The sequence below is a fragment of the Ciconia boyciana genome, chromosome 1 (genome assembly GCF_034638445.1).
Source record: "Ciconia boyciana chromosome 1, ASM3463844v1, whole genome shotgun sequence".
Lineage (NCBI taxonomy): Eukaryota > Metazoa > Chordata > Aves > Ciconiiformes > Ciconiidae > Ciconia > Ciconia boyciana.
The window spans coordinates 150,909,692-151,053,870 of record NC_132934.1 but is presented as its reverse complement, the minus strand read 5'-3'; the positions used below and the strand labels follow the sequence as shown (position 1 = coordinate 151,053,870).

The 144,179-nt window shown below is 41.7% G+C and overlaps 2 protein-coding genes across 2 annotated transcripts; one reads left to right on the top strand and one right to left on the bottom strand.

The window, feature by feature from the left end:
• The first annotated feature begins 47,183 nt into the window (after positions 1-47,183).
• On the top strand, positions 47,184-113,457 carry UXS1 (UDP-glucuronate decarboxylase 1). The gene is made up of 15 exons (XM_072849775.1): positions 47,184-47,416; positions 61,954-61,981; positions 64,789-64,837; positions 66,915-66,958; positions 71,570-71,630; positions 76,464-76,644; positions 87,151-87,255; positions 88,620-88,679; positions 90,619-90,740; positions 100,679-100,798; positions 105,088-105,131; positions 106,360-106,420; positions 107,914-107,971; positions 110,410-110,513; positions 112,610-113,457. Exons 1-15 carry the CDS (start codon positions 47,320-47,322, stop codon positions 112,739-112,741), a joined length of 1,266 nt encoding a protein of 421 aa, XP_072705876.1. The 5' UTR covers positions 47,184-47,319; the 3' UTR covers positions 112,742-113,457.
• A 6,936-nt stretch (positions 113,458-120,393) lies between these two features.
• Positions 120,394-139,094, bottom strand: ECRG4 (ECRG4 augurin precursor). The gene is made up of 5 exons (XM_072849776.1): positions 138,961-139,094; positions 126,159-126,267; positions 125,371-125,418; positions 122,910-123,067; positions 120,394-120,975 (listed from the first exon to the last, which is right to left on the bottom strand). Exons 2-5 carry the CDS (start codon positions 126,247-126,249, stop codon positions 120,814-120,816), a joined length of 459 nt encoding a protein of 152 aa, XP_072705877.1. The 5' UTR covers positions 126,250-126,267; positions 138,961-139,094; the 3' UTR covers positions 120,394-120,813.
• Between the last annotated feature and the right edge of the window lie 5,085 nt (positions 139,095-144,179).

Genomic DNA, 144,179 nt, shown 5'->3' with positions numbered 1-144,179 from the left:
AGAAGGACTTGGGGGTCCTGGTGGAGGAAAAGTTGGACATGAGCCGGCAATGTGTGCTTGCAGCCCAGAAAGCCAACCGTGTCCTGGGCTGCATCAAAAGCAGCGTGGCCAGCAGGTGGAGGGAGGTGATTCTGCCCCTCTGCTCCGCTCTGCTGAGACCCCACCTGCAGTGCTGCGTCCAGCCCTGGGGTCCTCAGCACAGGAAGGACATGGAGCTGTTGGAGCGGGTCCGGAGGAGGGCCACAAAAATGATCACAGGGCTGGAGCACCTCTCCTCTGAAGAAAGGCTGAGAGAGTTGGGGTTGTTCAGCCTGGAGAAGAGAAGGCTCCAGGGAGACCTTATAGCAGCCTTCCAGTACTTAAAGGGGGCCTACAGGAAAGATGGGGACAGACTTTTTAGCAAGGCCTGTTGTGACAGGGCAAGGAGCAATGGTTTTAAACTAAGGGAGGGCAGATTTAGACTGGATTTAAGAAAGAAATTTTTTACAATGAGGGTGGTGAGGCACTGGAACAGGTTGCCCAGAGAGGTAGTGGATGCCCCATCCCTGGAAACATTCAAGGTCAGGTTGGACGGGGCTCTGAGCAACCTGATCTAGTTGAAGATGTCCCTGCTCACTGCAGGGGGGTTGGACTAGACAACCTTTAAAGGTCCCTTCCTACCCAAATTATTATATGATTCTATGATTTTGTGACGTATGATTTCTTACACCATCATGACTGCTGTGCTGAATACATTAATAGCGAACCCCTGGCTACCTGGCTCTAGCTGCCTCTAAGCCAGGCCCTGGGTCTCACATGGTATCACATCAGTCAGATACAGAGCCAGGAGCTATGTCAGCTAGAGAACAGGAAACCCTGTTCAAAATCTCCTGGGTTTTACATGCTTATGCACACAACTCAGTTCAGGCTGCAGGCAGGCACATGCGTAAGAACAGGATTCCTGGCCTATGTGTCTGACTGTTTGAAAGAAGGCATTGGTCACCCTTTCATGAAATGCCAGGACCTTCTTTTCTGCCCTGGTAGTGCCCGGAAGACCCGCCTGAGAGTCCACTTCTAACACTGTACTCCAGTATGTCACTTTGCCAAACTGCCCCAGAGGCCTGGCTGTTAGCTGTTCTAAGCAGAGCTGAGGCTGGGGGAGATCAGTGGCATACTCAGGATGAAAGTTCAGCTGTAAATCCAGCATTTGGTAGTTTTTAATCCTAGGAACTAGGATCTTGTTTCTTTCCTTTTTTTATTTCTTTTTTTTTTCCCCCCTTGTGTGGAGTTTACACTGCTCTCAGTGCAAGCAGCCACCAGGAAATACTTAAACTTCCTCACAGCCCAGAGCTCACTGCTGGAAAGCGAAAGGCTAAAAATGAGTCATATTCAGATTTGTCTATGCAATGGTCCAGATACCTCCCAGTCATATATTTCCACCTACAAATATCAAAAGCTGTTATATTAAAATTGAACAGAAATTTTAAACTATAACAAGAAGCAATCAGCCAGGAGAAATGAACAGCCGAGAACTCATGCAAAAGTTATGAGAGTTATGATTTTGCAGTTGTGGTAGTTCTCATGATTACTGATCTAGCCACGACTGTATTTCTATGGCTGAGAAAGAAACTCAAACTTGTCTTGTTTTGTAGACATCATTAAGAAGGTGCTTTGTCCAGCTACAAAGAAATAAGGTACAAGTTCTCCTATCACATAAAAGGAGATAGATAGAAATTTTCTCTTGGACAAGCTCACTGGCACGTATGTGGATTTATTTCACAATCTTGTTTCCCACGATTCAAAGAGTTTTACTCAGGTCAACAGGGAAGTGACATACCAAGTTTCATCTTCAAAATTTGGCTGTCTTTCATTTACGGCTGCCAAAAGACAGTGAAAACAATATTGTTATGCTAGAGGGGGAAATTAATTTCTCCACCCCGCTCTTAATTAAAAAAAATAAATTGTGGGTTAGTCATGTTTTTCTAAAGCAATCTGTTGTTGGACTGAAACCAAGACAGAATGCCATAAACTGAAAAGTAGCAATCTGACAATCGAGGGTTTGATCTTTCACTCTTAATGTCAGTGGAAGTTCCACACCCTTACTCCAACTTATGTTCTTTGAGCCCAGTTCAATACAACATGTTGGACAACACTTGCAGATAGACTTGTTCTGAAGTGTTCTGCTGAATAGAGGTAGTTTCATGGATTTAGCCTATGTACACACCCCCACTGCTTTATACTGTTTAGCACATCCATAGATCTATATCCACAGATGTGCTGAACATCCATAAAGCAATGCTTAGAAGTATAGTCCGATCACAGGAAATGCCTCTTTTATAGCAAATATGAAATATAGTAAATTATAATAATGGGTTAGGGTAAAGAATCTGAATACAGAATCACAGAATTGTTGAGGTTGGAAGGCACTGCTGGAGACCATCTAGTCCAACCCCCTGCTCAAAGCACGGTCAACTAAAGCCAGTTGCTCTGAACGCTGATCAGGAAAGGTTTCAATATCTCCAAGGATGGAGACTCCAGAACCTCTCAGAGCAACTTGTGCCAGTGTTTGATAACCTTCACAGAAAAAAGTCTTTCTTATGTTTAAATGGAATTTCCTGTATTTCAATTTTTGTCCATTGCCTCTTGTCCTGTCACTGGCCATCACTAAGAAGAGTCTGTCTCTGACTGCTTTACTCCCTCCCTCAGATATTTATATACTTGAATAAGATCTCCCTGAGCCTTCTCTTCTCCAGGCTGAACAGTCCCAGCTCTCTCAGCCTCTCCTCATACGAAAGATGCTCCAGTACCTTAATCATCTTAGTGGCCCTTCACTGGACTCACTCCAGCAAGTCCATGTCTTTCTTTTACTGGGGAGCCCAGAACTGGACCCAGAACTCCCGATGTGTTTCACCAGTGTCGAGTAGAGGGGAAGAATCACTTCCCTAAATCTTCTGGCAATGCCCTTCCCAATGCAGCCCCGGATGCTGGAACTATCGTACAACTTTCTAATATTTACAGTGTTAACATCCTACAGAAACTGTTCAGAAGGTCAGTGTCTTCACATGCATTTGACTTTTTATACAGGAAAACCAACTGTTTACATATGCAACAGTTACATAACAGAATAAAAATAAAAGAAGACCTCTGCTCAAGAATGTACAGCTTAAAGAAAAATCCAGTCTCCTTAATAATAAAAATCATTTTTCTTGGAGCAACTGGGAAAACACACAAGCCCCAGTTATCTTTAGACAACAGCATCTCATAAAAATCAAACCTGATAGTCTAAGCTATTTATAGTACCTAAGATTATACAACTTAAGATAAAAGTCAGTCATCAAGGAAGAAAACTCTGCTCAGTTTCCCCAGTATATTTCTGAAGTCGTTTGATCTAGATAAGCCAAATAAATTTAATTAGTTGAAATAAAATAATAAAACTGTAAATATGATCAGAAACATCTTTCTTTTGCTGGGAGCCTAAAACTGGATGCAGATATGGTACAACATGCACTAAGTAAAAGGGAATAATCACTTCCCGTGATATATGGCAATGCTTTCTGTATGCTTTCTTGGGTATTTCTACCGCAATCTGCAATGGAGACATGCCCTAAAGAGTGGCAGAGGCTGAAAATCTCTTTCCTTAGAGGTTTTCAAGACCTGACTGAACTGAGTCTTAACAACCCTGGTCTTGTCAGATAGCTGACTCTGCTTTGAGCAAGTGGCTGGACTAACAACCACCCCAAGCTTTCTTGCAACCTGAATAATTCCATGATTCGATGCTTCAGTTGATTAGATTTCTTCTCTTGCAATATATATGGTGTTTGGAGACCTGAAAGGCTATACATTCCCATATTGAAAAGAAGCTCTTTTTGCGGCTTTGTTGTACATTTCTTACTTTATCTGTAACTCTGCTGCATCCAAAGGAGGAAGAAATATTCTCATTTGAAAGTGGAAATGCACTCAGAAAATGCATTGATGTTATTTATATTACAAATATTTTCTTCTTTTCCTCAAAAGTGCCAGCAAAAGATGAATAAGCTCTAGTATACCCGTCTGAGGAGATTTTCAATTTTTGCAACCTGCCAAAATGGGAGATGGGAAAATGTATCAGTCTTATCCTATAGGATCTGAATGTCCTTTGTGTGTCATGGAATTAGTCCTATTCCTACTGATGTTCTCTGCAGCCTCTGGTACTCAAAGAATTAGGTTCATCTTCCCCTGCACCCCCAAAGTAAGAAAGATATGGAATAGCTCCAGAAAGAGAGGTATCTCTTTAGCTTGAAACACATGGGCTTCCTTGAATATGCTTGCTTTTTGGATAATAATTTCACAAAGATGGAATGCAGAATTTCACATTATACTAAAGATTTATGAAGCAAACACAACTGAAAAGCTTTTAACAATTGGGAGGAATAGGAAGCTATTCTCTATGGAGAAGAAGGTGTTATAGGATAAGAAAAGCTTTTACAATCCAAAGCCAAACAAGATCCATTTCACTTCAGACTTCGATCTTTCCTCCCAAGTGTTTTGCAGAGCTTTACAAACAGAAAAATAAGTTTATCACAGAGTAAACTTGGGATGAAAAATTCAGAACTTAGGTTTGGAATCAAAATACCATCCCTGTTTTAATCAATTTTTTAACCAAATCTGTCAAAAGTGAAATTTGCAAATAACTTTCCTATGAAATTTTCCATTAGGAAATAAGCTGGTTTCTAATTTAAATCATTTAGATAAGGCAGAAAAAGGATTCAAGAAACTGCGAAACTTCACACAGCTTTGTCTGTAAAGGAATAATCAACCTAGTATCCCTAGAGCATCATACTGTTTTCTTCAAGATTTTCTAAGTATCTGGTCTGCAAAGCAAACAAACTAATGCATTACACCAATATAGTTTAAAGAGTGAATTTAGACATAGCAGAACTAATTCAAAAGGAAGTATGAAACTCTCAATTTGATAATAACAAAAAATTCAAACAAATGGGGAAAGTTGAAGGATTTTTTTTTTCCCTTTGCTGTGCCTTCACACACACATAGTACTGACCTTCTACAGTAACTTCCAGCTCCACAACTCTCTTCATTATCCTCTCACACTCTTGCCCCCTCCAGACAAGAACCCAAACATTGTAACTCCTGTTTATCTCACTTCCCAACCATTCCTCCACAATCCTTACCAACTGAAGTAACCATTCTCATCAAAATAAGAGTGTGTCCACATGGTCCTTTTTCAGCAGTTTAACTATGCTGATTATAAAAGCCAATTAATGCTATACCAGTGCATTTTTTTGTATGCTCAAACCTTCACAACCAGCTGTGGAAACTGAAGCCAGTAGCCAGCAGGTAAAGCCACACTGAACTCTGTATATATTTCCACTGTTCAAGCCAATAATCCACAATGGCATTTATGATCTTCATTACAATGGAGTGGTTCCTCTCCTCTTAGTCTGAAGCAATGGAAGTGACATTGAGCACCAGTGCTCACCAGCTGCAGTATTGTAGGCAGGCAGAAGAATTTCATATAATACCACTTAGCCTTTTGACAGGTTTATCTGTGGATATACAGCTTAAGACAAAGTACATTGACTTCCTGGCATGTCATTGTCAGGCCTCTGGACAAGGGAAACCATGCGATGTCTAAGTGAAATGGCTTCTATCGCATTCACTCTTTGGTGAGCAAGGAGAGATTCAGCCTTGCACGTCTCCTCAGAGCTATCGCCCTTATTTCTGAGCATGTGGGTGCTCATACTACCCTCTGAGACCCCCGGTTCGTTTGGTAGCCACGTGTGTGTGTCAGTGCTTATGCCACAGGCAGTGTCTGTGTGTACATGCCATAGCCAGGGCAGCCTGAGAAGATAGCCAGTGGCTGTCCTGAGAAGATAGCAAAAGAGGGCAAACTTACTTATAGAACAAAATCTTCCTCCTTAATCTGTGTTTGCACAAGGGGCTCATCAGGGAGGATTCTCCATATCACCTTTCGCTGAGCACAGTCTTTCAAATAAGCTCATAAGGCAGAGCCATCACCCTGACATCCCACCCCAGGCACCATGATGCTGCCTTGGTACAACAGTCTGTGTCCGTGCCGGGGTGTACCAGCGAGGCCACGGACCTAAGGCCTTTCCTGCATGGCAGCGGGAGAAGCTGGCTCAGGACCCAAGCCCCTGGCTTTCCTGTGCCAGAGATCAGGAAGGTCAACAGCAATGCAAAGAAACAGTTTTTAAAAGCCGTTTTTAAAAGCAGTTTGCAAAGCCTCTCTCTTCTTATTTATTTATATCTGGAATGGCAGAGGCCAAAGATTGAAAGAGGGAAGTGTCATCAGGGAGTGACTGGAGACCAATAAATATTCTGCATTAGAAAGCAAACAAGCCAAAACACGGTGCTTTTTGCTCTGTGAATATTCCCTGTAGGTCTCATTAACTGTCAGAAATTAAGCAAAGATATAAACATTTTCCAGAGTGGCTCTTGCTGCTGGGAGCATTCACATTGATGTCACCATTTCTGAAGTGATTCAGAGCAACTTGCAGGCAGCAGTCAGACGAACTTTCCCCTGACAATAATACCGTCTGCTGTCATTTTACATTTTAATTATGTTCCCTGTGCTGCAGCAGTGTTCAGCCCGTGTGACCTTTCTGGTACCAAAGCGTCAGACAGAAAAGCCCAGGTGTGGCTTTTATGTTTGTTTTGGATGAGTTCTCACAGCGACCTTGCTCACCCTGGGGAGAAACGGGCCAAAAGCTGCCCTTTGTTGTTCCCGCTCTTTCAGCTCCGTCTCTGCTAGCAGTTTTGGGAACCCTCAGGTAGATAGTTACTGATTTGAGGACTGCGCCATGCTCTTTTTCAGCTTAGCTCTTCTGGCACTGGGGTAAGAGCAGAGTTATGCTGGAGCACCTCTTTTATTTCATATTCCATGCCTCTGAGGCACAGATACTCATAAAGCACATCAGTGGCTACTGCAGCCCAAAGAGACACCCTGGCAGTCCCAGGAGGTGCCCAAACATTTTTTAAAAATCCAAATAAACTACAGAGGCTGAACACGCATGGGTCAAGTTGAACATAGGTATGACTACAGGAATCTATCCCCTGATAAATTCAGTCCCCCTGTGCTTACAAAATGAATACTCTTAATAAAATTAAGGGGCTACCAGCCCAGCTAAGAAACAGCTCAACAACTATGTTCTCTATGGCATTCAGCTCTTCTGCTTCTCACTGTACCTGGCATTACTGCTCCGTAGGGAAGCTGATCATGAATAGTTTTCATCAGCGAAAAGAGAACAGCAGGATGAGGAACAAGAATCTAGAGCACAGAGTCACTGTGATGAAACCAAAGAAGTTTGTTGCTGATTTGCCATTTCTCAACTTGTTTCAAAAAGCAGGAGTATTAGCGATCTACACATTTTTAAAAGGAAATAAAATGTATATGCTGAATTACATGAGTGTGGCAGTAGCCCAATTAATATGCCAACTCTGCTATATCAATCTATCTATTATAAACAATAGAAAAACTATCTCTCTGAAAAATATAATCAAGTCTATCAATGAATTTTCATCACAGTGCTCAAAGAACCTGTTAAACAGGACAAAAGCTGAATCTAGAAAGATCTGCTTTTCTCTTGATGTGGGCACCATGCTCTCACCAATCCTAAGGAGAACTGTGTCCCCCGATAGCTTGGCTGCACTTTGGATTTACCATTACGAGTCACATTGTCAAGATCAGTAATTCTTCTGTGAAAGAACAATTTAACAAACTTTGTGTAATTGGCTTTTAACTTGAAAGAGGGTACCTGAGTATAGCTGCAATCAGGAGTTTAAAGCAAATACCAAAGGAAACCGATAACTTTGCCTACAATCTCCATTAGCTGCCAAGGGATTGGTCTTGGTTTTGTCTGTTTGCAGCAATAAAGAAGTGAGCAGTGAGAATTTTCTTAACACTTTAAAACCTAAAAGAAGTTTGCAGTCCAATTTTGTTTTCGGAATCTGAGCCAGAGCTTTATAAAGCCCTATTCTAGTATGGCTTCATAAATAATAGAGCTTTAAAAGTCCTATAAGCTCCATTCTAAAATAGCTTGGAGTGATTTCTTTCAGAACTGAACCTAATTGGATATGCCAGATGTTCTCTCAGCATTTTCTCCAGCACAATTTAAACAGGTAAGAAAAAAACCTGTGGCCAGCAGCTCAAAGCAAAATGAATAAGATTACTGCAAATTAAAACATAAAGTTTAACCTGGTCACTCTTTTTGTTGCACCAGCTATTAAATAGAAAAAAACCTTGGAGTCAAGCAGGAAATCCCATGTTGTGGTTGGAAGAAATCCAGGCATGTGGAATTTACCTACATATAATTTGTGTAAAATGGAAATTTAATCCATTCTCACTGCCCAGCTTTGTATACACCAAACAGATGAGTTTTAAGATACCTCTACATCTGAGGAAGGCACCCATCGGTCACCTCATCCAATATGGCTACAAACTGCTCCTTCATTCTCACTACATGTAGATTTATGAGAAAGATTGTTCATATACCCTTTCTAATCCATTTAAGTAATTCTATATAGGTCCAAAAACATGTCTCTTACAATAGCAAAGATGTAGGGCTCGGGGTGTTCTTGGGAGCAGTGGTGGAGATGGTCATGATGAAGTCCCATGCTAGGAAAACAGACACTCGCGTTATATTGCCTCACCTCAGGGACAGGGTGTTGGTAGGAAAAGTCAAGCCTCAGTCATATGCAACTTATTATTTATTCACTGGTAGACTAGTATGCATGTTCAGCAGTGAAAAAGCAATCTGGGTAGAAATAGAAAGCAGTAGTATACAGGCACGTGTATATGAAGATACTGGCCAGGGGCAACTCTAATTTAGAAGCGTTAAAGCAAAATTGTATTATTTTTTTAACATATCCGCAGGGCTACAACCTACACCACCAAGTAGTGCAGCACAGGAGGCACCGATGAGTACGTGACAGCAGTTGTGCCTGGCTCCCTGTATGGGGTGTCACTGGGGGGTTTTGGTGGTGGGCTTGGGGGGCCTGTGGGAGAGGGCTGTGGGGGAGGCAGCTCTGAAGTTGACTGCTGGATACATTTTTAAACGGGTAAGAGTCTGTATCTTGCTTGTGCAAACAGGTGGAAGTTACACAAAAAACCTGCTACGCAGAGCACAATGACTGTGATGCCTCTTTTGCTTGAATCCTTAGGTAAATACTTTGCACTCCCAAGGCAAGTTTGACTGGCAAATTGTCAGGTACCTCTGAAGGGCTTTTTTCAGGCAGTATGTTCTCAGTCACACATTAAACCAGAGTACAGCAAAATGTGTAACCATAAGGGATGTGCTCTCTTCTCCACCTAGAAATGCCCAGCTCAGTACATTGGGCTGGAACGGTCCTGTGGTATTGCCTACCCCTTTGTCTTGCTTCTTCGGGATTTACTTATCACACAGCTCACGTTGCACGCACCAGTAGGCTGTCAGGACAGTACATTATTGGATATGCTGCCTCCAGAGAAAGAAAGTAGTAGAAATAAAGATTTCAGCAGGATCAAATTCTCATTATTTGGAAAATGTAAATCAAAGCAAGTTGGCAGAATTGAAAGCAGACATAGCAGAAGGAATGCTGCACTCTATAAGACTTGCCTCTCCCTCAGTAGCTAGCCACACAGCCCTTTCTTCTCAATGCATTCATCCCCATCTTTCTTCTTGCTGGAGGGGAAAAAAGGAAGGAAGCTACTATTAAAACTCTTGTGCCGGTAAAGGTAGGATCAATGGCAGAGTCTAGTACCAGACACCTATTTATTGACTACAGATGGAACGAGTCTACTAGAAGTCCAGCATGACCTATGTAAGTAGGACCTGAGGTTACCAAACACTAGCTAATGATGAGGTTTGTTTTTGAGCCCCAAAATCACAAATTATGTGTGATAAATCTAACCCTAACTCTTGTTAAAGTCTTCAAGATCCCTTTCAAACTTTCTGTAGCTAAGTAACAAATAGCCAAAGATCTCTTTCATCCTCTTGTAGACTACAGATTGGAAGGGAAACCATCCTTCTCCTACCTGAACAGGATGAAGAAATGGGAATGACTGGAATCTCAGGAAATTCAAGAGGACCAAGTGCAAGGTCTTGCATCTGGGGTGGAACAATCCCATGGACCATTGCAGGCTAGGGGCCGACTGTCTGGGGAGCAGCTCTGCACAAAAGGATGCAAGGGTCCTGGTGGACAACAAGCTAAACATGAGCTAGCAGTGTGCCCTTGTGGTGAAGAAGGCCAGCCGCATCCCTGGCTGTATTAGCAAGTAGCCAACCAGACCAGGGAAGTGATGCTTCCTGTATTCAGCACTTGTAAGACTGCACTGCAGTACTGTGTCCAGTTTTGGGTTGCCCAGTACAAGAAGGACATGGATGTCCTGGAGCAAGTCCAGTGGAGACCACCAAGCTGGTCAGGGGCTGGAGCACTGGACATATGAGAAGAGGCTGAGACAGCTGGCTCTGTTCAGCCTACAGAAAAGATGGCTCAGGGGAGACTTTATGACTGTTTGCAACTACCTGATCAGAAGACAGAAGATGGAGTCAAACTCTTCTCAGAAGCACACAGCGATAAGATGACAGACAACAGGCACAAGTTGCAACATGGGAAATTCTGAATAGATATTAGGGGAAAAAACTTCCGTGAAGGTAGTCAAATACTGGAACAGGTGCCCAGAGAGGCTATGGGATCTCCATCCTTGAGGTGTTCAAGACTCAACGGGACACAGCCCAGAGCAGCCCCATCTGAATGGACCTCTGAGAAGGGGGTTGAACTAGATGACCTCCAGAGGTCCCTTCCAAACTAAAATATTTGGTGACTCTGTGTTTCTATGAAAGCTTCTATACACAGGAAAACAAGAAGAGGATCTGGAAAATTTCCAGCTACTCTGTAAGGTAAATGCTGGAAACACAACTCTGTCATGCCTGAAGAGTGATTCTAAGTGTTGGAGAGGGAATACAAACATGCAAGTGTTCTACATAGCAGAGAAACACAAGACTTGTAGTAATACATCAGAGAGAGAATCTGAATACAGATAAATGAAGAAAAGATTTTGCTTTTAACCTAACAAAATACACAATATTGGTCAAGATTTTCTTCAGCTTCTGTCCCAGTACTGAACATACCAATTTTTCCATATTTTTAAAATAAAATAAAATAAAATAAAATAAAAATAAATTGTTATCATAGAAAACTATGAACAGGAATACTTCAAATGTTAACATATAAAATGGAAACAAAATAAAATTGTAAATGATTGAAAAGGGTAATAGAAACCTAAAACATGAGAAATGAAACAAAGAACGTTTTGAGTCATAACTAAAATCAGTTCTTATCAAAAATTGGTCGAAGATGTGCCCCTTTTGATATACATGTCTTCTTTTAAAGAAAACCTATTTACAAAGGCCCTGGAATTAATGACATTACATTGTTTTGTACAACAGCACAACTGAATTCTCCAACTTGCAGCTAGCAGTATATTTTTGGCAAAGCAAAACCTGTAAAAAATGAGTTTAATAACATATACTTGTCACTTTTCTAAAAGATGACTTCTCAGTAAATAAAAAGGTAGACATGCTAATATTTATGAAGTGGCAGCAGCACAAATTTGACAGCCCTTTATCACATTGTTGCTGACAAAATCTATTCAGTCATCCTGTTTTAAAAACATTATATTGAAATACGACATTCCATTTCCTTTCAGATGAATGATGAAATTATTCTGTTTAACATCTTTTTGTACTCTATCATGAAGCAGGTCATACTTCTCCTGCACACCTCTGAAGAAGGATAAATACATAATTATATGTAGGTAACATTTAAAAGTACGATAACTAATAAAGAGAGTAGAACAGATGTGCCTGCTGCAGTAGCTGCTCTTTACCACTAAATGATGGGGAGAGAGGCCTGCAATTGTTACAGAAGCTAGATGCCCAATTTACACAGTATTTCAAGTATTCAGGATGCAAATCTCTTAAGCACTCTTGAAAATCCCCGCCTCCTTCTTTAGAAGTTCTATGTCTTTTCTGGAAAACCAACCTAGAGGCAGGGTTTGGGATAGCTACCATAAAAGTGGCCCAGCTCCCACTGACCCTTCAGTAATTGTACAGCACATTGGCCAGAGATGCTAGGAATGGAGAGAAACAATAAACGTAATTTCAAATGAAAATTATTCAAATGAAAACAATAGAAAGCTGAAGCACTGAAAGAGTTTACAAAAGCAATAGCAAAAAATCTGTGCTTTTTTAGCTTAATCTATTATTAATATTCCCCATATTTATGTCCAGCCATCACTGAGATTTGTCTACTCTGGTTTACACAATCTTTTTATATTTTGCAGTCATGGCCGAGTTGTGTGGTCCAGGAAAAAGAAAGCTTGGAAAAAAAATAATGTTTACAGACACAATTCATTTATAGGTTGGCAGAACCTTCTTGTGTCAAGCCTCGTGTGTGACGACAGTTGTGCAGTGCCAGCAGTGCGTGTTGGTAGATACTGTTTTCATAAGTGAAGCCACTTTAGTGTAGGTTCTCCCACCACCTTCCTGTCACCTGACTATGGATTACCTTTCATCATGCCTAATGGTATGTTGTCATGTTTTCTGTTACATGTGAGAAGCTGCTTCTTTCCTTTTCAGAGGTGGGGTCACAGTCAGAGAAAAAAGAGTTTGATATCCAGTGAAGAAAGCAACAGCAAATGGTTCCACATTTGAGAAAAGGTTGCTGTGCAGTATAGGTCTGCACTAACTTCACTTTTTGTGACAGAGAATGGCACAACGGTTAATGTGTTTCACAAGATGCCATCCTGCAGACCTTTGCTGCTTATTCCTTGTGATGCTCAAGGACAACTGTGAGGATAACAGTGAGGGCAAGACCAGGCATTTGCAGCCAGGGGCAGGTGCAAGGGGGCTCAGAAGCTGAGGTCACTTGCTGAAGAAGGCAGTGGAGGACTAAAATACCGTGAAGCAGCTGAAGGAACTGAATATGGGATGATACAAGAAGTTATTAGTGGGCTATTACCTAACTTCCTTGTCTAAAAAATAGGTGTCCAGTCTGAGCTGGCAGTCTAAACATTTTCTCTAGTCAAGAGAGAGCAACTGGCACCTCCACAGGGCAACTCCTTCTAGCTATTTTAGATACTTGTCTTGAGATGATTAAGAACTGCTGTGATGACTAAGAAGATTAGCTGCCCAAGTCCAACTGAGGTGGGTCCCTCCCTTTTTCATGCACTGAAACAAGGGAGGCAGCTTCGTGGTTACACTCTGCCATAGGTGCTGGCAGGGCAGCCTTCCCGGACAGCCTCTCCGTGGAGTTTGGAGCTTCCTGCCAAGCACTTGAGATAACACTTTTGTGAGGGCCCTGCTGTCTGAGGAAAGAAAATGACAAACAGCTCCCCCAGATGTGTGGTCTCTTCTGCAAGAATCACTCTGGCAAGCAAATAGCCTGTTAAAATGAAAACTCCCACTTGACAATGACTGCTTTATGGTGTCGGCGGTGTTTTAACAAACTGCAAACATGAAGATGCAAAGCGAATTTTGCTTAGTCTGCCTGTCAGCAGGTCAGAGGGGCCTCATGAGGAGAAGAGAAAGGCTGCCTTCAGTAGGAGAGGGGTAGGCAGGAAATCCTGCATAGAGAATGTGAAACACCAGTCAGCCCATGCAGAGACAAGGCTAGGCAAAACTGTGCCCCATGTTTGTTCTGGTTTTCCTTACAGCAGAGAGACAGACCCTGGCACAGTCAGGCTAGACGCTGCGAACACTGAGTTCAGTGAGGAGAGATTATATCCAGTTACACAGATAACTTGACGTGCTGCTTTTTGCTGGGGAAAAAACGTCCAGACAAGGTAACTGGTGAGGGGCAGCACCCTCCTGGCAGGCCCCCACCTGCCCCCAGCCGGGGTAGAACCCAGCAAGTTCTGGTGCGGTCACTTCCAGTTCATCTGAATCTTGCTCTTCTTCCAAATAAGATTTATTTTCCTCTTGGGTGGTAAATCCTGAATTTCCATTTGGAGGACTTGGTCAGTGTCAGGGAGCAGCAAGGGCCAGCAGCTACACAGAGGAAGGCAAGTCATGAGCCGAACATAACAGCAAGTCATCCAGAGCAGCGACCTGGCCAGCAAGGAGCCAGGAAGCCGAGCCAGCAAGTCAGGGTTCGGATCAGGTCAGGAGACACTGACCGGTGTCAGACATCGTCCAGTGATCGTCCAGCAAGTCCACAGTGATGAAGCAGGTCCAAGGTGAAGCCAGGAAGCCGAGCCCGCAGGTCTGGGTCAGAAGCAAGCTGATCTGAGACCAAGCGTAGACACAGCAACTGCACAGATGTGACAGTAGCAGAAGTGCCAGCAGTAAATCCTCAGCTTAAAAGCAGCTCCCAAGGGAAAGGAGGGGCAGGTCCTTGCTTCTGGCTTTCTTCACAACAGGTGACCAGGGTTCACAGTTTAACTCTTCAGAGGAGAAATGTCTTGTTCTTTCACATGCAAACACAAACACACAAGCACACGCGAATACTCACAGGCACACATTCCTTGCAAACCCCCAAAGCAGAATTTTCTTCACTTAGTATGTGAAACTCACAACGGAGGCTCACAAAGATAAATAACGAGCTCCATACATATTTTCTTCACTATCTGGAACCATCTTTGGTCAATGACCCATCAGTAAGCATATACTCAATTTTAAGCACGGATGGTCCTAGAAACATCCGTACTTCAAGGTTTTATCCAGGTTTGAAGTCTCAAAACAATTATGCCTGGAGCTCCCAAAACAAAGCTCTCTCTTTTCTGTGGATCCAGAGTACACAGACTGGTGGAACTGGATGTGAAGCTAGAAAACTCAAAAAAGAAGCCTGCCCAGTGTTGTACCACTGCAGTTTGCATCAATACTGTTTCTGTTCAATCTCTGAACAAACAAATGGTAAATAAGGTGCTGTCTTTTTAGGGAGCTCTGGTGCATTAAGCAGTCTTGGTTGGAAGTATTTTGTTAGAGGGATTACATGACAAGCTTTCCGGTTGGTTCTGCAGAACCAAGCTTCTACATCTTTAAGCAACTCTTGCTTATGTGAATGCCTCTTTCTTCTATTATTTGTTTGAGTAGTATTATTAAAACTTTTAATATTTCTTCCTCTCTGAAATGTCTGGGTACAGCCTGAAGATTGTGGCACAGGTAGCAAAATGGATTAACCGAAAATATCCAACATTTTAGCCATTCTGAAGAACATAACTTGCAACAGGCAAAACTGGCTGAAACAGCAAGAAAACCACAGTCTGATTCAAACACCACCAACTTCTTCACGCCCACAGTATCTGGATGGGGTTTGGCTGCAATGTTGGGACTTTCTCCTAGGAGAATGCTGTCGTTTTTAAAATACCCTTTTGACTGGACTTCACAGAATGTTGTTATTGTTATTGACATTTTGCTATTGAAAAGCTTCATCATGAAAAGCAGGTCTTTCTGTCACATATGGAAGGACCATGCAGAGATGTGAAGATTTAATTAAGTTGCAGTTGATTGTAAATATAAGCCCAGCAAGATGTTGCTCTAGCACTTAAGGGCAAAGACAACAACGGAAACAAGTGGAATTAATCTGATATAGAATAGGTCTTTTTTTATTTCCAGATTTACTCTTGTAATTTGGGGAACTATAAACAAACAGGCACAACCATTATAAAGGCTATGACTGATTTTCCCTAACCATAAGATAGAGACTCACAGAAACAGTAAGAAACACATCCAGTTTCCTAGTAAGCCAAGAAAAAGAAAAAACAACTCTGAAAATGCTCAATTCACTTGCTAAAAAGACTGACATACTTTTCAGAAAAACTTAATTGCTACTTTATTGATATTTATCAGGAGTACTAACGTGATGGGCTATATGCTGAGCTGATACCAATGGGGTACAGCTCCACTGCCTTGACCAGAACTATTTATGCTCAAAGATTTGGACCACTTTCTTTTTGTTATTTACAAAAATATCAAGCATTGGAACTCTTACTATAGCAAGCCTTTCTGTAACTAGTCAGGTGAGCAACATTAAATAACAGCCTATGCTACCTTAATTATGCAAAATACAGTGCTGGGTACTGTGAGCTGCAAGTGAGAATCATGATTACATAGGTCTTCATATAGGATGATGATGCTATGTGTTGTGAGACTAGCTTTTTATAAATCTTGCTCCTCACAAACCATTCTGTTTTGACTGTGAAAGGTTAACTGTTCTTATTAACCATTTGTGCTAGACAGTTCATTACTTTATGTTATTACCCTAACAGCTACTCAAGGCAGAAATGGCACAGGTGCTTTATTCTGTATTATAATAATCTTACCATTCCAGATGTCAAAATCAATCATTCATGTGTACTCTGGGTGATTGCAATTGATTGACTCAGGTAGGGATTTTGAAAATGCGCTCAAGAGCTCAGTCAAAAATAGATTTTGATGATACATTGCTGATTTATAAAGCACTTGTCACAGCTTTCAGGATGCTGTCCAAATACCTTAGAACAATACACATTCAAATCAACCATAAACACTCAAGCAATATTTAAGTTTCACCCTATAGATATTAAGCTGATTCATTTGAAAAAGTAAGTAAATTAGAAATTATCATTAGGAGAAAACCAAAATCTTTAGCCAGAATTCACTCTGGCACTTCTTATGCAACAGAATTTCACAAGATTGATTTAAATAACTTTAGTGCAGTGTGAATTACTACATGCATCAGGCAGATTTCAGTGGCTGATACTGAAGACTGAACAGTATCTTGGGAATAGCTGGTACAGGGCTTACATTCCCCATCCTCATTGGCACATTCTGGCTTAAGAGCATGTGCTGCTTTTCATCCACTCTGCACTTTTATACACATAATGCAAATTCTGGTCCAAGTCTGACACAAAATTTCTGCCTCCCATCCAGCCACTCTGATCTGCATTCTCTCCATTGGCAAAAGGGACAGGGTAGGAGATGGACTGTACTATGCTAATCCTTGGGCTTCCCTGAAAGATGAGTTTTGGACTTACGTTTGTGAATGAAATGATACAGATTTCCTCCCATGGTTCACGAAACAATTTTAGTTAGGATAACAGCATGAGCAGTGAATTTGCAAGAAGTAAGGAATGCAAAAGTCTCATGTAACGAAATACAGCAATGTACAGCAAAATACCAGAGCACTAATACTGGAGATGTTAAGTGAGGTGAAAGAATAAATCTCATAAAGCATAACCACAAACATTCTGTCTCTGGTCTTGCAGAAAATTTTCTCTTCTCTTCTCCCTTTGGACCCTTGTCTAGCAGTAGATACTATGCAAAGCTTGCAATACAAGGTACTGTACGAAGATCACGCTAAAACTACAGCTCCAGTGAAGCACAAGAATTTTGACATCACTAAACTATGTGAAGTGAATCAGATGGAAAACAAATTAAAACAAATTCTTTCAGCACACTGGTGTGTTCATACATTACCCTCCTGACTGATGCTGAGAAATGTTGAATTGTAAATTCTATTTGTCTTCACATTTAGATCTGTTTATGGTTTCACTGTACATAAAGTTTTTCACGGAGAGAAAGAAATACTGCAACTGCACCTTTTAAGAGTTTAAATTTTGTATTGTAAGCACACATAAAATCAGAACAGATTAGCCCTGACATGGCTCTGAGATGCCTTATTGCATTAGAGGGTTAGAATTTTGTAACCAAGGCCATGTGGGCAAAGCTCTCTTGATTTTAGGCTCCCTGTGAGCACTGGGTTTGGCACATTAACTATCCAGTCTCAGCAAGATCAGGAACAAAACCAAAATGAAATGTACAATGAGATAAACTGTAAGGTCTTTAGGCAGATAAACTCCCATCTGAAGGTCCCTTCAGATACAAGCGCAATGCTGCTTGTAGATACACAAAGATTAATTTTTCTGCAGTATTTCTTCCTCCTCCACCGCTCCCCTTGGTAATCACATGTAATCAACTGTATAAACTAGGAAAGGGCCTATTTTTAGTGTGGTCATCTAAGGAAATAAAGTTGTGGAGTCATGTTGTGTGTTTGGTGCTCCCATTAAGGGGCGGTTTTGCTCTCCATTAGGCAGCAAAAATTCCCCTAGTCAGGGTGAGGAAGCAGGGAAGAGATGAGGAGAAACACACTGGAAACTGGGCTACTTCGGTTCTGTTGTGCACAGAATTACTTGCTTCTCATGATTTCATTGACAGACGGTCTTCTTAGACACAGTTTTCATCCTGAACGAGATGACTGTAATACTTGTGCCTTTGAATAGTTAATTAGAACTACACCACTGAAAAATACCTTTTCCTGTGCCCCTTCGGGAGCTGAATGACTAAGGCTGCCTTTGGACCATGTCCCTGGGTTTCTCTCCCTGAGGCTTTCTACACCTCCAAATCATCCTGAAGCTGCTATGTTCTCCAGAAATTACAAGCTGAGGTGAAGCAAGAGTCACCACAGCACAAGTCAAAGCAAGACTATCTAGTCCTCTAAGTTGATTTCTGACACCTCAGGGAAACAAATTGTTATGTGCAATTTGGGGGACAAGTGGCTACCTTTCTATCAGGCTGTGTCCCCAAAATCTGCCTGGAATGGTTGATGTCCTATGAAAGCTTGAATCTCCCATAAGAGAATTATTCAAACTTCACGTCACATTTGTATACTCATCTTTTTACACAGCTTGTTTATTCAATCAGTCAAAGTATAGCTTGCTGAAGAAAGACACACTCTTTAATCTCTTATGATCTTTCATAGTCCAAGCCCTCTGGGGTTTCCTCAAAACACCGTGTGACAACTGTGCTATGTGCCACCTCACAACCTATGCTTATGTGTCCTCTTGTGGTAAAAGTGTACTTAGCACAGTCCCTGACAGTCACACCTTTCTATAATGCTTATCACTGACATGCCAGGGCCCTCTATTCACAGTAGCTTTGCTGCTGTCAGTCACTGGCAGAAAGACCACACTTCAGGAGCAAATACTTACTTCGCCGTGAGGCAGCATGGAGAGATTTATTTCTTGCTGGTTTGTATGACAGTTCTCACTGCCTAAACCACTGTTACAACAGCCTTGGCCTTCTGAGAGGGACCTGTATGTCTTGCCTTTGCAATGGCCCCTCTGGGTGACTGCAGAGACACAGAGGGACTTTCTTTAAAAACACTGACTCCTTGCACGACTGCACCCCATTCATCCCCAGCAAGGGGACCCCTGAGCTGTGTGCACTGAGCAGGACATCTACAGCACTAAAGACACTCTCTCATGCCACTCTCCAGACAGTATGAAGAGGGGCTCCCAGGCACGCCATGCCTGCCAAGATTCCTGCTGAGTAGGGGACAGACAGGCTTTTCCCTCCTCTGCTCCACAGAGAGACAGGCTCGCTAGGGCTAGGCAATGCAGTGCTGCAGCCTCTGCTGCTGTCACCTGGCATGCCACATACAGCTGGTCAGTGGGTGCTTAGAGCTGTCCCCTCACATGGCACCGTTCACCAGGCGTTCTCCCAGCCTCCCGAGCAGGTGCAGCTGTGACTCCTGTTAGAGGGAAAATCTGGAAAGCCTTCAGATGGATGTTTTCAGGCCACAAGAGACCTACACAACTAGTATCTTTGAGTGAAAGACAAAGATGGTTTCTTAAGACAGTCACCCAAAAGTAGTTCTCATTCCTCTGCTCTGCAAGCACTCTGCAAGCACTCTGGAAAACAGAGGTACTAATGAAACAAACTCATTGTAGTCCACCTAGAAACACAGCTGGGCAGCCTTCCCGCCAATGCCAGGAGCACTCGCCTGCTTCCAGTTGCATAGCAGCTCTTGCAAACCCCAATGAACCCCCACTCAAAACCATGGGAATTACTCAGTCCTTCTTTGGGGTACCATTCCCAGGCAGTAATTCCCTGTCTGCAAGTACCAAACCTGTACAGAAGACACAGAAAGGCAAATGGGGCAGCATCAATATGGGAAAAGTCATGTACTACCTATAAAGAAGCGATAAATGACGCTCTCATCTTTAAAGTAACTTTGACTCGGTCCCTTGCCCGCTGCAATGAAAGGAGGCATCCTTTCAGCACATCACCCCTCGGGCCCATTTTCTCTCTCCCTTGTCTGCCCTTTTGACTCGGGTGCCAGAAGAAGGCCCTCAGATCAAGCCAACACCACCTCCTCAGTTCGGCCCGGGCAGCCCTGTCCCTCCCTCCCCGCCAGGACAGGAAGGTGGCAGCTGGCGGAGGGAATGACGTGTCCAGTGATGCGTACCGCGCTACAAGGCACCTGCCGCTGGCTCACTGACCCCTGCGGTCAGACCACCTGAGAGGGGGAAGCAGTTAAATTCAAGCGACTGCTCTGTTAATTTGTTGTTACCCTAGCTCTGTTAAATGAAATGCGGTTGCTGATATTTGCTAGCGAACGCACATTCAAAAATTATTTTTGCTAATATTTGCTAACGAACGTACATTCAAAAAATACCCTGCAGCCACTATTAATTTATAGTTACCAGGTAAAGCATTCATTTGTTCATGATGTAGATTATGGGGGGCGAATGTGTGTATATAGGTATGCGTGTGGATTTTACATGCGTGTAAGTAAATACAATATGTAAATGAACTACATTGTCCAGTTTAGTCATTGAATTGGCTTTGTGTCATTACAGAAAAAAATGAGAATTGATAAGATTAGAACACAGGAAACAATTAACAATGGTAACGATTCAGAATAATAGCTAAGCCTTCTGCATATCTTGAAAACACTGATGCCAAAGTGAGCATTTGATTGCCACTTGATTGCCACCAGTCACTTGCACTCCAAGGAGATTAGCATTAAAAAAATCTCCTTTTGTAAAAAAAATATATTAGATTACAATTACGGTTATGATTACAACTACGATTTAGATTTAGATTTAGATTTAGATTTAGATTTAGATTTAGATTTAGATGAGTCCAAGGAGCACAGTTGTATAAACAGGATAAAGCCAGAGGTGATATCATGAAAATAAAATGCAAAATACAGCAACATTCTGCTTTTCATAAAATAATACAAAAATGCTGTGCTAGCCAGCTAATTACCACTTCATTTTTTCCTGAAGTGTTTTCCCACTCCATAGTCCATTTGTTCTTTTTAAGCTACTACTTCAAATGTATTCAATTATATGATTGCATTTGTAACACATAGAGTAATGCAGTTGGCATTAAAGGAAAAATCATGTTCAGAACAAAAGTTTTAATTAGATCGAAATAAGCATTATAGTGCCACTAGTTATTTCAAAAGGCTTTTGAATCATTAAAGGTTAATTGTCAACATAATATTGACATGATTAAAGGGAATAAATATGTCATGTTGACTTGGTTCAGCAATAACCAACTAAGTAAATCCTAAATTATTGCACTCACTCTAAATCAGCCTGGTTATTGAAAGTGGGTTCTTAAAACACTATGACAAAATTATCTGCCTGTGTCCCAGAGATTATGGTAATGTTGTTCTAGATAATTGGAATACTAAATATCTAAACAAGCTGTCAATATACGAAGGTATTGCACTGATTTAGCAAAGCCCTTGCTAAGTTGGGAAATCCCATGTGGTTTGAGTTCTTTCTGAGGCATTTTGCTTACATGAGGGCAAGTTATTCAATCTGCCACAGAGCTGAGCCCCAAAGCTCTTGACGGTGTTTAATTTGGATGTGGATGTTGCATCACTGAACAAAACTTTCTTTTTTCAAAGAAATCCTGAAATTATGCCTAGTGCTGCTGAGATGACAAAAATTGCTGTTTCCAAATATTCACGTTAGCAGCTGATTCTCTTCACAGAGAGGCAGGGCCTGGCAGTGCTGGACAGCAGGGACCAGACAGGTCTCAGGCTCTTCAGCTGGCACCATACTAGCTGCTGTGTCTAAACTGAGCACCCAAAATGAGGGGATGTGACTGCGGGTACACAGCAGCCACCCCAATAATATCAGGATTGTCCTAGACACCTCTAGAATACAGTTGATGTAAAGTATTGCCCCCTTCAACTTAATGAGGGCGAGCATTTCTCCCATCATTGGGATTGGTGGGAATTTCTTAAGCATGGGAGACAGTCCTTCAGGTCCCCTTTGTGCAAGCAGAGGGAAAGAGGCACCTGCAGGTGAAATGCATCCGCAGCTGGAGGTGACAATCTTCTTCCCTGGACTACAAGGGGAACTTGGAAAAAAGACTAGACATTTCACTTGTGGACTGCTAAAGTTAGCTGAGAAGATTACCGCTTTGTGGGTCTAACCGGGTCTAATGTGATTCCTCTAACTCATATTATGAGCAGACTGGTGTCGGATCAGCGTACTCGGCAGAGGCAGGCAATTCTCTCTGGAGTTGCTGTTCCTTGCTGGTGCTCAGGAGGACTGGAGGCACTGAGCAAAGCAACTCACTGGCTACCGCTGCCATCCCAACATCTGCATTTGGGGCTGTGGGTTCCCATTTCCCCACAAGAAAAGCCCCAAGGACCAAACAACGGGAAGCACACAAGCTCTTCAAAATATCCTGCACATACTCTGCATGGATTTGTAGCCAGCATTTTTAGCTTGGTCCTGCACTAAAAATCGTGAGGGCTTTGGGGTTTTTTAGGTTTGTTTGTTTGTTTGTTTGTTTGTTTTTTCTGCATTCCAACGCAGCAGGAGGGAAGAGTTTTCTTCTAATTTCAGCACATTTCTAAATTCCTAGAGCTGGGAGGCCCCCAGCATGTCTGAAAATACACTCATCTCTTTCCAGCTATTGCTGCAAGACCAATCTAACACTTGGAAAGCAACTTGAACAATATCAGGTGCAACCTGTCTGTCATTGGGCTGTACCAGTACCTGAATGAGCTGTGGCCGGTACCACTTTATAACCACCATATACAAAACTGCAACTTTTGCATATACAAATAAATACAAATGCTCCAGAGCATCTGAGCAAAAATATGGTTGTAAGAAATTAAAAAGTAGCCACACAGCACAAAACCAAAAAATCTGGCATCCACTGCTCAATGTAGGCCACATCCTCCTGTCCAAGGAATCTCTCTTCTCTAAAGGGATTTTGTTTATCTGCTTCTAAAGATGCGGGGGAAAGGATAGAAGGGTTTCCCTAGAGATACTCTGAAGGATGCAAAGGGAGTAAAAAAAGTCACTGGCTCACTTTGTGAGGAAGCACAAGCTTAGAGGGCTGAAGCTGCAGCTGATAATGACTGGCAGAGCCCACTGCTGTCAAGGCAACTAGGGCATCCACAGGACGGCGAAGGTGTCTGAAGTGGTTCTGGGTGATGAGAAGCAGATTCCTGAGAGTGGATAAGAGCAGGCTGAGCAGGTATAATACCTCTCCCAACTACCACTCCACATCCTGCATTTTGCATTTGTCTTCTGGCAATTTTTCCAGCCCTGTCTCGAACCCATGTAAAGTTTTAACACCTAATTACACTGTCCAATAATAAGATATCTAAAAAGATAGTGTGGGAAGGAGACTGAAGCAAAAACAGTACAATAGGTCTAAGAACAAACTTCTTACACAAACTATAGCCATGTATGAGTGACATATAAACAAAATCCAGTCAAGGGCAGAGATGAAGGCGTGCTGCAGTTTCATTTCAAGCATATTAACATTTAATAAAATTTCCTGAATTATGCCTTTGTTATGCTTTGCTGTGCTGTAATATGTAATGTGTTAAGCTCCATGAGTAATCCGCTGAGAGTCCCTTGTAATAATGTTCCCAAAGAATTTTTGAAAATTGCTATTGCAAAATGTGTTAGAAATGTAAGTCAAGGGAAGAAGGTAATTTATAAGCAAGTGGCTTCTTCATTTTGTGCCACTCCACTTAACAGGGAAATGGGCATTTCATAGACACAAAAGTGATAATCAAAACCTTCCAGGAAGGATCAAAAGAAAAAACAGAAAGTGATAAATTATGTTTAGACAGCACATGCAAACTGGAAACTGGAGAACTTGTTTGGACCACTGGTTTGTTTCTAAGAACAAATCAGAAAAAAATACATCCTATTATGGCAGAGGGCAAGTGTATGTATTAATAACAAAAGGGAAACATAGAGGCATGTAAGAGATGAAAATAAGGAGATTAAAATGCTTCCTAGAAAGTGAATAATCAGAGGCAATGTCTACTACAGCAAGTACTTGGGTGTAAGAGAAGTATCTCAGCATGGAAGCAATCAATGCTTGTCTTATATAGCTGTACAGGTATAAGACGGTACAGGGCTTTTACTTCAGATCAGATTTTATCCGTCTCCCTGGCTGTGGACTGAAGTTGTCCAAAGGATCGTTATTGATTCAGACCCTTAGGTCTTTTAGGGGTTGGGGTGCACTTGATGCACAGCAGGAGCACAGCTTCTGGTTTAATATTCATCAAAAGAATCTTGGGTTTGCATACATCCAACTGCTCTACAAGCCAAATCAATCAACGCACAGCTGGGGACAGTTGGATGAATTCACTACATAGCTTCAGTACTGTATCAAAGCAAAGTATAATGCAGATGGAGCCATAGATCCCCATAATATGGTCCAGCAAATGTCAAGTAATGTCTTGTATGACCTGCTTGTCTTTAAATCAGGAGAATTAGTATGGAACCATTGACAAATTGGAGATTGAAACATAACTTCTTGGTATGAACATTAGTCTTTTTTTCATATTTGGTAGGAATGTAAAATATTCATGAAAATGAGGAGGTTTTGGGGGGAGGAAGGGATTGTGGAGATGAATCCCACTACTACTTTCAATTTAAAATTACAATAAACCAAATACAACTTTATGATTTCACACTGATTTTTGGACAGACATCAAATAATATGTAAGTCATACTGGATAAAAACTCAAGTTGCCAGAAAATTTATTTAAAAACAGAATAAACAGAATCTGTGAGGAACTGCATAATTCTTCAGTCATTGTTCTCCTGGTTGAAAAGATTTAAAGGCTATTCACTGTGCATGCCATCAGTTTTGTCTGTCACATTAAAAAATAAATAAATCACTTTTCAGCCACAGGAGAACTTTTTCTAGGCTGAACTTTCTGTCTCCACAACATGTTCTCAGCTTGGAAACAAAATACAAAATGTGATTCACTCTTCCTGTTACTGATTCCACAAAGCAGGTTCTTGTTTAACTTCTCATGGGACACCCCTGGAGAGCTGTTGTGCATTATTAAGATAATGAACGAATAAAATACAAAAATCTCAAATTCTAAGTAGAGCTTGCAGAATTTCAGTTTCTTTGTTGGAGACAGCATTTCAAAGTCCACGTTTGTGAGGCCCTTGTTCTTTTTGTATGACTTTGGTATCAGAGTGTATTATTAGATTTGTGGAGTCACGTTGCCCTTCATACTCAATATATGGCTTTGGGGTTTTTTTAGGTTATACTAAAAAATCCATTAATTTTGGTCTTAACCAGACTACAGTACTAGATTTAAACACATACATACCTGGTTTCAAAATTTCTGCTTCAGTTTGAATAATCAGTCCCACATAACTACAGTTTAAAATATGTATTCAAACTTTCTTCATCATTATCTGCAAAGCCCCAGAATAAAATTGCTTTGTAAGCACTGGATTGCACACTGCCTGGAAAACTGGGCAAAATAGGAAAGATGCATCAGCAAGTGAAATTCATTGCTTTCTGTTTCCTCTCTGATTCAACATGGCCAAATGTGCTGAGCAACTGATGCCAAATCAAACAAGGCTGAGGTGGAAAGTGGAAAATAATGACTAAGCAGCAAGTCTTTGCTTCAATGTTAATTTTTTCTTATCACTTACCATGTGAAAAATTAGGACTTATTCTTGGTCAACATGTTCTTCAACTATCTGTCTATGAATGTAAGACAACCTTTCAGTTTAACTAACAGACTACACAAAGAGTCAGTATTGCTTACCATCACACTCTTGTATTAAGAGCATAAAAGCAGGGAAGACAATATTCTAGGAAACATTAAAAAGTCAGTGCTCTAATCAACATAGATACTTCCTGCTGGCTAAATGAACTGTGTGAAAATTTTGAACAAAAACAATTTTAAAAGTTTTCAATTCAAAGTTTTCAGTCAAAATCATGAACAGCAGCAAATCTCACTTCCCCCCCCCCAAAAAAAAAAAAAAAACAAAAAAACCCCTGAAAAGCAAAAAAGAATTTATTTTTGGAGAAATTAAATATTTCAGTAATCAAAATGATCTTATTTAAGAAGCCCTAATGTAAAACCTCATGAGAATTCATTGTCTCAAGTGTCCTCGTTTTCCTTGGGTCAGAATCCCAAGCATGATTCTGTTTCCCAGTATGGATTTCCTGTGGGTACTCCCAGTGTAACCTCAAATGATTCATCAGGATGGGAGACCATAAAATTCAGCTGGGGCTTTATTTGAATCAAGGAGCCTCACTTATACAGGAAAGTATGCCATGAGGAACCCGAACAACAGTTCCTGTGGGTACCTCTGAAGTAATCTTAGATCTTTTATTTTTAGTATTTTTTTAATTTCAGAATTTTCTTCTAATTCCTCCATAGGTAAAAAAAAATCCCTAATAAAAACATTGGCATAAAATAATAGAAAACAAAGTTGAAGGTTCTCAAGAAGTCATTCAGTTCACAGTATCAAGTAGACACAAACCAGTTCCACAGAAGTTAATCTACCATGTTTTTTAGTTTTCAGTGATGTAGCTTCATAACGGAGTTTAAAGAGACACAACAAATCCCAAAGTATACAGCAAATGAACAGTGTGGATGTTCTGCAGCACGAGAACCATTTTCCTTAACAAATATTCCCCTCCCTGCTGTTGTGAGGGAAGTATCTTAGATTCTGGTAAATTCCAGAGCCTTGAAATGCTACAAGAAATGCTACAAGTATTTGTTGACACGTATACTACATTTCCTGTCAGTTATGGCCAGAAAGGAGAAGACATCTGCTGTGGAAAGTGCCTTATGGTGCAGAAGAGGCAGTGGACAATCTGTAAAAGGATGTGGCTGTTCAACATTTGAATGTTATCCTCTCCATCATTTTTTACTGACTTTGTCCATTCACTCATGCTAAAATTTGAAAAGTTTTGAGAAATACAGAGCTGCAACCTGTGAAACAGATATATGCTTCCCTGTGCTGTTAAAATTTGTTTAAAAATAACCTTTGTTCACTTTTTAAAGAACTAGTAAATGCCTCGTAGATAAATTCTAATATCAAACTCATAAAAAATCGCTGTACGTCACCTCATTCTGAAAAACACAAGGCTTACTCAAGTGCCACCCAGCTGCAAGTCTTTCTCCAGACTGTAATGCCTGGACAAAGTCACCAAATAAGAAATAATTGCCAAGCTGCAATTATGTGCAACTATTTCTTATGTGCAACTACTGCAATTATTGCTTACGTTCTGGATGTCTTAGAGAGAGGGCACAGGTGAGGGCAGAGAGAAGCCATGGTGCGCCAAGTCATTTTTTCCATGGTCCTGTGGGTCTCTGTGTGTCCACCTTGCTGGGCTTCTCAGCAACTGAGTACTTCTCAGCAATTGGGTATTTCTAATTTGTCCATGAGAGTATGAAGAAGAGGACCCTGCAACAGCTTTCAGTCCTTTCTCTGCAGCAGAACTCCAACAGGTTTGAAAGAGAACAGTTCCTCCTCTCTGAAATTCTTGCCACTAGGGACTTGTAGGGTTTGTTATTTTTGCTTCTTCTTTCCAAAAGCATAAGACTGGAAGGTGCTGTGAGCTTAGCTATGCTGTCGTAGTGTGGCTCATCCTCTGCTGATGGAATCCCTGCCATTCCTGAAGCTTCTGAATCAATCCTTCCTCCCCAAAAAGCAATCTTGGATTGAAAGCAGCTGGTTCAAGGGAAACAACAGTTATCCTGACGTAATATGGTCTAGAAATAAAAAGCGTTTTGAAGAACCAAATGTACTGGCGATATAGTTTCCCCCTTCCATTGGAGGAATGCGACTAGTGCAGCACTTCAGTAGATTGCCTAAGAGCTCAAAGAGTGCCCATTAGCTGCTCAGCAAATAATTCCCAGGAATGCAGAGTAGAGGAAGTGGGTAGGTGAATCCTGAAGGGTCCTTCCAGCCCACTTTGCCACGCTACTCTGACAGCAATCCAGCATCGTCCATAGCAGAGTAGACCTAGAGATTTTGGTAATCTTTACCAGACTCTTCTTCCCTGTTTGATTGTCACCAGAACTGTCGGTGCTGCCATTAACATTACTTCAGAAATGCTGCTATTCCGAAATTTTCATCTGCTCCTATGCCAGAACTCTGGAGTGCTTCAGAAACTCTCAGCAGAGGTGTCATTATCAAACCAGCAACATTACGGTCACAACAGGAATCAGCATGCTCAATTAGTCTTAATGTACCGTATTTGCGTTCTTAATTTAATAGCCTTGCAACCTTTCCTGCAGCAGCTGTTAGCTGCAGCAAGGTCATCAACTCTTTCATTAGTGCTGAATGGCAGGGAGAACCGGCAACATGCAGGGTCTACTCTGAAGACCCAGTTTTCCTGAGTCTCACTAATGCTTATTAGTATAGACAGCACTGCTTTCCTAGAGTCACTCTGCCCTTTGGTGGGATTGGAACTGGGTTAGTAAATGACAATTCTTCAAACTACACTAATTCCAAAGATGGGAAACTCAGTGAAAGGACTATAGACAAACAAAAAAATAGGGAGTTTAATAATATGTACCTTATTTTCTCAGCAATAGGAAAAAAAAGTCAGAGAAGATGTGTAAATCTGCAAAGTGTCAAAGGTATTGGTAGGGATCACTTCTGAAGCTTCTAATTAGCTTTGTTAGAATTCCGTTGCCCATAAGGAATCCTTGAAAGAAGTGCAAAATAAACTAGTTAGCCCAATTAAAACATCTAAAGTAGCAGCATAGGCAGGATAATCCAGAAGAAAACATGTGTCTTCTCTGGACCTATTGGACATTGGTCACCTAAACTGAGGTTTGCCATGGTTAGCTGGCAATTTATTAATTCTAATTTTTCAATCTGTAGACATAGAAACATATATAGAACTAAAATCATGGAACTGTGGAAGTTCACAATTCTGATGCACCCATAGGTTTTAAACAAAATATTTTTATAAATAGAGACCGTTTGCTGAAATGCTATATAGAAGAATAAGAATAGAAAGCAGATGAATCAGCACAACTGATATTGCTCTGATTGTCGCTGTCCCTGGAAGATGTTACAGTACCCTGAAACTGAGGCCGTAGTTTAACTGGTGAAGCCTGCATAAGGCAACCCCTCCAGAAAAATAATCCCCAGACTTTATAACACACTAAAAAAAAAGTGTGTTTTCACCAGATCGGTTCCCAGCCTGGTTCCCTGCAGCTGCATGAAAGGCAGGATTGCTTCTTTCAGCACATGTATGGTGCCTTAGAGTATACAACAAAAATAAAACAGCTCAGCTCTCCAAAGCTAGGTAGGCCACTTACAGCCATGCTCTGCCTCCCTTACCTGAGCTGAGTATCTGGTGAGTAGTCAGGGAGAGCCATCATGGAAGGAACTGCTCAGTAACCTGCACAGAGAAGTAGGCTATGGCCTTCTTTGTCCTTTTTGCTTCAGTCCCCTACTCGTCAAATTGGAATAAGAGCAGTTCCCTATTCTGTGGGGCTCACTGTAGGTTGCCAGTGTCTGTGGGGCATTCAGCATCTGAGGCAGCTTGTAAAATCATTGGCACCAGTGCAACGTGATTGCAGCTAAGCCTGATGGATTGATAAAGGGAAGCATGCAGGACAAACCTGAATAGACATTTGGATATTGTTTTAACAGGAACTCTGCTACACCACAATCAACTCGAAAGAGATGCCTACTAATATTGATTCCTGTGCATTCTTGATCTAGGTAGGGACCTTTACAGATAGTGACTGCCTGAAAAAAGCAGATTTTGTGGTGTTTAAAAACATCTTTAGCCAGGACAGGTCACATTCCAAAACATATATCCTGTGCTATAAGGATGCTGACAAATAGAGTTGAATTCTCCATCTAATAAAATGCAGAAGCCCACACATCACCACCACCAAACACCAAATTCTCTCAGGGTCAAAGTACTACTGATTTTTCTTTCTGTAACTATGAAAAAAACCCTCAGTCTCAGGAGAATACAAAATATAACAGGAGCAATTACCTATTCAGCATTCAAGAATACTCTCAGAGACACTCAAGCTCTGGATACAGTGACTCCCTCGTTGTTCCGTGTACCATGTTTACTCATCCCAGCTCCTTTACCTTGATTGCATATGTATTGACCAGAAAGAGTGGTTATGAAAAAAACTACCAATTTCTGCTCTCGTGAATTATCTTTCTGTACTTCAAATAGAGGTAGCTGATGATGATCCTGTGAACACAAATTGGCATCATTTCTGGAGGAGAGAGTTAAATTATAGTGAGGTTGATGGTCTGAAAGACTTCCTCTGAGGAAAAAAAAAAAAAGGATTTTAGTTTTAAATATTTTGGTTGTAAAAAAGAAACACTTTCAGGGATTGTTTTCCCCTAGAGTCTCAATGGAGAGATAGAGAAATGGCAGGGCTATGATATGACACATTCCAAGGAACTCAGAGTGATCAAGTAAAGCAAATGAGATCATTATTCACTGTTTGAAACACCTCAGTTGTGCAATTTGTTGTTGTTTGATTAGGGTTAGTTTACATTCATTTAATTAAACTATCCGCAAGAAATACTGTCTGTGTGAATCACTCAACACTTCTGCTCCTTTAACTAAATGCTGAATAAATCTTTCAGCAAAGGTATAACAGACAGAATTTCTGTTCCTGATAACATTAGAAAGCGAAGCAGGAAAAAAGTCCGTGAAGTGCTGCTCATTCTCCAAACATGAGGCCTTTTCTGGTTCTGCACTTCGTTCTCTTGGGTTTTTTTAAGGAGAACTGATAAACATGATTCTTCTTTGCAGATCACCTATAGTGAAATAGTAGGTACATGCTGACTTGCTGATCCAAAGCCAGCTGAATCTGGACCGAGACCAGAGCACTACATTATTTTCTCTCTGTACAGTCACACAGGATGGTATTTGGCATGCCAAGACTCAGTGCCACATGCCAATTTTGTTGATTAGCCTTTCCAAAGGAATTGATACATCAAGTCTTTACAGCCATTTGATAAAAATGTTTTACTGTGTCCAGGTCAAGTCAAAGCCATGGGGTTTTAAAAATTACTTAGTTCCCTTAATCTTGAACACGTTTCATTTCTGTGACACTGAATAAGTGTGAGTAAAGGAAATATCAGGAGTTTTCATCAGGGATCATGCTTATCAGCTCTTCTTTGTCACCTGTTAATACTCTGCAAAGCACCTACACAAGTAATGGCCTGTGTTTGCAGATACATTCAATGAACATGCAGGGAAACTAAACTGGTCCTCCAGTTCCAACCCTGTATTACCAGGCTTATACTTCTTCACTGTATTTCTCCTGTGTTCTGCATTTTTCATTTATTTCTGTTCCATCTCTGTGACACCGTCAGAGAATACAGATTGCCAGGAGCTGACATCAATCTTCTGGTAAGCTGTGGTATGGTACCAGTAAAACACATCAAGAGGGAAAATACATTTACAGTGACATTTTTATGTTTAGCAGCCAAAAAAAGAGGCAAAGAGGCAGGGAAGTCAGCTCACTGCACTACAAAGCACTTGCTGGTTGGCAGACTGAATTCCTTAATGACATTCCTATTAAGTTCTTGCTGCCAAATGCTGTTTGCTTTTGCTGTCAGAACTGTCTGCATTAATAATGAATAACTGCTTGGAAGCTACTTACATAAAGCATTGTTTTCATGTCACTGCCATAGGCAGCATCTCTGGGCAGATGAGAGAGCACCTTGTGAATGAGTTCATTGAACAGTCCTTTTTAAAGCACTTAGGCTGGGACAGCATTTCTATGGACACAGTCACATTGGTCTGGACTACAGCATCTCAAGGATGAAGACCTCTAGACCTAATGTACTCTTCATCTGAGTGGTCTGATATTGTACTTTCACTATGTTTGCATAGTGAACTCTGCTGTGAAGACAGGCTGTTAGCAGTAGTTAGGAGAGTAGTGAGCTGAGGTAGTCGTGGGAGATCCTCCAGACAAATGTAAACATACAGAGTAAGCCAATGCCCTCGCGTAATACAGTCCCAGAGGCAGAATCCTCTTGGCAAATATGGAAGGGTTGCAACACATAAATGAGCTTTCTGGGTAGTCTTGTGAAATCTTGCAAAAATTGCACCGTTTCCAGAACAAATAAACCAAAGGAAGATGTCTCTTTCTGTCCACACACTGCAGTTTCTATCTTTCTGCTTTTTTCTCAAATGTATTGGTGCTTTTATTTTCCCCTGGCTGACTTCAGCTCTTTAGGCAGAACATATAAAGAATACGTAATTTAGAGTGAATGTCTGACAGCGAAATTTCTACCGTGGAGCTGATTTGCTTGCAGTAATTTGTTACTGTGATGATGTGGTCTGTGTGAGGTCTGGATATTGCTGGGAAGTTGCTATCAGTAAAATTCTCTCTTTGTGAATAATCTTGTGTGTAACTATAATCCAGTAACTGTTGATGGATCACAAATATGTCTTTTTCAGATAAGGTCAGATGCAGATTTAGTTCTAGGAGGCTAAATTGTTTTTGAAAACGGCAATCTAGGCTTTTAAGAGTGAGCAGTACATAGGCATGTGTTATAGTCCTTCTCAGCAGTAACAAGTTATTACCAAGAACAAGTTTTAAAAAGTGGAAAAACCATGTAGTGGTAATGAGAATTTAAAGGGGAGAAAAGCTATAGGAGAAACCTACAAACCTCTAAAAGGAGAAAATGTCAATCCCAACATGCAGTAGTCAAGGTCATACAGAAGTTGTGCACAAAGGTATAGAAGAGCCTTGCTGGCTGAAGTAAAGCCACAAGTATTTACTTATCCCCAGATACATAACCCACATTTACCCCCCCGGCACATTGGCTCCCGTGTGACTGTATCACCCGCTTGTTAGGTAGTTGTATTCATGGAGCGTAAAGCAAGCGTGACTGAAAACTGCAGAGAGAGACAAAAAGAAGAGATCCTGCATGTACCTCCAAACATCCTTGCATGGTGTATATAGGACAAACTTCCACACCTCCCAGGATTTGACCTTACTGGAAAGGAGCACACTAACATTGCTTTGGTAACTCAAATAGCAAAATTACAAATTGGAGCCTAACATACATTTAAAGTTTTACCACTTTTAACTATGGTGGAGAGAGGGTGTATGATTTTTTTGCCAGGTTGGTTAGTTATAGGTACCATGTATTTCACACAGTCCAGAATACATCCCTCAGCTTTTCATAATAAGCCACACAGTAACATCACTGTATCACTGTGAGGATATCTCAGTGGGTGGGTGACTGGGGAAGATAGCAGCTTTATTTCTGGCACAATTAAAAAAGGAAAAATTGTCAGGTATAGACAAGGTCTTAGCATGACTATTCTTTATCCTGTGAGGGGGCCCTCTTCACCTCTCAAACCACTTTTCTTTCTTCAGGCAGTCATTGCACAGTATGATACCCAGGCTACAGCTAACAAACCATGCCTGCTGCCATGAATCTCCCTGTCAGGGAGCAGCAAGGTCCAGCTGCTCCAAAAGGAAAAGGCAGTGGGGAGCCAATGAAGCAGCTGGCAGACAGAGGGGCCATGCTAGCAATGGCCAAGTCCCACAGTTCCTGAATGAGGTGACCAGAGAAGGTTCAGTGACAGCAAGCAGCTTGGGCTGAGAGTCCAGGTCACCAGACAAGACCATAGAGACAAAGCAGGACTGAGATCAAGCCATGGAGTCAAGCCAACGAGTCAGGATCAGGGTCTGGATCAACAGTGCCCATGGCTGGGGATGGGCATGACTGTGGCACAACTGCAAGGTACCTCAGGTGGGGATAAGACTGAGAGGCACAGCTTAAAAGCAACTCTGAAGAGAAGGAGTGGGGACCCTTAGCCAAGGCATCTTCCAGCTCTTTCTTCACAAGAGCTCTTCTCAATGAGCTGGCCTTGAATACAGTCAGCTAAGCTCTTGGCTCTAAGCCCAGGCAGGCAAATTCCCAGGAGGGGAGGGAGGATGTGCTGATACCCTCTGGACTTCCAACATCAGCACTCAATGTGATGATGATGGTGATGAGCTCTTGGAAGAAATAAGAACAGAGCTGTACTTACAAGTGTAATTATGTATTTTCAGGAAGGCTGTAATACACTTGAAGAGCAATGACGAATCTGAGTGTTTCCTTTGCTCTATGGGCAAAAAAGGCATGCGCCTGTAAGGAGTCTTGTAAACCACATAGGATACTCCACCTAAGAAAAACAGGAAAATAAACTGCCATCTGGTTGTGTTTAAAAATGGATAGAGATTGTTGCAGTTTAGGTGACATCCATCCTATTTCTCAGTGACAGATGGAAAAAGAATATCCATTCACACAATCAAAAGCAGGCAAGCCTTTATTCTTGGTGTTGAAACCAAACAGACTCCTTGTCAATGAAAAACATTGAATGTGAGATACAGCTGGCTAGCTAGCTAGCTAGCTATGCTTTGCAGAAATACAGAATAACATCTGAACTACCAAATTAATTTAGATGCAAAAATCAGTGAAAGACTGAGATAAGAGCCTTGTTATGAAGTTCTTTATAAAATCTCTATGCACTTATAAAGTAGTCATTCCTCCAAGCTTACAGAGACCACTTTTTTTATTTAAATCATGTAATACTGATTTTGCTAGCTTTTCTGCAACCACTCCAACCTGCAACCCCAGGGTATTTTAGGTTGCTCCATTGTTCTCCTCTTTTTCATTAAACAAGGAGGAAGATAGTTTTGATCTAGTCCCATGATGATAATGGGTGCAAGAGAGGGAAGGGCCAGCCAGAATGAAGGACGTTCAGAAGAGAACAAGTTCCTCTGGGAATCTGGCAGGCATTTTGAGCTAGAGCTGATAAAGGACTTGATCACCTAAAAACTGAACATCACAGCATCTAATACTTAGATGTCTGACCCCAAAGTTGAAGCTATACCCCTGTGCCTTGAGTTCTTTACATAATATATGAGGAGAATCAGCTAGCTCAGGGTAAAACCCATCTGAACAATGAACTATAAAGTGTCTCCTGTGGTCCTGGCATCGGGTAAGTCATGTTCCCAGTACATTCAGAACTTCAAGTGGTCTCCCTATATCATACTAACTGGTTTGCTATAATGCTGTAGGGTGGGTGAAGATTCCACTCACATTTTTCAACTTAGTAGATGCCGCTTGATCCTGCAACACAAACGGTTATAGCTAAAGTGGAGTCACAAAGAATATAACACGATTTTAAGACGTGCTTACATATGAATTGCAGATACAGCTTTTAGCAAATAGGATACAACTAGCATTCAGCAAATGCATTTTTCAGTGGAAAGTACAGACTAGGGGTTTCTGGAATTCGTGTTTCGTAGTGAGATTAGTGTCTGGAATTAGTGTTTTAATGTTTATTTTAAGCAACAGGAAAAGGTCTGCACAGAAGTGATGCAGTTTCCCTTAGAACAGCCAGACAAGATTCTGCTTCAGCATTCATGGACCCTTCATTCTCAACCCCCAATCCAGTTTAGTTTGGGACCTACGCCAGTTCATCTGATCATTAATCATGTGGCTTAACACTGCGTTTATAACAAATCACTCTTAGTGATTCACTCTTTTGAAATTTACTTTCCTTACTTCCCTTGCTTTTAACTTGTACCTCAAGGAATTCACCTGATTTCTTGTATGAGTCTCTTTACTGACTTGGCAGTGACCTACATTCATAAAAGGCATGTTTTGTATGTGCAGTTCCCATTAAATTCACAGGGAGTAGAAAGACTGTTAAAAAGTGTATTCTGGAAGAGGGGCAACATATTAAAGTGTCTGACTGAACAGCAACCCCTTAGCTCCTGTTGTTCCTCTCCCTGAGTTACCTTGCTCCTGCAGGACTGGAGGGAGACAATGCTAACATAAATAAAAAAATATTTCTCTATCCAAAAGAAGCAGTGAGTAGGTAGATTATAAATAGACATTTCTTAATTTTATCAGATTGAAGTAGAATTATATAAACTATATGATCACTTCTGCTGACGGAAGAGATTTAAAATAACATTTCTGCAGGCCTTATTTGGAAAACTGGATGGCCAGATGATAATTACCCCATTTCCATTTCTAACTTATTGCCAGAGGAGGCTCAGCTATTGCAATCTAGCAGAGATCAACACCTCATCAGGCTCAAGAGGCAATTAAACTACTGAAGTCTAAAAAAATGCAGGCATGAACACTTTTTCAGTGACTTGCATTAATTGTTCTAAGGGCTTTACTTACCTTCTTGAAATTGTAAACTGGGAATCTGTAAACTGGGAAGATCTTCTTTTGCACGATGCTAATGGAAGTATTATATACATCAAAAGCATGAAAAAATTCCCCTAACTGCCTCACTTCTAGTGATTGATTTCAAATAATAAACCTGAGCAGGTTCAAGGCAAAGTATTTCAATGGGTAAATCAAAGATCTGAGCTGTAGAGTGAGTGCTTGCTCTGGATTTACTGCAGGGATGCATAAATTCTGCACTGGTAACTTCACTATATGCAGAGCTCTACCTTTCCACGCTGTCCAGGGGTATAAAAAGGAAAGGTGTTTGAGGAAGGAAGTGTCTGTGTGTTGGGGGGAAAATTAACTCTTGAAAAGCTAAAGAGTAAAAAAATAAAAATCACCTCAAGCAGAAGCAATACCCAGGGACAGGCTCAGTGCTGAAAGTAGTATTTTGCAGACAAAGTAATTGAAAATACAAATTAGACAGTATAAAAAGCTATTACACCAAAACACTTCCTAGCACCCTCTCCCTCTCCTTTCAGCCTGCATTTTTCCTATTTGACTAATGAATATCAATGTCCTTCTGAGTTTCTAAGCCAAGTGGACCAACAGATGGGAAGGAAGCATTTGCAAGAGCAGTGAGCTATTTCACATAAGTGTACGGAAAGCCTGACCAGACCCCTACCTCTAGCCAGACTTTGTAGCCATGTCTGCAGTGCATATCTGCATACAAGCCCCAGCTGGAAAGCCCCATTCAAGATCACAGAGCATGCTTTTGCAGCTCCTTTCTCTTGGTGGTCTAGTCACATCTACACACAGCGTGGAACATGCTGGGATGTGATGCCTACACTGCAAACCCAATCAATATCCCACACCTTTCCAGGGCCCTTTTCTCCTCACTTGTTTGCCCATGTGTATTGGTTTTGGCTGGGATAGAGTTCATTTTCTTCATAGTAGCTGGTGTGGTGCTGTATTTTGGATTTGTGACCAAAACAGTGTTGATAACACAGGGATGTTTTAGCTATTGCTCTGCAGTGCTTGCACAGCATCAAGACTCTCTTTCTCACACTGTCCCGCCAGCGAGTAGGCTGGGGGTGCACAAGAAGTTGGGAGGGGACACAGCTGGGACAGCTGACCCCAACTGACCAGAGGGATATTCCACACCCTATGGCACCATGCTCAGCAATAAAACCTGGGGGAAGAAGGAGAAAAGGGTGATATTTTGAGTGATGGCATTTTGTCTTCCCAAGTAACTGTTATGCATGATGGAGCCCTGCTTTCCTGGAGATGGCTGAACACCTGCCTGCCGATGGGAAGGAATGAATGAATTCCTTGTTTTGCTTTGCTTGCACGTGCAGCTTTTGCTTTACCTCTTAAATTGTCTTTATTTCAACCCATGAGTTTTCCCACTTTTACTCTTCCGATTCTCTCCCCCTTCCCACTGGTGGGGAGTGAGCGAGCAGCTGTGTGGTGCTTAGTTGCTGGCTGGGGTTAACCCACAACAACACGCCAGCCCCGTACCTCTCTTACATAAAGAGCCTTCCTTTTTACTCACGTTTGCCCAACACCTTAGCTTAGCTGTATGTGGGGAAGATGAAAATGTAGGCCAGTTGTCCACATCTCCGGACTATTGCCATTCCCTCCTGCTTGACTATGGTGTCCCCAGGACCTGCATTTGGCAGCCCCCAGCTGGAGCTGTGAGCTCTTGAACCCACAGGAAGTCATCAAGACTGGCAGTGGGACATATTAGATGGCACATGAAAGCTGGGAAATACAAAGATTTTTGTGCTGTTCTACCAGATATTGCACTCTGACGGTGCTTTTATGTGTGGTCTCAGACCAAAACAGTGAGGAACATCAGGAATTTGGTATCAGGGTGTCCTTCAGCTCCCAGTGAAGGACAATGGTCCTATAGATAGCATCTTAACTAATTGCAGGATGCAATATAGACAGCAACTACTGATAAAAAGAGAGGTTTCTTTGTCCCTGGTAGTAAACTCTAACTATTTCCCAAAGCGCATGACCATGTAGAAGGGCATCATTTAGACATCCTTAATAGCTGGGTTTTTAATACAGTTTTTGCTCAGCCATAGCTATTTCTATTTAATTACCACACAAAATACCTTAGCCCACAAACGTATGAGCACAGCCTTTACTAAAGCTAGATGAATACGAAGGGTACCATCTGTAAAAGTATTACAGATTTTATAGTCTCACAAGATTAATTTAGGTGCTATAAACCTACATGGCTGTAAACATTGAAATAAATAAAAAAGGCAGTCAGGAATTTCTTGTTGGAATTTCTGTAGAAGAGCACACTAATCTCTAAATAAAGCTTGCTGATGTAGTCTTTCAGTATGGTCATTTTCTTTAAAAAGGAAAATGGAAAATAATGCCTTTCAAACGCATTTTCTTTTGAAGTGTCCATTGACATGTGACAAAACCATACAGAAGGCAAATGAATGGCCTGACAGGTGAAGTACAAAACTGGTTTTACTTGCACTTATTCTCCAGTTGGCTGGATTTAGCAAATGAAGGCTGCATGACACGCATGGGTAATCGGAGTCTCTACAGCCAAGTTCATTTTGGGTGAGAGTGGGTGGGCTGAGCCAACGCGCACTACCAAAGTGCCATTCACACGGATGACACCCTTCCTTCTTCTCTCCTCATACAAACAACCTCTTCTTTTTGTAAATGCCATGGAGTACTGGGTGTGGGGAGAAAAAGTGTTCAGAAATCTACTGTAGATCTTTATCACCTGGCATTGTTCTGAAACTTTTTGAGAGAAACATGGATAATTAAAGCTCCTGCTTCAAGATATTTGGACACAGTTTCTTAGTTTCAACAGACTGGTTTCTTTTCCTTTCCCCTTTCCACATTGCTCTCCATCTTCTCTTGTAGATTTCTCTGCTTCTGGAGCCACATTCATTTCTCCCAGGAAGCTGGCACTGTGGGTTTTGCTCTCAAGTTTTGCTACAATGATTAATAACTCTAGGAACAGAAGAGCTAATGAAGCCTGGTTTCCAAAGAATTTGTGTCTTGTGGTTGGATTGTTTCCTATCTAATAAATTGTGAGTTCTAATTGAAATTTTCATAGTCACAGTGTTCATATGTATTTCTCCTGCATGGACTCTTTGCTGCTCAATAAGACTTAAGCATAACCTATATCTTTTCCATCCACCTACCACCAATAAATGTATAGGGATATTAACCTCTCTGAGACCTATTTCAGATGAAACAAGCTGGTGATTAAAAAATTACTGAGGGACTAGAGAGACAGGAGAGCAGGGAGAGAGACATAAAGAAACACAGGAATGTGTACGTACATTTATACAGGTATGTACCCAGGCTAAAAAAATCACAGCCATCACCAGCACAGATATTAGGGCAAAATGTCTAGTAACAACTCATCTTACTGATACTGCTTGATTCTTTTCAGGGTACTAGTTTAAGGTATCCTGGCAAGAGACTAATTTTTCCAATATAATCTATGGGGGCACATTTGTGCTATCTGGAAGTGAATCCAGTACAACTAGGTTGGGAAATGCTTATGTACATACAGTAGACAAGCTCCTGAGCCATCTATTTGTTGAAATTACCAATAACTTGAATCAACATAATGATTTTCCTTTTAACAGGCACTAGAGTTTGAGATCCTGTTCTTGCCTACTCAGCCTATCATGTGTGCATAGAAGAAAGGTTTCCAACCCTTTTTTATCTCCCCCAGATTTCAGATGTAAGTCTCCTGATAATAGGACTAATTTTTTTCAGAACCTTTTGCAGAATGCTTCAAAACAGTCCATGTGTTGAAACTTTGGGATTTAGGAATACTTCCCAGATGTAGTTCAGGTGTATGTTCCAGCTTTGTCTTCATTGCATTCCTTCCTCAATTCACCATTCACCTCGCAGTATTGTTTCTACAGCTAAGAAGAGAAGGTTGCATGAGCCAGTAAGGTCATATGGTATTGTCCAGATCTGGCCTAATCAACTTCGCTTAACTGCCTAGTGTGAAGCCCATGATATATGTAAACTTGCTCATTTATAAAACCTTCCCATGGAAGCACTGGCATAACATGAAAAGATATATTTCTGATAATTAATTTTCATCTAATAATGCAAATGCTGTACGCATTAGACCTTCACTGTCTTTTGTTGGTTGCTTTTAATAAGCACTGCAGCAATAAATCTGCAGTGCCAATGAGAGGCACAAGATAAAAGTGTGCACATAAGAATTGTCAATTTTTTTTCTATGAATAAGTTTTATACTCAAAAGTTCACATTGCTTTTACATGATTTGGAAATCTACGGGGTACTGCTTTCACCAGCAGTGAATTTATACTCTGTATAACAAGAAAATTCAAGAGTTCTTTTGTTAGGTTTGGTTGGTTGCTTGTTGGGCTGCAACACAGTTTTCAAATTCATTTAACAGGTATTCACTGGGGGAATTTACTGCTTATGTAAGACCATAATTTAACTTTGGAAGGCAGCAATGAAAGTTTATTTGGTTAAATCTCATTAGCTACTGGAAAACTTATTTGAAATTCCTAATCCTCCTTACTTCAAAACAGAAAATTGATACTGTAAATTACCTTGACCATAGGCTATAATTCTAAAGCCTGTAATTGCAAAAGAGAGTAAGGTTACACAGAAGGCTATTCATTAGTGTCTTTACTTACATGAATATTTCTATTGAGATAACTAAAGCCAATTTATACAAAGGTACTTGCACTCACCTGGTTTTGTATCTATTCAACTGTATGCAGGAAAAGAACAAAAGCCCACAGCTAAGTAAAATATGTGGATCTGTGCTTTTGTTTGCTTTGTAAACACAGAATCACAGACTGGTTGAGGATGGCAGGCACCTCTGGAGGTCATCCGGTCCAACCCTCCTACTCAAGCAGGGCCACTTAGAGCCAGTTGCCCAGCATATCCAGACAGCTTTTGAATATCTCCAGGGAAGGAGACTCCACAACCTCTCTGGGCAACCTGTGCCAGTGCTGTGCCACCCTCACAGCAAAAAAGTGTTTCCTGATGTTCAGAGGGAACCTCCTGTGTTTCAGTTTGTGCCCATTGCCTCTGGTCTTGTCACTGGGCACCACTGAAAAAAGCCTGGCTCCATCTTCTTCACACCCTCCCTTCAAGTATTTATACACATGGATGAGATCCTTCCTGAGACTTCTCTTCTCCAGGCTGAACAGTCCCAGCTCTCTCAGCCTGTCCACACAGGAGAGATGCTCCAGTCCCTTCATCATCTTAGTAGCTGTTCACTGTACTCTCTCCAGTATGTCCACGTCTCTCTTGTACTGGGGAGCCCAGAACTGGACCCAGCCCTCCAGATGTATCTCACCAGTGCTGGGTAGAGGGGAAGAATCACCTCCCTCAACCTGCTGGCAGCACTCTTCCTAATACAGCCCAAGATACCATTAGCCTTCTTTGCCATAAGGGCACATGGCTGGCTTTTGTTCAGCTTGGTGTCCAGGAGCTCCAAGTCCTTTCCAGCTGGTTGGCCCCCAGCATGTACTGGTGCCTGGGGTTGTTCCTCCCCAGGTGCAGGGCTTTGCTCTTCTCCTTGTTGAACTTCATGAGGTTCCCGTCAGCCCATTTCTCCAGCCTGTCGAGGTCCCTCTGGATGGCAGCCCAGCCCTCTGGTGTATCAGCCACTCCTCCCAGTTTGGTGTCATCTGTGAACTTGCTGAGGGTACACTCTGCCCCACCGTTCTGATGAGCCTGCTACATGAGGCTCTTCTGTTTGCAGCTGTCCCAGATCCCTCTTCCTAAGGCCATGGACCATCATAGCTATGGACCACATAAACTTAATATTGCTTCTATCTTACATTTCCAGAAATGTGTGAATGTATGTGTTCTCTCTGTCACTCATCTAACCTCTCTGACAGTACAGCTAAGGAAATTTGTGGAAGAGGAATAATATCAAACATCAGTAGGAATTTGTGCACTCTAAATACATTTCAACAAGGCTGTGATACAGACTCTTCTCAGTAGTGTCTTTCTATAAACTCAACCGTGCAATTTCTCTAACACCTTTAATTACCTTGTTTACTCTCTGCTTTATTGACAACATTAGAGTAGTTGAAGAGCACCAAGAATCTTTTCTGCCTCAGAGGAAAAAAGGCCAATAGATACACCTATACTGCAGAGCAGATGTGCTCTCCAGCACCTTGCAGTCCTGCTCCTCCAGTTACTCAGAGCATCAGCCCCTTATTCGTGATTAAGCTGATAATCCTCACATTGGTGTAACACAGAAACACGAGCACTGAGGTGGCTTGTAAACCATCTGCCTGAGGCTTGCATGAGTGAAAGGAGAAGCAGACCTTTTATATAGCATACTGCTAAAATGGCTAAAGTCACATCCAGCTAGCATTACTGCAAGTAAAGATGCAGAAGAAAAAAGGCTTCCCTGTTCCTACTGCTGCAGTGGCCAGCACAGACTTCCAGCATAAGCCTGAAGTGAGTTTTCTTAAGAAAGAGCAATCCTCATCCACTACATGCATATACATCCTCAGCCCACCCCAAGATAGGTTTATTTTTGTTCATTTTCTGGGGCAGTGATATACTGGGAAACAGAGGCATATAGTTACGACTCTTCTGTACCATCATACGAAGAAGCCATGGGCTTCTTTGGTACTAATTCCAGCACGAACTGGACTGAATACAACCCAAAATAGATCCATTCAAAGTCACTGCTTCCCAAATGCTGTAGGGTAGAACGATGTCAATTGAAAAGCTCCAAAGGGCTTGGGGAAATTATGAAATGTAAAACAGCAGTGAACGAATAACTTAACTTGCTGACCTAGCCTAATAAACTAGCTTCTTTGATGGATGACAAAAGAACTTTGAGGAACAGTGGTTTTAACTGCTCACAAGCTTTTATAATCAGTAATTTAACCACTATCTCTGCTATTTCATTCTGACCCAATTACTAGAGAATCTTGCATGTGGCCTTCTGCACTTTCGGAATCGATATAGTACCTTAAAATCTTTTTCCAACTTTGAAAATGTACAGGGCTGTCTTCGGTTACCTCAGGGGAAAAATGCGTCATGAAGAACAAGCACTTTATGTAGGTAATGCCACCAGTCAATTTAGGAATGTTGACTTTTTTTTTAATCTAGTCTATATCAGTTTCAAGCCTGGAGCCTGAAGCAAGTTTTCTGACTAGCGCTGTGTTGGGTTTCTACGTGCTATGTAAAAAGGAGCTTCAACTTTTACAGAATTAAATCTTGGGACTACTCCCACAATATCTAACGAAACTGGTTAACAAAATAGATGGACTGCACTGTAGTTTGAAATACAATTATTTCCTTATATAATTTATTCTTTGCAAATAGCTGTCTAAATCATTAAATGTTTCACCTAATTCCTGCAAATCCATATTTAAGTAGCCATTTTTATATTATGCTTTGACACCTGCTTGTTTGTTTGTTTGCATTCGCTGGATGATCTATCTCTTAATTTGTATGTTTTCAAGGTCTGGGATTGTCTCAGTTCTGCATTCATGTAATATTTAGGACAGTTGTGATCCAGTTGTATTTGAAACTGTTTATTGCCATCACCATCCAAATAATAAGTAACTGTCTGAAGCACTTAGCAGCTTTCTTTTTCTTTTGAGATGTTAATATTAAAAGAATTGACTCTGTTCCCAGAACTGCATGTTCTCTTTTCATTAGCCTTATAAAAAACACACAAATCCTCAAACTTCTAACTTTCCTTGAAAAGAAACACTGCCAGTTTTAACTCATTTTTGTCTGAGTTCCCCTCCCCACTATGATCTGTTGTTAAAAGTAGAATTAAGCAAAAAAAATTCACATTCCATTCTTTTTTGAAAAAAAAAAAAAATCACATTTTTACTAAGTGCATACATGAATGCCATTAGTTTTTCAAGATTATCTAGGGCTTTGTATGACTGAGTCGGTGTGCCTATGCAGTACAATAGTGTTACTCCACAGAATCATCTGTAGATTTACTAGAGGATAAGGGTACCAGAACAATTCCTCCCAGGTAAGTATCACTAGCTGTAGGATGCAGCTGAATGGTGAGGAAGGGCACGTGTGGCTGTGCAACTCTTGTGGTACTTTCTTGGCTACATTCAGCCTTAACTAACTCACAGACCAAAGTTACAAGAGATTATAGTAGTGTGGTGGTAATGGCTTGTTTTTATTTTTGCATTTTTTCAGTGCTTTGCAACTCATTTCTTTATCTCATACACAGCAGTTCTCTCTGCTTGGGTCTCAGTGCCCAGAGTCCACTTCTGTCTCCCAGATCATACAGTGGAATGTCACCGCTTGCAGAAACCTGACTGGGACAGAAAGACAAGATCTTCCCTGTATTTCCACACGGCGGAAGAGTCTCCCTCATGCGGCATCATGTGGAAATCGTGCAAATTGTGGCAGTTGGGGTTTTTTTTCTGATTCTGGAAGGACAGCTGGGTAATTGCATGGTTCTGATCAGGTATCAAGGTACGTTGATACCAGATATGTTGCAGGGGTGCTGTGACTTCTCAGTTCATACTGGTTGTTCAGGTAGATACACCTGCACATTCACATTTTTAATCATTAAAGAAAGTCATTAAAAAAAAATACATCATTTAAAAACACCCATCATTTTACGGGCTGTGGTTTAGTGAAAAAAAAATCAAAATGCTCTCATAAAGCACTTTGAGAACTGCAGTATGGGAGACAGGGCATATTGCCCACAAACCTGCCCAGAGAGGATTGCCATTAGCTGAGGTCACGCTATCAGCCTGCTTAAGATAATGACCTGAAGGCAGATGGATGCCTGCTTCCTGATCTATAGTGCACTCCTAAGAGTCAGTGCTCAAAACTGTATCATCCATCAGTCTTTCTCTTGGCGCATTTATCAGCTACATACCAGAACCTCTGCTATTGGTGCCAGTCCTTAGCACAAGGTTGTGAAAGTGACCAGCTGTATCCTGAGATAAGTGTCCCTGCTGTTGGCCATCATGTGCCTGGAGAACTTTACAGTACTTACAAGGTACATGCCTATAGTTATAGTTGAGATATGACGGACTTACACTCACCCTCCTGCAGTTAAGTTAGACATGCTCTGGCTCACTTGAAGAATGACATGGACACAGCTGGCCCTGGTGTCACACATGACAAACAGCTGGCCCTGTAGAGAGCACAGTGAGGCTTCCTCCCACAGGGTTCGAGTCTCCTCCACCGTGAAGCTCCATAAAGCATCCTGCTCCGTTGCTCTCCTTTTCCCATCTTCATGGATCGCAGCCTGCCTCAACATGTTTCTGCTGTAAAATTAGCCTGAACGCTGAGTGTGGTGCCAAGCAAGGTGCCTTACACAGGCAGCTTGATTGAGTCATGGATTGTGCAGCGTAGCTTAGGGCAGGGCAACTGTTAAAAGCGTCTTGCCTACCCCTAAAGGCTTGTGGAATTGGTATTGTGCATGCGAATGCCATTATGGAAAATCCTGACTGAAAACAATGGGAGTTTGAGGTGCAGAGAGGGAATAATAGTCCCATAATATTCTCCAGCTTTCATGCAGCGCTGTTCAGCTATAGCTTTTTGATGGCCAAATTTACTCTTGGTATAAAACTCTGTTACTATTTGAGCGATTCCTATGCAGACAAATTTGGTGCTAGATTGTGTTTTAAATGGTGATATTTTTATTCCCTTTTCTCCACGTAGCTACAAGCAGTGGAATTAACACGCAAGTAAAGTATATCAAATACAAATCAAAGGAAACAAAAGTCAAGAGAAAGGAGTGGCCTTATAATCAAAGCATAGGGTTAGCAGTTAGGAAATTTCAATTTTCAAGGCTTCCTACATAAAGTCCCTTCACCTCTCTGGGCTGCAGGGGGATATTCTTAATTGCTCTGAACAGCATCTTATTGCACTTACCCTTCCGAGAATCACACATTTGACGGACTTCTCGTAATAAGGAGGGGTTAACTCACTAACTGTGTGGGTCTCTGTTTGACTGAGGTGATAGTTTCTTTGGTGTAAACAAGCTGTATTTCTATACTGAAATTAAATTATTGAATCTAGTAATTCAATTCAAGAACACTTCTTCTCACAGTTTCTCCTGTGGGAGATGAGTGTGAGAAAGAATATCCCTTAGAAACTGTGTGAAGGCCCTACTACTCAGGGGGAAGGTGGGGTTGTAGAGGGAGATTTCTCTTCAGATTAAGAGGGTGTATTTTACTGGCAGGAGAACATGTTTTGACACATGAGGAAGGTGCCTACCGTTTCAAGCAAGTACGAATCTGCGGTTTGCAACAGGCCACAAGGACTTTGGATGGAAGCCGCAGTAGAAATGTAAACCATTTTACAGTAACTGCAATCTCGTTATCCTAGGCAGAGGCAAATTCGTAACTATTACTTCGGGGAAAAAAAAATCCCAAGATTTTTCATTTGCTATGGCAAAGAGACATGTGCAGATATGGAAAACACATTTGGGATGAGGCAAATGGTGCTTTCAGAGTAGCGGGCACTGAAGGAGACAGTGTGACACACACTTTGTCTATGTGTGTGCTCATGTCTGTCCCAGCAGGTCACCACCCAAGGGCCACCACGGCGGGGGGCGACAGGTGACCAAGGCCGCCGACGCTGAAGCACTCTGAAAGACCAGGCCAGGGGCATGGAGAGGCTGCGGGCTCCCTTCCTTTCCCTCAGGCACGCTCTGTGGGAGGCGGGCGCCCTCGAGGCAGCGTCTAGCCAAGAGTCGGTCTCCTGTTACGAAGGAAGGTCGGACGGGCCCCGCGGCAACACCACCACAGCAACACCACCACAGCAACACCGCCGCGCCGCGCCGCACCCCGCCCCGCCTCACTTGACCTCACCGCCCAGCCCAGGCGCCAGGAGAGGGTCGGGCCGCCCGGCGGTAGCCGCCCGGCAGTAGCCGCCCGCGCATGCGCCGCCGCTCCGGCCGCCGTTGGCCGCCGACCGCATCCACAGCGGGGGAAGGGGGGGAGGGAGAGGGGGCGCCATTGCGCCTGCGCGGGCGGCTCCCGGACAGCCCGGGCGGGGGGAGCCGAGCCGAGCCGAGCGGTGGGTGGCCGCGCGCGCGCGAGCCCGGTGGCGTGGCCGGCCGTGCAGGCGCCCGGCGCTGCGTGCCGCTGCCGCTGGGCATGGTGAGCAAGGGGCCGCTGCTGCGCCTGTTGACCGCCATCAACCGGAGGAGGATGAAGCTGCTCGTGGGGCTGGCCTTCGTCGCCTATGTCGCCTGTGAGTGAGCGGGGGTGGGGGCGGGTCTGGCCCGGCCATTCATTGCCCGCTGGCCGGGCGCCCCCGGCCCCCCGTGCCCTCCGCCGGCGGGGCGGGGGGAGGTGGTGGCGGCTCCTCCCGCGCCCCGTCGCGCTGCCCGGTTGCGAGGCGCCGCGGCGCGGCTGCTCCGGCCCCGGCAGGGAAGGGGACTCCCCGCGGCCTCCCGCGTCTCTGGGCGGCGGGGCTGAGGGCTTCCTCCCTTTCCCCCCCTCCCCGCCCTGCCGAAACTTTCCCAAGTCCGGCGGACAGCCGGCTAGGCCGTGGCGGAGGGCGCCCGCGGGGCCGCCGGCCGTGCCGTGCCGGGCCGGGGGTCCCCGTCAGGCATCTTTCCCCTGCCCCGTCCCGAGGGCTTGCGCGGGGAGGGCCCCCCGTGCCCCCTCGGCGGCCGTTGGGGGCGACCACTGAGGGTGGCGTTCGCAGCGCGGGCGGCTTCCTCCGGGGGCAGGCGGCCGCGCTTCCCCTCGGTGCCCCGCGGGAAGGGGGCTCGCCGGCGCCGTGCGGCAGGCAGGCAGCCTTCAGGCCGAGCCCCGGGCGTGAGGTGGGGCGGGCGCGCTGCAGAAGCGCCTGGTCGGTGGGGTGGGCTGCCTGGGCAGAGGGCCTGAGGGGGAGCGGTGTGAGCGAGACGTGGCTCAAGGAGTCAGTATTTCCGCAGCCGCTCCTCAGACCGCTCCTTGTTGGTCTTAACCTGGTAGCCGCGGGAGGTGAGGCTGCAAGGAAGTTTTCCAGGGCAGGCCTCGTGTCTGTTTTTTGTAAAATCCTCCGATGGCCTTTGGGGGCTAAATAAATGTTTGTTTGTTTATTAGCTCAGCATGTAGCTGGAGTCTTAAGAGCCTGAAGAGAGGCACAGAGGTATTTGGGAAGATCTTAGCATAACCACTGAGAGGGGTATTTATGACTTCAGTTATTAGGCGTGAGTCAGTAGGATTTATAACATTGTCCTGTCAGCTCTCTTCCCTTTCTCGTCCAGATTTTTCTGTTGCAAATTTCATATTCAGTTTATTTTATGCTAGCCTTTTCTAGTTTTAGACTTTATGTAGATTTAGATTTTTATGTAAGTGGAACACTATGAGGAAGGATCCTTGAAGCCTTGTCAGCTTTGCTAGGGACAAGTGATTCTCTTGATGCTCCAAAATACACATAGGTGAGCTAGCTTCAGGGGTGGGTGTGTGCATCATATTGAGGATCCTCCCTTTGCATTTGGAAGGGTGGAGAGGTACAGCTCAAGCATTTTGGCAGAAGGGGTGGTGTTTCCTACCCCAGAAACACAACATTGGAATTCCCTTTACTACCATATGTTACTGTGTTTGCAGGACCTCATTATTTAGGTACTGCTGTTATCGTTGAAGTTATGTACCAGCTCTGACTCTTAGGACAGTTTGTTTGTCCAAGTGGCTTCAGGTTCCATGCATACTGAAGCAGGGACAGCTTAATGTCTGTTCTTATTTTGAAAGGGCTTGGTGTTTTGCCAAAAATGATACTTAATTTTGAAAACAAAGTTACTAAGCTGCTGTTAAAATACTGGAATTGAGTGGCAATTGACATGGTCATTGGGACCTGGCTATTGATTATATTCTATGGACAGTAGTTGGTGTTTGCTGTCTAGCTTTGTGGGTAAAAGTTAGCCTTAAGGAAGGGAAAAACTGTCATGTGATTTTTGCTGTCTGGGCTGTAAGTCATAGCAGTCTTCTCACTGCTTGTTTCTGGTCATTCTTTGCGATTCAGAAAAAATGGAGGAGGAGAGGGACTGCAGGTCAATGTGGCAAAAAGTAGCTTAAAAAGGGAATAGTTTGGTGCCTGATGGGAGTATGTTTTTTGCAAATCTAACGTGTCATGTTGCTGTACTTTTCAATCTTTTGATTAGTGGTCAAAAGTAGTGGAATCATTAGTTACGGCTTTGGTGTCTTCAATGTAGTATGATATGCTAGCAGATGCCACTGGTCCAGTAGATTCTAGAGAGGCTGTTTTTTGTTTTCTTTCCTATGGAAGTGATCCCATCCCCCTATCCTAAAAGTGCACTCCTTGCAATATTACTGAATCATCAGTGTGCTCTGGTTGCAGTCAGATAATGCTGGACTAAAATAGCATAGAATCTGAGAAAACTGAGCTGCTGGTGTAGGTGTATGTGCTGGTACTTTTTACATTCCTTCTTTCTCAAGTGCTCTCCAAATGGCTAAGTGTTGTCAGGCTGTGCACCTCCTTTCCATGAATTTCCATTCAGTGTTAGTACATGGGGAATCAGATTTGGAGCACATTATGTTACAGGGAATGAAATACTTGGCAAGTACATTATTTTTTTCATGAACTAGGAGATAAGACTTTTTTGATAGTGCCATTTTGTCAGTTTGTGTGTGAAACCCCAAGAGAATGTTTAGGGAGTGTAATCTTTTCTAAAAGTTTCTTATTTCGTAAAAAGCTTCTGCCTTTGAATGCAAGTTTGTTACAAATGTGCCTGAAGAACTTCTCTATGAAAGTCTGCAAACTAGAGGAAGAGCTTATTACAGGCGGTTGAACGGCTCAGCTATCTCGCTCTCAAGACTCATTGAGTGGCTCTCTTGGTAGTTTCACAGCACAAGGTGTTGGATGGCTAGGCTGGCTTAGATATCCCTGCTCCACATCTCCCATTTCCCACCAGCATCCACCACATACAAGGACTTAAATTTCTGTGCACCAAGTAAAGGAACTGGTCTGGACTAAGGTCACCTTTTCAGGTTATAACCATTTGGCAGTGAGGGTATTCAGACAGCTGTTTTGTCCCAACTGAGGAGGCTGTGCAGTGGTGAAACAGGCAGCTGGGAATGCTGTTGGCAGCGTTACCATCATGTGCTTTGCAGGTCTACAGTTAATGTCTCGCCTAAGGAGTCTTGTTGACGTTGGTTAAATGTACCACCATGACATGAGGTGCGCTGTCAGGCTCACTTTAAAGATATCTAGAACTCCTTTTATGGACTTCACTGGTTTCCCTGGTGGCACTTAGAGCAAGAAGGATCCTTACTTTTACATCTGGGTTTGAATTAAAGTAGTATTTGATGTCTCATTTCTGTAAATCCAATTTCCATTAATTTAAAAAAATAGTTATTAACTTGAAACAATGTGTTATGCATAGTTTGTGTATATAAAAATAGAACCCCAAAGGAGCATTTCTATGGAGGAGGCAGTTAAAAGCTGTTGTAACTTAAGTGTCTGTTCCCTGGCAAAGCTGAAGTGAATAGTTTAACTAACAGTTACATTTACCTTATCTGTAGGGCCTAGGTGAAAGGGGCAATTTTGTTCCCCATCGCCCAAGTGATGTATCTGGAGATAGTGCAGCTAGCGAGCTGTCAAAATCACTCTGTAATCTGGTAGAATGCTACTTAATTTTTTTTTTTTTTAATATTTTTCAGAATTAGCTTAGTTGACTCACTTGCAGTGCTATCTCCTTCTGTGAACATTGTATAGCTATACTGTGCTACATATAATGGGAAGCCTTGCCCAAAGGTTGAATTTTCATTGCGCTTTTAAAGGGACAAAGTCTTCTGCTACAGCTTTTCTCTGATTTAACCCCCAGCAAGATACTGCAGGAGTGCTAGTGCTAACCAAAGGGGGGGGGCATGTGGAGGTGGACTGAAACAAATTCTTTGTCATGGGCTGCACTTGCATCGTCTTGAAGCTGTTGTGAAACCACAGCTTAAGAACATGAGGTGATTATAAACACAAGTGAAGTGGATTTAATTGATTTTTGGTGTCTGTAGTGAGAAATGTAGATGTATCATAAACCAGCAACCAATTAAACAGATACTGTTAAAAAAAACCAATCCAATGTCACCACAATATGAGTAACTTACATGCAGGCTGAGAGTTTTGTTTTTAAAAAGCCCACCTGTTTGTGGGTTGGTATGTCAATACATAGACACCTTAAACTCATTCCCTTTGAAGTTTTAAATGTTTGTTCAGCTTTATATGGACATACTGAGATGCTTCAGTGAGGCTGTCTTTGTAGAATCAGGACCTTATTTAAGTTTTTCGAAATATACTTTAAAATCTTGTAGCCAGGATTTAAAGATCTGGTGGGTTGACCTTGGCTGGATGCCAGGTACCACTAAACTCCTCTATCATTCCCCTCCCCAGCAGGATGGGAGGGGAGAAAATGAGATGGAAAAAAACCCCCAAAGAGTCAAGATTAAAAAAAAAAAAGGTTCAAGATGGGGAAAAAAAAAATCAAAATGGGTCAAGATAAAGGCAGTTTAATAAAGCAAAAGTAAAGGCCACATGCGGAAGCAAAGGAAAACAAAAGATTTATTCTCTACTTCCCATCAGCAGGCCATGTCCAGCCACTTCCCAGGAAGCAGGGCTTCAGTACGTATAGCAGTTGCTCTGGAAGACAAAATGCCATAAATAATGAATTCCCCCCCTTCCTCCTCCTTTCTCTTAGCTTTTATTGCTGAGTGGACACCATGTGGTATGGGATATCCCTTTGGTGAGTTTGGGTCAGCTGTCCTGGCTATGTCCCCTCCCAAGATCTTGCCCACCCCCAGCCTACTGGTGAGGGGGGGATGTTGGAGAGACAGCCTTGATGCTGTCTCAGCAGTAGCCAAAACACTGGTGTGTTATCAACACGTTTCTAGCTACCAATAGAAAGTACAGCACCGTGAGGGCTGCTGTGAGGAAGATTGACTCCATCTCGGCCAGACGCAATACCAGAGCTTGTCAGTCTGCATGGTTTGCTTTAATCTTGATGCTACTGTAAATAATCTACTGATGTCTTGGTATAACAAGGGAGTTGCATGTTCTTAATGAAAATAAATTTAAGAGCTCTATTCCTGGTAAAGTAGAACAGTTCTCTTGGCTCATTTGTAGATTAAATAGTTTTCAGGAAGTATGTCAGTAGCCTTGTTCCTTTTTCAAGGGAAAAAAGAAGGAATAGTAGGGTGCCATGAGATCCAAGCTTAAGATCTCGTTACCTTTATAAGATAAATTACAGCACAGCTACTGAAACAACTTAAAAACAAAATGTCAAAATAATGTGAGGGAAGTACATCTTGCAGTGTAGTGGCTTCAGTTCTCCCAGCATTGTTAGTTTCCATGGTTGTTATCCTTTGTTTCACAAGGTTAGCCATTTGTTTTTGTCAGATTTCCATCAGCTAGGAAGATTGTAACATGCTCTTCTCAGAATATCAAGGTGTGAGTAAGATTTTTGGCTTGAATCTTACCAGCCCCTTGCATGTTGCTTGTCTTGCATGTGTTCAAAAAAAGGTTAAATGCTGCTTAATGTTGTGTTCTGATAAGCTTTTACTTTCACTTTTCATAATAGAAAAGTAGCTGCAAATTTAGTCCTGTCTTACTGCTTCAGGCTAGCTGTCTGAAAGTTATTCAGCACTACTGTGGAGAATACCAGAAATCTTCCTTCCCCAGCTGTTTTGCAACTAGACAGCAGGATTGACTGGCTGTGGAAGAGTTAGAAATGGTCAGATGTGACATGAGGCTCGCCTGCTTTTTGTGTCAGCATGCCATGAATTCTTCACCAAAAAAACCAAACCAAAAGCATTTGCTTGCTGGTTTCATGTCCTGCAGAGCTGCCTTTCATCTGTGGGTTTATGCAAATAAGTTTACTGTCTTCAACAGCTTCCAGTTCCCTGCTCATCAGGCTTCCAACTAGCCGTAGCTGTGTAGCTTATGAAAATTTGTTCACGCTTCAGTTGAGTTTGTCAGGAATAGATGGACTCCAGCTCTGCTTTGCTAGCCATGATGTTTTCAACCATTTTTTTGGCATCCTGGAGAAATTCACCCTTACAGTTCCCAGCTTATCTCCATTTATTATTTGTCTTTTCTGTGGAATGTGCAGGAGGTGGTGCTGTCATCATTGTACTTGAGGACAAACACTCTTAGAGCTTTCATCTTCTTTCCCCTCTGTGTTTTTGCAAAGGGGAAATGTTTCCCTATCATTTATATTGCCTGTTTCTTTTCTGTAAGGTTGCTTGATCAAAGCAGAGTTTATCTGAAACTGGTAGTTTCTTGTTCGTGGACCCTAGGGAGGGAGAAGTGGGGGTTACTACAACTTATTTGAAGGGGTTTGTAAAAGTTAACTGGGGAAAGTGAGTTTGTTTCAGTTACAGTGCTGACCGTTGGAGCATGCTGTGAGTCTGCTGAAAACAACCTTAGCAGTCAACAAACTTAAAATAAAATGCTGAAAATAATTGATTTGAGTCATGACCCCTCATTTGATTGCCACCCTCATTTGAGTCATGTTACCTTGGGTGGCTGCTCAATTTTTGGGGTTTGACATGCATGCTGGTGTATCATTCTTATCTTAGGAGTGTGGAATATTCTCTGCCTCTTTGAGTTTCTTGAAAAATGTCCCACAGTCCTGCTAGCAATATCTGGGAAACAAAGAGAAGGTCAAGGGCTAAATTAAAGAAGACAGTGCTGCCTTTTTTTTTTTTTTTAAAGGCATTTGAAAAATCAGGGCTGCCGTCTAGATTGGGGAAAGCATGATTTGTGTAAAACTGCATATGATATAGTCCGGTTGTTGAGATAATAGTTCTGCTGCTTTCTCTTTCCTTCACTTGAAATACGGAGATATGTGGCCCAAACAGCAGCATGTACAGCTCTGTTGGCTTAGAAGGTTTCTATTGGTTTCTTTAACCTGCCGTGTTGCTTTAAAGCAAAGGGAGAAAATGTTTTTCTCAACAAATTTTGTGCACTTGAATTGTGGAGATCATATTTATTTGGAGATAGATGTCATTTCATGGTTTTTTAATCATATGCTACTGTTTAAGGAAAGACACGTAGGGTTTTCAGTTCTTTCTCTATTATTAAGTAAAAAGGAGACACAGGGATGTTACCAATTTAGATTGCTTAGCTTTCACATTGCTAAAATAATTTTGACCCAATTCAGAATGTAATTATTACATAGTACTCCAGTTAGGTATAGGTCTAAGTCCTTCTGTTGCCTCCCTTAGGAATTCAGAACTTTTGTAGGCAGTCAACATATTTGCAAATGACTTTGTTGTTTCAAGCCAGTAAATTCAAAGCTAGAAAGTTTTATGATGTCCAGGCACACTCAAGTATATGTGGTGATAAAAATTGAAGATCCTGTTTGGAACTTCATAACTGTGATGAATTATATGCATTCTGTTATTTTGTTGTAAATATTGGACCTTTTTTTCTGTTTGTAGTAACTAACAGTTGGAGAGCATTACCTTACTTTTGGCAAAATACAAAGGATAGACAAAAATGGATGAGTAGTGGTACAGAATGATATGCTAAAGATATGAGATAAGAAGGAGTAGAAACACTGAACAGTGAACTGGAAAAAAGACTTAATGGAAGAGTTGGAAAGAATTTGCCGTCTGGGAAATGAAGAATAGAATTCAGTCATAAAGTGATCATGCTAACTGAAATGTTGGAATAAGTATTCATGGTTAGCTTCCCATCCAGTGTGAAGCTCCATTAACTGTTGTAAAGAAAGAAAATTTGCATAATGTTACATTTCACAGCTGTAGGAGTGTACCAGTTTGCCAAAGTTTAAGTATTCCTTCTTAAGAGAAGGTGCAAAAAAGTTGTCCTGGTGACTATGTTGCTTTTGTTTTGGTAGGTGATGACTAGCTGAGGGATTGACATAGAGTGGTGGTGTTATCCAAGTTGAGGAGAGAGCATCTTCCCTTCAGAAAACCCTGTATCCTGGTGTCTAGGGTACTTCCCATGTGGGAAAAGCTACAGCTCCTATCTGCTGTCTTTGATTTGGGGCAGGAACTTTACTGTTGAACAAGACATCAGTTCAGGAAATATAACAGGAAGAACTACTTGCTGTACAGAAATCTGTATAGCCATACCAGAGGGGTAAATTTTTAATTTTTTTAATATTCAAATTATTGTATATTCCCCAAAGGCATAATCATAAACTTCACCCAGAAACGTGACATTCCGTAATACAAAGTTATGATTAGTAATTGTATGTTGTTATCTCCACTAATATTGCAGCATACTCTCATCAGTATAATAATTTCTAAAGCAAATTAACAAACTACTAGAATTACAGATAGGATACAATTGAGGTTTTTTTACTGTTATGGAATCTAGACTATAAAATGCAGTTTGAAATGCATGGGCCAAATCATAGAATGGTTTGTGTTGGAAGGGACCTTTAAAGGTCATCTAGTTCCACCCAGCCTGCCATGGGCAGGGACATCTTTCACTAGACTGGGTTGCTCAGAGCCCCATCCAAGCTGACCGTGAACACTTCCAGGGAGGGGGCATCCACAACTTCTCTAGGCAACCAGTTCCAGTGCCTCACCACTCTCATAGTAAAGAATTGCTTCCTTTTATCTGATTTAAACCTATGCTTGTCCTATCACTACATGCCCTGGTAAAAAGTTTCTCTTCATCGTTCTTATAAGCCCCTTTTAAGTACTGAAAGGCTGCAGTAGTGTCTCCCCGGAGCCTTCTCTTCTCCAGGCTGAACAACCCCAACTCTCTCAGCCTTTCTTCATAGGAGGGGTCCTCCAGCCCCTCAGTCATCTTCGTGGCCCTCCTCTGGACTCGCTCCAACAGCTCCATGTCTTTCCTGTGCTGAGGACCCCAGGGCTGGACGCAGTACTCCAGGTGGTGTCTCAGCAGAGCGGAGTAGAGGGGCAGAATCACCTCCCTCGACCTGCTGGCCATGACCTTTTGATGCAGCCCAGGATACAGTTGGCTTTCTGGGCTGCAAGCACACATTCCCAGCTCATGTCCAATTTTTCATCCCCCAGTATCCCCAAGTCCTTCTCTGCAGGGCTGCTCTCAGTCCATTCGTAACCCATTCTATATTGATAGTGGTGATTGCCCCGACCTAGGTGCAAAACCTTGCACTTGAGCTTGTTGAACTTGATGAGGTTCATATTTGCCCACTCGTTAAGCCTGTCAAGGTCCCTCTGGATGGCATCCCTTCCCTCAGTGGAACTACTCAGCTCAGTATCACCTGCAAACTTGCTGAAGGTGTGCTCAATCCCACTGTGTCATTAATAAAGATACGGAACAGTACTGGTCACAATAGAGGCCCCTGAGGGACACCACTTGTTACTTATCTCCCTTTGGACATTGAGCCATTGACCACAACTTTTTGGATGTGGACACCCAACCAATTCCTTATCCATTGAGTAGTCCATCCATCAAACCCCTGTCTCTCCAATTTAGTGACAAGGATGTTGTGTGGGAAATAATAGTTTCCTAAAGGAAATAATAGTTTTCTTTACATTATTACATATCTAATTGAGATCTGCAAAAGAATTAAATTAAGACTTTAATGCATCTGTAATAATAAGCATTTTATGAGCTCCCTTTGCCTACTTTTCCTTTTTGTCAAGTTTTCCTCTGGAGACAAAAAGCTTATTTCTACCAGGAGACTGAAGCTGCTGAGTGACTATGGAGAGTCAGATTTAAGGAAAAAAACCCTCTTTTGAATGACATTGCATCTCTCTGAAATAGAAAGTTTGGCTGAAGCAATTCACTCTGGACATTGAGAGCTTACAATTTTGCTCTAGAAATTCAGGTTGCGACTGTATATCAATTCATATTGTTCCTGCGTGCTGTTTCTGTTGATAGTGAGATCCGCTTGAAACAAGCATCATCTTGTACTCTTTTTATTCTGAGGAGCAGAGGTTTAAGGAGGGCGATACAAGGAAAAATTCCTGTGTTTTCAGCTAAATCTACTTTGACAAAAGTTTGTGTAAAAGTTTCTTTAACTGAGTGTCTTGAAAATGCAAACAACAAAGCCATTGGGAAAGAAAATTATTTTAAAAGAGATTGCATATGGTTTTGGTACAGTTGCCTCTTTATGGCCATTATGGTCTCGCTTTTTAAAACATCTGTTTTAAAATGTATGTGATGCTGAAACTAATATTGTCACTAATAATTTCAAATTATGAGTGTTTATTACCATCAGTGCATTGTGATAGTCTATGACTTGATTTTAATGTCACTTAAAGAGACCCAGAGAAGAAGGATCATCCTGGGGTAAAGGCTTCCTTTGAGATTCTGTTTTTTCCCCACCTTCAGATTGTGATAGTGTTATTTTTCTGGTTCCCCAGCCTATTGTGGATGAGTTAATTAAGGCATGCAGGGTTCTCAGAGTGGTAATCTGTGTCTTATAGAAACCTGTACAGTAAGTATTATTGCAGATGACAGACTCAAAGGACATTCAGGTGAAAACATACATCCTGTTCCTATATTCTGAGGATCTAGAAGAATAACTCTTGCCTGCTATGAAGTGCAGCTTGTCAGAGCTGAAAGTCTGACTGTGATAGATAGGGAAGTGTCCATTTAATAGTGGATGCTCAACAGCAAATTGCTTGGGATTTCTGTTGTACTTTTTGGAGTGTGATTTAACAGATTTTGTGTTTGGGCTTTTTTAACTTCATGCAGGCAGGGTTGGCTTGTATCCAAAGGGTGGCTCTTGGCATATTCCTTTGCTGAAAGTAGCCCAGTCATTGCACTGCTCTGCATCTGGCATAATTTCAGAAAGGGTCTTCTCTAGAAAAAAAATAAATCTTTAAATTTCCAGGAATATAAATTTATTCAGTAGAAAGAAAACCATTCTTTGCTTGTCTGTGACTGGCTTTTGTTTAAGGTTGTTTTGAGAAGCCTTGGAAATCCACAACAATTTTACCATAAGGCTGTGCTTGCCAAATAGTTATAGCTTTATCTCTCAGAGGCTGGAGGGGAAAAAAACAAACAACAAACCAAACAAAAAAAGAGGATTGGCATTTTCTGAAAACCATGAGTGATTAATGTTTAGTTGGCAAAATGTAAATACCTCTTTAATAACAATGCTGTGATTAAGGCTTTAAGAAACAAATCTCTTTTCTAAAAGTACAGTTCTTTATTGCTGCATCCAAGGCATGTCATTCTTCTTCTCTGGAAGCTGTCACTTTAAAGTGTAGTGTCTGTGGGAGTGATTAATGCCTCTGATGTATTTTTAATCTTCATGGTACTTGCAATTAGTCCTTGCAAAAATGCTACAATAAAAATGATTGTTCTTATTATTTTATGGAAGGGATGCAAAGGGGAAAAAACATCCCAGAACAGATAGAGTCAAAATAGGACTACACCTTTCTCCTACAGGCCATTAAAGCAGGCTTTCATGTGTCTCAGAACAATCCAGATATTCTGATCTCTTCCCTAATGGCAATTTATTATTACCTTAATCAGTCATTGGGTGAGGTTTACAAATAGTCTTTGAGAGAATAAGCAGAACCTCTGTTTCTTCTTTTTTGTAGGTGAGCATCTTGTTTGGTTACAAGTCATGCTTCTGTCTGTCTAATCCAGTTAATCATGAATTCTTCCCTTGCACAGAGTTTCAGTAGACGTCAGGAAGGCTCTCTGTCCATGAATGCTCTCTAGTTGGATGAATAGGAGGTTCTTCATAGAGTACATACTGTGTGTGGCTGTAGGGGGTGAGGGTGTTAAATCTCTAAGGTTTGAGAATTGGCATAGGACTATTATCCTGGATTAATACCTCTTGGCTTAAAATATTTGGCTTTAGAGTTGGGTTTTTTTAATCATATTTTTTTAAGACTGGCTTTTGCAGTGAGGTGCTCAGTTACGTGTGCGTTTGCTCAAATTGGGTCCATCAGGAGTCAGATGCTTTTGAAAACTGGGTTTATGTGCAGTGCCTGATTCATGACCTTGCTGCTATGGAAGCTTTTTTAACCATCCACGTCTGCAGCTTTTGGTGCCTGAACTTGGTGGGCCCATCAAGGGGTTTTATGGTGCCTGTGAAGGTTTTTGTCTTGGATTTAGGCTTGTAATTCTGCATCATTCTGCTTGTGAATTTGGGCCCACTTGCCTTAATACGCTTCCGTCATTCTTGCCTGAATGTCAAACTGGCCTTGGCATAACCTTTAGGGCAAGGAAGTGACAAGTCAAGGAAATCCTCTGTAAGCCATAGTCATATTGCTGATTTTGCAGCTGTGTAAGCCCATTATATAAACAATTGTGATGTGCATTTAGAAAAAAAAAAACAACAAAACCTTAATTCCACTGTAGTGCAATTCCACCTTATCTCTGATCCCTTCAACCTTCACGTAAGCTGTATGTGAACACGCAGTAGCTGAAGACATCCTCCTTAGAATTGTGCATTCAGAATCCTTTGTGAGGGCAGTATGTTCAAGCGAGTTTCTGCAGCACCTCTCTGCATGTGAGAGAGACTTCAGGGTTCTTCAGATCCCTCCATGTGGTATTTCCTATGTGGTTCATTTTGTAGTTTCATTCTTTTTTGTCAATGATACAAAAATACGCTTCCTAAAAGTTTAATGGAAGGTCACTTACTCCTGCAGAACTGGGATATCAAGTGCAGTGTTTCTGGAAGTACATTAATGCCTTTTTGAGCTCCCCTTCCCTGCTGTGGACTCTGAGCACACACAATTAACATATTTTCTTTAGGAAGCCAGTTTCTTGTATGCAACGTAGCTGCTCTGTCTTTGCAACAAAACTGTCAGGGTGGTATTTGTGGTGCAGCTGGCAACTCATTTTTTCATCAATTCCTGCTTCACCAGCTAAGCCCAGATGCTTCCTGCCACTGCGTAAACAATACGTTACGTTATTTGTACGGGTTTCTGTAGCCCAGAAAAATAACTGATTGTAAGTATAGGTGAGTAGTGTATAACTTGAGAATTCTGTACCTGTAGTTGCCAGATGGTCATCATGCACTGAAAAAAAAAAAATTAAAAAAATCCCTTAATGTTATCATAAAGAATTCTAAAATCCTAGCCAGAGGGTAAATAACTTGAATTTAACTTAGTGCTCAACACTGTATCCCTTTTTCCCCCAGAGAATTTACTTTATCTATTTAACATAAAATCCACAGTGTTTTTTAAATTCAGTTGGATTTTATTGATCATCTGTTCTAATATAAAGCTTCCTTATCTTTTCCCCGGAAAACAACAGAGGCTTTATGATACCACCGCAGATATCACAGTGCCCTCCTACAGTTTGTTTGATAGTCTGTCATGGTTTTATTCAAGTTACTCTTTGAATTACTCAGCAGCACTCAGTAGTTAAAAACAGTTCAGTAGCTTTGCCATCCCCTAAAGGGTGGAACAGCGACTGCATTACTGCATCCTCACTCGTGTCCTCCCAGTTCGTCTTTCCTGGGTATGTTTCCTTTCTTCTCTTGCCTGGAAGGTGCCTGTGACTGTAGCAGTGTTTTTTCTTGTTTCTGTAACACCTCATCGTCTGCTTGAGATCAATAAGTAATAATCAGGAAAATGTATGTGCAAAGCCTGAATCTAGGGAAAGTACTTCATTAGCTGCTACTTGAGACCTGAAGCACAGCTTACAAAAACTGAGCACACTTCAGAAGCTTTCTGTTCATATGTTAACACTGCATACGGGCTGCTACTCCTCCTTAAGACCCAGTGTAATTTGGATCCTTAGGTTGAGCCTTGTCTCTTAAAGAGCGATTGCAGAATGATTCTCTGGTGCTATTCTGGGTGTATTTCCTGTGTTGCTTATGGTTGCAGAGTCCCTTACATAACTGTTCTGTATGAACCTTGTTTGTCTTGACGATCTGAAGTTGTCAACTCTGTAGTGTAGCTTGGTTTATGGCTTCTCATTTTTTCAGTTTAAACTACGTTCTGTGTCCTAGTTGAAAGTTAAAAGGAAAATCAGTGTTCTGGTAGTCTTAATGTAATCACTTAAACCCTGCACAGTTTCAGAAGATTTTTTTCTAGTAGAAAATAAATGGAGCAGATGAATCTTTTTGTGAACACAGAGAAACAGCTGGTATATGTTTGCTGTACTATTTTATACTGCGGTTTGTCTTCCTTAAAACTTTTGTCCATACTAAGAGTGCAGTAAATGATCTTTGCTCAGTGAGGCATTTGGTTACATTGCTTAGGTACCTTTTGTGTCTGCTTCACAACATACACTTATTTAGAGAGAGAATTCACATGCGCACAAGCACTTGCTACCTTTAATGCAGGACTGTTGTGGTACCTCTTTGGACTGGTTCAGCTATCGCCTGTAGTGGCCGGTATTTTTACTCTTGTCAGTCTGCAGTTTCCAGTTTGGGTCTACAGGACTCCTTTCTTGCTCTTGCTGTGTTTTTCAATATCCCTAATATTGAAGTCCAGAGCTCTGGTTTGTTTAATCTGTGTGCAGTGTCAAATTATAGTTCAGAGAATTCTTGTACATTTTGTTTATGTAATATAGTGTGGGATAATGATCAGATAAGTATATCTGCTGATTTACTGGTCAGATAATTCCAGGTGTGCACTCAAATAGTCTAGTCCTTTTTTATTGAATTACTGTGTTTTCCTACTTTTTTGTAGTCTCATGTAATTTTATCAGAATTCCTCCCATAGTGTTAAACTGTGTTCTAGTCACTTGGTGTGTGTATATATATCATGTATTTAACTTATTAAGTTATTTGGTTAAGATAATTAAAACTTAATATTATTTTAAATTCCTTCTGATGATGATAGGAAAAAATGACCTCATCTACTGTTATATGACACTGTAATGTTCTCTCTTTTCTTATTTTCCAGCTGTGTGGGGAAACTTTGTCAATATGAGGTAATGTATATAATTTTTGTATTGAATATCCTTATCTGAAATAAAATTAACTTACCTTTCCCATCAACGTGTATCACTGTATCTCAAGAAGGGAGAAAACAGAACAGCAGCTCACGCTGTTGTTTGGATGGTTGCTAAGCAGCTGATACCACTTTTAAATAGAAGGTGTTCAGTCTCAAAAAGGGTTGTATGTCTGCTGCAAATCTCACCCAGGATCTTACTCTCACTTCAGCGTCTGTCTTTCTTTACACAAACTCATCTTCTGATTTTGGAGATGTTTTTAGGCAAGTTGGTTGGTGTAGCTGGTTGGTTAGGCAAGTTGGTTGACGTAGCTGGGCACATGGGCTTGGATTCTGCTTTTCCTCAGCACAGATCTGACCATATCTCAGTGACGATACAGGCTTAAACATTGAAGAGCAGCAGATCCTCCACTGCTTGTCGTAATTATGTTTCTGTACCTAGAATTAGAAATGTGGTTTTGAGGGTTTTTCTCCTCCACAATTAATTGGGAGATAATCTGATGGTTTAACTGCTGAAAAGCAAAAAAATTCCTGCACTGTCCCCCAGAATTTTTGCCCTTAGAAATAGGAAGGCCTAGCATATGCATGCCAAACATGCAGATTTTCACAGCATTTCTGCTTGCATATGAGTGTTTGTCCTCTGGGAAAATTCACCAGGAAGACACAAATGAAGAAGAAGGTGAAAAGAATATGGGGACAGTCTGTTCCCTACAACAAAGTCTTTGTGCATAGAGGGCGAAATATTTCACCATGTTGTTTTGCTAGTAAAGGGGTTTGCTACTCTGTTGCCATGCTTAGCAGCACAGAGTAAAGAAAGTTTGAGGCAAACGTATTGATGAATTTTCTGTGGGCTCTGATTCACCCAGGACAGCTTATCCTGGGATCTGTTCCTGTCCCAAGCTGTACACTTTACTTTTCTTGGAGTTTCCCACCCTTCCTACAAAGTGGTCAGCTGTTAGGCAAACAGCTGCTGTGACTTGCAGATGGAGATGTAATTTAGATTACCATGTTATCGTGACCAGCAAACTATGGCAGCTTAGCAGCTGTTACATGAGCAGCTGAGCATTTCCAAAGGAAGGACAAGAACCTCAGAGAGGGGTTTGAGGAGGACAGGTGGGCATGGGATCCAGTGTGTTCATTCCCTGATAAGCTGTCCTTACAAATTCTACCATTAGCTGCATCTGACTTCTTATTTGAGGTATCCATTATAGAGCTATCGAGGGGGAAAACTTTATTTCTGAAGGTCTGATGTTGGTCCTCAGCCAATAAGATTGTCTTTGTTAGGAGGAAGAGCTCATTAAAAACTAAACTGCAGAGTGTCAGTCCTTAAGTTCCAGGATTTGTGAATAAACAATAGTAGGAACAATTTTTGAGTGAACCTTTTTATATTCTGAGAGGTTTTCCAAATTTTCCGTGCTCATTTAGCAGGGAAGAAAGGCTATGTATTCCACAGATGGTTCGCATAGTTTTTTGTAGATTTCTGTTATTTGGGAAAACATTTGAAAAATTCACAAGAATTACTTAATATTGCTTCCTTGTAGTAAATTCATACAGTGTTAACTGGAGGGTTTTTATTTGCCACTATTACAATAAATTACAATTTGTTTTGAAAAGATGGTTCAGGGTCTGTATGTCTTAGTCTAGGAATTTGCTGCACCTCTTTACTGATACGACAAAACAAATCTGGTCAATAAGATTTTTGCCTCAGTAATAGACTGAACTGACTTTTTAGTAAGAGAGTTTTACAGAGGGATATGAAGGGAATCATTGCTCTAACTTCTAACAGTGTGGCATACGTATATCTGCTTAACAAAGGAACTTCTGTTTCCCTAGGTGTAATGACTTCAGGTCCCAAGTAAAGGAGCTCTGTTTTATTTGAAAGAACTCCATTTTATGTTGGATACCCATGAATCCTGTAGTATGCAAAAACTTACTACTGTAAGATAAATAATTCCCCTTTCAGAAGGTTTAACTGGAAAAAAAAAAGTATGCAAACTTAAGGAAAATCGCATAGACTAGATGCAAGAGGTAAAATTTAAAATTACATATCCTACACTTGTAGTTTACTCATTTAGATACACAATTAGATACTAAATAAGACCACACAGATTTGTGCAAGACACTAACTTCTTAGTACTCTCTTTTCACAAGTTACTTTGACATCCTTCGTCCTTCAGTGTATAAGCGTTGGCTTCATTTCAAACAAATAGCATTTGTGTGCTAAGTCAGTATTCCCCATCAGATGGTCACTTAAGACAAGTTTTAGTATAGGGTTTTTTCCTTGTTTTTCTAAAAGTTCAAAGGCAAAGCTAGACACGTTTGCCCTTCTCTCTTTTTGATTAAAATTACAGTTACAGTTGTGGCATTAAGCGAAAATGTTTAGTTAGTGTACTTGTAGTATACAATAAACAGAGACCCTGAAAAAGACATCTTAGGCGTTTGCATAATAAAGCTACACTCAAAAACATTTCTGCTGACCCTACCTTAGTGCAGTGATTAGACACTTTTCTACAATGAAGTTAATTTTCTCTGTGAAATGATCATCATCTTTATTGCTATTACTCTTTCCTGTGGGCTTGGTTCAGTTTCTGCCAAACTTGGTGACAAGACTAGCTGATTTCAATGGGAATGGGACCATCCACTTTCATTTGCTTTGAGTAACTCTTTGAAATAATACTGACTCGGGATGCTTTGAAGATACTGTTTTAACAGGAAAAGCATGATGCAGGTGCAGTGGAACAGCTGTTGCTTAGGTATGGATTATGTTTTTTCTTTTCTTGCCAACAGGTCTCTTCAAGAAAATGGGGATCAGAAGGTGGAAAGTAAAATAGAGGAGGTTAGTTTGCTAGTAGTTGTAGCCCGTTTTGTTTTGAGAACTCCATTTCACTAATTTCATATTGAAAGGGTGTATTTAGTTCTATCTCATTACTCTCCATTCCACTAAAACCATTCAAAGCATTGGATTTGTGTCTGTATGTAAGTTTTTTTTTAACTGTCCTTCACTGCAGTGGAGTTTCTAACATAGATCTGTGACTCTCATATTTTTATTTTTTTGCCTCTAAACCTTTCTTGAAAGTAGTAGCTCTACTGTCTCATTTGCTTCAGACACTGCGGTAGAGTTATCCTGAGAACTGTTTTTTTGTTACTGAATGAAGGATATACACAAATTCTTTCCTATGTCACCCTTACAAAATGTTAAGTATATATAAGTTTCATTAGAAATTTGAAACCTCCCCAAAATGCTCTGCTTTGTTCTTAACTAATGAACAAAGATAGCGGTGTTTGTGGTTGGGGATGGCGTGCAGTACCAATTCTTTAAGCAAAAGTCCTGGCAATTTCTGGAGTAGACATGGGTATTGAACACACCAGTGGTTCTGAACTTCTGTACCAATACCTCTGAATTTCCATTTCAACCTCAGTTTGTTGCGAAATATTAAGAATGTGTGCAACAGATCTTTCTCCAGATGTTTTTAGACTTCCAGTCTAATAACAATAAAACATATAATTTAATAGATACAATAGTCTTTGAGGTCAATACCCTCTACCCCTTGTGTGGGTGTGCGTGACCATACTAGTGTAGTCTGGTCTGCCTAGCGTCTTGTATTCCAGATTGTGTTCTTGGTTTATGTCTTTTTGCATTCCTCTCTTTTTTTTTTTCTTTTTCCTTTTTTCTTTTTTTTTTTTCCTTTTAATTCTGGTAAACATTGCAACAAGCATTCTGAAAATCCCAGTTGTTTAAGAATGCACAAAAGCTTGAAATTCAATGGGTAGATAGAGTTACTGTAAGGTCTGAGAAGTTGAGCATTTCCGGATCTTGTTTTTAAAGCTTTAGCTATATAGTATCTTGAACCATCAGAATAAATATAACTGTTTCAAGAACTATTTGCTGCTCCACAGAGCTAGATATTTAATGAACATAAATGACAATACTGTATTTCCTCTTAACATGAATATGCACCTTATTTCAGTTCATGAAGTTCCTGAATTGTCTAGCTCTAAGCAGCAATATTTGTACGAAACAAATTAATGGCTGTTGATGATGTGTTGCTATATAGTACTATTTCAAGTGATAACCCTCTGATAGCTTTCAACTTATGCATGGCCCTAGATGTTAAATTTTGTGACAAGGTTTTAGTAAAGTTAAAAATGAGTTCAGGGGCTTGTTGCAATTTGGCAGGCCTGTTAGAAATTTGGGTCCTGTGATAAAGAACCTGAAACTGATGCCGACTTAAGTGATTCTCTCTTTCAAAGCACTGAAACTGCAAACAGAAGTCTTGGTAGGTGAACTATATTTTCTAACAAATTTCCTTTTAATATTTTTTAAAAGCCTAGATATACCTTCAAATCATGAGTTAAAACATATCTTAGATTTTTAAACATGTTTCTTTAAATTCACATACCATGTTCTGAGAGAATTCTAGCCTTTGCACTGGAGCTAATGCCTCTGCTTCTGTGTCTGTTTTAAATAGACACATTTAAACAGTTGCGGTTTTACTGACTGTCCTATTGTGCTGTTGCTCAATATAGGTTGCCTTTGACAACCTCAGACAAGTCACTTGTGACTTCACTTTGACAAATAGGATCATAACATTGGATGTTCTTATCAACAAGGCTATGGTACTTATAGCCTTGAGGTGTTTTGTTTTCAGTGGTAAGCTAAGGGATTTCACACTGTACTAGGTAATCTGATTTTTGGTGAAAAAGGTTCAAGGATTTTTTGACGTAAAGGATGCTTTAAGATGCAAGTTTCTTGGAGTGTCTTCAGTGACACTCCAAGGAAACTTCATAGTTCGTTCCAGTTCTAGGAAACTGTTTGCCACGATTTTTGCTCTAAAGTAACTTCCTATATGCATGTTTTGTGATGTGAATCTTGTTCTATTCTTCAAAGATTAAATATTATTCCTATATTTTAGGCTGTTGCACCTCTAAGGGAGAAAATCAAAGATCTAGAAAAAAGGTACGTCTTTTTTGCTAGATTTGGGAAGCAGTTAAAAAGTACAGTTTCTGTTCTGTAGCAGTCAATTCTGTAGTTGTAGGCTTGAGATAAATGTTTTGCGTATACCCCCAATACCTTTGGATTTTTATCATATGTAATATTATTTTATCATTATATCATATATATAAGTGAGGATGGGGCCTTGAATGCTGGAAGACATTAATGCTTAAGGTATTCAGGTTGATTAATCCCACTAAAGTAAACTGGGAGTGCTGGATTTTTGTAAAGTTCAAATCCTGTGGAGGAATTTGCTGGTTTGAGTCCAGCTGGTGAACGGATTACCATGGTTTAGTAAGTTCAACCCAGGTGTGTGCTAAAACATACTGGTTTCAACTTCAAGAGACTGAAAATATGTTTTATCTCACTATTGTGGTTTAACCCCAGCTGGCAACTAAGCACCACACAGCTGCTTGCTCACTCCCCCCCAGTGGGGTGGGGGAGAGAATCCAAAGGGTAAAAGTGACAAAACTCATGGGTTGAGATAAAGACAGTTTAATAGGGAAAGCAAAAGCTGCACATGCAAGCAAAGCAAAAAAAGGAATTAATTCACTCCTTCCCATGGGCAGGCAGGTGTTCAGCCATCTCCAGGAAAGCAGGGCTACATCGTGCGTAACAGTTACTTGGGAAGACAAACGCCGTCACTCTGAACATCCCCCCCTTCCTTCTTCTTCCCCCAGCTTTATATGCTGAGCATGACATCCTATGGTATGGGATATCCCCTTCGTCAGTTGGGGTCAGCTGTCCCAGCTGTGTCCCCTCCCAGCTTCTTGTGCACCCCCAGCCTACTTGCTGGTGGGGTGTGGTGAGAAGCAGAAAAGGCCTTGACTCTGTGTAAGCACTGCTCAGCAGTAACTAAAACATCCCTGTATTTTCAACACTGTTTCCAGCACAAGCTGAAACATAGTCCCATACAAGCTACTATGGAAAAAATTAACTCTACCCCAGTCAAAACCAGCACACTCGTATTTCCCACACTTGTGATCAGTTATCATGATTCAGCTAATGTACAGTGATTTGCTTGTGAATCTTATCCTGTGCAGGTGCTTTGGATGAGGCTGACTGACTTGCTTCTCTCGGGATTTGTAAGGGAATGTGATATCTTGGATTAAACTGGATGATGTGATTGAGGAAAAGCAGACAAGCTTTTTGATGAGCTGCAGATATTAACTATGTGCTGTAGTTCCACAAGCACCTTAAATTGACATAGTTGTTTAAAAAAAAAAAATCCAAGACTGATCCATTTCTCCCTGGCTGCTTGTTTCTTCACTTTTATGCCAGCAGAACCACTTGAGTGCTGATAGTAAGCTGGATGGGGAAACCAGGTATTTCAGTCTCTCTGCAAATAAGTCCCTCACTCCCTAGCCTGGTTGCCTTTCTGCCAGATCAGTTCTCCCATCTGAGTGCCCTCATGGGGAGATGCTTTTCATCACAAAATAAGTTCTGGAATACAGGTGGGAATTGTCAGCTCTGACAAGGACACTGCTGCTTTTGACAGTGATCCTGTTTCACAGGTGGCACCGTTGATGTCCCAGGCAAACAGCTAGCTGAGAATGCTGCATTACAGAGGGCCAAGTCTGGACTTATCCAAGCAGTACCAGTAAGCCTGGATGGTTATGTATGGCATACTGGTGGTTGTGTGCTGTTCCTCTGGAGAGGGGGGCAGAATCCCATTGTTCTTGGCCAGAGGTGCGCTTGACACCCACAGTGTTTTGAGTTTTGTCTTGCCAGTGAGCAGTTGCCCCTCCTCCTCCCACTCCTCCAGTGCTGTAAAACAAACAAAAAAAAAGATAAAAGAAATAAAAAAAATTGTCAGTTCCGTTTTTTAACAATTGATTTGAAAGATTCAGTGACCTGCCACGTGCAATTTATTTCAGTGAGAATACTGAGCTGATTGCTTATCTCTTAATATCAGCATGAACTTCATGGATCAAACTAGGTGATGTATTGGCAACATGAAACAAATTGCAGACTGTGTCACCTGTAGTAGTTGCATGTGATACTACCATACCAATTGTAACGGTCAAATTATAAAGATTTTATGTTCAGATGAAATTTTTGAAGTCCTACCTCTGTTCAGTTGACTTATTTAATCTTAATTGATAGCCCAGTGTATCTTCAGCTTCAGTTGTTGGCAATTCAGGTATTTCCTTCTGCCATTCACAGAGGACCTTTGTGGGAGGGTGTCCTGATTGGCTGGGGTTTTTTATAATTGTTATATTATTCCAAGTGAGCAATGAGTTGTTGGGTGGAACCATTAAGTTAAAACTTCTCCCAGGAGCTGTCTACATACTCTTTTCTTTTTGACTGGTGTTTGCAGTGTATTGATGAGTCTTGTTTCAAATGTCTAGTAATGAGGAGAAAGAATCAACATATTTTTTTACCTCTGTGTGAGCTGATCTGGGAATTATACTTTCACAAAATGTGGGCTTATGGGCTCTTATGGCCCATATCAAAATATGGGCTCTTATTGTTGTTGGGTTTTTCAAATAATGTAGTCATTTACCTCTGCTGGTTCAACTGCATGAGGCTTGTTGCAATTCATAATTTTTTAATTTTATATCTGTGTAAAGTGACAGTATATAGCTACTCACTGCCAGATGCCTAAAGGCTGATCCTGCTTGCAAAGCTTACTCTCTCGTGTCAATGTTTTTTTTACCTCATAAGCTGATAAAACCTGAAAGCAAGCCATTCGCCTGGTTTTGGGAAGCAGGAAAGACAAGAATTCCCTAATGCTAGTCTCATGACAAGAGATTGTTTAACTGAAGCTAAAGTTGTAAAGTTTTTATTAAAAATTTGCACAGCAAAAGCATTGTCGTGTAGTCATGAAAGGAAGCATTAGGCCAAGATAAACTGAACATTGTTGCCAAAAGATGAACATTCAGCTGGATCGGTTTCGGACTCCTGCCCATTGCCTCTAAGCTAGTCCTTGTGAAGGAGCAAAAATGGTTGGGAGGTCCCTTTGGCACCAGTATTACTCCATGCTGGGTTAATGTGACCTTAAAATAGTGGTCTTAAAAATGGAGGAGACTGACTTTTACCTTGCATCAAGTTATTTGGAACTTCACTTTTTTTTTTAAACTCCATAAGCCTCTTGTTATTGGTGGATTTGCCTTTCTCTCACAGGAAGGCTGTGTTTTACATGTTTGCATTATACTTATGCACTGCTGTTTCTCATTGCTTCTCAGCTTAAATCAAAGAAATAGGGTTACTATTAGTGACCCATGTGGGCAAGGGTAGGTAGCTTCTTATTTCAGTCTTCCCGTATAGGTAACACTGGAAGATTCCACTACCATATTTCCACTCTGGCATGAAAAGTTGACGCAAGTACAGAAGCAACTGTGCTTTGCCTCTGAAGAATTCCTGTTGAGCCAGTGCTGCAGGTTAGAAGCAGAGGAGATGCTTCAAGATCAGAGGTGTAGGGTCAGTTCAGTTAGAGTCTATTTGTGAATAGATGAAAATGTAATCTCAGTGTGAAGTCTTGGCCTATATACCTCCTGTGTGCTACATCCATTGCATCTCTAGCATGTGGACTTACTGGAGGAAAAGGGTAACCATAGTTTGACTTCTGTCCAGTGTCACACTGATATTTAGTTAAGAAAAACCTGAGCTATTAAAATTTTGCCAAGACTACAATGCTATATTACTGAAATAAATAAAATTCACACCTTCTTTCACACCTTTCTTTGGAGGACTTTGTTGCTGTATGCAGAATGCATGCCAATGGGGGAAGAAAGAAGTGATATAATTCCATGTTCATGAAATAATCTATGGTTCTGAGCATCAATTTTAAGCTTGAGAGAGCACCTAAGATTTGTATGTCACATAAATTTATTTTAGGATGTCTTAGTTTTGATTTCATTCCTGTTAAGAAAAAGGTGCAAAAAAATTAAAGTAGCTTGAAGACCATCAAAACAATGGCAGTCTAGCTATTTCTGAGAAGAAAATTAGGATTAGCTTTCATACTGAATAAGCTCTCTGGTAAAAATTGTTCAAGTATCTTAAAGAGTTTCTTCGACATTCTGATTGTAAAGTTTACATTGGTTACTGTGAAATTTTCAGGAGCATTCAAACTTTATATTGTAAACTTCACAATGAAACTTTAAGGAGAAATGTTTGGAGTCAATGCGGTAAGTCAAAACAACTTGCTTTCTTTTCCAGAACTTTTAACAAGGTTGTTTGCTTTTTAAAACTTTTCTAAAAAAAAAAAAAAGTCCAATCACTGCTTATATTTTATTGTTTTATTCTCCTGGATGTCATTCCTGGCACCAGTTATGTTCTCAAAAGATAGAAGTCAAGTGATTCATTCTAGAAAATCAGTTAAGCAGAAATTTTAAAAGCACTTTTTGCAGATCAATTTTGATATTTCTCATAGTGCTTTTACAAAGCATAGGCATTTTCTCATGTTGGCCCGGATCCTTCTTTAGAAAAAAGGACTAAACATACCTGTAGCAGAACTTTAAGAATGGGAGGTTGTCAAGAGTAGTTTTTCATATTTCAAAGACAGATGTGTGAAAAAAGAAGCAAGGCTGAAACTTACATAGTTTTTCTTCTTTGTTTTGAAATGTTCTGTAGTTTCACCCAGAAATACCCACCAGTGAAATTTTTATCAGAAAAGGATCGTAAAAGAATCCTGGTAAGTTGGTATTTACGCAGGGGTTGGTTTTGGGAAATAAAAAAAATATTCTGTGGAATGTAATCAGTCTTGTAGGATTATTTAAAGACACGATCAGGAATAAAGTAAATTACCTTTTATGTCGTATGTGCTGCACAGGGTTTAGAGTAGTACTTCACTTACTCTGTGTTGATGTTCTCAAATTCAGCATATAGATAATACACTTGGGCTCTTCTTTGGAAGTTTGACTTGCCAATTAAGCTACTCTTCTCTGCTTGTAACATCTCAGGACTGCATTGCCAAAGGGTCTTTCATCTTGTGTTCCCAGATGGCTTAAACTTGCAGAAACTGGGAAACTTTTTAGGCACGTCTTGACAGAAAACTTGTGTGACTGAATTGGACAAAATCTAGTCATAAAGCTAGAAAAGTAGCTGCTCTGCAGCACTGTTAAGAAGGACCAGTTAATTAGACTGAGGGAATGTTCATGTCTGTTATCTTCTATGTTGTTTCTGATATTTTGCAGCATCACAGGTGGAAGAGGAAGGCAGGTTAAGTCAGGGCAAGTAGTTGTCCAAGGCATTCTTAAATTCAGCAAATTGTGCTACTGTAACATCAGCTTTCCAGTTTTGTCTACAAACACTTTTGAAGTTAGCTGTGTCCTAACTTTTTTCTTGTTTCTCTCTGTCCTGGGGAAAAAAACTGTCCCCACATTTTGAAGAGGCAGAGAAAGTACAGCTACTTAAGATGTATAAATATAGAATTATGAATTTCTGCCTCTGTAGTAGAGAGCAGTGTCTGGGACAAATCCCTGCTAAAGTGCCTAACTTATCTGATGTTCTCCTTTGCTTTGACTCTTCAAAATTTTGAAGAAAAACACTGAAAAGATGTAATTAAAAAATGTTGGTTTTACTGCTTTATTAGACAGTAGTCTTCACTGCTATTGCAAAACTTCATAAAGAATAAGTGTTACCAAATTAGTTTAGTTCTTCAGTGTTAATTCTGTCATTTTTATGACAGTGAAGGAGATAGACCTGTAGGCTCCCTGTTCCCTTGTTGAACGTGGAAGCTACATTGTGGAAAACATGAGAGAGGCTTAATTCTGAAAATTCCTAAATTGTGTGCTCATGTGTCTAAGTGTAATAAAGTTACCTTAATGTTATGTTTTTGTGTAAGCAAGAAGGTACTTTCAAGAAAAGTATCGGTGCAAGCTGTTAATAGGCTATGGAGTTCTTAATGTTAACTTTTAAACTTTGCCTCTTAAAGGTACTGTATATTTTGATAGTCTATTGTTTCAACAGTGATGGCAAGTAGTTGGAATAGGAGTGTTTTCTGGTGACCTGGAGGTAAATGGCTTTTTGGTGTCTGTGTGTTTTGTAGAGTTTAAATTACTAAAGAGAAAGCTGGCCAAAAGGATCAGTGAGTTGTTCAGTGGTTTCTTTTCTGTTGTGGTGGGAGACTAGTTTAGTGGGAACTCAGATGGGTTTTCACAAGCCTTCTGCCCATGTGGGCAGTTTCATTCTGTTAGAATGTCGCTGTCATAATCCTGCAGGAAAAATGTTGAGTAGCTGAAGTCAGTTATTGAGGACTCCTGTAGACCTTACATGACTCTTGAAAGTTTTTCAGGAGTAAACACAAGAATCTGCAAGCCAAGTGAACTTTGGTAGAGGATTTTCTTCATATTTTGTTGATACTGCCTCTTTTTCTGGAATCCATTCTAAATTTTAATTTTTCTCCGAATGCAGCCTCCACAGTGCTGACCTGATCAGACAATAGTTCTAGCAGTTCTTTTTTATTATACTGCATCTATTTGAAGATGATTGCTAGTAGGGGTGATATTTCAGCTGAGACTAGATACTCTGGCAACTTTCATTCAAAAGAGCTCAAGTCTTCATCCTGTTGTGCATGATTTATCTACTTGCTCAGTTCTCTGAAGTGACTAGGCCACAAGCTTTTGTATGCAAGAGAAGGAATTCTGTTAATATTATGGATTATAGCGTTGACATTGGTTCAATCTGTTGTGTGGGGTTTTTCTGAATTGAATGTGGTAGACCAATTAAAGCATAAAATAAAAAAAAATATAATTTCCATATTATGGAAATCCATGGGATATTAGATGTTTTGAGTCTGACTGCTGACAGTAGAAATGAACCCGTCAAGCAAATACACAAACTTTGAAGTGCCTCTAGTGGAGGAAATTATCAGTAAAATTTGTGCCTTTTAGTAGATGCGGAAGTTACCAAGCATATTGGCACTACTAAGTAATTAAATATTTTTATTAATGATGTCTTATTAAAGAATGCCTATTTAAGCCCCAGGTGCTGGTGCTTCAATTCTGATATGGAAATGTTTCACATACAGTATATGATTTTGTAGATTAATATGTCATTGTGATTTGCAGGAAGTCATATTTAGAAATGAAGTATATTGACCTTGCTTTTATGAGTGATTACAGGAAGGTTATACAGAGAGCTTCAGTGATAAATCATCTTTTCTTTTTTTTAATGTAGCCTCAAGTAATGATAAAAAATTTAATTTATACAGTTGTTTACTTTTCCAGGGGAAATTCAGCTCCTTTTCCAAGTAGTTCTTTATCTAATACCTATGGAAGTGATATGTTAATAAAGCTAACATAGATTTATCATAAAAACTTACAGATTTAAAGTAATTGGAAACTTCTTTCCAGACAAAATTGGTTTGTGCTTTTTTCCTTTTTTTGCTTGCATATAGCCTAGAAGAATTCTGTAAGCAGTGCTTGGTTTGGTTTATGTTTTTTTCCAAAAGGGAGAGGAGGAAGCAGGCACCTCCTTTTACTGCACCAAAGACATATTGCGAGCATTGAGTTTGTGTTCTCTGAAATCCTGGAAATAGAAGTAGCAGCAGGGGATTTCCTTGGCCTCAGTTGAATTCTGAATAGGTTCAGGTCATCTACAGAAAACTTTTGTCCTGGTCACCACACAAAGACAAAACCCTTGGAACATTCAGAAAGGCTGCAGCTCTCTTCCAAGTCAGGATAAGCTTATGGCAGTAGGTTTTCCATGCATATTATTTTTTCCTTGGTAAGTGGCGGCACCTGGCAGAGGGCTGTTCTCCCTCAGTTACTACCCTCCTTCTTTCCTTGTTCACAGGATTCTGCCAGAAACCTGTTCTTCCCTCCTGTCTGTTCAGGATACTGGGAGCCCTGAAATTATTTATTTTTTCTCAATGAGGGCTTCTCCTAAATCCTCTTTCTCCTTCAAGTTTGTCAAGGAACTGAATGACATACTGAATCTGCTACAAGGAAGCCCTGATAAACCCAAAATAATACTAGATAGACCAACTAAACGATTATTTTAATAACTGGTACTTACAATGTCTTTGACATGCTGATGGCCCTGAATTTCTAAGAAGAAAAACAAGTGTGAGAATACAAGAAGTGGACATTCAAGTTTTTACAGAAAAGAACAGATGTAGTTGTCTTTTTTTCCTTTTCAGTTTTTGATAGCTTTCTATTTGCCTTTGTGTCTTTCCTGGTTTAAAAAAAAAAAATAAAAATTCTGCTAATCTGGCTTTTTTCAATAGTGGATGGGGAGGGAGTGGGCAGGATAAATGTTTAGGCTTTGACTAACCCAACGGGAAGGAACTTCAGGCATCTACATCCTTCTCCACGCAGCACTTTGTCATTGTAGCACATCATCCATTCCTTAGATTCCTGCTTGACAATTTCACTATGTCCTTTTGTTGTTTGGTTAGTTGTCACTGCAGCTGAAGTATGGACATCAACAGCTGAATGACTTTCAAAATGTGAATTTGATCATGCAGTCATATAATATAGCTGACGCCACACAGGGCTTTTACAAGTCCCTTCATTCTTTGAGAGTAGTGATCTGTCATGTCTTTGTGTGTTCTTGAAAACAGCTTATGAAGTGTAGAGAAAATAATTGCTTCCGTAGATAAGTATGTCTGGATGTGTCACACAACTTGCAGTTCTACTACTTACTGTGTTGACTGCTTCAATACTGAGTTAATGATTTTTTTTGTTTGCTTGTTTACTGTTAAAGTCTGAGGTGCAGAAAGGGAAAAAATAACTTCCTTGCTTCTACATCTGCAATGGAACAAGAGTACAAGTTTTTAAATATTTTATTTCTGCTTATTTCTTTGCAGTAAAACATCATAAAGTTCCAAGACAGGTAAATGCTGGATGTCGGAGCTAATGGTATGAGAGGCTGAAAACAGAATGATAGGATGTGGGCTATGGATGCTTTAAAACACAAAAGGAATAATTTTGGTTTTAGCAGATATTTCAAATGAGATATCCTCAAAGACTTGCTTTCGTCTAAGAATACGCTTCCTTCCTTCCTTCTTTGTATGAAGGGTGAAAGAGTTCGTAGTACTTACCTAGAACACCTAACATGTCTTCCATTTAAACCAGACAAAAGCTGGATTTGACATTTCTGATATTATAAATCTTCTACAAAAATAACCTGGCATTCTGTCGTCTCTTTTCTGAGAAATGAGGATCGCAGAGAATTCTCCTCTTACCTTTTTGGGTCTTTTTAGGCTTTGCTGTTGCATAAAAGGGCACAATCCAATTTGAAGGAAAAAAGGAAAAAAATCTAATCTGAAAAAGGGATTTTGTTGATGTGAATGGTTAGCTGAACTTCTAGCCTGACAGCGATGAAACGTGTCAAGCATCTTTCTTGAAATTTTAAATGCTGTAAATATTGGATAAAAAAAATTTAAGGACGGAAATGGAGTTGTTTCCCCTGGGGTAAGCAAAGACCTGAAAGCTACTGTTCTTCTGTCTTCATGTTTGTAGACTTTGTCTGGTGTTTCTGTAAAAAGAAAAAGAAATTTATACCAACTGTCCTAACGCAGATAACTGGAGGAGCAGGGTTTGTGGGTTCTCATCTTACTGACAAACTAATGATGGATGGCCATGAGGTTACAGTTGTGGACAACTTCTTTACGGGCAGGAAAAGAAATGTGGAGCACTGGATTGGTCATGAGAACTTCGAACTGATAAATCACGATGTCGTTGAGCCGCTGTACGTTGAAGGTGAGTAGTCTCTGCTTTGGTATCTGCACTTTGTTGTGCTTTACCCTTTTAAGTATGTATGTCTGTAAAGAAATGAAATTTATGCACTGACTTCTGGATCTAATACCTGTATGCTTTGTTTATTATTAGCCTAATTCCTGTGACCACTGTGGAGTGAGAGGTTCAGAGCGCTTTTATCTTTGAAATCAGTTCGTTCTTTCTGAGTGGACAGGAGGAAGGAAATCTTAAAACTTCCTAATGTGACTGATTTTGTGCGAAAGCAAGATGGCAGTGGGTCAGTCTGACCCATCCATTGTCTTACGTCCCTGTCTGCCTGCACAGGCTTACTGTGCACACAGTCTGTGGTCTAGATATGTCATGAACTGAGAAGTTTAATTCAGGGCTGCAGTTATGCTAGGGGGCATACATCCTGCAACTGTGTATGGTCAGTTGAGAGGAGAATAAGCTCTTTCAGAGGGCAAGTCAGCTCACTTTCCTTAATTGCCTTATGTGTCTTCTGTGGAAAACATTGCTCCTACTTTAGGTACATGCATTCCACAGCCTGTAGAATAGGAAAATGGCAGCACTGAATTTCCCAAGTTTTCAACAACAAAAAAACCCCTAAAAACCACCACCAACAAAAAAACCCAAAAACAAACAAACAAAAAACCAACCCTCTAAACAAAGAAAGAAACAAAACATTCCACTTTGAAGAAGTGGAAGTAACTCAACATCTAAACTATCATAAACCTCAAACTATTATGCCAAGTTGTAAGACAGCATTAACATAGCTGTATTTGAGAGATATATGCATTGATAGACTTCTGTGGGGTTATATAAATATCTAGTGAATCAATGAAAACGTTACTCAAGTTACACTGCGGTTCTGGTGGGTTTGCTCCATCCCTTTAAACCTTTGTAGCAATGTATTTGTTTCATTTTTGTAAACAAAAAAATGAATCTGAGGTTGTATTTTTTTATTCCTGCTGAGTTCTAATGGATGGAATTTCACAGGGAAAACCTCTAGCAATTGCATCTCTTGTATTATTGCTTGTGATGAATGCCTGACAACACTACTGAAACAGTCCTGCAAACACATGCTCCTTCTCTGCTCTGGCAATGCACTGGTTCAGTTACTGCCTGTTATTTTACTTCAGACTTTTGCTTCTACTGACAGAGTAATGGGACTAGGATCTTATTAATTGACTTCAAGTGCTGGTAGCTTATACCTCAGCCAGTTCAGTTTGTCAGTTTTCCTAATCTTTCCTGTGTTACCTTTTTTCTGACTGATTATACTTGAGACCTTCTCAGAGAATTATCGTTGCTTATATTGTTGCCCAGTTACTAGGCACTAATGAATGGGAATTTTGAGATCCTTCAGCTACCTCTCCCATGTTCTATGTAATTAAGTCACTAATTCCCCATTTTGTGCTGACAACAAGTTATAACATGTTACTCAGTGGGCAGTTTATTGAATGTCTTCTCATCTTCCAACAGCGTAAATTGAAGCTGGCATGGCTAAATGTTAAAATAAAATTAACTTTGATATACTGGTATAGGAACATGATAAAATTTAATTTCAGTGCAGAGTTTACATTCCAACTTGGGGGGGGGGGGGGAGATGAGGCAATGAGAGATAGTTATTGTAACAGATTAACAAATTGGCGTATGGGTCAATACTTCTTTTCTTAGTCCCAGTTTCTCCGTTTTACTTGTAAATAGAAATTTGAATGACTGTGAAGTCATGACAAAAGGTTCATATCTAAAGAATTCCTGTTTATTTGCTGTCCTGTTTAAATAAGGCCATATAAAAATGTTTGACACTTAAATTCCAGAGAGAGTAATCAGTACTTTATTTCTGAAAAAGACCTCATTTCTGATCTAGAAAAGGACAGTGTTTGCACTTTTGATATGGAAAGTGAGTTTAGTCTCAAGATGTGTAGCCTTCACTAAATCTCTTGATGCATAGGGGGTTTTTTTTGTGCATAAGCATTACTGCGAAGCTAAAATCTGCCTTGTCTGAGTCATTATCTTTGATCTATGGCATGAAGTGGCACTCAGCATTCTTGGATCTTGATCTGGTTTGGCCAGAAACAGTAATAAATCACCTAAACACACATTTTACTTCTCAGCCCTGGGATACCTATGTTAACTGTAGAGCTGAATGACTTTCCTCCTCCTCCACTAGGATTTCCTTAGCATTTGGAGAAGATGTCAGTAGAAAACTCACAAGAACATAGCTTTCACTTAAGCTTTTTCAAGCAGAAAAACAAAGGCCCTGGATTCTTTAATGGAATGAAAGTAGTTTAGGAATCTTGAAAGACAGAAGATCGTAAAAGTAAAAAAAAAAAAAAAGTCTGAAAAGAAAATTTTCTAAGCTTTGTATAATAGTTTGCGTAATTTTTTATTGTAATTGAGTTCTGTGTTTTAAAGTACTTGGGATTTTTAAAGGTATTTTCATTTCAGCCTAACCCTTAAGTTGAGTTTTAATCCACTAATGAATGGAGGGTTTTTTGGAACAGGAAGACAATTTTCTTTTCCGAAGGGTGAGGTATAAAGAAAAGCATCTCTTATTACTCTTTCAAGTATTATCAGCAAAAAAGTATAGGAATCCACCTTTAATAGGTCACTGGCTTGACTGGGTCTAAAAATGCTTTTATTCTTAAGGACTTTGCTGGCTTGTGGGTCTGAGTGGACTTTAAGGCTAAACCCAACAGTCTCACAAAATTGGCCAAAAGAATAGTCTATAGCCTTCTTGTGAATAATAGCCTTCCAGAAGTCAAGATGATAACATTTTACTAAACACTGTTATGCAGTATTGCAGAATTGTTCCATCTCCGAGGCATTTCACAGATAACTTAAGGCACATACAAATACAGCTTCTAATTTTTATGTGAGTGCTTTCAATACATTGCTTTTTTTGCTTTGGTACTTCCATCCCAGATTTTTCTCCCCCTAGTCTTCATTCCCTTTACTAGATACTTAATACATTCAACTTGATGGTTTTAAATTGTACGATTATGGAAAGTCATGACAAGGCAGAAGATAACATATGCTACTTAATTTTGTTTGTCCAGAGCCAAGTGCCATGGTGCCTGGGTCTCTGGTGAAGCTCTCCAAAACTGCTCCAGTACGAGCAATATGGTAAATATGAGCAATATGGTAAACCTCTATAAAGTTATTCTAGTTTGCCTTAAGTTACAGGCAACATTTTTAACATTAGGAAAATGAATTTGTATTTGTAGTCCTTTTTAGTTCAGTGCAATAGAAATGTCTCGCTTCACTGTGTCAGCTTCTCTGGCCTGACCTACAGCAGTGGAATTGGCGTAGCTGTTCTCTACAAGAAAAGTCCATATGTTTAAGCTGTAGGCAGTTGTTCGTATGCTTCTAATCAAAGCTCTTCTGCTTAGTACTTCCTGACTAGCAAGTACGGTGATGGATGCAGGTGCTTAGTGGAGTTAGTGACCCGTTTAGTCTTTTCTAGTACCATGACACATGTTGAAGGCAGAAATTGAAGATGAAGGTCATTCCTATGTCATTTCCTATCATAGGAAAGGTGGTAGATTCTACCCTTACTATTCACTTAGGAAGCACGGAGAACACGTGCAGTGATACAGCTGGAAAATAAAGATAGATTATATGAAGGAAGGTAGTTTTATTGCAATATTTTGTAAAAGTGAGTGGTTATATTGATCATACTTGTTTAGCATTAAGGAAAATGCAAGACCGAATGTTTGTGTCTGGATTTAGGTATTACAGAGTCCGTATTATAGGGGGTTTTTGAGCTTTTCACATAGAAAAGGGCATAACTGACAAATTTTAGTTGCCATTGACCTTGCAATATGTTACTAAAACTTTATGTTGATCATAGATTTCTGTATTTGTCACTGGGTACCTGATGGCTTGAATGTTTATGCCAGCTTCTGTGTCTGTGCTATTTTGAAATTGATTTAATTTTTTGCTTTTTTCAGCAAAATTGTGACATGAAAAATTTGTTTGTTTGTTTATTTTATTGCTAGTCTACCATCCTGTGCTTGGTAAACTACTTCTTGCTGCTCTGTTCACAGTGGCTTACAGAGTTCTAGCCCCTGAGATGAGTTACATACAAAACTTGCAGAATTTTGTTATCGTTTGTTCTTCTTTTATGGTCCTTACCTATCTACATAAAGCTCTGCACAACCTTTCACACAGTCACTTTCAATTAATGACATTATGGCTTAATTGTAAAGCTAGCTCAAGGCTTCTTAGCAGGCACAATTAAATGTTGTAAAACCTTTTTTTCTTTATCTTATACAAAAGGAAGAGGCATGGAGGTCAATCGCAGGATGCATTTGTTCCTATCGTCCAGTAGATGCTGTCCCAGTCACCCAAACAGTTAATCCTCTAGGATAGTTTTCCACATTTCTGGCTTGAGGAGAGTTTAAGTTGCCTGCTGTATTAAATAACTGACAACTTTGTGCTAGAGCACATGAGGTTGTTGGCCGAGCTAGGTAGATGGCTTTGTCTAGCATGTCTGGCTGGCCTGCTGAAATACTGAGACAAGAAAGTATGCATTTTTTAGACCTGACAGTTAAAAGAGAGAAGGTGGAAGGAGAAATAAGTGTACTTGTCTCAATATCCTTAGCTCGATGTCTCACATGTGACCAGCTTGGGGAAGAAACTTGCCTTTCCACTTTTCTGAAATGTCCAACACTCTCTAAATGTTTTGGAAAATGAGCGATGTTTTGAATTGGTCTAAAGCTCAATACTCTAGATTCCTTCCTAGGCAAGGGGAAAGGTCCTGGAGCTGCCTGGCTGCCTGTCCCTTTGATCTAGAAGGTGGCCATCTGACACTTGGCAAATGCCCCATCTTCCATCCATCTGCTAGTTCTGCTCTTGCTCAACCTTTTCATCACAGGGGTCTATTTTTGCCTTTGCACATATGGGAGGAAGTATGTTGAGGCAAACCAGACTCAGACAGGCAAGACCATGTCTCTGGCAAGGAAGACCGTCTTTGTCTCCCAGCTCCTTCTCTTCGTCACATTTAAAGTAATTGCCAGCTGGGAAACAAAGTGAGGAAGAAGAACCAGGGGAAGAAGAGTCCTTTCTCCATTACACCTAGCTTCTTGTTTAAAAATAAATTGAAGGTTATAAGGAACCTTTGGGGTTTTGTATTTTGTTTGCATTTGTTTCTAGCTAACAATTATATGGGCCACTTGGATAATCATAGTCCTAGCTGTATCCCAATGCAACAAAAGGAAAGGTAGGTTTTGGCCCTGTTCATCTGAATTGCCATGTGCCATTAAAGGAACCATTCCTATAGGAGCTGCTGTGTGTCAAAAATTCAGCAGGTATTTTAAAAACAACAAAAATAAAGTGGATGGAGGTAGGGAGGCAGGAAAGTGTTCATTTCTGTTTTGACAAACTAGGATTGGGCAGTAAGTTACTGACAGACCACAATGCTTTTGAAGTGACATTTTCACTCTGCAAAAATTCCACCACAGCCTGTTGAAAACTAGATTTAGAAAGGGTTGTGAAGGAATAGGCAGAGAGAAATAGCATAAAACTCAGGTCACAGTTCAACTCTGCATTGGCTGCAGGTGGCTCTAGCTATTATTTTGCTCATTTTTCTGAGCCACTGTGCTTGAATTGCCTGATGTCTGCAAGCAGTGGTCAGCTGCTGCTCTGAGCATTTCTTTCATCAGCTTCTAGTCTACTCCTTTTCTTTGGTTTCATGACAGTACCATGCTATGGGAAGGGATGCTTACATTCAGAGGCATAACTTGAGGCCTCTTCATTCATATTCGTGTCTCATCTGTAGGAGGCACGTCAAAGTTCAGTAGACCAATTAAACTTTACCCCATGCTACATCTTTGCATTATTGCCCCAACACAAGAAATCCTGAAAAAAAAAAAATTAAATTTTATTCACTACTTAAACTTACGATGTCAAGTTAACAAAATAAGGAGAAAATATTCCATGTCACACTTCATCATACAGAACAATTAACTATTTTCATGTTGCAGACAGAATCCTAAAAGTTTCAGTTGCATTAGCAGTGCAGGCAGGGCTTTGAGTCTGAGCTGGGAGCTCTATTCCTCCAGCACTCACTGTGTCAGACTATCTTTGGATACTAAATGCGTTTACTACTATAGGTTGCCTTCTGTGAAAAGCTCTCTTTTGATGCTGCTGCACTGGAGTTGATAGTGCATGGCAATATCAGTTTCTGTTGATATGAGAGCAAATAGCAGAGCAGCCTGCTGTGTGAAATTGTATTTCTCTGCACTTTTAAGTCCAGAGAAATTGGAGTTTTCCACATTGGTGAGAGTAAGTCCTCACCAATGTGACACATGCCAAAATTGTATCTCTTTTTTTGGGGGGGCTGTTTTGACATCTTGTAGGCAGCTGGTCATTTCTGCTCTGGAGATGAACAGCTGTAGACCACAGAGAGCATGGCAACATGTAAGAAGTAGATATATTTTGTGGCATCTGCTTGGGCATACTAACTGTCAAATATCGTTACTCTGTCAAGACGGTAAAACTTGGGGGTGATGGAGTCACACAGATTGCCTTAGAAGCTAATCTTGTGTTTATGCTGATAGTTAACTGTTCTGTGTGATGAGGTTTGACTTGAAATAATTTATCCTTATTTTGGTCACTATTGACATTGTAAGCTTAAGCAGTGATTAAAATTTAGTCATAAATTATTTTACAGGATTTCTTGTGTTGGGGCAATAATGCAAAGATGCAGCACGGGGTAAACTTTGACATGCCTCCTACAGGTGAGCCAGTATGCGCTTACAGAAGCTATGAGCTTGCCTAGTAGACTTAAAAACAACAGTTAATCTAGAAAAACATGACTGTGTGTGCAAGTACACTTCACTGAGGATTCAGAAAGAAAGTAGGTTAAATATTTTACATTGAAAATTTTGCCAGTATTTTTTTAAGTTTTATTATCAGAACACATCTTAAAAAGGATGTAATGTTTTAATATGAAGAGATGCTTGTGTTTTGAAGGCTTTTAACTACTTTTAATTTTTTCATTGCTTAAAGGATTGTTGAAAAGTAATACGTACATTCCACATCAAACCACTTACATACACTGTCACCCTAACCAATCTGGTTTTTTACAATAGAGAGGGGTCAGGAAGGAAAGGATTGTGTGCTTGCTTTGTCAAATGAAATTTGGGAGTCAGGGAAGAAGGGAAGTCTTCAACAGGAAACACATTCCTCTAACATTTCTGTTTTCTCAGCTAGTTGAGAGTAGGTGATAACTTCATATTTCATATTCTTTTCCTACTAGTTGTACCTCATATATAGCCTATGCTGTTTAAGCAAGTATAGTTATATTCAAATGGAGAAAAAGAAAAACTGGGGCAAGTTTGGAATTATTTTTTTTTTAAATTTGAAAGTCAAGGATGCTTCTACCCTGGTTTTGGTAGAAGAATTAATTTAAAACTGGAGAAAAAAGTTTGTTATGTCACAGATACTGTGAAAGTTAAACCCAACAGAGGGCTAATGGTAATCAATGCATTGTCAAAATACAGCTTTATTTTATATTGCTGTCATTTGCTAATGCTTGTTAATTGTAAAACACCTGAGAAAATAGTTAAAAGAAAAATGGAGTGTACCATTTGACCAAGTGTTCTGTTCTAGGGCAAGAAAGCCTTATACCATGCAATATTGTCTTCTGTCAAAATAGCAGCTAGCCTTGACTTTTCCAGGTTCTTTCAGGTTTCAATGCTGAATCTTAAAAAAGCAAACTTTCCTTTTGTAACACAAAGAAGGAATTGCTTTCCCTTCTTCCATCCTGCCATTCTAATTCTTACATCACCTTTTGACTACTTTTCTTGGATGACCTTGGTAGGGGATTTGTTATTTTTCTTTCTTAAGCATCGCTATCTCTCATTTGATCTTATGTTTCATTTTTTTTGGCATTCACTTATCCATGTTCTTTTTTTAAATAGTTCTGGCTGTGATTCATGTTACATAGAAGACAGAAAGACATTTTTATATTTACAATAGTTGTGTTATGAAAGGCTTTCAGGTTGAGCTTTGAATATTGGATACTGCTTGTGGAAATGAGTCCAGTTGTTATTGGTTTGTTTTTATTACAATTTAACAAAAAAAAAAATTTTTTCCCTGTAGTACCTGCAGCCTTTGCATTCTTATGTCATGCAATGGATTTTGCAATCCTGATACGCTGAAGCTGGTCTCAAATTAGGATTTGCCTAAGATTTTCGTGATTACCAATGTTAATCAAGTAATATCTTGGGATTCTTTTAGGTTTCATATTTAAGACTGACTCTGGTGTACTGCACAGCTTATCGAGGTTTTTTTCAGTTCTTTAAATTTGCTGGGGTGAGCTGAGCTCTCTGAAGTTTTGAAGTACAGAGATAGCAATTTTCCTGATGGCCTATTACAAAACCAAAGTTGAGCGAAGTCCTGTGTGCTTGTTTTCCTTGTATCAAATACCATTTATGGTACCTATACGTGTCTTCTGAACTACCTTGATAGAAATGACTGCCATGCTTGTTCTGGAAATAGACCATTCTATGAAAATGAGTAAATAGCTGAAAATAAACAAGTAAGCCTGACTACTGGATGAATAGACAGCAAAGCACAATTCATTTAGGTTAAGATAGAAATAAGCCAAAGTAGAAGAAGTTGGAGAGAGAAGGAAGTCCTGATTGGTGACACATTTGGCCTTGAACTTAAAATCTGTTACAGCCTTCATTCTCTTTTCTCTCTCTGTTCTCTTGTGCTAGGAATAATTGTTAAATTAAGAATCATAGAATGCTTTGGGTTGGAAGAGACCTTAAAGACCATCTAGTTCCAACCCCCCTGCCATAAGCAGGGACACCTTCCACTAAATCAGGTTGCTCAAAGCCTCATCCAGCCTGGCCTTGAACAATTCCAGGGAGGGGGCATCCACAACTTCCCTGGGCAACCTGTTCCAGTGTCTTACCACCCTCAGAGTAAAGAATTTCTTCCTAATATCTAATCTAAATCTACCCTGTTTCAGTTTAAAACCATTACCACTTGTCCTATCACTACACTCCCTGATAAAGTCCCTTCCCATCTTTCTTATGAGCCCTGTTTAAGTACTGGAAGGCTGCTATAAGGTCTCCCTGGAGCCTTTTCTTCTCTAGGCTAAACATCCCCAGCTCTCTCAGCCTGTCCTCATATGGGAGGTGTTCCATCCTTCCTCTTGACCCGCTCAAGGAGGTCCATGTCTGTCTTATGCTGGGGGCCCCAGAGTTGGACGCAGTACTCCAGGTGGGGTCTCATAAGAATGCAGTAGGGGGCAGAATCACCTCCCTTGACCTGCTGGTCACGCTGCTTTTGATGGAGCCCAGGATACAGTTGTCTTTCTGGGCTGCAAGTACACATTGCCAGCTCAAGTCCAACTTTTCATCCATCAGTACCCCCAAGTCCTTCTTTGCACGGCTGCTCTCAATCCACTTGTTGCCCAGTCTGTGTCCGTGTTTGGGATTGCCCTGACCCAGGTGTGGGACCTTGCACTTGGCCTTGTTGAACTTCATGAGGTTTGCACAGGCCCTAGTCTATACTCATGACAGTGGTGTAACTGTTTAGGTTTTTTATACTAGGCTCTAATTTGCTGTTGTGTGGAATATGTATTTCCAATGGGTGATTTGGAATCTTCAATCACAGAAATGCAGCAAATTTTATTAGTTATGATTGGACTTGCACTACCTGGGCAATCTGTTGCCAGTACCCAAGCTACCTTATTTTAAATTAGGTTAGGCATCATTATACCTTCATTGGTTGTTAGGTATGGTCAAGTGTGTTGGTGAATTATATTTCATAACTGGGGAGGCTGGAATCTCTGTACTGGGAAGGTTTTGTTTGTTGGTTTTTTTATAAAGCTAAAATGCTGTATTATCTAAAGTGCAGCGTAGAACACCAGTGGAGCAAAGGCAATAGATAGGGGAAAAAGGACAAAAGTTGCATGCCCATATCTTGGCATACATATTTAAAATATAAATGTGATACTAATCCCATTAATATTTCATTGACAAGTGACTTACAAATAAAAATACAATATTTAATTTTCCCGAAAGGTTCCTCCTGGTTTTAAATTAATTTATTAAAAAAAAATTCTGCCATCTTTGCTTGGGGTTCCATGTGAGAAAAATATTCTGAAGCTGATAGTCACTTAAAAACTTGAGGGTAATAGAATGTTGCATATACTTTTACAGCTTGTAAATGTCTCTGAAGTACTCATAACTAACATTTTTAGAAGTGAAAAATGTCAACACCCAGACAGACTTCTGTATCTGTGTCAACAGTGTTGATATATACTATGCTTTAGTTTTTGTTTTACTAAAAAGTAAGTCTTGCTTTGGGTTACAACAGGTTTGCATACATCTGTATTATCAGTAGGTAACAATATAGGAACTGCTGATTTCCAGTGTTAGGAAATGCAGAAAGAAGTACTTGTTTCTTGACCGTAATGTTTTCTCATTTAATATGTTATATGGGAAAATAATAATGCTTTCTTTCCCCCCTTCTGGTTTTCTGTAGTGGACCAGATCTATCATCTAGCATCTCCTGCTTCTCCTCCAAATTACATGTATAATCCTATAAAAACATTAAAGACCAACACTATTGGGACATTAAATATGCTGGGTAAGTGGAAATCTTTTTTTCTTACTTAACTTTGTTAGACATAACACAACTTGGACAGAGTTACTGGAGGGAGAGGAAGATGGAGCAGATGAGTTGAACATTTTAAAAAGTTGATTCTTTAAGAAAAATAAGGGGAGGTCTTCCCCTCTGAAGACTTTTGTACTTTTCCTTTAAATATATCTGCAAGATGAACTCCGACAACATGCAAGCTCAGCTATCAAAGTGCAAGAACTTCACGCCTGTAACTTGGCTATGGACTAATAACTGTGCAGTTATTATAGAAGTCATAGGAACTACTAAGAGCATGGGATTTTTATAGTAAAGTTGTGTCCATGACTGTGTTTCTCACCTTGGTGACTGTAGGATGTTCCCACGTTTGCCATGAGTGACTGTTCCTTTCCACCATGACAAACGTTGAACTAGGTGGAACTGCATTGGCCCTCTAAACCCCAAATATCAAGAGCACTGCACCCTCTTGCGCATGCCTTGGCTAGCAAATTCTGCAAGAACGTTTAATGTCTAGCTTATGCTAGATAATTACAAGGCAACGTTTTCAGCTTTGTCTGTTGGTTTTGATGCTGGGAATGGGCCTATGAAAAGAAGGCCTCAAGCCTTCACTACTTTTTCTCCTATCTTTGATCCATTTGGCATATGCTGCAGCTTGAACTGGGTGTCAGTGATCCTAAGAGTTATTAGGAGGCAAAAAACCACTGGGCATTAGCTCAGCTGAGTTTCTCATTCAAGTGATGCTCTAGTGAGTACCATTCAGAGAATTAAGTGATTTAAAAGCTATTGAGGTACCAGACAGTTGTATGGCATAGAAGAGAGATTTCTTTGATTTGCCATGCCAACTTGAAGGCCAGAAAGTCATTGAAATGGAGTGCAGAATAATCTCAAGTGATAGGTAGGATCAGCCAGGCTGTTTAAAGGGGCATAATAAAGGGAAAATGATTGATTTTGTCCTGTAACATGTTATTCTGTATCAGTTTCTTTATGTAGCTTATCTGTAAGTTTTCGTAATCATAATGTGTGTCGTTTCAAGATCCTGATTTCATACTGGAATGGTTTATGCTTACTTGGCCTTCATTTAGGGTATAATGTATTAAGTTCTTGGATCTTGGTTCAGTGTAACTTTATGTCCCAGAAGCAAACACATCACACGTGGGTGCTGCTCTGCCATTTCGCAAGTTTTCTACCTCGGGAGTGGGAGCTATGGATGTGATTTACAGCTAGAATTATCTAATGAGATAAATCGAATTCTCTTTAAGAACATGTAAAATGGGATCACACTAAAGCAGTTAATGTGACTGAAAGGTTCTTGAACTTGATCTAATTATGTTCTTCTTTCCCTGCCCAAAATTTAGGGTTAGCCAAACGTGTTGGAGCACGGCTGCTGCTGGCTTCTACGTCAGAGGTGTATGGAGGTAAGAAGGATAAAACAGTGTTTAGAGCTCTTGAGATGTGACTGTGTAAAAGGGTATTTACAAACCTTTTGTCAGATGATTGATAGATTTTCATTACTGTCTTAGCTTGATTTCTTTATCAGATGTACTTCTCACAGCTTAAAATGTCAGTGTTAGTACTTGCTTTAAATCTCGAGTCAGAGTGGTGGAAGGAGGCTGAGACTTTGTAGCTTTCCTATGTCTTAGTTTATGGCCCTTTTTCAAAAGGGCTTGTGCGGGAATTTTGAGTGTTGAACTCTGATTAAAAATCCAGATGCCATAATAAAAACCTGTGAAGAAAGAGTATTTCGGTAGCAAATCTGCTTCTGTCTTCCCCAGTTGTATTGTTACGATTTAGCAATTGTCCTAGTGTGTACAGCACAGTGCAAGAGACGAGGACGTAACCTCCAAGCTAAGAAAATAGTGACTGTGCATGCGTGCCATTGTGTTGTCTCTTAAAATGTAATATTGAGCAATGGTGCCATATCTCTCCTTCTTCCTTTTGCTGTTACTAAGAAGTGAAGTAGCAAGAGAATGACTGATAGAACTGCTAGCTGGATGCCATGAGAATCTTTAGTACTTCCTTGGGCTGTGTGACAGACTGTCTGCCTACTAGAGAACCTTCCTGCAGTTGTGAAGTCTTGCCTAATTGGTAATAGCAGTGTTGCAAGGTTAATGGAGATACACAGGCACGGTCACCTGCTCAACTTTAGTAGTTGTGAGAGTCTAGGCTTTAAAAAAACCAAATAAACAAAAAATACTCATCTCTCTAACAAGATGCAAACCTTTGTGAGGAAAAAGTGAGGAAGGACAAAAAACATACCTCAAGGAGTACGCTCTTGGTGGAATAACTTCAGTCAAGAAGATTCAAAGCAAATACCCAAGCAAGAGATCCACTAAGGTGACCAGGCAACCAAATAAGTGGCTTGAGCATGTGCAGCATTCTTATTGCCTCCCTTGCCTTTGATTATCCACAGTCAGGCTCCGCAGAGAAGAATGGTAGCCCCAAGGACTCTTCTGTAATTGGACAAACTCCCTTCTGGAACAGGGGACCAACAGGCAAAAAAACCCCAGAGTTTTGGAGCCTCATTGCTCTGCTGCAGTCTGCCTGCTGAAGCAGAAAACTTGAAACTCCCCTTATTAGGCTTTGTTGTGTCAGTAAAGCCAGTGGAGAGAGTCTACTCATACCATACTCTGACTAAACAGATAAAGTCATTTTGCTGAAAAATAAAGGACAGAAAATAGTCAGAAAATATCTATTAGCTGTTTCCACAGGAGTTCTCAAAGCAGTGTTGTATAGAGAGCTTCCAAGTGCTTTGTAAGACTGCCTCTGCCAGAAAGCAGACAGAAACTGAGGTGGCCTTCCAGATCACAGAGCCTCCTGGGACCCTTTTAAAATTGCTGTAGGCTTTTGTAATTGTGTAAAACCTCTCTGCATTTGTCATTGCTCTGTGGCTCTCATATGGCAGTAATTAATCTGTAATTATGTCAGTGAGCAGCATAAAAACAGGAAGGGTTAATCAGAACTGACCATCAACATTGTTTAAAAAATTAAACTCTAACACTTGAAAGTTTAGTAGTAAGGTATGCAAACTTCAAACCCAGTAAGGAGAGTGAGGCACCACAGATAGCAAAGTGGGGAAGTGTAGCAAAGTGATTGTATTGTTTCAAGCATATAGAGCGAACACATGCATGCACACAGAGCCTTACTAGAGTCTTACATCTTCCTTAACTGTCATTTTCATGGTTCTAGCGAGTACACTTTTAAGGAATGGTGTTGAAACTTAATATCTTTTAAATGCACAGTTCAGAGAGGAGCTGTTAAACTATATAACACCAGTGATATACTGAAAGATTCATTATATATAGTCACCTTTTTGACAGAAGATAATTTAAGGTGTTTTTTTTTTTTCCCCCGTAGATCCTGAAGTTCACCCTCAAAATGAGGATTACTGGGGCCATGTGAATCCAATAGGTCCAAGAGCCTGCTATGATGAAGGAAAGCGGGTTGCAGAGACCATGTGTTATGCATACATGAAGCAGGTATTAAACTTGTATCAGATTCAATGGATTTTCTGTAATTATGAAGGCCAAATGTGTCACAAAACTGGAATATGTGTACTTAGGGGTAGGAGGGCAAAAGAGAATGTCTTGAGTAGGAGCGTTCATACTGTAGCTGCAAAATCTGTTTTCTTTAATGCAAAAGTCTTATTGCTCCCATCTGTTGCGTTTTTTCAAATGAGCAGTGTTCTTCAAGAAAATGTGCTTTAGTCTTCTTGATAGACATATTATGTCTTTCAGTATTGTAAATAGTTTTTAGACAGATTAAACTGAGGTGACTTTACTAATTTGGGAGCCAGATAACAGAGTTGTTTCAATTTGGTCCTGTGCTGAGAAGTGCTTTGCTGAATAGGGTCATTACTGATAAACGTGGAATGTTTAATGAGCATAATTGAAATCAGAATATACAGGTAAAAATGAGGTTCTTTAATGAGTACCAATATAGGAGCAAGGTATTTTAAATCACTTTAGAAATGTCTTAAAATTATGTAGGTATAAACACAGCCCTTAACGAAAGATATGAATACTCAGCTATGTAATGCACTTTTTCAAATGCAGTAACATGAGGATAAAAATGCAATTTAAAATGTTTGTGAAATGATACATCCCAGTTTCTGTGGGTTTTATAATCAACAAGTAGAAACTCATCATTAACTAACCCAGCATCAACTCTTTCTGTATGTAGATCTTATCTTATTTAATTGCTGTTCAGCTAGTCTCTGGGAGACTATTTGATTAGAAAATGTGGCACACTAAAGAAAATCATATCACCATTTCTTGGTGTTTGCAGCCTTAATATACAAAGGTATAAATCAATCAAATGTAGTATATTCTGTAGAATTTTAAACCTTTAAATTATAAAATACTAAGGGCTTTTAAAAACCTTGAAAACACAATTAAGTAGTAAGACTTTAGGGGTGGTATTTTAGTACAGAGGTTGTAGTAATTTTCTCTTATCTCTTCTGCCAGACAGAGACAGCAGAGGTTCGTGTTTCCTTTGCTCTGTTAAATCATTTATGGTACAATATGGGGGTACTGCTCTTGTTCAGGATAATGTCTTCCATACTTCACTGTAGAAAAATATTCCTCGTGGGTCTGGAAATCCATTCGCAGTTGAATATTGCAGTTTTTATGATAAATTCTTGTGCTGTAGGGTATTGAATTTTTTTGCAAGCTTGTGGTACACACTGCAGTATTCTTTTAGAAGGGCAAGACTGTAGGTCATTTTGAAAGTCATGGGCTGTATCTTAAAGCCACAGGATGAGTCATGATACTATCCCATAAATTTAATGCAGGATTTACAAAGGATAGTAAAGGTTTGTAAGGTGGAACTGCAATGCACACATACATTAAGTGAAAACTCATGATGCAAATGAGCTCTCTGTCCTAGGGGCAGCTCTGTGAGATATTTCTTGTACTTTATTATGGGTTAGTGACGTCTGCCCTAGCTTGTCCCACATTCAGGTATATTCTGAAACACTGTTAAGCTTTTTTTTTTTTTTTCCCCCAGAATTTAGACAATGCACTGTTATTAGTGGAGGAAACATTATCTTTTGCTAGTGGAAAAATCTGACTACTGCTATGAAAATAAGTATTGTGCTTTTAAGGGGGTTTTCAGACAGGAGTGACCTAGCCCAAATCAACTGGATTTACAGGATTTCAGGCTAAAGTGTTTCCAGAATCTTCTCAACTTCAATAAAAAGAAGAAACAAGCAAACTTATTTCTGCTTTTTTGGTAATTTCTTCGTGAGTGTTCCATCATAGTTAGGTACCTTATATATCTAATCACGTTTCCAAAAAATATAAAAGTTAACTTCTACATTATACTTCCAGACAGGCTGTTTGAATCAGAACAGCTCTTGAATCTAGTCAAAGATTATGACTCTTTATTCACAGGTGTCAGAGTTCCTCAGTAGCCTGTCCTGACCAAGACCTTTTCGGTGCGCTCTTTTCTGCTGGCAGCATTGTTTTGTTCACTTATTTTGACCCTATGAATTAGGCATTTCTTGACTTTATCTCCTTTTTACAGCTGCTATCTTTAAACAAGCCCAGCAGTACTTCCTTATCAAAGAGTCCAAGGGCAGTAGTAGCATTCAGTAATATATAAGCATCTGCTTGAAAGGAGAGGTCGGGAGTTCAGTATTTTCTGGAGAAATGCAGAGCTCACAAATTCAAAGCATGGACATGAGTTCATCTCTTCCCATGTGAGGCACCTCTGTGTGTGGTTTGAGAAGATACTTGCTACAGGCTTCTGCGAGCAGCTCTCCTTCCTTTAATTCGTGTGGGAGCGTAGGTCAGCCATGCTCCGTACTGTGAATGGAAGTACCTGCGTCTGGAACTTTTCTCAAGCCATGGGAAGCTTTAGTTCCTTGCCCTGTTCATCTGGGAACTAAGTTGCATTCTCTCATTCAGACTTCTTCAGAATTCGCTTCTCTTCATCTCTTTTTCAGTGCTTGCTAGCACTCCCTCCTGGAAAGCCTTTTTCCATTCATTCACTTGCCTTAACAAGGTGCAAAGCAAGTTTTGAAACTCTCTCATCAGCTTGTCAATCTGTTTACTTTCTCCATTCTGTACTCTTATTTTTGTAACTATTCTGCCTATCCTTCGTAGTCCTTCCAGTGCTTTATGCTTTTGCATAAACTTCCTATACAGATGTGATTTATCAGAACTAAATATTAAGTATAAACTTCTTTAAGTGGACAAGTGTTATGCTCTGCCTTATAGAATATTCTATAACCAGGACTGTGAAGACTCAAGGTGCCAAAAAATCTTAATAGGTAACAGAAGAAAGGGAAGACATGCTAGAGGTGAAGTTTATTATATTAATGTGAGAGAGTAACACATGCAAACTGATGCTGAAATTTGTTAAATATCGAAGTGCATTGCAATTACAACACTAGGGTGACTTTCTGTTTTACGTTAAGTTGTACTTTCCCTCCAATCTTTAATTCAGAAATTGAGTTGGTTTCAGTAATCATAAAAAACCTTGATGTAAAATGTAGGGGTAATGAAAACTGTTGATCAAATTGCGACTGAAAAGGCATTGAATAGTGAATAACCAGGCAGTTATTGAGTAATTAGATAGAAAACAAATAGCTATGTTGAATTAAAGCAGTTTTGCTTTAATGTCTTTTGGGAGTTTATCCTGTATTCTCATTATCTCTCGTTGTTTCCTATATTCAATATAGATTATTTTTAAGCATGGAGCATTCTTTTTTGGTGTTGCCACATTAAGTTTGTTAGCAGTTTGCTTAAGAAAAGATGCAGAATTGTTGCTTTTTGTGGAAGAATGGAATTGAATTGTTTGTGGTTCTGACAGCGTAGGGGGAAAAGAGGAAGCATTGCATCTCCTCCGGGCAATAGTCAAAAGCCCAGAGAACAGTCCTTTAATGACACAGATGGTGGTTACTGTTGGAGGTATACCAGGCCAAAGCTAAATGGTAGTGGTAAAAGATATCATGAATTCCTTTAGCTTTTTAGAAGCCATGCAGAGGAGTTTCACATCCAGGAATAGTAGTGACGCCAGGGTTGGAGAGGGGAGTCTGTAAGGTGCTACAGGCAGTCAGCCACCTTGGGCAGTGCCTCTAGTGTAGGTAAGAAGAGTTGAGATGCTACAGCCCCTCTCACTGCTGACCGCTAAAGTGAGGGTGTCAGCACTGCAACTGGTGTCCCATCTGAGTTGTTATATACAAAGTCAGTGAAATTCAGAAGGAAAAGAAAAAGATTGCTCACAACTTCTTTCCTTTGCAAAGTCCAAGAGATCACATACTCACAGTTATATTAATATTCTCAATAAATGTGGCAGTTCTGTTGAAAATTTCAAGTACTGTTTGTTGTTAGTCACTTTTATCTTGATTAACTGACTCCACTTTCAAAGAGGAAACAGTGCTGTTTTCAACCATTGCTTCACAAATAGGCCTTCTCTTTGGAAAAGAGAAACCACAGATAAAAATCTTTTCCCATAGTTCAGTAAAGTCCTGCAAACTGTAATAATATAGAGATTAAATAATGTTAAGCTTTTGAAACTGGCTTGTTGCCGTTACCGTTGTACAGCCCTTCCAATAGTCCTGCCATTTTGTAAAACCTGCTGGTACGTATTCTCTGTACTGTCGGATTAACGGATCTGCACATTTTCTAATGAGTTGTTAGAGCTGTCTGTAATAATTCTATTGCTCTGCACATGAACCAAAACATAGTGTTTGGTCCTGTACAAACGTAGAAGTGGAATATAGTTTTCCAAAGCCATCTGTTGTTAACATTCAGTTGGAGGAAGTGAGGTGAAAAGGAGAGACACAGAATGCGTCAGTATCTGAGGCAGTATTACAAAAATGCAACCTGTTGTTTCACTGGGTCATTAGTAATAGGAGCCCCTCTGTAAGTGGAGAGTTTCATTATTTAAGTATCTGTTTATAAATTGTACTGTTTTATCGGAGTTGTCAGAACTTCCTATAGAAACCTAACATGGATATAGATAGGAGTTTTTTTCTGTCAGTGGAGCAACACTTTTTCCAAATTATATGAAAATAAAGCAGGAAAAAACTGTCAGGTCTTCTGGCCCGTATTCAGACATAATGGTTTTGCTAATACTCTGGTATCTCTACTGTTTCTACATGCTCTGTGCTGTTAACAATTACAGAATAACTTTGTACCATAGACAAGGTAGAAGACCGGATTGAAATGGTTGTCAAAGCCAGGGACTAAACAGATACAGGCAGTTTCCCAAGAAAAGACTGAATGCTTTCCATAGTCTCTGTGCTCTAGGTTTTTTGGGGGTTGTTTTTGTTTTCTCTCCCTCCTTCCCTCCTTCCCTCCTTCCCTCCTTCCCTCCTTCCCTCCTTCCCTCCTTCCCTCCTTCCCTCCTTCCCTCCTTCCCTCCTTCCCTCCTTCCCTCCTTCCCTCCTTCCCTCCTTCCCTCCTTCCCTCCTTCCCTCCTTCCCTCCTTCCCTCCTTCCCTCCTTCCCTCCCTGTGCTGTAAGAAATCACATCTTCTGATTTTCCTCAGATAATTGGAGAACTTAGTTCTTTGTTCTTGATATTGTTACACTGTTGTGTAAACTGAATTTTGAAGTCAGGAAGACTTTAAACTTTTTTTTAGAGATTGATTCATTTCACTAAGTTTATCTGGTGTCTGAATAAGAATATATCCATAGCAGCATTCATCTCTTGATGCAAAGCGTGTGTTGTTTCTGATGTTCTTTTCAATTTGGTACACCTCTTATTTTTGTCCATAAGATGCATCCTCCTCATACAGCCACCATTACTCTAAAAGCAGTGGTAAGCCATTTTCCTGTAACTGTCATTATTACACTAATTCATGAGTATAACTCTGCAGAACTCTCTGTTATGCAGATGACTAAAATTAAATTGTTTGAGGTATATATTGTTGTTTGCTTGCATGTATTCCTGACCCTTATTGGAAACTTACTGGAAGCTGCGATACAGTTCTGATTCACTGGGTATTATCGCACTGGTTATGTTATCTGCTGCCTCATGTTCAGAAGCCATGTTGTGCAGTAAAATACTGAAGTTACAATCCCTGTCTGAAGGGGATATCATAGTAATTCAGGCATAGACGCATTTAAGTGGGTACACATCTCTTCCCAATGGCAATGTCTTCTGTCAAAGTGTTGGTGGAACATGCCTATGGCTGTTTGCATTGGCCATGTACAGTACATGCAAGAGTTATGCAAGCTGAGGCAAGTACTAGAAATAGGACATACTTTTAGCAGGGAGGTATAAATAATGGTATGAAGAGAAGTTGTAGTTTCTCTAGTCTGGGAAGTGTTGAACTATAATCATGGTAATATTTCAACCTTAAGGTAAGTGTACTGGAGGTGTGCCTTTGGTTGTGTTCAGGGACCTGCCGAACATAGTCAGATGATTGTGATTGTCCTTCCTAGCTTGTTTAGGAGCTTTACTGTTTATGAAATTCAGATCTCAGCATCGCTGTTTTTGCAAAACAGTTTTAAAAAGCTGATAGTAACCAGGAATTAATCTCATTTTGCTTATACAATAGGCAGGACATATATATATAAAATACCTTGGACCAAGCCTCAGCGTAGAGTATCATAGGTTAAACACGTCACAGATGGATCCTAGTGAACACTGTGCTAGTAATTCTGCTGTGATTACAATTCAGGGTTTTGGGAACAATTTTGATAGTTTATTGATGGTCTCTGAAACACATGGGAAAGAATATGAATCGGTAGGAAAGTGCCTAATAAAGCAAGGGATGCAGGCAACAGTCTTAGTAATTAACATTGATAAACACTTCTATCAGGTCACAGTGATATCCATGCAACTGTCTAGGTTTTCCCTGGCAGATTTTTTGAATCCAGTTGTCTGCTGGAGAGCAGACAATTGCAGCTTTCCCTTTCCTGATTTTGTATGCAGGGAGGTCTAATTCATGCTTGCTGTTCAGATAGATCCACAGCCTTTACAAAGAAGGAAGCACTGTTAATGAGTAAGAGAAGCTTGCCTGATAGCCTTATGAATTACAGCCACAGCATATGTTCAAGCTGTTTCAGTTAAAAGAACCTCTTGACATTTGAGTTCTATTCTGTATTGATCTATTTTCTGAGACAGTCAACACAAGGAGATATATTTTCTTAAAAGGCTTATAAAAGTAAAATATAAGTTAAGATATTATCTTACTTATTATCTATTATCTTTTAAGATATTATCGTAGCATCCTTGATAGCTTTATACTTTCTGGAGCAGGGATCTCTAGAACTAAGTGGCAAAGACTCATGCTGAGGACCACAGACAAGTTTGTTTTGCAGGGGAGACTGGATAACTAATGCTACTTTTTGACTGACAGCTATAGAATAGTCTGAGTATTTCTTCAGAGGAGGTATCTCTGTAAGCCATAACAATCTTTCTTGCATCTTTTCTGTCTTCCCTCTCCATCTGTACAGGCACAGTCTCTGTGAACATGTCCATACTGGTAAATAATAGAGTGAGCTGAAGTGTTTTGATAGCCCACAATGCTGCATTTTATTAGCTTGCTCCCGGGCTCTTTTTTGGATTGCTCAAGGAACTTTCTCTCTGATTAATCTGCTATAGGAAGGCATAGTCTTAAACCGTGAGGACAGAAGCCAGTTGATCACATCTGATCTTGGTGTCAGGGATTAGTCTCAAGCTCTCTTTTATTTAGCAGTATAAACGTGGGCCAAAAACATTTTTTTCCTTTCTCTAGGATATAATAAAATATTGTACATGACTTACTGCCACAAATTAGGGAAGTAATTGGCTTTGCTAGTGGGAATACGGTGGAGGTAGTCAGTCATAATTAACATGTTTTTGTTGATATTCAGAGTAATGGGACATAGGTAAGAGTGTACCATGAGTATTCGTAGGCAGTTAATACAAAAAGGAGTAGAGTTACTCAACATGCAAAAAGGATCACTTCAAAGGAGATGTTCATGAAATGGCGAAAGGAAACTTAGGACAATTTTTAAGTTACTGGCTCCAAAATCTCTTCGTGGCAGAGTTTCTTTTCAGAAGATAGATCCCAGTTTTACAGGCACACATGAAAATTCAGCTGCATAGAAAACAGATTTTTTCAAAGGAGTAGCCTGCAGAGAAAAACTTTGCTAGATGACACTATAAATAAAAAGTTACTCATTTTAAAAGACAACATTACAGTGGGGGGAGGAGAATAAATAGAAGGGAGAAGAAATACTAGATTCACTGTGGCTATGAGTAAGTGCCTATAGAGAATGTGTTGTTTTTCTTTTCTAGATCACTTGCTAGTTTCCAGCCAATACTGGAAAACAAGGCTGCTTCTGTAGCTTGTGCAGTGCAAGAGAGGCTTTTTGGTCAGCATTGTTTAATGAGTTATTTTTACCTTGAGTATTGGTTTCCAAGTGCCTCATTTTCTGTACTTGTTATTAATGGCAATATCTGGAAAGCCCACACGAAATACAATCCCTCCCTGAAGGAGTCACTGTCCTTTTTAAGATAGAATGCTGGGCAAAAAGAAAGAATGAGATACTCTATCAAAGTATGTATTTCCAGATACAGTGAAGGCATTGGGAATGGCTCTGTAATATGCTGCTGGAAGTATACGTTCAACATGTTACACTGCTGTGCTTTTTTAGCTAACAGGAAATAAAGAATATATTTCCAACTGATGCATTTTGCACGGGAAGAGACTTTTGCTCTTTCCAGGGTGTCTCACAGCAGGGCCAAGTGGATGTTGTGAGGTTATTTTTTTGGCTCTGTTGTGGGTGCAAGCTTGTTGTGTGACAAAGACCCAAGACTGTAGCTTTTCCTATAGCACAAGTTACCTCCCTGGTTACTGTTAGCATGCAGTTTAGTTGCAAATATAACCAATATTTGATCATGGCGACTGTAACCTTACCTGCAGTTAAACAGAACTGTATGTTGTTTGGCCTTCTCCATACTAGGCAGTGTTGGGTTTTACCTATACTACTTGGTGTTTCCCATTTCTCAACACCAAGTAATAGCTAAAGGGTTAAATGTGCTTTTTGCCTCTCTCACTCTCTCATCTGTAAAAAGCTAATGCTATTGCTTTCACAAAACTTCTTTGAGAATTCATTTGTTTATGAATCACTTGGAGACCCAAGAGGGAAGATCAGATTTTCCTGCAAGTTTCTCCTGTACATGAAGCTATATTTATTTCCAAGACAAATGTGTTTCCAGGTCTCTCCTGAGCGAAGTAGGTGTGAGCCGCAGCATTCAGCCACAGATATACCAACAATACACTTCTTCCACACATGCTCTTGTCTTCCAAGAAAATGGCAAGCATTGGTCTAAGCCTTAGTAAAAGGCATGGAAAATACAAGATGTTCTGTGTATCCTCTGAAGGAATAACTGAATGTTTGTAACTCCAGAACATTGCGCTTGTGACTTCAGTTGGATCAGCAGCACAAAGTTTGCTTCAGACGATAAGTGTTTCCTGTGACTGATACAAGGATGGCTTTTTCTGGAAGAGGGGAGGACCAGGGAATATGAGGAGGATGGATAGGCCTGGGCTGAAGTTGACACCTTCCTCCCCGCCTTGTGGCTGTCACTTTCACGTGGTAGCATCTATCTGTTTATAGCATATCACGCTGCTCTGAACTCATCAGGAGCCAAGTGCATGCTTCAGCTCACAAAGGCCAAACATCCTTCTTGTAGGCTTTATCATGAACTGTGGCTTGTCCAAATGAGTGTCAATAAACAGAAAATACCTAGAGAGAGAGATTACTTCAGTCTGCAGTCTGCCAGTGTTAAAATGTTTTGTCCAGACAGTTTCCAATTTCACCTATTTGTTGCATTTTACTTTGAAGATTTGCAAAATATCTTCCAGAAAGGACTTCTGGGAATTATTTAAACGTTTATTGGGAAAAACTAAGCCATTGAAGAGACTGGATTGTAATGCATGCATTTACACAGCTTAATAAGTAGCAGGGAGCTAAGAAATGTTGTGGCTGTGGTTACAAAGCCACTTACTTTATAGCATTGGTAAAGATACTTATCTGAAGTGTTCAACTTTTCTCATCTTTGGAAATGCTACCTTGGTACTATATCTGGTGATTATGAGACTTTACTTATGTGCAGAAAATGTAGATAAGTCCCAGGTGAAATAAGTTGTTGTTGGAAGGGTACTATTGAAAAATAAAGTTCTTGTTGGAAGAAAATGCATGTGCTGAAACTATCAGCTATTCTAGCACTGATTTAGAATCTGCTTTACAAATACTGAGAACTAGTATACGTTACCTTGCTGTATGCACTACAGTTTCCAGTAGTGTTGATGAGAGGTTGGAAGTGTTTCATGGTGAGAAAACAATGCTTGTTAAAGCTGAAAGAAGGATTCTTAGGAAAGCTTTTGAACAGGGGAGAGTTAATTTGCACTTTCAGGAAGAAAGGCACTCTTATTAAGGTGGTAACAATTATTTTTTCTTTGCCTACAGGAAGGAGTTGAAGTGAGGGTTGCCAGAATATTCAATACCTTTGGTCCTCGAATGCATATGAATGATGGTAGAGTTGTCAGTAATTTTATCCTGCAAGCCCTCCAGGGAGAACCACTAACAGTAAGTAATGACCTTTCAGTGACGTGAAGAGTTGTCCATCTTTATATCCTGTCCTCATGTGCTATGAAAGAGGCTCAATTTTAGAACACACTGAGGTTTCCCCCCTCTAAAAATCTAATCTTTCTGTATATCAAGCTCAAGTGTATAGAATTAGATATCCAAGATTTGCATTGTTGATGGTATTGGTGTTCCTTTCCCAGAGAGAAATAAGGCTACCAGTTGCAATCTGAGAAAATGTTTTAGTCATCCTGAACTTGAATCTCTGTCTGTTACAACTCTCTATGAGGACACAGCGTGACACAGCTTACAGAATAATGTTTTGGTACTTCTTGCTGAGGAACTTTCTCTGAACCCTTTTTGGAAGTTAGGCATCTAAATGTCTTTTTGCAAGCTTGGAGATCAGCCTAAATTTTCCATGTATAATGTAACATTAAAGGCCTTCAGGCTACATCACGTATTAGTAAATAAAGCCAGCCAGGACTAGTTTTTGTTACCATTGACAAACTGGTGTGGCACGACCCACATCTGTACAACGAAATTTTCCTGCTGAAGCAAGTTGCCACATCCAAACTGTTTGCTGTGAATGGTCTTTGGCTCTTGATAATGCTTAAGCAATGTCACAATATTGTCTGGGAGACCCAAGAGCTGGCACAGGCCAATACTCTGCCAAAGATGCTGCTGGTAATGTAGCAATACAGACAGTGCCTGACCTATGCCCTGATCCTGTTTCGTTTACTGTTATAAAATAATGAGGATATGTAAAATAAATGAGGAGACATCCTGAAACAGGGCGAAGTCGTTTGGAATCTGACATCAGTTGTGAGCTCATGGAAACATTTACAGTTTATGTGACATAGGACAGAAATTTCATATAAATATTTGTTAATATTGCTTAGATTACAAGAGTGAAGTGCCCGGAAACCACCCAACGGCTTCTGCTAAATAACTAAAAACCTTGCTAAGTACCTCCACGGGGCAGCTATCTTGAGATTGAGACAGTATTCCTTCTAATGGAGACTGTAAAGTCCAGAGTTCAGCCAGGAATTCCTCTAGGAAAGAGCAGACAATCCAAGGAGAAAAGGATGAAGGTTTTGTGACAGCTCCTACTACCTGGGCTCTTGTAGAGCAAAATCTGAAACTGGACAGAGCATTGAAGAGTCTAGACCAGGGAATAAGTCACGTCCAGGCAAGAGGAAGCTTGGTGTCCTGTGGTAGATCTCGCCTAACTTTAATCTTTTTCAAATAATATGCCAAAATATGGCTACCCCCTGCAAAACTTGGGTAGTAGACACTACCCTACTGACAGGGTGAAATCTAGAACTCTTTATAAAAAATAAAATGAAAAAAGCTCAAATTGTGTATATCCTGCAAAGCAGTGCACATCACCTGACTTAAGTATACTGATAATTTTTGAAAGATTGGTCTTCTCTGGAGGTCAGCATTTGCTTACTTGCTTGTTGTTTATCAGTGATTGTTGACTTAGTCAATTTGTTACTATCTTTTAACATTGTCCGTGATGCATCTTGGCTACTTTGTTGTTCCTGACCATTGCTAAATTTCTGGTTTAGGCTTGTGGTTATTTCAGAGTAACAAGCCTGTAGTAATTTCAATGCTGTGTTCATTGCATCTCCTAAAGATTTGCTTTTCCCCCAGAGATTTACTTCTTTTTCTACAAAGCACTGTCAGTGCTCAGAGTATGGTAGCAGTTGTGTGATGCTGACTGTGACTTAATGTCAAGTGTTTACTAGGACATATGACATTTAATGTATCATATAAGTCAGCATTAAGACTGCAGATGTCAGGGCTTAGTCTTGAGTAGCCGACAAAACCAGTGAGCTCAGCTTGCCTAGTCTCTACTGATAGGAGTCTCTTCAGCACTGAATAGGCTAATTGCACAACCACATGGGTTCAGTACTTTTTTTCCTTTCAAAACCGCAAAAAAAGCAGCACTCAAATTCCTGCAGAAAAAGTTTCATTTTCTTACCCAGGTGTCTCCCAAGAGCTGCAGGTTGAGGCTGGTTCTGTTTGTTGCAAGACACTAAGCAAGTAGAAGCAGACAAGAGGATGGATCTTCTTGCTTTGATGCTTTTGGCCCTTGTAGGACTTGCTTGTTTAAAATTTGAGTGTAACAATATACTGGTTTGTCAGTATTGTATGTTCCCAGGGTGGCATCCTGGGGCATAAAGTCTGAGCCTCTAAATGCTGTTTAGAAAGCTTATCTAGCCTACAGAGGGTCAGAAGGTACCTCCATTTTTCAAGCTTGTTCCCAAGTGCATATAGTGAGCTATTGCCATATTTGGCCTCTCAATTTTTTTTTTATTATTTATGCTTAGTTTCTCAAGTTTTATTGAAAGTAGTACTGTAATCTTTTATAACAAGAACAGAGAGAACACTAACTGGAAGTTTTGTGAAGCCTTACTAAATATGAAGCAGTTATCTTGTTTTAAAACATACAATCCTTGGGATATTTCAGAGCATCAATAAGGGAAGTCTGAAGTCAGTGCTGTTCTGTGGGAGGGAATATTGAAAGCTTGCTTTTTTTTGTTTTTGTAACTGCCATGCTCTCTAGGCTTTATCAAGAATGTAATAGAGAATAAAATAGAACATTTTGCCCAACATCACTGTTTTGTAGGGAGTCACTGTCTGACATTGACAATTACTGAATATGAGAAAAGACCTAAGAGGAGAGTCGTTTAGCTGACCAGGTCAAATAAAATTAATTATCAGCAATAAGCAGTAGTTCAGACAAAAAAAATTTCACCCTTGTATCATCACAAATTTGGTTGACAGGAATACCAAGTGTTGACCTTTTTAGAAACTGAATGTATTCAATCTCTTGGTTCAAAGTAGTTGTTCAAATGGAGTAAATCTTTTGAGAAAACTATCTCTTTAATTTGAAGAAATTATAGCGCATGCAAACGTGACCATTGTTGCTTTGTATTATTGTAAAGGAAGGATTTATTAAGAGAAACTGGGAGGAGGAAACTACATTGTATTTTCCAGCCACCACCTGCACGTAGGAAGGGTAGCCACAAGGATGACTTCGCAGAAATCATGCACAAATGACTTAGTTCTGTAAAACTCATCCCACAAGGTAAAAGAAAACAAGCAGGAAGCTCTATATACATACATAATATCTGCTTCTTGTTTGCGCTGGTAGTCTGTCAGGCTGTCAGGTGCTCTCCTGGCACATTCCTCAATCAGTTATTGGGTAAACTTTTAAACCCCTGATCTTACCCAATGCCTACTGAAATGTGAACTCTTCTGGTTCTGAATTGGCCTCGGAGAGCAGCAGGCTTACCAAGTGACAGATGATGGCCTATATACCAATTGTATTCTTTCCTGTCCCCTAGGAAAACAAACATGCTTTCTATTCTGTCCTTCCAAAAAGCTTTACTGTTGTAGCAGGTTGATGGTAAGATGCGTACATCCCCAGTTAAACTTAAGTGTTTTCACCACTTAAATATGCCTACCGATAGCTTTCAGTATTCATGCTCTAGGGACTTTAGTACTGCACGCAATTAAACTGTGGAAAAAATGTTATCTGATATCATTATGTATACTTTAAGTATATTTTAATGTCTGTTTGAACTTGAACAACTTGCTCCTAAGTGCCAGCGCATAACCTGAGAAAACTTTTTATTTTTTCCCCTCTAAGATTTTGATACAAATCTGTGCAGCTGATTCTGGGAGTCATATCCTCTAGAAATTATTGTACCTCCTATTTCCCTAGGCAGTAATATTTAGAGCCACATGATTTTTTTTTTTTTTTTTGGTCCTGATTGCTTTAAATCCTTACAGTGCTATTTTTCTTGACAATTTTTTTTAGACACCACTAACATTTGTTGGTCTCTTTGAAGCTGGCTGTTGTTAATGAGCGAATAAAAATTGCTCGTCATAACCACATCTTAGTAGTCTGAGGTTTGCTTTAAATATTTGGTGCTCTTTTCTGGCTGAGTGCATGCTGCAGCCTCTTTCAGTGTTCCAGGAGAGGACAAAGCATCACTCTGTCCTACATCCCTGAGAATGTTTCCTACAGGCAGAGTTCTGGTTAACAAAATGCCTAAGGATATGTTTACTGGAGGCACATCCAAGAGGAAGAAGACCTTCAAAGAACTGATACTTTGCCAAAGGCTCTGCAAGCACATTTTTTTCCATTCCTTTAACATTGAGCTTGTGTCTCGGGTGTTTCTCCTTGGGATGTTTTTCTAGAATGCTGAGGAAAAGATAATTGGGCTAGCGACTACTTTTATATTTATGTAACTTTTCTAATTTTCATCTGGTTTTAGGTCTATGGACCTGGAACTCAGACAAGAGCTTTCCAGTATGTCAGGTAAGCTTTGTTTGTGCTGTCTAACATTTACTTCACTTGATGGTTCTTTGAGGTTGGCCAGCTTTGTATGCATGTGCATTTTAGTCAAAGAAATTATGTTCATTCATAGGCCAGCTTTACTTTCAGAAGGGAGACACTGAAATTTTTAAAAGTACCAAGAAACAAAGTGTTAGTTGGTTTAGAACTTTGAATTGAGATGCTAATGTGTTCTTCCCTTCAAGGGACAGCGGGTAACGGGCAGGTAAGTCTTTAATGCTGAGCAGTTTGTCAGTCCTTGCATTTTAATGCAATGCTGCCACCTTGTGTCTTCGGGGGTGCTGTGGTCGGTGTGCGTACTGTGCATGCAACGTGTCCCCTTCTGGGGCAAGGAACCGGTTGAGAGGGTATTGCTGTAGCTAATATTTGCAATCTAAGCAAGACCAGAATGTACTTTCACCAAGAAAAAGTGAATCTGTTCCTCAGTCTTTTGTTCTGTCGTGCTGGCTGAACTTCTGTGCCAGGCTTCTGGGTTGTTTTAATCATTCTCCGCTTGGAAATGTTCTTACCCTCTGCTGAAAGTAATAACAGTGGTGATAGATGCTACGGAAACCCCATCAGTTCAAAGTAGCCACTCCTTTTCTGATTATAAGCCATAATGAAAGGTATCTGGATTTGTATGTCCAGGGATGAGCGGATAAGTTTGTTGCTGATAACCCAAAATAACTTTGGGTTATTTTGCTGGGCGGAGGTAACACCAAATTACTATTTTTTAACAAACTTGGTTTAAGAATTTTTGCAAGCAAGAAGACAATTCAAACAACAAACTGCAAAGCAGGTGGTGTCACGTGCCTCTGTCTTACAATTTATTCTGTTTGAAATATGTTCGAAATGGGCCTGTAAATATACCTGGGTACTGGAGGGAAGAGGAAGTATTAATTGGTTTTTAGTAACTTGATATTTTTTTATATTCTTTCATATGCTCAGATGAACTATAGCCAGTGTATCCCGAAGATAATCACCCTTTCAAACTAACCTCCAGTTCAGTATATCTTACAATAGGGACTGTGGAACAAACAGCTGAGAAAACATGCACCCATTGAAGTATACACTGTAAATCTGATTTCAGCATTCCTCACTCAGCTGCCTGATCTGCTTTACTGGAGCTTTGAGGAGGCAGCTCTCTTTTTAGACAAGAAAACTATTTATAGGGGAGTGGAAATTGCCTCAATCTGTTCTTCTCTCTTTGTAGTGATCTTGTGAATGGGTTGGTGGCGTTGATGAACAGCAATGTCAGCAGTCCTGTCAACTTGGTGAGTATGAGAGCTCCACTCCTCGGTGTCTACTGTGCAGTGGCCATCACCCCCTCTGTTTTCCTCCTTGTCACTGATGGTGGTTTCTAAAAGAAACAAATGGAGGAAAAAAAGCTCTTTCCATTATGGATAATGTATTCTTCCATGTATTCTCATGTAAATAAGAAGATGAAGCTTTACATGCTCTCTCATGTAAATAAGAAGATTAAGCCCATAGATGTTGAGATCTTACAGTTCCAAGAATAGGATAAATTTGCTAGAATCTTTCATTTATTTTAGCAAAAAGATTTATGTAATTAGAATATGAAGAAAAATGAACAAAATGGGGGGGAGCACACAAAATACACCAAGGAAATTATTGAAGACTGGTTTTAATGGAAAAAAAAAAAAAGCACTGAAGGAATACTTAGCTCTAAATATTGAGAAATAACTTCATACTAGCCTTGATTAGAGGAAAATGGCATAGTATTGATTGTATAATTTTCTCATATTGGTTAAGGCTGCTTAGAACTTAACTTTTCTAATAGGATTTTTGTTCTGTCCCATTTGTTGTCACCTTATTCTCAGCAGTGGATATAAGAACAGAAAAAGGATGCATATGCCAGGTCATTTCTGTGTATGACAACTTTTGCCAGATCGGGTATTCAGCTCTGCAGGACAGTTGTTCACTAGGTTTTCCTTTTTTTACTGTGGCCATAAATTCAGTTCTATGTTTTTATCCAAATGCTGATATTTTTAAACCTCATCACATTTTGTCTCCAGAAAACTCAGTGTTTAAATCTATATGTACCTAAATGTTCAGCTTTAGGTCAAATTATGTATTAAGAAAAGTTTTGCAACAAGGAAAGCTAGGGATGGAGGGAATTGAGTCTAATGAAGGTGAGCTAATGCTAACAGGAAGCTTTCAGCATCTTGTTCTGAAATGTTGATCAGGAGTTCAAGTGCATTTGTTTAAAAAAAAGAGGGTTAAGAAAAGGAATATTGTATAGGAAAGCAAGTAGCCTTTATACATATTAATATGTAAGATGTAGTAAATGCAGAAGCAATTGTTTGCAGCTAAATAGGTTGGGTTTTGTAATTCTGGATGAAGTGAGAATTTAGCACACTTCTTCATTATATCATCTGTCCTCAACTCAGCAAAGCCCTTGAATACAGATTTCAAACTGATGATGTGGTTGTGTGGGCTGCTGAGTGGTCTATGCCTTTACTGTGGCTGAGATGCATTTGCCCATTCTTTACAGACTGATTTTTTTTTTTTTTGGGCACCCCCCTACATACATTGAATTACCAAGGCAAATGTAATGGAGGGCAACTTTTCTAATAAGTATGGAGCTTGTCAAAGTTACATTTTTTTTCATCCAAGTAGGAATAAGGCATAATATTTAGCTTTTTCAGAGTTTAACATGACCCTGTTAGAATCATCTCATGTCCGAAAGCCACCATGTCGTAAGATGTTTTATTGTTATTGTAATGAATATCCCTTCTATTTCTAGGGAAACCCAGAAGAGCACACTATCCTAGAATTTGCCCAGTTAATTAAAAAGCTGGTTGGTGAGTATGATAAGTAATTCTTAGTGAAGCTTATGAAGTACTTACTGTCATTAGATTATTATTACTTGATTAGTGTGTGTAATATATGGATAATTTAATTGGTCTTTGGATTTCTTAATAACTTCTTTCTTAAAATCAAAGGCGTTTAATTGTATCCTGATTGTATAATTAAATATTAATAAGATAATCCAAATCCTCTTAATTGTATGTAAAATATTGCACGAACAGTAGAATGAATACAGTCTTTCTGTGTACCTGTGCAATCTATACCCATTATTTTGTATAATGTTTATGCATTTTTTAGGTTTATTTTGGCACAAGGACAACGCATAAATGAAATGTAAAACACATGAATGAAAATGTCTTGCATAACACCTTAGCTAAAATACAGATACTTCAGCAAGGTGGTTCTTCACAATTATGCAAGCTGTTCTCCTTCAGCTACCATTAAAAACCTCATGCTGTGGTGACAGTCTTTCTCTACTTTTCACTGATCTACCAGTGAGTCTTGCAAGGGCTGTCAGCACCTCCCTTGTATGTGGCTGGGAAGAAAACACTGTGACTTTTTCTCTTCATTCTGGCTCTGATACCTGTAGCAAATCAGAGCTCTCAAGAATGGAAGGAAAGGGCTGTGCTTAGTCTTCTAGTGCGGCTTCCTAATGAGATGAAACATACCGATGCCGTTAGCCAAGGGGTTTTAGTCTGTAAATTCCAGCAGTGCTTCTGAGGGAACTGACAAAGACAGGTTCAAACATACAGTACAGAAGCTCGTGCATGTGATGTTTCTAATAGAAGACTATCCCCTCAGGAAAACATCTGTGAATCCACAGATCAGGGAAGGAAATTGAAAATCACAGCACCAAACCCATCAGGCACATAGAATAATTGTTACCTCCATTTGTCCGTTTGTTCACAAACAACTTGATCTGTTTCAGTCTGCCTGGAGAGGCGGTTTAGTTCTACATCCGTAAAATCCCACAGTAACATGGCATATAAGCTATTTGCTAGACTGGGTTAGAGAAATTGTTCCGTTTCTATGTATTGTTATAAGGAAAGGCAAGTACTATGTTGGCTATTTAAATCAGACTGGAGCAAAGAGGGAGTGGGCAAAGAGGAAGCGAAGTCCTTTTACAATGCAAAAGTGCTAACAGAATCACAGACTGGTTGAGGTTGGCAGGGACCTCTGGAGGTCATTTGGTCCAACCCTTCTGCTCAGGCAGGGTCACCTACAGCCGGCAGTGGCCCAGGACCATGTTCAGACAGCTTTTGAGTATCTCCAGGGTTGGAGACTCCTGAGCCTCACTGGGCAAGCTGCGCCAGTGATGGGTCACCCTCACAGTAAGATAGCTTTTCCTGATGTTCAGACTGTATTTCAGTTTGTGCCCATTGCCTGTAGCCCTGTCAATGGGCACCAGTGAAAAGAGCCTGGCTCCCTCTTCTTTACTCCCCCCCATCAGGTATTTATAGACATGGATAAAATCCCCCGAACTTTCTCTTCTCCAGGCTGAACAGTCCCAGCTCTCTCAGCTCTCTGTCCCAGCTCATAGGAGAGATGCTCCAGTCCCTTCATCTTCTTAGTAGCTGTTCACTGTACTCTCTCCCGTATGTTCACATCTCTCTTGTACTGGGGAGCCCAGAACTGGACCCAGCCCTTCAGATGTATCTTACCAGTGCTGGGTAGAGTGGGTAGATCATCTCCCTCGACCTGCTGGCTCATACTCAACCTGGTGTCCACCAGGACCCCCAGGTCCTTTCCTGCCAAGCTGCTTTCCATCTGGTTGGTCCCCAGCATGTACTGGTGCCTTGGGTTCCTTCCCAGGTGCAGGACTTTGCACTTCTCCTTGTTGAACTTCATGAGGTTCCTGTCAGCCATTTTTGAGTCTCCTTTCTTGAGGTCCCTCTGGATGGCAGCATGGCCCTCTGGTGTATCAGCAACTCAGTATTGACCCCTGGGCTACACCACTAGTTACCGGCTTCCAACTAAACTTCGTGTCACTGATTGCCACGCTCTGGGCCCGGCCACACAGCCAGTTTTCAATCCACCTCACTGTCTGCTCCTCCAGCCCTGAATAAGGATGTTATAGGAGATGGGGTCAAAAGCCTCACTGAAGTCGAGGTAGATGATACCCACTGCTCTGCCCTTGGCTACTGAGGCAGTAATTTCATCGTAGAAGGTTATTAGACTGGTCAAGCATAACTTCCTTTTTGTGAATCCATGCTGAAAGCTTTGTGAAATGCTTTGTGAATCCATGTTGCTCTGGGACAGCTGGTTCACCCAGCTGTTGCATGCAGTATAGCTGTGTGTGTGGAAAGCATTTCAGTGGGAGAATTATGCAGCAGAAAGCTGCAGAAAGACCTGATGCTCCAATAGGTAGGAAAGATGTAAATGCAAAGCATAGTGAATTGTGGATGGTAATGCACAGTCTCTTGTTTAATAGGCAGTGGGAGCGAAATCCAGTTTCTCTCAGAAGCACAGGATGACCCTCAGAAACGAAAACCTGACATCAGAAAAGCCAAGTTATTGCTTGGCTGGGAACCTGTGGTACGTACAGCTGTATTACTACTGTTGTGTGCAAAAACACAGGGAGGCAGAGTGGGATGGGGGAGGACCACATGGTAATGGTATGTTTCAGTTAATCAGAATATCTGCTTAACACAATCTCCAGGACAGTTGTTTTAAAGGCGCGCTCTCATATGTTGCCCTAGCTCACGATTCAAGAACTGCTGGGTAAGACTGTATGGCCTGTGCCATGCAGAAGAGCATATTAGCATTACCATTTGTAATAGACTTAAGTAGAAAAAAAAAAAAACCAACACCTTTTTAGGATAGGCATTTTAACTTTTTTCACATGCATATTATGAAGTATCTACCTTCCTGTAAGCCTGATGACTCCTTTGAAATACGTGGTACATAGTTAAGGGAGCTAATGAGTTTGCTGTTGCTGCAATCCTCATTCCTGTTTTGCTGTGGTAACATGCATTATGGAAGGAAAAAATTGCTTATATTCTATTAATTTTTAGAAAATCTTTGGAGTAAGACTATTTTTAAGATGATCTGTAACATCACTGTAACCAAAAAGTTTGTTTGGATTAATAGGGAGAAATATGAGCACCAGAAAAGTGTTCTGGTTTTTGGAGTTTGTTTAAAGGGAAATACGAGAAACTCAGGAAAAAAAGAAGCTAGCCAGAGAGAGATGACACATTTTGATGGGTTTTTTTATTCTGGTGGACTGAAGTAAACCAGAATAAGAAGCCCTTATTTTGGACTAGAGGTGTACGTACATACATAGGTGTCATACTATACTATACGTAGGTGTCATACGTTCAGAGCTTGTTCTGTGTGTTGATAAGCTCAAAATGTGCTCAGGGTTAGTCTAACATCTCACCACCCACAATAATGTCTCTCCACCTCTAAAGCTTAGTTGCCAGCCATCTGAGGTGATGTCAAGATTGTGGTTGTGCTGCACAGCTAATATGCAAGAAATGCAAAATGCCTGTGGCTGCTGTTTTTTCCTGTCTCGGCCTTTTAGAAGTTTACTGTGCAAGTGTATAACCAGGCATAGCTGATGATAAGAGCTGGTTGGTTTGGGGAGGTAAGGTCTACTTAATCCCCAGAAAGGGCGTGACTTTATTAGCCAGCTCCCCATTCTAGCTAGCACAGTGGTTTGTAGGCTTTTTTAGATTTGCAGACAAAAATCTTTCCAGGAAACATGTGAACCTATCTAGTAAATGTAAGCCTATTAATAGAAAAAGGTAACTCCAAACACTTCTGAAAGGATTCACTGGATATTAATAGACTATGCCTGAAAGCACAAGGACAATGGCAAATGTTACAATCACTAAAGGTTTGTAACAGTTAACTTTTATACTTCTGACCTTCTGTGTTTGGCACAGTCAGTACCAAAACTTACTCTGAAGTAGCAGTACAGTGTTGGTACATCAAGGCAAGTAGATTTTGTGCTGCTATTTTAACCTCCTGTATTGATGATGGTATCAGCAAGCATGTCAGAGCGTACGGCTCCTGAGAAAAGTGGGTAGTATTTCTGTTGTTCCTGTCTACAAATCATAGTCTTTAAATACAGGCATAGAATATGAGGAATTACAATTATTTGTATAGGATTTAAGAATATCAAATGAGATACTGGATAATAATTTGTATCTCTTTTTCTGTATATCAATGGAGCACTAAAGAAATAAAAACTAAAATAAAACCCCACCACCTTTATACCTTTGTGTGGTATATACCATTCTGTGAGATTCTGTGAAAGAGGATCTTTGATCATTAAAAACAGAAGAGGCTTAAATTTCTGTGTGCTTATCTCTTTCAATGTATTATGAATTGAAAGTAGAATTATGTAAGTCTGTTTTGACACTAAACAGACCAATCATAACCATCTGATGAGATTTAAATTTGTTGGGTTTTTTGACTTACTACGTCAGAAAATATCTGATGTTTAAAAGCTAACATGCATTAGCAGTGCAGAGATGTAACCAGTATGTGGTGCTGTTAATACTTATATTGGCTAAGAATGAGAATTCCTAGCAGTCTTGTGATAGCTGTATTAAAAAAGATACTATTGTGAAAAGAGCTGATGTGAACTTAGAGTGATATGATTCTCTCCTCACTTTTGGGAACAGGTCCCATTGGAAGAAGGTTTGAATAAAGCAATTCATTACTTCCGTAAAGAACTTGAGTATCAGGCGAACAATCAGTATATACCCAAACCAAAACCCGCAAGGATGAAAAAAGGAAGAACAAGACATAACTGAAGACTATTAGTTGGACAGGAAATTCCCTGCTTGACATTTGACGGATGTAATTTTTTTTCTTTTTTTTTTTTTGAGAGAGACTTTGAAACAGGTATCATGAAGAACAAACTGGAATTTCATTCTGAAGCTTGCTTTAAAGAAGTCGATGTGCCTAAAAATAACAAATATTCCCCTTCCCCTGCAAATCTTGCCTTGCACTTTTTAAATCTGTCTTTTTATGTAAAATAGAGTAGGAGCATCTTTTAGTATCTTCAAGTTTTATATCTTGCTGTGAGATCATTTTGTTGTGACTGTCCTTGACAGTTTTATTTACTGGTTTCTTTGTGAAGCTGAAGATAAACACAAACGGGATGGAAAATGCCAATTTATTTATAAAATGGGTACTATAAAATATGAGATGTTCTACTATGCATAAGAAAAAAAGCTAGTGGTATTGTCAGGTGAGAGACACTGACATCTAAGTATAGAGGAGTTTAAAAGAATTCTGTATGAGAGCTTTATGTATTCTTTAAAGGAGAGATTTTTTCAAAGGTTTAGTTTTAGTTGTACACTTGAATTTGAGATATTTTCATTGATGACCATGGATGAGGATATTTTGAATCACTACTGTGTTGTGCGTACTCTGGGAATAAAGTTAATGTATTGGTTAGTGGTTGAATATGCTATTTTAATAAAATATTGAAACTTCTATTTACTAGTTTCAGGGTTCCACTGTGGGCACTTCTGGCATTACACGTCTGTGCATTTATTGTATATTAATTAGAAAGTAACAATCTGTAAATAATTGGCTCAAAGTTAGTAACATTGGTCTTTCAGTGCTTGTCTCTTAACAGATATATAGGAAGGGCTGGAGGATGTCTATTGAAATAGATCGGACAAAACCATCATGATTTATTCCAGTTCAGGTAGTTGATAGTGATGCAGGAGTATAAGATTTTCTTTAAACTGCAGAGTCTAACTTCAGCCTGCCTAATGGAGGAATGTTTCTATTTTAAGCAGTTGTTAAATTGCTAGCAAATGCTTTCAACTTTGATAACTATGCCTGTCATCTTAACAAAAAAACCCCAACCAAACAAACAAACAAAATCCAATTCCCCTTATTTATAATAGCTCCTCTTTATTTTTAATACCCAAGATGGATGCTTAGGAGGGGAGATTGGCAGAGAGTTTTTAAAAGGTATTTTGGCTTAGTGTCACTCAAAATTGAAAATCCTAAATCTCATCAAGCAAAGTGACTTGACTTTATCTCATTAAAGTTTGATGTTTCATTAGCTTTTGAGTATCTTTACGTTGATGGTCAAAGTGGGAATTACCCATAGCAATGACTTGATGCCTGGACCCAAGGAGGACTCTGGGAGTAGTGTGCTATTTAGGCCCCCTTGTCTGAGCATGCCATCTGCCAGAGCTTCCTGGTGCTTGCAGGGCTTGGAGTCTCGTCCAGTCTGTCTGGTAAAGTTCCCTAGGACTCCAGCAGTGATGGGGCTGCTGTGTTCGTTTGTGTGCCCTGCCTGGACCGGGTCTGCAGTGATCCTTTTAAGAAAAAACAGTTTCTTCCCTGCTCACGTGCGCAGGTTTTCTTCCAGTGGAAATCTGCCACGCAGCTAAGATGGGGAGTCAGGGAGCATTTTCCTGTTTGGACTCAGAGGTAGAATTTAGGTGTTACACATTGCCTTCATCTTTTCACAGCTGAGCACCTTGAGGTCTGCTTTTTGTTTGAAGCCTTTTTCAAGGTACTTGATCTGGCATTTATTCCATACTAAATTGCCTGAAAAGTACACCGTGGTGTGCGTGCTCCAAATGTGCCTGTAACCTGTCATTACTGATACACTCACAAAGCACAGCGTCTCCCTATACTCAAAACCACATCTGGATGTATGTGAAAGTAGTGCCCACTGCTTTAATAGTTCTGTGGTGAGAACTGTTAATCAGCTGCCAGCATGGTGTTTTTAACCCTTAAGCTCTAGATTATATTTGGGAGAAGGTGCTCTTTCTCCTTATATTTTACTCCTCATGCAAATTGTGCCATTGGATGCCAAAGCATCTGTGAAGAGGTGGTACACAAGGGTGCAACCCTAGTCCAGCATTTAGAGTAGCCATTGAGAATAAATGGGAGCTGTGGGTACCAGGCTGTTACTTCCAGGACTGTTGTTCATTTAATCCAATGACTTCAGTGCAAAATATGTAAACTGTACTGGAACAAGCATGCTTCTGGAGACTAGCACAAAATGTATATTTAAAAAAAAAAAATCCCTCAGGAAGTCTGAATGTTTGGGTACTACAGATATGAATTTAAAAGCTTTTTAGGTTGCTTCACAGCCTGACCTTCATAAAAGGAGCAAATCGGAGAGAGGGCAAATGGCTGGTACCAATACAACCCATCTGTGAGTATGTGCAATGCCTCCCACTGGGCCTGAGTGACAGACTGTATTGATTTGCTACTTTCCTTGTACTGTTTCTAGCTTTTGTTTCAGAGGTTCCTGGTTTAGTTCCCGTATTCTTTCTAAACAGTTTCTTCCAGAAACAGCAGCTGAGGCAGCTTTTGCCCTTTGTGTTTGAAGCCAGTGACTGGCCTTTTAGCTGATTCGAAAGGCATGAATCGTGGGTGCTCAAACAGTCTGCTGGTGCTTAAGACTGAAAGTCTGATGTAATTTCAAGTTTGGTCTGGTCTGAACTGAGTCTTCAAGAAGGCAGATGAGGGTTTGCATGTTGGTGCTCTGTTCCCATCTGGGGTTACACATTTCAGAAGGAGAAAGAAAGCGTCAAGTTTGCAGGGAACCACAGGTGAGAAACAGCTGCTGCCTCTCCAGAAGAGCCACTTTTGATGGAGGATGGTGGAATAAAGTACTGAAAGCTTCCTCCAAAGTCCTCCAAACGTAGGACTTGGGAGTAAATGAAGCCAAGCCATATTCTCATTTCCATGCCTGAACACAATGTATTGGTTTTGGCTTTTTTTCAGGAAATTTGAGAATTGGGATTTTCTGCTGTCACCTGGTCAGGCAGACAAGGTAAAACTGACATGACCAGGCTTGAGGTGCCTATTTAGTTACAGTGATCTGCACAAACGGGCAGATCAGCCGGTGTTAGATGCAAGTCCTCCTTCCTCAGTAGGGAATATGCAGTGTAGCGGAGGTCTGTGATGAACTGGCCAGCTTGGTGCTGGCAAGCGAGATAAGTCTTCTAGAAGGAGAGGTATGCAAGGCATCCACTGTGGATTCCTTGAACCTCGCAAGGAGGACCACTCTTGCTGCTGGAAGTTACCACAATGAGGTCCACAGTTGGATTTTTTTTTAACTTAATGTACTTTCGCTTTATTTCTATATGTAGGCTGCTTGGAAGCTTTGTAAACCGCATTGCTGGTCTACAGACAAGCTACAGTGGGGCTTGCAGACCTAATTTATAATATATAGTCTAGAGAAGCCTCATGTCTATCTTTAGGTTAGATTTTTTGCTATTTGGGGAAATCACAATCCAACAGTCTTCCTGTGTCTGAGGTGTTTGCAGTTTCTCTAACCTATATTGACTCTGGCGAGTTTAGTAGCCATTGGACTCGCTACCCTCTGGGCATTTATGAATGTGTCTCGGTGATCTATTTTTTCAAGAAACTTTTAGAAATGTAGTATATTTGAAAAAACTTTCACTTCTGTCAGGTAGGGTTGGAATTGAGTTTCAAAGTTAAGAGAGAGAGTCAAAGGTGGGGGGGGGGGAAGACGTGAACAAGATTGCATAAATTCATTAGCCTTAGAGAACAGGCTACAGAGGGTGAAACGGAGCTTTGATTAGTGTGATGGATTGAGCTAGTCCGCAGGCTTTTATTAGTATTGGGTTTAATGCTACTTGAGGCCAAGAAGTCCATGAAGGTTGTTAGAGGCTGATCAGAGAAGACCTGTCCACAAGAAGATTCTTTGTTAATAGCAAGGGAAGTGTGTACTCAACATTGCTAGCCCTAACATCCGTACATCCCCTCCCTGAAATCAGTGGGAATGTAGCCACCACAAATCCGTAGTTGCGAACTATGTTGTTGTGTTTGCTCTGTGAACATTTCCCGTGCTTGGATCACAAGTGGCAGGAGAAGGGAGTGCCTTATTTGCGGCTCTGACTACCGAGAGCTGCCAGGAACAGCAGCAATAGCTCTGTACAAAAGCAGGGCTCCTTTTGTATGGCAGAAGGTTCCTCAATGCGATTCCGTATCAACAGGGAGGTTTTTCTGAAATAACAATTCATATTTCTTGCAAAAAAACAGACTCTAGTTCTCTGTTCCTTTTCCCAGTCCCTTTCCTTCTCTCACTTGCCTATTCCATAATAGCATACGTGGCAACAACTTCTTGTCCACCTTGTTTTGTTGCCATTTACAGCCTGGAACAAGCAACAGCTGGTTCATTCTTGCAACGTTTTCCCTAGTTTCTGACAAGCTCTTCAGCAAGGAGGGGATCCTCTGAATGCCTTGGTCTGTGCCATGGCTGAAGCAGCTGGAAGGTCCAAAACATGAAGCCACAGGGAACTGTGGGGTGGCCTTAAGTACCACAGTCTGGGCTCTGTCCGCCCCACTGCAGAGAAAGCTGTTTTGATCAAGGAAACCTACATCTGCCATCTGGGAAACAGTCCTGGGGTAAAAGCACCCAGTCCCCCATTCCAATGTGTTTGTGTTACAAGTAGGAACTTAAAGGGAATGAAGGCCCCCCAAAAATAATAAAATAAATATATATTTAAGACTGCTGATGAAGATTCTTGATCTGGAGAGAGAGAGCTCTGTCTAGACCGGGGGGGGGGGCAGAGTGTATGAGTGGCTGTGGGGGCACAACAAATAGTACTTCTATGCTTTGACAGGAGGGTTACCTTAGAGGTATTATCAGCAAAGGAGGCAGGACTGCCCTGTCAGTCCGACTGATGGACTTGCCTGGCTGACACCCACAAACTGGGGGATGCAGCAGCATCAGGTCTTGAAACATGAAGTGCTGGACCATGGCCAAGCTGTTCCTGTTCTGCAGGGAGCCACAATGAACAATGGCTGCTCTTCTGTCTTGGTGGAGAGGTTACGTGATGTCAATGGCGGGGGATGATGATGTGAAGCGCTCTGTGCTGTCTGCACAGCAGAATGAAAAGGCTGGGAGGGGGTGCACAGTTTTGTCTGTGTTTTGGGACAAGACATAGTCAAAGGAAATGAACTTTGTTAATGTAGTCAACTTTAAAGCACTCTGTGCATATTTGACAAGCAATTTTTTTAAAAATAGTTCTCCTTTTGCCCAAACCTGTGATCGCTCATACGTGCTTGCTTTCTTTGTAGCTTATTGCATGTACTTTTGCATCATTGCAACTTCAAGTCAGGTGGACCCCTCTGCAAGAAGGAAGGTGCCCTCCCCTCAGAGCTATTGCTGTGTGGTGGGTTGACCCCAGCCAGCAGCTAAGTACCCTCACAGCCGCTCACTCTCCCCTACTCCAGTGGGACAGGGATGAAAATAGGAAGAGCAAAAGGGAGCAGACTTGAGGGCTAAGATAAGAGCAGTTTAATATGTGAAGGAAAGAAGGAAAAAAACCCAAGTGGTGCAAAGGCCACTCACCATCTCCCCTAAGCAAGACTGATGCCCAGCCAGTCACTGAGCAATGGCTACCCTGGAAGATAAAACCCCCACCCCTTCTTCCTCTTCCCAGCTTTTATTGCTGAGCAAGATGTTACATGGTAAGGAATATTGGTCAGTTGGGGTTAGCTGTCCCACCTGTGTCCCCTCCCAGCTTCTTGCCCACCCCTAGCGTACCTGCTGAGGGAGTAGCGTGGGCAACAGAGACCACCTTGATGGTGCAAGCACTGTTCAGCAACAGTGAAACCATCGGTATGTTATCAACGCTGTTTTCGCCACAAATCTAAAACACAGCACTATACCTGTTGTTATGAAGAAAGTTAACTCTATTCCAGCCAGACCCCAGTACATGGTGGAAGACTTCAGCATGCAGCACAATGAAATGGAAAAATTAACTTTTTTTCTCTTAGTCAATCCACAAGAGAGAGATGGTGGACTTTGTTGTGAGTCTGCAAGGTACAGAAAGCTGCTGGACTGAGTCAGCCTGCAGGAATGGACACAGCTTGCAAAGGCCTAGGGAGGGATGGTATTTATTTACAGCACTTTTTTTATTCTTCCTTATTCAGCAGGTCTGAATTCCCAGTTGTAAATTCTGGGAAATGATGGGAATTATCAGCATGGTTCAGACGTTGCCAAATTCTGTGCATTTTTTTGATAGGACACAAAGTGGAAGTATTCTTCTAGGAATAGGTGTTTTCCAGCTGTGCAAAAGAGTGTGTGCTTGACTCAGGATATGATTATTCCGTATTTGGAATAAAGGGTCTTCTACTGAGGAAACACACCGGTTTAAACCGATTAAACTGGCAAGCATTCTCCTAAGAGCAAGCACTCTAAAACCTAGGGGAAAGCTGAGTTTTTGGAGCATGTTAGGCTAGCGTGTATCTGTGCATGCAGAGAAGTGACTAACATGTTTGTTCAATTTGGCTCCCTCTGCAAAAAGCTGTGTCTCTGGAAGCATTCCTGCAGGGAGCGGGATAGAGCTGGGCTGCCTCTCCTGGACACCTGTCCATCACGCAACAGGGACTTCAAGTGAAAGATTAGGAAATACTTCTTTCTTAACTCTGGGTGTAAGTGAAGTGCAAAGAATGGCATTGCCATGATTTGGAAACCTCTTGTAAGCTTTAGATGACAGACAGGTAAAGCATCCATGCTGTCTGTCTTCTCCAACTCTGCTGTAGTTTGCAGTACACGTTTTGTCTCTCTTTATCCTTATTCTTCAGCTCCAGAAGTCATGGAGCCAGACAGCCTTCCTCACCTGCCCCTTCCCAGTCCTCTATGCTTGTCAAGCTTCAGCACTGCTTTCCCCCACCAAGCTCCTCCTGAAGCCCCTGACAGCTGATATCTCCCTCGTAGGTCTGCATCAGGACTTTCTCTACAGTAACAAGAGAAGTTAACGTGGCTGATGTTGCTGTGGTAGAAAAGTTGGTTGTATTTCAGGGTTCTTAACACACAGAACCCCACCAACCAACCCCCCCTTTAATCCACTACACTTCATTAGCAAATGCCCAGTCTCTGATATATTTCGGTGGTCAGCCTAATGTGTGTAGATCCACGTTTGAATTGGAGATAGAGGCAACTTCATGGTAGGAAATTATGTCTGGGGACTGTGGTGGAGGCTATCTGCTACTAACTTCATTTTAAATAGCTTATTTTGTTATTTTATTCCCTTTTTTGAGCTAGACTGAAAGCTTACAGCTAAGTGGAAAGGACACAAAGGGGAGTATTTGTCAAAGATAAGCTTTGGGTTATTGTGCCTGGGGAGGGTAGGGGCCACTCAGGTTAGATGCTCTGCGTCTCGGCGATTACTTCTGAAGTCAGGTTCCTGCACTGAGCCCTTTCCCTGGAGAATCCTTTCCTTTCACAGGCTTTGGAGGAAGGCGAGCTCCTCTGCACTGAATTTAGCTTTTGTGAACATCTGTGTCCTTGCCCCAACAGGAACTGTTGAAGTGCTGTATCACGCGAGTTGGGAGGGCTGTGCACAGTGGGTATGGAAACAGCAGAGGAGGCAACAAGGCAGCACTTCAGTTGAGAGGAATGGGTTTTTTCTTTCCCCCAAGAATAACTGGATTTATTTGTTGACACAAATCTGAATGAGTAGGCACATCTGAAATGTATTGGCTTATATTATGTATTCTATATGCCAAACTAGATGATATAATGTAATTTTGCAGTTGATTGTAGGAAAGCAATGAAAAAGCCCTTTAAAAAGAATCTGTAGTAATACAACTGGAATGAAACTTGCTGTTACAAACTGTACTAAATAATGGCAACCTGTTTATTTTATCAAAAAAGCTTTATTTCTATAACACTTTATATATAGTGTACTACTAAGTAACGATAATTAAAAAAAAGTCATGTTGCTTTCTTCGAAGTCTGGCAGTTCCTTTACTCTTGCTGTGTTACATGAATAGGAGGAAAGCAGGGTCATTCTGGCCGAGGGAGGACTCAGCCTTGCCCAGTGCAGCCCTATAAGCACCAGCTATAGTAGGATAAATGGCATTAGTAATCATCATAGTTGACACCTGCTCCGTGCCTAAAGGTGTGTGGATTTCGTGGGCCAATTGGTGAATCTTCATCGTAGTGGTGTTGGTAGTATCCACCATAGTATTCATTACGAGCACGCCCTAAGCTTGTCCAGTAGGAGATGTCATCTTCAAATTTCTGCCGAAAAAAGAAAATACTTGCTTTCCGAGCCTGAAACTTTACAATGGAGAGAGTGAAACAGAAGTGGTACAAGAGGTTCCTTTCGTCTCTTTCAGAAATTCAGATCCTCTGCATATTTTTCAAAACGAAATCTTTAGCTCTAAGGGGTTTTGTGACTTGCACCTACCTTCTCTATGGGATTATCAGGGCCCCGAGTGCAGGAATTGTCCTGCCCAGCCCCACACCCTCTGCCCACTGGGAAGTGCTTAAACTGAGAGTGCCTTCAACTGAAACATGCACTGAGCACCTTTAATATTGATATTACCTTTTCAGTGGTGGATTGTGAAAACATTTCAATGTTTTGTACTTAAAAATCTAAAGGTTTTGTTCTCTGTTTCCCCATGCCTTTAGTCACTATGTCCCCGACTGCAAAGCGGGTGGAACAGGCTTTCGCTTTATGCCTGTGAGCTTTCACTCCCGTTTTGCATGGGTAAAAACGAACGTACAGTGCAGCCTTCTAGCTATGGAAATGCAATAAGCAGTTCAATTCTGCTCACAACAGCAGAGGAAAAACAGTATGCAAGGATATCAAATACTTGCCAAGCCAAAGCCTTTCCATCTGAATGACTCTTTGGAAATATTTTTGGCTGAGGTTTGAAAAAAAAGTTTTGCAAAATACACAATGGGTAAGTATGGCCCAAGTCCTTTGCTGGAACAAACAGTTATTTCATTGTTAAAACTGTGTCTTAAGAAAACCTACTAAGTGGCTTCATTGTATCCCACAACAGGCCTCATTTCAGTTTTTGAAATGCACATAGGAACTCGGAGGAGAATTCATCTTACCTGCGTGGTTTGTCCTTATTACTTCTTGGTATTTGTCCCCAGTCTTCCCTTTCTGATGCATAAAACCACTTTTCCTATTTTTCCTATTCCTATTGGGGGAGGGGGATATAGCCATGATGTTAAAAAGTCCCTTTTATCTGCATAATGTCCAGAAGGATACCAAAAACTGTATCCTTCATTATTTGAGTCCAAGCAAAGGATTATTTTTCTAATTGTTCCAGCTTTGAAGATGAGTGCATTCATCTTCTAAGCAATCCACATAGCGTGAAGGTCCAAAATGTACTCCAGCTTGCCCGTGCCAATGCAGCCTCATTAAACGTATTCATGCAGCTGACGGAAGCCAAGCATTCAACATCTATAACTATTTTTACCTCTTATTAATGTAGAAATTATTCTACTTGTGGGACTGCAACTAAAAGCACATTTTTCGCCCTATTTCGGCATCTATTTAGTAGAGCTTTGTGCAGAGCTGGGAACTCTTGATTCCACTCCAGTGTTTTTACAAATTAACTGTTTAAAAAAAAAAGTATCCTCCTCATTTGAAGGGAGGTTGGCTGCACATTATCAAATGGTCTGTCTTTCACATTTAGAGTCGAAGCACAGCTGCCGGTGCTCGCGATGGTCAGGAGCTGCCCACGCCATGGAGGCACATGCATGCATTAGGTAATGTAACGTTAGTGCAGTTTCATTGAGGAATGCCAATCGCGACCAGCTTGGTGTGGATTTCTCAGCATGTTAAAAAGCAAATTGATTAGGTTGAGGCTGCCAAATTAATTTCCTGAAATACGACCGATTGCTTTAGGTTTGGCCACCTATTTCTCAAAGCAAACTTTGTCTGATTGCAATTTGTTAAGCTTAAGTTGAGTAGCAGGCAAGAACTCCACGCAAGATTTTAAAGTCATTTTTCTCTATTAACAAAATAATGCAGAAATCTCTAACAAATACGGAGCTTATATTTCTGTGCAATATTTGCTACTTTAAAAAAAGAAATCACAGTGTCTGTGAACAGAAACAGGGCAGCTTCTCCCTGGGGGCCCCCGTGGCTGTGCATCCATGCTCGCAGCCGCTCACTCTAAAGCCGCACCAACTCTCGAAAGCCTGACACTCACCGCCTCATCGAATCCCAGGTACAGGAACTGCTGGTACCACTGCTGTACGTCGGGCTGGCTTCTGTCCCACAGCTGACGCCTCTGGCGTCTCAGGCTGCTTAGGAACTCCTTGGCTGCCGTTTCTTTCACTGACACCTCGGGCTTCGTGGCAACAGGGGCTGAAATTAATTCCCCCCCAAAAGGCATGCCAGGAAAATTTTAGTCAGCCTGAAGCGTACTGCTTGCAGCAAGTAAGAAACTGCTTCTCGCGTCATGCCATCACCTTTGTGCTTGGCGGCGTGATGCGTGTCGCGGCAGTAACAGTAATAAACCCAGGAATCGTCGGTGTAATAGGATTTCTCAGGTACCCTCTTTCTCTTGGCTTTGATAAAAGCTGTTCTGAGCTCAAAGACATAAGCTAAGTAAGGAATTTAAATAAATAAACCCAAACTGAAAAAGCACACGCTGTGTTGCACTTTGAGGACAGAACAGGAGACTGGCCTCCTGTGCTGCTGTTACAGGGGCGGGAAAGGAGACGAGAGGTGAAGTTAAAAAGCCTGGAGAAGCTGGAGAAAACATTGCTAACTTATTAGGGTGAAGGGAGGCACACATAAAAAGATGGAATTTTGAATCTGTTCTGTAAAAATGTAGCTTTTAAGTAATGAGAGCTACTAAATGCCCTGTATGCCTGAAAATAAAAGCCCATCAGGCTTTCATAACACACTGCTTGGTGGACGCATGGGAATGCCCTCAACCTGCCAGACCTAGACGTGCCATCTGGCTTGCCCCATGCCTAAGAGGCAGGCAGTTTGCTGCGGTTGCTAGAGGAATTTACGTACTTCCAAAAGGTGTGGATGTGAGGACTGGCTAGCCCCCTGCCACGCACGGAAATGGTAAGACGTGGTATGATGTTTGGTCTTCCTGTGAAACAAGAAGCATGTGTAGAAGTAGAAAGAACGTCTTGGCTTCAGAGGGTGCATTGCAATTAGGGAGAGACCAGGAACACGGGTGTGGATGGGGATTTTCGGAGGATGCAAGGGAAGAGGCTAGGGCAGAAGGGGAAGTCTGGTGGAGATGTGAAAACCATTGAAGCAGGAGCTGGGCAGACTCGCAGGGGGAGGCAAAGGACTGCAGCGGGAAGGAGATTCCAGAGGTAAAAACGATAGCTGAGCTGTCGCAGGACAAGCAGGAAACAGCAGGCTGCCCTGCGGTGATGAGCTGGAAACTGGTAACTCACTGTGCGCTCGAGCTGGGTGCTATTACTGGGAAGCGGGACAGTTGAACAAGTGTCACGTGAATGAGCCTCACGCAAGGGACACTGCCAGCAAGGGAACCAGTACCCTGTACGTAGCCTGCGCGCTTTAGCGCACAACCGGAAAAGGGGAGTGAGGCTGGAATTAAGAAGCTGCGTATTCCCTCCATCATCAATTCAAGGCTTTGCAGTTCTTCCTGGTCTAGGTCACGTTGTCTGCATGCTCGAGAAGCCTCCCCCCGAGCGGTCCCTCTCGGCAGGGGACATGCACAAACAAGCCAGCTGCTGCTGGGGCGCAGGGAGGGCGCCTGTTGCAAGTGGTCACTGCTGTCTGCATGCAAGCACTGCAGAACGGTGAGGAAGGGAACCCACGCGCAAGGAAAACAGCCGTGGATGCGGCACGCGTTTTGGGGCTGGCAAGAGGTGGTGGGTGATGCCAGGAAAAATACAGTGAGAAGTTAGGCAGGCTTGCAGAAAGTGGGAGTCCCCTCTGTGGGGGGTGTAAATTCTTTGCCGCAGCCATAGAGCAGGCTGAGGGGAGGCAACCAAAACTTCTGGGGTGTTTCAGCCTGCCCCCCAGCTGCTGCAGTGCTGCTTGTCCCCAGCCAGCTCTGTTTCCGTCCCCTTCCCTCCATCAGCGAGCCATTCAGTGCATCTGCCCGCTGGGCCCTCGGCCATCATCTCTCCCATAGAGAGAGCAGTCTTCCAAGAAGGAAGCACACGTGGGGCCAAGAGGACAACGGGAACAAGTCAAGGCATCGCGAGCGAGCCCGGTTTGCACATTTTCTTCTCTGCGCCTGAGCCAGCAGTATTTCCATGCATTATAATTCCTTGGAAAAGCTTGTGACTTCCCAGAATAAACCAGATAAACGCCACGTCTGCCATGCATACAGCAGAAAAGGTAGGTGCTATACGCTGTGCAGAGCAAAACGCAGGCGTACTGCCTGAGGCTGGGAGCCCTGGGTTTCAGAGAAGGCTGTGATAAGCAGAGCCTCCAGCCTTGCCAGTACCGAGCCCCAAACGGACGTGCAGGCACAGCCTCCGCGGGGCTGGCACCATATGCGCAGGAGGTTTTGGTATGATACGTAGCGAGAGCGGCTGTGCGCTACCAGCTGTACGCCGCTCCTCTGACTGCCCTCTTTGAGCTGGAGATAGAGTGGGCGGCTTTGACTGACAGCAACTGACTCAAAGGAAAAATAAGGGAAAGCACCTTGCCGTCTCTTTACTTACCTTCACGTTTCTGAAGCATCAGTTTAAGCTTATTTCTCCTTGAAACATCTAGACAAGTAAAAATAAAACACATACATTTACTAAGAAGGAAATAATAACACAAAAAAAGATCGTATCTTGAAAAATACCGCAAGTATTTTTGTCATAGCTCCAGACCACCAGGCAAAACTCTGCAGCAAGTTTCTACCAGTGCCTCCCTTTGCTCCCTTTTCCATGCTCGAGCGCAACGTATGCTACAGGGAAGCTTTTGATACTCCAGCATCCTCTCCCCAGCTCTTCTTGGCAAAGAAACCCCGAAACTGGCCTTCTTCTCCAATTAAAAATTACAGTATTTTGCAGCAGAAGACCACAGCCAGTGCCAGTACTGTGACACAGCGTCCAGGGCGGCATGATAACCCTGGAAAACCCTTGTCACTGAGCGAGGGGCGCGTTAACAACCGGGCTGCTTCAAGATGTTACTTGCAGCCTGTCCCAAAGCACATCAAAGCCGTCGTCCTGCTGAAGCCCTTTCCCAGAACGGATCCAAGGCTTTAGCCCACGGCCGGGCAGCGCAACAGGAGACCCGGCTGCTCCGAAATGCTTTATTCGCTCGAAAACAAGCTCTTTCAAAAAGACGCTCAACTTGCACAAGGTTTGGAGTGACCAAAAACGTTCGCCCACGCGTGATGGCAGGGGGAGGCTTTTTCCTGCTCCCCGGGAGGTGCCGGGTTCGCTTTTCCCACCCCGCACCCCGGGCCCGGGGGCCGGAGGCCGCGCAGAGCAGCTGCGAGCAGAGCAGAGCAACTCACCGGGGGCCGCGCAGAGCAGCGGGAGGAGGAGGAAGAGGAGGAGGAGGAGGGCGGCCCCGGGCAGGGCCCCGCGGGGGCACGGCGGCGGCATGGCGGCGCGGCGACCCACCTGGGCGGGAGGAGACGGAGAGGATGGAGCCGGGGCCGGGGCCGGGGCCGGAGCCGGAGCCGGGGCCGGAGCGGAGGGAACGCCGCCTCCCGGCCCGCCCGGCCCGGCCCGCCGCCGCGGGGAGGGGCGGGGAGGCGCCGGGGGAGGTGTGGGAGCGCTGCCGGCCCCCGGAGCCCCTGCGCCGGCCCCCGGAGCCCCTGCGCCCGCCCCGGCCTTGCGGACTCGGCGCTGGAGCGCGGAGCGGGGTGCGTGTGGGTGGGACGGGGCAGGGCCGGGCGCGGTGCCCGGCAGGTGGTTGTGGATACGCAGGGTCCAGTGCAACCGGTAAGGACCTTTCAGCAATTCACGCGGGCTTTTCTTACAGGGGAATTAAAAGAAAAAATAAATAGCTGTAGCATGTCATTTCGCATTTCGCTGCGTATTAAGGCAGCTGGTCAGCCGCCTGTAGCAGCAGATGGAAACTGGGAGATTGGCTTGGTGGAAAAACGCGTCGGAATCGCCCAAAGGTGAGTTAGCTCAGGGGTTTTTCTCTCTCCCTTCCTCCCGCCCCCCCAAGTCCACAGAAAACTGCAATGCATTTTAACTGATCAGCTTTAAAAAATAATTCGGATTTCTTTTTCTACAGATAGACAGGTTTAGCTTATAGTAAGCACTCAGGGACCAAAAGCCAAACTCGCAAACTAAAAGTCCTTGTTCAGCAGGATCGTAACTGTAATGGTGCCTAAACCGACTCTGCCTTTTCCTAATTCGGATTTAAGCTCCCCTCAGTGAATTCAGCTTCTCTCAGCTCCTTCCCCTGCAAATGCCAGAAACGCCCCAGATGAAGCCTAGTGAAATCCTTGCCCATCCTCGGACACAAAGCTCTCTCTTCCCTCGCGGCGGAGACCCGCGATGTTCAGGAGACCATTACGGGCGTCTCGCCTGCTGCTGAAGCTGTGCCAGGGTACAGCGAGGAGCGCGGGGGGGATTTAGGAGGAGGCGAGGGTGAGCGAGGGCGAGCCGGGCTCTCTCTGTAACCTACTTGTGAGAAATCTGGCAAGCACCGGGGCCTCGGCTCCCTGATCCAAGGATTCTTTCCAGGTTGGTTGCAGCTGAAACATGAATATATATATACACACACACACACTGTATATACTGTATATATTGTAATTGTGTATAAATATGTCCATTGAATACATATGTGTATATGTACATATAGGCGTGTGTATAGCGAGGAAGCCTTGCAGTGGTGTGGCACCTCCCTGTGATGCGATGTGGAGCCCCACGCATCTCTGCCCTTGTGAAAAAGTACTTGGAGCTGTACCCAAAGCCTTTCCCCTGCCTCCCTCCATCCCCAGCCATCCTCAAGGTAACGCTCAGGCCTCTCTGCTCCTCCCAGTTGAAACAGCAGCCGCAGCAGCATGAAAAAGCAATGTGGTCACTCCAGCCAAAATGCCCTTGCTCTCTGCAGGAGCCGTGGCTTCCAGGGGCAGAGCGGGAGGGAGCAGCACCCATAGGAGGCCGGTGTCCCAGCTCAACTCCCATGCAACTGGGGACGAAAATTAGTTTGTCCTTTCTGCCACAGCTTTTGCGTGGTTTTTCCGTGTAGCCCCATGTTTCAAGTGCCAGCAGACTTAACGCCGTGTGTTGGAGCAAACGCCCGTTCTTCAGCATCAACGGTGCTCTTTCATGAGCTTAACGTTGACAGCCTCTTGACTAAAACCACCTGAGGTTTTTGGATAGCTAGTTGCAGAATATAGCTAGGAGGGACAGAAGTGAAGCGCACATACGTAAGGCTACATGAAACAGCCATGATGTAGATAATTTATAAAACCAGGGCAATAACTCATGAATGTTTACAGTTCACTGCTCTATTGGTAATGGCAAAGGACGTTTTGTTCAGCTGGTGGGTTCGTAACAAGCCTTGCGTGGGAGCTGGGGCTCTGCAGAACTTCAGGTACTTGGCACCTCTGGGCCGAAAGAATACAAAGCACAAAACCTCCTCTGGATACCAAATATATCACGATGACTCAAGAAACTGCTGAGATAAAATGCTATCTGATGAAACCCAGAGAAAGGATTGACTCAAGTGCAAGGTTATTGTAGAAAATCATTGCTCTGGTGGTGGAAGAAGTGATTGACAGAAGAATATAATGCTCAGGGTTAAACTGAGTGCAGTATCTTCCCAGAAGAGGTCACTTTGTCAGTTCAGGGCACAGAAGTTTTTGTCATAAAGTAAAAAAGTTGTGTAAAAATATAACACCACTTCTTTTCAAAGGCAGTGGTGAAAGGTGACTGGTGTTTTTCCACCAGCAATCTTTATTTCTGTTCCAGGTTGTTTTAAGGACTAAGGCAGTGTTGTACTGGTGTTGTAGTAAGACACATTTTTCTGCTGAGCTTGCGACTACTGCATCATTATTAGAAGTATTTACCTACAAATGAGTATCCATGTTTATTGGCATGCCTGCGGTACCCCTTTCTGCGATTTGCCATGTAAAAACACAGTCGCTGTGCGTGCAGCTGATACTGCGGTGTTTTCTTGGGTTCTCTCCATCAGCAGTGACATCACTCTCTTTCTTTAAAACATCTCTTGCTTCATCACGAAGGAGTTGAAGGCTTGTCTTAGGGCTTGGTTTGCCTCCGCTGGCCTGCCAGCGCTGGGAGCTCTCTGCCCGCACCACTGTGCAGCATCCCCAAGGGCTCCAGCTAAGCAAGTCTGCGCTAATTACATCATTCGGTTAAATGTCTTTTGTCACCGCTGGTGACAATGGTAGACTCTTGGTGTCAAAACTTCATTGAAAGATTTTAATTAATGTCGTTGGCAGAACTGTTCCCCAGACAGCTCTGGGATGAGGAGCGGTGAGCAGGGCCCCTTTCATGCATGGTGTAAAACTCCGTCAAGCCCCTTAGTGTAATGGGGAGGGCTAATCGGAGGGATGCCCGCAGCAGGATAGAGCTGGCAGGTTTCGCTGCTTCCCCAGCACGGGGCTGGGCTATGGTCTTGCAAGCCTGTGCGTTGAGGCAGAAATTTGGGAGCAATCCAACAGAAAGCCACTCTGAGCCTACTTTGAGCAACAACGGGCAGGAGCCAGGCAAGGAGCTCGCTGGAGCCGGAGAAACCCCTGTCACTGAGCCTACTGCTGGCCAGCGTTGTCTTTGGAGCCTGCAGGACTTTGTGTATTTTGGGGGGTGAGCAAAGAAGATCCTAGCTGATTTGTTAAATAGTTCTGCAACTCGCTGCATGTTTGGCGACTGCTCGGGCGACTCCGTTTCCCCTGTGTGATCTCTGAGTTTACGTGTAGTGGTTTTAAGCCCAGTGGCTTCTAAAACTACCTAAAGTGGCATGGGCATGTGTGGCTGTTTAACTGATCTGAACTAAACAGGGGGAAAAACCTCTGCCTCGAAGCATCACTGAATTTTTAAGTGTTTGAATTTTTTTTATGGCCTAAAATTAAGTACAGAGAGATTCCTGAATAACAGAGAGACACCTCTGCTTTTGCATCTCATCACAATAGCTGTTGAAACAACTGTGTTGTATTCATTAACATGTAAGAGATAGTATCAGTAATAGCCATTCAAGGATATTCAGAAATTCAAAGCACAAAAAATTGTGTTAAAAAGATTGATCTTGGTTTCTTTCCTTCTTCCTTTATTAGGCTTCATGTTTTCAAGCATTTCAACAGAATAATGTTTTTAAATACAGCGTAGATTAAATGCTTATATAATCACAGGACTCCCAAAGCTGGATTTTCAAGGAAAAACCCCACCAAATATAACAAGACTTATGATAAAATACTGAGACCTGGCATCAGCTTACTAACTTAGTAGGCAAATAGGTAAGTTGGAAATTGGAAGTTGGGATTGCAGGAGATGACACTTCATCTTTTGCAAAGAAGCACCATGAAGATTTTAATGATCCACTAAAACAACCCATTTGATCAAGAACATGGCAGCATTGAACAGTGTTCCCAACACACAGAAAATGATCATTTTCTGTTAATGAGGTTTTTACAAAATCTCCCAGCCATATTGGCCTGGTCGCTAGCCTTAGGACAGAGCCACTTGGCACTCCAGATTGTTTTCTGCAGCCTGTGCCAAGAAAACCGCAGGAGTTATGTTTTCCTTCCAAACAGAAGGAAGAACATTTAAGTAATAAGTCAGTTCTTTCCAAAACATTTTGAGTTTCATACTATTTCTTCCACTGCTCCAGAGTCCTGATAGTGACAGGACCAGCCCCAAGTCCCAGATCAAACACCTTTGCTTTAGGGAAAGTTTATTTCTTGCTGGCTATGAGTCTCACTGGCCTCATGGTTTGGGACACATTCATCCATTGCATCTCACCTGGTAGCACCATTGCATTGGTCCATGTTATTAATAAATATTAGTGTTTATATTTTCCATATAAAATAGCTTAAAATACTGTATTTCTTTTTTTTCCCCCTGTTCTTGGCTACTGCTGATATTTTTTGCAGCTTCTGGCTGACCCTGTCAGATAAGAAATGGTGTCTGTTGGTCTGTCCATCCTCCTCCCTTCACTAACTCACAGTATTTTGCTGCCCTCACTACAGAATTAACCTTATTGCTCTCACGATAAGCACAGTGACAAGCAGGTTAGTTCAGCAACGTTATCTATCTGATCACCGCTGCTTCCTTTCCGCAGAGGGATACAAAAAATTCTCTAAGAAGTCCTTCTTTTTCTCTTCCACTGCCTCCAGTATATTTTTTGATAAGCCTGGAAGTACATGGCAAGTCAGCAAGTCAGGTCTAACAGGAAGGAAGATGGAGAGGGACTGTAGTACATTGAAATGTGTCTTTTTAGCACAACCTGATTTCATTTGAATTGTTCTTTCTTTCACTGCTGTCTCTCGGGACTCTTCTTCTTATGCTTCAAAACATTTTTTCTGAACTCTTATTTCTGAGCTATTTTTGACTTGTTTTCATTCCCTTCTTTTATTATTCACATCCAGAATGCACATACACTTAAAAAAAAAAAAAACAAAAAACAAAAACAAACCACCAAAAAACCCAACAAATGGGCTGCGACTACTCAAAGATTAGTAAATGCAAAGTCTTAAAAATCTTAATTTTAGCAATCTGGTTTTAGCATTCCTCTTCCTACACATTATTGCTGTCTTAATGGTTTGTACACGTTTGTTCTTTCCCCAAAACTCTGGACTTACTCATGGGGTGGGTAGCGCTCATTTAATAAAAAAAGCTATCATCTGACCTTGTGCTACATCGTGTTGCCAATGACTACGCACTATTCACAGTGATCAAGCCCTTCCCTGAAGAGTGTCACACACCACCGCCAGCTGCCCTGTCCCAGCTGCCACAGTTTCCCCATCTTCCCAGGACACCAACCAAATCCTCATCACGAGATCATTATTTCCTCCCTCATGCTTCACCAGAAAGCTGGTTTGGGGACACAGCCCCATGTCATCAACTGCAAGACCAGGGGAAGCGAAGCTGTGACAAGAGGAGTTTCTTGCAAACCTTCAGACACTTGGGCATCTTCATCACGGCTGGAGGAATATGCCTCCCCTTTCCACCTGCAGCCCTAAACCCCTTTGCAGAACAGCTCACATGAGTCCCTTCCTTTGTAAAGAGCATCACCAGAGGAGCCAGCCTCTCCAATGCACAGTTCAGTAGGATACGATGAATCCAGCACAAACTGGAGGAGGCTGGAAACCAGGTTGTGCTTCCCGAGGCAGCTGCCTTACTCTTAAGAGCTTAAGTCAATGTGGTGGCTTGCTACCACCTAGATGGGGAAGTCTCTGCTCCCTGCTAGCTCATCCTCCCCTCTCTTACCAGCACTGGCTCTAGTACTTTTTGGAGCCAATTCAGCATGCTAAACCAGCAGACCCGCTTTACTTTTGCTGGGTTGGTTATCTTCAGGACTAGTGAACTGTGATGGCTCAGGTAGGTGGTTTTGCAAGAGCTGAGGCCAAGTAAGAAGGTGGTGGGAGAGTATGGCCAGAAGTGGGAATGGGGTGAAACTGGTGAAACAGAACTTCTTTTTGCTGGAGGAGGGGATCGTGTCCACCCCACCCCAAGGAATAGCCAGGGGTTGGGCGCACACGATGCTCGGTAAGCACTGGCCCAGGAGCAGGTCACTGCGGAGAGAGGGGCGATCCGAGTCCACACTGATCCCATCCCGTCTGAGCACCCTGGTTGGATCGCTTCCTCCTCCTGTGTTGTGTTTGAGGCTTTAGCAATGCCTAAAACTGGTCCCTGCAGGCCAAATCAGCGTCTTCATGACCCCTTAGCTATGACTTGGATGCCTGTTAAATTTGGGCATGCTCCAGAGCAGATATCTGCCTGCATAAGGAAGTTTACTAGCAGAACAAGTTTGCTTGCTGAGGAGCAAAGGGCTGGAGGCAGTGACAGATTAGCTCTACCCAAGGTTTCCTTCCCTGTGCCTCAGTCCCCCCAGCCCCGGCAGCCTGCAGCGACGCATGACAGCCTGGCTGGCAGGGCAAGCCCTGCACATCTCCACTGCAGCCTCGCCAGCGTGGACGTAAGCCTCAGAGACCTGCAGGAACACAGTGCATGCCTACTGAGCATATGCTTTAAAAATATTTTTTTAATTTGAAATGGAATAAAGTGGGTGCATTTTCATGGGGAAGGAGAAGGGGCGCATCCCCGACAGCTGCTGCCACCCCTTGCTCAATGCAAAGCCCCTGTTTCAAAGCATGGGAGCTGGAACATCGCCTCAAGCCTGCCAGGAGCTCTTAGCATAAACAAAACAACCTGCTTTCCCCCGCCTGCCTTCTCAGGCAGGTAGGAATCGCATGGGCTGAAATTTTCAGCAACACTGCTGGCCTGAGGCAGGCCCCTGGCACAGAAAATGTCTGCCCAAATGGTCAAAATACAGCAAAGTCATCCACAGCGAAGGGCAGGTGATTGCACGCTTCTCCAGTCGAACACGAGCGTTTGGGAGCCTTAATAACAGGCAGCACGTCCCAGCTCGGAGCACGATTCTCAGGTTATCGGAGCAGAAACCTCACTTGTCTTCTTGATGTTATCACGTGTTGACCTTACACCTCTCTTGATCTGCTTTGTGGCCGCTTTCACTGGCTCTGCTTTATATCTCTGCTTTCCAGTTTCACCAATGCCCTGCCTAAGCCTTGCCTGTGAACAAGCCCGTGCCTCTGTTCATTTGATGTTGGATTACCTTTCTGATTTACAGTTCGGTTTGTTTCCAGGAGAGTGCACTTTTTGTAGTCTCTCCGTGCTGCTGCTGAGTAAGAGACTGACATCTTTAATCTTCCCGCATGAAACCCCACGGCACCCGGCTGTGCTCGGATGCCAGTGACTTCAAAGGGCGCCTGTGCCAACCTGGCAGCACGATGGCTGTGGGGTATTTAATTTGAGGGGAGATTTTTTTGCCTGTTGCGATCATTTAGGCATCCGTCCTGCAAGTAGTCACGCACACATGTATTTTTAATCATAAGAACCCTTACAAAATCCCATTTAACTCAAGAAAGATTAAATCCCAGTCTGCTGCTGCGACGCCTGGATCTCGCAAAACGCCGATGCACAGAAACGTGGCTCCCCTGGAAAGGCGGGCATTTCATCCCCGGCTCTGTGCTCTCCTGGGGTTGTGTTCGGTGGGTGGCAGAGGGGAACACCGCTGGGCTCTGATCCCGAAGCCCAGCACAGCTCACAGCAGGACCCATTATCTCTGTCAGAGGCTCAGGCTAATAGGGCTGCACAACTTCTGAACACAAGCTGGCTCTCCTTCACCCAAGCAGAAGAACCTGCCCTCGTTTATTCATGTAGACAGGCCTCTGAAGTCCCTGCTAGCTCCTCTAGGCATTGGCATAATTGCTCTTACGCCCTGGAGCTCCTGCCATGGGGGTGGCTGAAGCACAGAGGAGCTAATACGCTGCCATCCATCTCCAGCAAGTTGTTTCCTCAGAACCAAAAATGCCCTGGTGGGCCAGACAGCCCTGTTTTTGGCCAGACCACCTTGTTTTGGGCCAGACCTATATCTGTTTAAGCAGAAAGCCAATCTGCTTTCGAAATGGCAATTCTGAGGCTGCCATTCTTCAAGGTGAGGTGAGCAATTTAATTGCTCTGCTACCAAAACCAACACAAAAGTCTTTTGCCTCCTTCTTAAACAAGATCTGCCAGTGTAAACCTTTGTCTCCTCCTCTTCTTTTTTAATGAAGACTGCCTCTTCCATGAAACTGCAGTTGATTTTTGCTTTAAAAACCAGCTTCTTGGTTTAACACCTCTTCACACCCTGCACTGCAGAGCTGTGAGCTCTTCCTCTTCCTCAGCAAAGGACAGTGACTGCCTTTCTATTAGGCAATGTTACCACCTAATGGCCACGATGGAAAGATGCTTTCACCTGGTAATTATTAGTATTGATGCAGTGGCTGTGAGTCTAATACATATTAGCTGAACATTATTTGGAGCTGGGGAGGAGCTGGACAGGGTGAGTGCACAGTGATGCTCTGGTGCCAATGATCTCTTTTTCTCCCATGTGTGTCCAGGTTAGTGTTTAGCTATACAGGAGTGAGTAAACACACAGACAAACCTTTGAGGACTTCTTGTACCCTAGAGAAAGAGCATGGGCACAAAATGACTATATGATAGAGCTGGAGAGGCCACACAGTAGCATAAGATTCTTTATTTTCACTCAAGTAATAACTGGGTTAGGAATATCTACTTAAAGATGGTCATTTACATTTTTATTTTTCATGCTGATTAATACAGATGCAGGGACAGCATGCAACATGCAATATAACAGGTGATTATCAACAGCAAAGTTAATCAGAGACGGTAAGATAGGAGGCTTGCTGCCTTTTTTTTCAGTGGAGAGAAAACTGGGGGAGCACAGATCAGTCATACTTTGAAGCATGCAGTACCCAATGTGGGAGCACATTTTTCAGAGGCCTGTCCTGGCCCGCTGCTGAGCAAATGTTAGGCACCTGGACAAGAAGAATCCTGCTCCTGTCGATTCAAATGCAACGCTTGTCCTTGGGTTTAGCAAAGTCAACATTTTATCCTTGATCATTTCACATGAAATTTTTGTCATGTGGTTTGGGTTGGCCATTTCATGAGAAATAGTGCTACACTAAGGAAAAAAGCCAAAAACCCCAACCCAGTACCAATATAACCAAATCTCTGAGTCAGTCATTATGAAGCCACTAAATATGCCTATGGAAAAGCTTTTCCATAGTACTAATCTTGCATGACTGATTTATTTTGTGCTTAAAACAAGCCATACTGAAATGTGTGGAGAAGAAGGAGAGAACTGCACAGCAGAGAGAGGAGAGAAATACACAGCAGAGACAGAGCTTTTTCTTTTTATCTGCAAAGGAGCATAGGTTGTAAGGTATATATTTTAGTAAAGAAGCTAAAACCCTCAAATCTCCACTACTGTCACCATTCCTATACAGTTCCCATCAAACCTACGGTCTCAATATGTGAAACAATCAATCAGTCTCCCCCAGCCAGGGAGAGATCCTGCCGCCCAAGGCACAGATTGATTTCCCTGCGAGCGCGCAGGCAACACCAGGCTAGGCTAAAAAAAACCAAAAAAAAAAGTAAAACAAAGGCTGACAGAATACCTTCATTTTGGTTTCATTATGGACAAATTCTACCTCCTCTTATTTCATCGGAGGTTTCTATCCCATATTCATCTCTGGTTTCCACTTAAACATCATGTATTTTCATTTAAAATAAGCTCTCACACACAGAGAACTAAACTCTGATATGTAAATATACAATACAAACCAGGAATATTATTCAAAGACGTAAACACATTCTCTGCATAGCAGTATATTGGAAAATGTATCTGCCTTTTCCCTTCCCAGACTATGTGAGCAGCTTCAGGAATTAATTATCCAAAATTATCTGAGGCTGAGTTTGTGACAAGAACAATTACAGTTATGAAACATGTATATTTTGGTTACTAATATTTGAATTCTGTGCATGGGCGATGCATTTGCAGATAGCAAAGCAGCCTCCCTTCGGGCGTGCTTATAACCTAGTTGGATGTGTAATGGGCTCAGAGTCTAACTCTTCAGGAAAAATATCAGATGGGTGTTAACAAGCATGTGGAAGGTATATGACTTTTTTCTTGGACAACACTGGAACAACTTCTGAAGGATTGTCTTGGATTATGTGGACCTTTCTTAATCAAGGGGAGATTTTTTTTTTCTTGCTAAAAGACAGTCTCTGTCACAAGTACTCTTCTTGATCCTGAAACATGAGTTTATATAGGGATGTCAGACAATCTGAATTATGCAGGTGGTCAGCCCAGAGTGATGTCTTTTAGCCTTAAAACCAATGCATCTCTCTCGGATGTGAAAGGAAGGAGAAGACAGGCAGTAGCACAGAATTTGTACATTTACAAATCCCCTATGAAATTGATTGCTCCAAATTTATACAAAAATGTCAGCTGAAGCCAACTTTCCTTCAACCTAACCATTACCATTTTCCCATCAATTGCACGGCAGCGGCTTAAGGCAATACCTGAAAAAGGACGACGGCTGATGACAGAGCTACAAGGAGCAGAGGGGCTGCAGGTAAGCAGCAGAGCAGGCAAAGGGTGGTAGCATAACAGATTGGAAAGACCAAGGGGCAAGAGCGGGACCCAATTCTGTAAGGCCTTGACAAATTACATTTACTCCCAGAAGTCAAAGACTTGTGCTTGTGCCTCCTGCTGAGGATGAAAGCTGCATGGCGAGTGGTAAGAATATTCTCTACAAGCACAGCCTTCACAAAGCAGAGTAACAAAGATGTGCATTTTCCCATCGCTACATTGAGACCGAACCATCAGACTGGCTGACTGCCACAGGGACAGATGGACATAAGGGCTTATCCGTCCTATAACTGAAAATCCAGGTTTCATCCACACTCTTAACTGTTCGGTTCCAAGAGCTTCGGCATCTTTTCTCAGTAACCACACTTGGCGATCAATATTTTCAAAGGTCGTTGACACAGCCTTAAAGGCATCCTGTCTGTGTCTGTCATCGGAGAGCTTCTCGTCTCCGTATATCCACATTAGCATTCACAGGGAATGAAGCCGTATTAAAAAAAGGCATTGAGTATGAGACCTCTAAGTAATACCCGAATGGATTTATTACAGAGTGTCAGCGTGTTGCAACATCTAAATGAACATTTAGGAGAGAAGCCCCAGAAAATATCAGATCCCGCAGTTTCTTTCAGACAACCCTTCTGTACATCATTAAGTCTTGCCTACAGTAGGTCAAGCCAAACACAGCATGCAAACATTTCTATATTTCAGCCTGTGCTAAATAAATGTTTTTTCCTATTGTTTTTTAATGACAGATGTTTCCCTTTGAATCTTCATGGACTTAGCATAGGTCATTCTATTGTCACCTTAAAATTCTGCGTGGGTACGTGAATGCAGGTGAATAAACTGCAATGTTCAAATGCGCAGACAAGTGGATAGACCCCTGCATGCCAAATTTTTTTAAAACGGTGTCTGTCCATCGCCATTCCCTGCACTTGTTAAGGGACAATATTCTTCCACCCTACCCTTATATTAAGAACTTCCCTAAACCAGCTAGATTCCTAAAAACGCCCAGGGTCAGACTTATTCGGGAGAGCTCTCTTCTCTATTAGGCATTTGTTTGAGGCCAAGAATAGAGCTTGGCCTAAAACAAGACCTTGGCAGGTCTTTGTAAGAGTTCAGTTCAAAGAATTTAGGAGAAGTCCATGTGCAATTTAACCACATGCCTCCTAAGAGCAAACAGAAAACAAGCTGAGCTAACCGAAGTCCCCCTGCCCAGCCTTGCAGCACAGCATTTTCCTGCACCGCTGCGTTAGTCAGGGATGTGGCAAATTGTCACTTGTGACCGTTTTCATCAGTCCAGCCGGAGGGATGCCGCGGCTGGGCTGGGACACGCGTGCCCTGGGGCACTGCGGCTACAACCGCATCGCTGCGTGGCAAGGTACCTTCTGCAGATCTGGCTTAAGTCCTCAGGCTATCTGGACTATGAGCTGGTAAAACACAGTCTTGGGCAAGGCGGGAAACCTAGCCTTTACAAACATATTAACTGATGAACAGATTTGAGGATTAAAAGTATACTACTGCCTTCAGCTTGCTTTCAGGAATCACAGTGAAGCTGAGCTACTCAATTGTCAAGCTTGCTTTTGTTAAAAATACTTTCCCTTTATTCCCCAAACACGGCATTCTTAATTGCATCTATAAATTACTTTTCTGGTCCTGTTGTGTAGCAGCATGAAAGGCAAGTTTTGAAATGGAATCTGACAAATCTACAAAAGTACGTACACCGTAATGCATCTGTGCTACAAACTGCAGCTTTCATTAAAGTAGTGATTTTTAGTTGTTTCCTCATTGGTCAGCTGCAGTAAAGAAAATATTAAGAAACAAACAATAGCATTACCAGAGACTCTACTAATATTCCTCTGTGTCCACTCGCTGTCCTTTACTCTTAATATTTTTAGCCATTTTCTCCACTACAGAGTGTGCATTCACACCCCCACGCGCACACGCGCGTGCACAGACGGACAAAGAGCATCGTTCCAGCAAGGAAAATAAATACCCTGCGTGAGGCTGCAGACCGCCAAAGGCTAAAACATTTCTTTTCAACACCCTGCAGTTGTTGTCAGGGCAGGAGTAAGACGCCACAATATATTTTTCTAAAGAACACTGATATGTTTTTGACATTCCTCCCCTTCCTCCAGCAAACAAATATTTTATCAGTTTACCTTTAAAATAATACGCTTCCTGTCTCCTTCCCAAGTGCCTGGCCAGAAGAAATGGCTTTTCCTGCTACAGAACAAGTTTCTCTTTATTTCAGCATGTCTTGCCTCCTGCAAGCAGGGCAAGAAGCGACCAAGGCTGCGAGCGCGGGAGCCACGGGACTGCTGGGGATGCCAGGCGTGAAAGGCGCGTTTATTCTGCCTCTCTCCTGTCCCAGCCCCTCGGCTGCAGGCGTCTGCCGAGCACTCCCCGATCCAAGTGTGGAGAATCACATTTCTGCTTAATCAGGCCAGCTGCCTGGAGAAAGATGATTGCAAGCAGATGTACCCATGTTCTCATGTGAAAGGAATTTGGGCTTTTGTGTCGGCTGTACCATGAGCAACCGGCACCTGGGAGTATTTCAGTGCTCTTTAAGTTCTTGCGGGTGTTGGGAGCCAGTATCCAGTGGTGCCACAGAGCTGAGACCCAGCATGCAGGAGGTGTGGGGGGGAACGGCACACCTAGGGTCAGCAGGAGGGCTGGAGGGGAAGGCATGACCTGCAAGCTCACCTTACTGCAGGAAATAAGGCTCCGTCTTGTAAAGAACCATACTCCTGGTAAATGCCCACTGTGCTCAAAACCTCGCAAGGCTGGAGCAGCAAAACCAGGTCTGACTCCGTGTGCAGAGGTTTTTACTTCTTGTTATGGATAATCCAGGAGGAATAAACAGGGTGGACATCAGTAACATCAAAATAATTTCTCTGAATCTGTAACTAGTCAGGGATAGACAACAAGCATGGCATCTGTGTATTAAAAAGGTCTGGTTTTCCCAGTGGGATATCCCAGTTACTTTGCAAATGGCTCAAGGAAATCACAATCGGTTTAAAGAAACTTTTGATGCAGTTAAAGCTGTATTTTGGAGGCACTTTATGTATTTTTAGCGCCAGAACAGCTATGACAAGATACGTATCCAGGTCTTCAGTGGAAATGGAGGTACCCTTTGGATCATACCTCAGGATGTCTGGCCACATGTAAGTGAATATTTGTGGCCATGGCATGTATCTGGACATACAGTGGCGAAGCAGCTGTATGCAGTCCATAAGGGCTTGGATACTCCACACGGGGCTCACCTAAAGGCAACCAGCCACACATCCACATTCATGTAGGAGTACTGAGAAGCAGGGCTGTATTTATTGCCACCACTTGGAAGTAACATGATCATGCACACCTCAAAAATACCATTACTGCAGCTTGCTGTTTACTGTGCAAAACCCAATCCACCCAGTGTAGGCATCTAAACCTAAAGAAACAGGACCTGGAAGCCTCCAAAAGCTTTTTTTGTTCTTCATTGACTCCACAGGAAACATCAGCGCTTACTTGAAGAGATCTGCCCTCTTAGAAAACTAAAATTTAGGTTCAAGTCTGGTCCCTGAGGCTGATGCAGTGAACATTTTTTAACAGCAGAGATGGGTTAAGCAATCCCTGCCCTGCCTTCTCCCACACTGTTGTGTCTGCCCAGCACAACTGAGCTGTTCATCATACAGCCATGCAGCAATCCGGATCAGGGAAGTGGCTTTGTCTGCAAGTACCTCAAGGGAAAAAAGAAAAACCACCTCCCCATCACTTCACCTGATCTCCTGATCCACCCCGTCACTGACGTTGAGCCGCAGCACAAGCACACAGGAGGGCACCAGGCAGGGATGAGGACCAAGTTAGATGAAACTGAACCACCCTGATGGCTCACCACCATGAACACCCTCTCTTCTGCCCTTATCCCTTCCTGGAGCCACTCTCACTGGAGCCGCCTTGGCTCCGATGTCGTATCCATTCACCCAGCCAGTTTAGCTCACTAAGCTGGCAGAAGACTAACCCAGCAGCAACGGAGGTGGTCTGCTCTCCTAGCTGGCTTCATGAGCCGAGCGCAGTGATGCACCCAACAAGAGTATGACCTGAGACCAGGGAGGACGTGGAAATGGGCAGCTGAACTTGAGTGACGGGGCTCTCCTCTGAACAGCAGCGAGGGGTGAGTTTGTACCAGCTGCCTGGCAGAACATTATCCCGAGCAACAGAAGCAACGTAGGAAGCATTGCCACCCAACGTGGCTTGTAGCCACAGCGGCAGCTAACAACGGTGAAATCGGGTAGACTGGATTTCATCCCTGATTTAATTGTGGGGTACCAGCAGCCAAACGCTTTGTGATAATGGCTGGACAAACACATAGGGAGGCACGATGCTGCTTGCTCATAGGTGTTTCTTAAGAAGCTCTCATGACTCTTCTGCTTGGTTTGCTGGAAAATGAAGACGCCTCTGCAGAGACACCTGCTGAAAAGCCACTTGATGCCAGCCCCTCCAGTATTTTGGCCTGCAAGGGCTTTAAAATCCCTGGCCGTCTGTCCTGCCCAAAAGTCTTGTCCCTTGTGACTCATTTCCCTGCAGTAGGTGAAGGGCTGCCAACCAGAGCAGTTTCAGGAGAGAAAGCCATTCCTCAGGAGGCTTTTGGGCTGGGAGGAGGAGAGACAAATCTGCCACTGGCATCAGTCTTACAGCAGCAGGAACAAAAAGAGACTCCAGTGGCTTGGTTGCTTTTTATCATCTTGCTAACTCAGACTATTGCAACAAGAAGATAGTGCATGTCCCCAAGCGCTAATCTTCATGCGGGTTTGTGTCTGGTCTGCGCTGCGCACACCTTGCTGGGTCCTTAGAGACTGAAGCATGGGCCAAGCAGTTGCTCTCACGGTGCCTTATGGCAGCATGCACAGAGAAGCTCCCATGTGGCCCCACAGCTGGGGCTTCATGCGACTCTTCTCTACTATATGCACCCAACTTGTTGCGCCCTGACCCTTATTGTCCAGGCACCACGGAGCAGGGGATGCTGAGGGCACCCAGCCCTTTGCCATGGGCCCTGACGGATAACTGCTTATGCTGATGTGCCTGAAGGCCACTCGTGGGTGAGCTTCACTGCTCCCTCCTCCTGGCCACCGCATCCCACAGCACTGTCCCCCAGCCAGAAGAGCCCGACAGTGCCTCGGCATGCCACGGCCAGCGGGTGGTGGGACAGCTTGTGGGGGCAGCTACATTGGAAAGACACTGCAGTGAAGCTCACGAGTGAGAACAATCCCGGTGTGTGGCCTGATCCAGGTTCCTTCCGCAGGCTGCGTTTTCCTGCCTGAACATTTGGCACATGGATCATTATCACAAGTCGCATATCAGATGGAAACCTAATTCCCTGCATAGGGACTTTCCTGCATAGGTCCAGCGTCCAGGAGAACAGCTCTTAAGCAATACCCCAACTCAGAGGTACAAATCTACAACCAGTTGCCCAGATTATTTTTTTTAATAACTAACAAAATAAGGATTATGAAAACAGTCATGAGACAAATCAAGTAAGACTGGGTGAGAATTTTGCCTCAGTAGATGGCCTTGCGTTATTAGACTGGTAACTGGAGCAGAAAGCTACTTCTAGACAGATGCAAAGGGAAGAAAAAAAAAGGGGGGGGAGGGGGTTGACGAGTCATTAGTCTGAATTACTGGAAAATGGGCAGCAAGCTGACAGGTAGCTTCCAGCAAATTTCTACGTAAAGGTTTAGCAGAACCTTCCCAACTAAAGCTTTGAGAGGAATTTCATTCCCGATCACTAAGAAAGGCTTAGACATTAGCCTGAGGAAGCTTCGATATTTAGAAATCTGATGATGCAACTGTGATGGGGAAATGTCAGCAGAAGGTGACTGCTTTTAGCACCAGGGGAGATGGACAAGGAGGGAAAGAACACAAATCCTGTTCATGAAGATATTTTATTTCAGATTTCTTGACCCATATTATTTAAATAGCATGTCAGCCCAAATCAGAAAGAGAGACAGTTTCTTTTTTTACATTTGCAATTTTGCTTCGTGTTGCCTGTAATAGCGGTGAACAAATTGTACAGTTGCTGAGCTATACAGTAACTAAACCAGCTATTTGGGGGAAATTCTTCCTGTTCTGCAGACTCTGCCTCTTTTGGCTGCTGCCCCTGCCTCCTCACATTCCAGCCACGGCTCTGTTTATACGGCTGTATTTCACAGCCTGCGCACCAGTAACTCGGACTGTAATGCATTTATACCTCTCTCCCTCACGCTATGAATGGCCCCTTCTGTGAGGACACGGGCGAGCTCTCAGAGCTGAGCAGCATTTTGTTGAAGGCATCAGCACACAGGTACTCTGCTGACAGCTTTATTCCATAAATAACTACAGCAGCATTTTTTTTTTGGGGGGGGGGAACCCGCAGCACCCCCTGTCCCAGTTAAATGAGTGAATTCCATCAAAATCCTCCTCCACTTCAGACTTCAATACTTGTCTCAAGCAGATGGCCCCATAAATAATACATCCTAGGAAACCCGATCAGCCACCTCTGGGATACGCTTGAGCTCCTGTCTCTCATCATATCATCACTAGATTGGCTCTGGGAATTCTTTTAAATTAATCCTTTTAACAGGTCATGTGCGCAAGAAGTGGTGACTGAGAAATTAGACGTGTTCGGTTGGGCAAACCATCAGTAGCCCGGAGCTGGCAGGTCCCTGCTCGCTGCTTTTGGGAGCTTTCGCCGCTGGGCTCAGCTGCCGACCCCTCGCTGCCCGAGCCCAAGGCAAGGGAGCCCAGGATTGATGTGGCTGAACATGGGGAGGCCGGGAAAGAGGGGCCAGGGGACAGAATATCCAAGCCGTGCTGTCACACGTGGCCAGGGGGCTCAGCAGGGAAAGCCATCCTGTGAGCAGTGAGGCACTTGCTGCCTTCTCCAGGCGTGGAACATGTCATATTTATTTTAGGATGTAACACAGACATCTATAAATTCCATTTTCTTTCTCTTTAGTACCCTCCGCTTTTTCAAATTACTGGATTTTAACAGGTGCTCAGAGAGGTCCCACAGGATTTATTCTCACCCTCATCCAACCTCTGTCCAGGCACCTGGGCAGAAATACCAAGTACCAGTGATGAGGTGGGTCCTTCTTACAGTTACCCTCCTGGTGATGCCAGCCTCAGGCCTTCCCCTCCTCCTCCTCCTCCTTCTCTCCCGCCCCTGCTACAGCCTGAGCTCCGTGTAAATTGGCAAAATTGGCACCAGGGCAGTCCCAGCTTGGCCGGTCAGGTCCTTTGCAAGCTGAATTTCATCTCCCCAACCTCCACTCCGCTGGGAAATGTGTTTACAGCACTGCTCTGTGAGCAGCTTCACCAAAAATGACCCAAACTAAAAAAATAGCCCTTCCTCAAAGCA

Excerpts from the sequence above, each read along its gene's own strand:
- ECRG4 (XM_072849776.1), bottom strand. The coding sequence starts at position 126,249 with ATGCCGCCGCCGTGCCCCCGCGGGGCCCTGCCCGGGGCCGCCCTCCTC. Across the intron at positions 123,068-125,370 it reads GATGCTTCAGAAACGTGAAG|CCCCTGTTGCCACGAAGCCC; the intron begins GTAAGTAAAGAG and ends AATTAATTTCAG. Across the intron at positions 120,976-122,909 it reads ACCTGGGATTCGATGAGGCG|AAATTTGAAGATGACATCTC; the intron begins GTGAGTGTCAGG and ends TTTTTTCGGCAG.
- UXS1 (XM_072849775.1), top strand. The coding sequence starts at position 47,320 with ATGGTGAGCAAGGGGCCGCTGCTGCGCCTGTTGACCGCCATCAACCGG. Across the intron at positions 47,417-61,953 it reads CTTCGTCGCCTATGTCGCCT|CTGTGTGGGGAAACTTTGTC; the intron begins GTGAGTGAGCGG and ends CTTATTTTCCAG. Across the intron at positions 76,645-87,150 it reads TGAGCCGCTGTACGTTGAAG|TGGACCAGATCTATCATCTA; the intron begins GTGAGTAGTCTC and ends GGTTTTCTGTAG.